Genomic DNA, 143,032 nt, shown 5'->3' with positions numbered 1-143,032 from the left:
AGTGGCTTTAGTTATGTGGAGTAGTTCCATGTCTGAAGCAGGCCTGTAATTGGTGATGAAAGGGGGCTGTTTTTCCTCCACAGTACTATGCTTTGAGGATTTTTCTGTCCCACAGCTTAATGGACAATTTTGTCAAAAAGTAAGATAAAATTGTGAGTGCTGCAGCGGGGAGCAGCAAGACAGTCTGGCCTCACAACAGCACCATACACGTTACAGTATCCAAAGACTCACAACACTTTTCTAAATACAGTAAAGTGAAGTCAACATGCTTACAGTTCCATAGTCTGCCCTGGACTGGCGTCCTCTCCCACACACATACATACACCAACACTACATCCAGATGTGACTCAAGCATATTCTTTGCATATGCATTTGTAGCTGTGTCGCTTCTGGCATGTACCAAGGTTTTATGTTCCCAGAAGTGTGGAGTTATTTCCATGAGCATGTGGGGAACCAAGTAACCACAGGAGCGCTCAGATTACTGTCAGTAATAACATCTCAATTTGTTACTTGTTTTAATATTAAAGGGTAGAAGTGGCATGAAAGAAACTACTTGTATTATGAAGTCCCATGGCTGTTTGTCTGAATATATGTGCTCACAGACAGATTATTTCTGCTGTGTGAGTTTTTAATGATCAGATTCCAGCTTATACCTGTGGAATTATGCTGCACAATTTGTACTTTTTGTTTTGTTTTTTTGTAAAACTGCATGTTGATTTAAAATATAAAAAGTAATTTATTGTAACCAGGCACTATTTCAATCTTACCTTGAAGGCCAGTGCTCGCTGATTGTTCTGCTCCTCTCCTGTGTTGTACGTGCATTTTCATTCAATCGTCAGACCAGCAGTAGCAGGTTAGCAGCTACACGCTGAGCTGTTTTGTTTATTTTGTCCAGCCAACAGTGTTTTGTGCTAAACGGGAGGCGCATGAACGTTGCTGGTCTATATTAAGAAGCATAAATACAGGGTATGGCCAGAAAACATAATACCCTGTCTCTCTCATCCCTCTGATAAACTCTGCTCCCTCAGCCCTGTTGGCATCTCCAGTTACCTGGGCAAGCTAGCTACGTCGACTTTGGGAATAAATGAGTGAGTGAATCAACTTCAACTAAAACTGAATTTAAACTTCAGTGAAAGTGGCAGTTGACCGACACAGAAAACTTATTGTTTAGCCCCACAGGTGCAGCATGAGATTTCTGGATGTCACAATTAATCAATGGTTTAACAAGATATTATGAAGAGAGATGTGCACGAGGCAGAAAAGCGAGCAGGGCACGCTGTACAAGCATGAGGTTCCAGGTCAGCACGTGCTTTCTTGCCATCCTGCCATGTTGAATTTAACTAATCAATTACAAAAGATGATCTAAAGTGATAACAAAATACATCACACAAACTTTTATATAAAATTGCTGTTCATTGTTCATCACAGTGGTATGGCTTACAGGAACATAGAACAGAGCCATGGTTATTATTTGTGGTAACACCTGTGCTTTTCCTCAAACATTTCTGTGAAAAATGTGTGTTAAAGAAACAATACTACAAAATAAAATACTCAAATACATGTTTAAGGCCTGTCTTAAGTAGAATTAAAAATGTATGCAAATTTAGTGTTTAATATCAAAATTAAAATGTGTAAAAATGTTTTTTTTATGTTCCAAGTATACATATTATACATTGTTGGATTATTATCGCAGATTTGTTCACTCTTAAGAGCTGTTAACTGGCCAGTTATATACTGTCATAATTTTGGATGATCAAATGACTAAATATAATAAATATAATGCATTATATTTTTTTAAGATCATCTTGTTTTTGTATATAAAAACCTAATTTGCAAAGTAACTGGCAACTATAAGCATACTAAAACAAATTCATTTTGTGAGGTCAAAAGTACAATAACTCCCTCCTCGTGGCAGTCATAGTTGTTGTAACAACATTATCAGCAACAGACATGTTATCAGTATTCCATTATATTTCAGCATTTTTATCCCTTGTCATAACATTTTCAAGTCACTCTTATGTGGGCAAGACCACCTGTTTTGTGTCAGCTTCTGCATGTTTTACAGTTAGGCCACTTAAACTAATTCTGATATTATTTAGACTGCTGTCATTCCACTAATGTCCAAATGATGCTTGTTGATTGTATTTGCTGACTAATTTGACTGCATTACATTTAATTTTATGGAACCAAAAGCACCTGCCATTTTGTAAGGTTTTCATTTAATTCTTAGTAAAAACAAAAGTGGAGAAAAAAAAAGATGTTCATCGGGTAATAATTTTCATTTTAAACTTAATGTTTCCCACTTCTAGCAGCCAGCAATCAGGCACAGTGCAGCCACAGGGATTAGAGCCACTGTCAGCAAGAGAAAGGGCAGAGGGCAGCACAGGAAATGATCATGGCCCCATGGAGGAAAGTCAGAGGCCAGTCCAGCTGCTGCAGCCCAGCAAAGTGCAAGGTCAGTAGAGTGTTCAGAGAAAGAGAGAGGCCGAGCACAAAGAGCCACAAGAGAACGACTCAGGGAGGCCAAACACGTGGAGAGAGAAAAAGAAAAACATTAATGTAAAAACACATATCCTCCTGCAACACACTTCATGGCCTAGAGACTAATGTTGAGTTTTTACAGTTAACCGGTGAGGATTTTGATTGGTTAAGTAACCTCGTCCTCTGGGCTGTACAGGGTCAGGCAGGGGAGATTGGTACATAGCTCATAAATCATATGTGCTGGTTGACGGCTGCTCAGACACATTGCCCAGGCATGTGGAGAAGGAGGAAGTACGCTAGTCTGATTCCCCGGCACGTCACTCCATGTAGAACCGAGGTGTTTTCTGACTCATTGAGCTTTTATTAGCAGCAGCCGCAGCTTGGAAGGTGGTAATTGATTTTGGCAGAAGAGCTATGGCTCACAGTGAGACCAACATCTAAATGTAAACAAGTGGAGCCCAGCTAATGTGGAATTTCTTTCTTACCTGATATGGCCATTAAAAGGATCAGTGCCACTCCAATAACAGAAATAGAAGAGATGCTCTCCAGGTCTCTCATTTCAGCCAATCCAGTTTCACCCTTCCCCATATGAACATACCCGCCACATCAGATGTGAAGAGCAGGCAGAACTGAAAACAGCCGCAAGCAAACTGACTATCATCTATCAAAACAAAAGTGAAAAACAAACAAACAAAGATGCAGCTTGAGACTCCATAAGCACAGACATGAAATGGTTCCTCCCAGTCGGGGCTCGCAGTGATCAAAGCGGAAAGCCAGGCAGGATCTTTCATGTGGGGACCATCTCATGTGCCCCTCTCAGCTTCAAGGCCAAAACATTTCTTTCTTGTGACTGGCGGCGACACAGGCAGATAATTTCTTCCGCTACACCCCCCAACCAACGGTTTAGTTCAGGACTTAAAGTGTCATTGCAAATAATTAGTTTCTCTTGTCCCGGTGCTGCCACAGCTAAAATACCTCAGTAACCCTGGTCTTGTTTGGCAGAAAGATGGACAAATCTGAGAGCAATTGAGGTCTTGGCACTTTCCAGAATTATGACCCAGAGAAGATTTCCGACCTTCTCCTTCTCGGAATCTATTTACCTTACACAGAAATCACTGACTCGCAGTTAAGGAAGAATGATTCCTTTTGCCAAGGTTTCGGGTGCAGATGTTTGAATCTAATTTTACAAATTGTAACAAATGCACACTGACACAGCAACAGATGAAAGAGCAAAGGGGTAGAATTCCAAGAGAATAAAAACTTCACTGACTGTACAAAAAAAATTGAGGAGACATAATGTAAAACTGAGACAGAATATGTATGAATGGAGAACAGGATATCTAGCCCTTCTCAGGCAGTCCAAATGATCTCCAGTCCTCCATTTGTCCTGTCTTCATCAAGCTCTATTAAAGCAGTTTAAGGGGCATCTGTGCTCTGACCTTCACCTCAATAGAAACCAGCCGACTGAAAGTGTGCGCATATGTGTGTGTGTGACAGTGAGTGCTCAAAGTACAAAAGCAAAATCCAAACTTTTAACAATTTCCATTCTTTGAAACACCTCTCACGCCAACACACCCAGAATACTGCCAAGGTTAAGGATATAAATAAACCGATTAAAAGTCTGCCTAAGTCATTCTGATGGACCAAGGGCGTATCTTTGAAATATTGCACGGATGAATGATTCAGAGATTCATTCCGCAGTCCTCATCAAAGCCTCCTCAAGTATCCCATCCAAAATAGAGCTGGACACACAGCTGCACCTTGTTGAGGAGCTGGGTTGATTTAATCTGTGCTAAACATGATCTAATTTAAAGCTAATATGGCCCTTGTGTGGTCCAAGTGCAGCACAACTTCAGACAATCAAACTGATAAGAAGAAGTGACCTCTGCTGAAAAAGAAAACATTTTGTGGGCTCTAACAGGCCTCTAAGGCAAGATTCCTCCATTCTATTCTCCATGCTTGTTACCTGGCACTTGCTTCTCCAGGACTGTTTGTCAGTTTGTTTAGTCCTTACTCACTAACAAGGATACAATGTGTCCTTCCCTGCTTAACCAAATTCAGTCAAAATTGTATGCCAATATAGATGGCCTCCCAGTGAGCATTCAGCTCAAAGTGGCAAACCAGAGCCAGATGACTGATGGGACACCCCTGGCCCTATGTCCACCTGTCACAGCCAGTGATTGTTGAGCAGCAGTAATTGTACCATGCTGGCATGAAAGCCTACAGGAAATCCCTCAAACAAAACACCCGCCAGGCTGGAATGTTGGCATCGCGCTGGTACTCGAATCTCTCAGCCCAGGGAAGCACTGGCCGAGCTCGAGGGCCATGTGACACAGCGTGGAATGCTGGAGGCTGACATCGGGTTGGAGGGGGCGAGATGGAGGGTCGGCAGTCGGAGGAGGGGGATAGAGGATTCGAGGACAGTGGTGGGGAACCGCCGAGGTTAGGGGAGGATTTGGGGAGGGGATTTGGGGCCAGCAGCCGAGGCTGTGGTGCTAATCCCCAGTTGGCAGGCTGAGGAGAAGTGTGAGGGCCTCTGTGCTGAGGAGGCCGTCCATCACTGTGAAGTGCTCTGCGTCCTTTCTGTCAAACACACTTAAGGAGTGAGGGGTGTTCTGCCTTGACACTAGGTAGAAGTACACAACAAGAAGCCCACTGATGGAGAGGCTCGGATAAAGCTAATTTCATTTCAGATTAGCAACTGAAATTTGCAATGAAAATAAAGAAAAGGGGGGTTTATGTCAAAAGTTTCAAGCTCATGTCATATAAAAATATGTTAAGCTTGATTTAAAAAAAAAAAAAACTAATTAACAAGCTAATCAACCAACTGCACTTCTGGGAAAAGTCTTCTTTTCCCGTGCCATTGTTAAAGGTCTTTTTGCTAAGCACCCCTATCCTGAAAGAAGTCATTTGGATCCATCTTGTTTCTCATGAATGGATGTTCAAATGGCTCTTGAAGTACAGCACCATGCAAAGGTTTTAGATACTTTAGGCATTTAGATTCTTATCCATCATGTAGTACCACCAGAGACACACCTGACTGACCCCGTCCCATTATTCGGCAGCATCACCACACCCCAAACATACAGCCTAACATCAAAGATGTTTTGTCACAAGCCAAGTGTCTGCCATTGAAATCTGTGACTGTAGCTGCTGAACCAGCACAGCTGTGAAATGCGGTACACTGTGGAACAAAGATTGTAATGGAAATTCTTCAGGGAACAGGAACATTCGTGTAGGAATGCATGTTATCCAAGTCAATAATCTGGTTCTACTGCACGAAAGAGAGAGAGAGAAACATGGAGGTAAGGAAGAATGGAAAACAAGAGTCTGTTATACATCTTCCTCTCAGTTTGCCAAAGTTAAATGGTTGGATGGGAGGAGCAAGGGCTGTAATAATAAACACAACACATGACAAGTCTACAACGTTTATGACAAGCTGGACAATCACATATGTACACCTCTACAGAGAGACTTTAGACAGCATTGATCAGATATATCTGAACCAGTCTACACTGCAGACTGTTGTTGTATTGTCTCTGTTCATGAGACTTCGGTGCTGACAGAGAGAAGAAAAGCTTCCTTAATCATTTACTTGGCCCAGGATAAACATTAAATGTGACTCCATGGCTGCTCTGCACAAACTGGCTGGTTGTGGAAATTCAATTCTATTCGATGTTATTGTCATTCTACTGTGAAACAACAACAATGAAAAAACAGTTTCTTGGGGGTCACACTGTTTTCTAAACAACAGCAGCAAGGAACGCAAGAGAAAGCAGAAAGGACAATACAAGACAAAACACTACAATAGATAGTGACACAAAACTCTGACTATATAATAAAACAACCTTAAATATTACTGATTAATAGTGAGATGTTTAGCAGGTGCAAAGACCAGTATGTTTTGCAGTGAAACAATACAAACAATACAACTCTGTTATTGGTTTCAAAATTAGCCACAGCTGAGTTCTTTAGTTGGTAAGCTCAACACACACACACACACACACACACACACACACACACACACAGAGCTTTAAGCTTCAAACATGAACCCGACAAACAAGACCGCTCCTGTCAGTCTATAGCTGCACCCCTCCACAAAGTCACACAAGGCCCCGAAAGGACAAATGTTTGTTTCCCCCCCCCAGCAGAATTAATGAGGGCATCAGTTCCAGCCACCTCTGCTCTCCTGCACCGACAGACTGCGCCCAGCTCCCGCTCTGCCTGGGCTTGAAAGCAAGAGGTAAATATTAGGACTTGACTATTTAGAAAGAGTTGGAAATGTGCAGCCCACAGCAGGGCCATGAGAGGGGCAGCAGGAGAAATGAGGAGTGAGTGGGCCCACTGGCAGAACATCTGAAATCTGCTCCCCAGCAGGATGTGACAGAGATGTGCGCTAATTGCTTTAACCCTTCACACCTACTTGCTCCTTGTAATGGCCCTCTAGTTATCCTTTCTTAAATAAAGATTAATCTGGCCTTACTTAAATGCATATGACATTTGTTACAGTATAATGTAATTGTGCAACTCTGAGAACAGAACAGTAATGAGGGTATGTTTGGTAAGCAGCCGGCTGATATGTTTAGTCAGTCTAATTTTCTAGCCTTGTACTTTTTTGTTTTACTATGCCTGTTAAGTCCTTAGACTCCAACAATTGCAGAGCATCTTACTGTAGTGTGTAGTGTAGGTTTGGTATGGTGTGATTTTGCCCTTCCCAATCAATACACCAGGAAAAAATCTCTTCCACAAAGTCTCTTGATTATTAAATAATAAACTGACATGGTAAAAAGTGCACTGATTCTCCATCTGCTTACGCATTAATGAATGTTGATCTGGAATTAAGTTACACTTATCGATTATGTCTTTTGGCAACTTATTTCTGTTGACACAGATGACGTGTGTCTAATATAGGCAGAAAATACTCTATGCTTTTGTGTAGTCTTTTGTGTCCATGACCAACTCTAAATGTGTTTCATGTGATCAGATCCTCTCTGCATCTTGGATGTGTTTACACCTGTGAGGTAGTTACTGGTGAGAAGCTGGTTGTTCAGGTTTTAAAGTCTTTTCAGGAGTTTTTATAGGTACACAGTTATTCGACTACACACTGATCACACGTGTTGGAGGAGGGTAGTTAGTAAGCAGGGTGTATCTGGAAGTAGAAGAGGTAAGACTGGGTGTAGCCGCAGTGGCTGCTCCCCTCTTGGCTACATCAGCGGAGTAGATTTTACTGCCCAGCCGAGGGTTGAGTCCATTCCAGCTCTAACAGGCCAGTAAATCAGGCTGGCGTCAGGCTGCATGTATAATATAGTGGACCTGCGGCCTGTAGCTGAGGTCTCTGGGTCAGAGACAACACAGCAGACAGGTTTCTGCACCTTCATCGTTCCTCAGAGCACCACCTATAAGGATTTTACAAAGCCAAAGAAGTCAAATGTAGTTCATTTAGTCACTGTCCTCCTGTGAAAAAAATAAGTGCAGAGAAACTTTCCCCATGGTGATTAGTAAAGTACTAGTAACACTAGAGTTACAAAAGACCATAAGAAATTTCTATTTTTATTTTCTACTTTTCTATTTTTGTCACTGTAACATGTAAATTTCCCACAAGTGGGATAAATAAAGTCTATCTTATCTTATCTTATCTTATCTTATCTTATCTTATCTAAATAAATACATTTTATTTTTAGTTAATTTTTTGTAATATATTAGTAGTTAAGCTTTTGTTGCTAAATTATTCAAGAAAGTATCTATTTTATCTTATATTCATAGATTTGGCCATCATTTCTGTTGGTGTAATAACACTGTACTCAAGTTTACAATCGGGTGTTTTTTGGGTTGTTTTTGTATTCACAGCACCTTCACAGTTAACCTGATGAGGACAATGTTTTCATTACCAGTACACAGAAAGAACAAGTTAAGTTATTTGGCATTTTTATGTAGCAACAACTTGACAAAATGAAGGAAATTCAAAGTTAAACGTGTACATGTAAGGTGAAAATACCCTGAAACTATTATTTAAACGAGCTTGCCTTTTTTAGGTTTCCTAGATTATTTAAAGTCAGATGAACTTATCATGTTTTACAGTAAACTGATTACAAAAACAAGAGCAAGTTATAGTAAGCTGAAATTATTGTTTTAATTTAAATAGTGATGTAATCCTTTATTCTAAGTATCATTTTAGGAATCATGAGTCAAAGGAAATTGATTTATCAGATGGGAAACAATTGATACATGGAATTTTGAAAGAAAAAAAAAACAGAAGCTGCTAAGATCAGCCAAGATATGTCTTAGCTGATTTTCAAAATTGGCTCTAAATATTTCAACACCTTTTTCACTTTCAGTAGCAGGTTACTGATGATTGATGGTGGCACATAGTTTCCAGTTGGGTATTCCCTCTTATATTTTTTTTTCTACTCTTTTCCCACTAGGCTTGTCACCAATCAGACATTTCACAAATCAAATCAGTGCAGCAAACAGTGCTAATCATACATAATGACTTCGCTGGCTGCCCCTCCCCCTCGGTTTTTTGCCAAATAAATGGTATTACCTCATTCAGGCTGAAAATATGGAAGCAATTAAAGAGAGTGGGGGTAATCTGGCTACTACCCAAATTACCCTTATGTTACAAATAGAGGAGAGATTGAAACAAATATGCATATGTATAAAGTTGATTCCCTCATCACATCTATTCCTTTTTCTTCCAATAAAAAATGGTTCTTTTAAATAAAAGCTCAAGTTGAAAGATTTGCGAGGGCAAAAGACTGATTTACTGTGATGCGCTTGAGTTGCAGCAAGAGGAGAAATGTCTGAATTTTATTTCTCAGCCATTCATTTGGACAACTTGAGAGAACAGCGGCATTTAAGCAGATCAGGGGGGATTTGAGCCATGCTCTGAGCTCATATAGTCTGCGTGCTTCAAGCCAAGGCTGTGTGTATGTTTCAGACACTCAGCAACTGTGGCTGTCGGGAGAAGTGTAGGAGAACTTTTTGCACTTAGACCTGAACTTGTCCTCATGTTCTAGTGTTCAGCCTGAGTTTGAGTCTGGGTTAACAGTCAGCAGCAGCCTCCTGGGTTGACTGTCGCAAAAATAAAAACCTCAAAGAAGAATGATTTTCACGTTTAACCTTTGGGCCACTGTCACAGTGAGAGTAGATTATTTGTTAGAAATAAACAGGACTCACATCTGTTTTCAATAAATCAAAATATATGACAAACAAAGTCCTTTTCCAACAATATCCACTCGTGCATTTATTTTAGAAAACTGGACACTGAAACAAAGGAATGCCTAGGCCACGCTGTGCCTCAAATGAAGATCCACAAATCAATACAGAGTGGGACGCTTAGTTTATTCCAAATGTTTTCAAAGATTTGTCTTAAACAATATACAAATAAATTCTGTTCCTAAGTTTATAGAAATATTAAAACTAGATTAAATGAATTAACTATGAACATCTGTGACACAAAAAGATACTGTAAATCTGGCAAATACATCGAAAAAGATGTGAGAATATCACTGTTTCCTTTGTCTAAGCTGATGAACGGAAAAGTCATACAATTATGAATACTAATAATGGTAAGGCTTGCGTAACATGTCAAGTCTTTGTTCTCATGTTCCTTCATATCCCACCATTTTTTCATATCTGCCATTACTAGATTTCTTTGATGTGTTTGCGTGACATCAGTCAACTTGGCAGCACATGGCAGCTGACTGTTAGATTAGGATATTACTGAGGAAAAAATACTTCATGCAGTGTGATGAAATGCAAAGGCAATTGGTCTGACGTCTTAACTGATCTGTGGTCAGTGTGGGGGGCCGGGCCGCCCCATTTATCAGATCATCACAGCTGATCTTAATGCTTCTGGCTAGGTGAATGTTTTTCATCACTGGCCCTCTCACTCTGGCCTTTAACAGTGGGAGGTTTCATGTCAGGAGTGGCTAAAATAGTCTCCGCCATACTCTTCACACACACACACACACAGAGGCAAAAACCCTCTAAAACTGTGACTGAAGTCATCTGTACATTTGTGACCTCATTTCTTTCCTTGAATTATTTGATGAAGTTTACATAGTTTAACTCAGCCAGACACTGGGCAAACACAGCGGCGTTTCACTAATCTTCATGTGAATAAAGCCGTGCCGCTACCCTCTTTAACCTCTCTCAGTAATGTTAGTTAGCTATTTTTTTCTCGGGGTTTGTTGACTGCTCTACTGAGGGCGCAGCTTGCTGTGTCGGCCCCTAGGCCAGATTTACTGTGATTACACGCAGCAGTGTTTACTTTTCCCAGAGTACTTAGCCCGCTGCGTCTTTGATTCATATTAATTCAGTCTCACACTTTTTTCTCTCCCCAGCTCTTTTCATCTCTCCTGCTTTTGATAGCTTATAGAGATGGTCCTCTATCCAGAGAGGCACCCATTCACTGTAACATTATGTGTTAATTATGAAGTTAAATTTGGTGTTGTCCCAAAATAATGTGGCATGTTATCTATTTCATATAAATCAAAGGGCTTCTATTTTAAAGAGGATGTGCAACTCAAAAACTGAAAATAAGTTACTTAGATTCAGTTTAACAGACTTTTCAAACACCACAGTGAGAATATAGAGATGTTTAGTTTTAAATAGGTCAATGGTAGGAATAATTAAAAATCATTGTAGGTTTGCTGTTAAAGTTCAGCTTTAAAACTTGAGCTGGCTTAGTATGTCTGTATCTGGCCAGGCTTTTCTGCTGGTCACTGTAGATAAAAGTAATTTGTTCATTTTTTTGTCATTAACAAAAGTATTATGAAGTCAGTATTATGTAATCTGAAAGAGTGGGATGATTTAAAATGAAGGTAAAGCTTGGTTTTATTGATTTGGTTCTGTTTAGTCGCTATCAGCTTAGACATAATACATGTCTAACTATTCACAAAACAAAAAAAGAAAGAAACCAAAATGAAAAAAAAACACAGACCTGGACATGTAGATAAAAAAAATATATAAATAGCATAAAACACAAACAAGATGTTTGGCATAAAATTGAAGGTGACACGTGATAAAAACATTCATAGTTAATGCCATTTCCTCTGTATAATCTTAAATCTTTACTTGGTTTCACTTAAAGATCTTTGGCCAAATTAGTTTCCGACTAAACACTATAAACTCCCGGTCATATCAGTGTCTGCTTCTCAGCCATCCACTGGTTTGTCTTTACCTAGAGCGGTGCATGCTTTGCATGATCTGCTATCTCCCAGCAACACGCCTGAGGGGTCACACACACAAATACACACACACTAAAACAAAAAATGGCCTTTAACAGCACATACTGCAGGGTATCCTATTTAAATGCTGGAGGGTGAGGGTGGGGGTGGGGTCCACAAAAGTCCATTTACAGTACGGGTCAGTACATCTGAAAGCCTTTACCACTCCAGCCAAATTCTTTGTCTCCCTCATTCACAGCTAGTTATCTAGACGGTAGGCTACACAAAGGCAATTGGCGTTATATTGTCTGGGCTGACATTAACCCCTGATATTTTCACTGCTCTCCATTAAAGTCCTCTTTTCCTTCTCTATTACCAGGCAATTCCCACAGAGTGTGGGGTCACACCAACCATGGAGAGATACTTAGATACTTTCTGACAAAGAAAGAAAGAAAAAAAAGAAACATAAACTGCAGTGGCGATTAGTTCCGTTTTTTTGTTGTTGTTGTCTTTACTTTTGTTTTGTCTTCATTTCGGACACAAAGGTCCTTAACAGCCCGGATGAGGGCTGCTCTAAAGCTGTTTTTTACCTGATCCTGTCCAAAATGGCAGCCCATTCATGTCCCATTTACTCACACAGTCACTCTTCCGCTCCACCACAGCTTTGTGTTGACAGATAGAAAAATGGAAGAATGTGGAGGAAATTAATATAAACAAGAGGTTCACGTTGCTGGCACTTTCATTCCTTACATGAAATCTTTAACTGTGTGGACTGTGTCCAAGTGAGATATTTCAGAGGGGTTAGACAGAGGTCAGATGAATAGTTGCACGGCTTAATGATAACAATGGTTGCTCAGAGGGTCAGTTGGCCAGGTTCAGCATTTCCAGACTAAACAGGTCAAATTTAAAGGCCTATCTAATCTGTAGAGGCATGATGAAATTATTCTGATGTCATGCTTAGGTTTTGGTTGTGATAATTTCACGTGGTTTGGGTGTGTGGCAAAGGATTGCTCAACTTGTTGAATTGCCTCAACATTTACATAAGGACAGTTTTGTAATTTTAGTAAATTCCTAGACCTGACTGAATCGACAGAGGATGAAAAAAGGCTGCAATTTTTTGAGACATATCATGGGTCTTAGCACAGGACTTTGAAGGGAAAAGAGTTCAGCTCATTCCCTCATTGTAAACACTTCTTGAAAGATTCCAGATTATTTGATGTGTTTAAAATACATTTAAAAAACTCTTACCCATTTTTATGGCACATACCAAATGTGCCAAGAGTAGCTTTGCGTGACTCTTCCACACTAACTCATACACTGATAAGATTTTGCTGTGTCCAAAAGTATTTTTTAATCTACTGAGTCACCTACTCCAAAGACAGTGTGCAAGTCCTCTATCAGCAGGTGAGGCTTCACGTTTCTATAACAGTGAACTCAGTGACAGACGGCAGTGGGTGGACTCCCTTATACACCACCCCCACCCCCCCCCCCCCACCCCCACCCCACACACACACACAAATACGGACAACCTATTCTCCTCAACTGCCAGGCTGAGGAATGCCAGTGCCTGTAGAGTCCTCGAGGCTGTCGACGGACAGGCGCGTGTGCGGACAGAGCAGACCCCCGCTCACCTGCACGCAGCAGCTACTGCCTGCCTGTAAGACCAGAATACTGTGTCCATCCTCACTGCCAGTTTCTGCTTTAAAACTGCCTCTATGCAACAACATGAACTGATCAAAGCTGAAAGATTTCTCAGAGTTCATTTTTCAGTTACTCTCCTCAGTCATACTGTTGCCAGGTGGTGTCTTTGGTTCTCTCTTTGAAGAGAGAGATTTGTAAAGCCAGCATCTTGGCTTTTAAACTGGAGTAACATTTTTCATTACCTGAAATGGAATGTGCTTAATCAACTTTTGTTAATATATGTTTATAAAAATGAAATTAGATGAAAAGGACAGCAGTGAAAAAAGTCCAGCATCATAAAATGGCCACTAAAATCTAAATGACTGGTCGTAACATTTCCCCCTTGCCTTGTTTTTCCAGAGTATGCAGGGGTGTTTTGGCAGTTTCTGTGTGCGTCTACAGGCTACGGTTAAGAAGTGTTAGAGCTCCAGTGAGTGTGTAGCTTGGTGCAGCGATGCATCATGTGAGCTCACAGCATGGGCCCTACATCCTCCACAGCTATTTCTGTCAGTGTAAAATCATGAGAACCACTTTAGCCAACACAAGGCTGGTCAGAGGGTAATATCTCGGTTCTACACAGCGCCAGGTCTGTTCCCTCTGACAGGCCTACAGTCTGGCTTTATGTTCTAAATAAATTACATCTCTGTCTTTTTTTAAATTTGATGTTTGTCCATTGGAGGTCTGGCTCTGGGACAGACGAATGTTTGAGTGTTAAAGCCGGGACAGGAGTGACAAAAAACCCCTTTGCAGTGGCCTTTGTGAGGAGGAGGAATGTCCAAACAAACACTTTCCCAGGGTTTGGGTAATTCAGAGAGTGATCCCAATAGGCCATCAGGTTGAACCCTGCAACTCATTATTGACTGTGCTGAGCTGATTTACAGTGACAGTGTGCTATAAGTTGTGGTAAACTGTTATTTTATAACCCTTGGATTTGCAGTGAATTACACTAACGGTTGCTTAGTTAGAAAATAATTATCTTTGGAGGTTATGGATTTGTCTTTGCCAAAGTCTGTAAAATGGCCAGATAATATGTCATTAAAGGTGCAGTTAAAGGAAAAGGACAAAACATGCAATACCCATGTAAAGATCATGGTGGAATTTAATTATTTTATAAATACTTCTGTCTTTATTTCAGTATACAAAATAACAGTATGTACATCCACACAAAAGTGGTTTACAAAATCCATGAGTTCAGCTCATATGCTCTAAAAAATAGAATATATTTTGAACTGCCTGCATGTCAGACATAAAGGAGATAATGCACCATTTCACACGGTCCTTAATTGTCTTCTCTCAATCCACAGGGATGCAGGCATGTCATGATCCACACAGGACACATAGTGAGAGTCCAAAATGTCCACAAAAATGTTCCGTGATTGAAAAGTACTTTAAGTTCCCTTTGTGTTCCCTTTTCCTCTATTGTCCATTTCTGCAGAGGAAAAAAGTCTTAATAATACCTAAAAAGAAGTACCACATGGTTCCATCAGAGCCCTTCGAATTCCGTGGTAGAAAGTCAAACATAAGTCTCTGTCAATTGAGGAAAAAAGACAATCCTTCTCCTCCAGCACAAAATCCAATATTATTTCTTTTTAATAGAGATATAATAAAATAGACTTTCAGTATCCCTCGTGTGGGATTTATAATCATTAACAAGTAAAAGAAAATACCCAGGAGGACGGCGGTCTTCACGTAAACAGGCTGTCACCACACTCTCCATGTCCAGGTTTGTGAAACAAAAAAGGTTAGAAGCCCAGCTGGCAGTTTGGAGATTTGATACAAAAATGATACTGACACAAGAATAGACCACGTCTTGTTGAGATACACATGCTAAAGCTTAAGACAGGATTAAGCCTTCTTGGTATTGTAGTGCTTTGGTTAATCTGTAGCCTTGGGTGGCTGAGTACATGTAGAGGACTGCTGGTGTGGCACAGACTCATTTGCAGACGTATTTCTCTACGATCCGCTCGCACTTTTTGCAGGTTACGTAGCAGCACCAGTGGTACTTGCAGTGGCAGCGCTCCACCAGCTTCTCTGTGTACGGGTTGTAGCCACGGCCGCAGCACATCAGGTCACAGCTGTCACTGCCAACTGAGGTTTTGTTGCACTGCCTGAAATAAGCATAGACAAAAAAGATATCAAGTTAGATATGCAGGCTAAATATTTCCAGGTTGGTTTCCTTCCTAAGACAATTAAGTTTACAGCTTCATTCAAAAACATTTTGTACACTAACAGCCTGTAGAAAGCCCACAATAGTCCTTTAAAGGTGCTTGACCGACCAGTGTGCCTTAACCTTTTGTGCACTCCTTCTTCCAAACATTTTTTTCCTTCATTTGCTTTTTGTTTTGTCGTGTTTGGGCAGTGGATGCTTTGGAGCCTCTCATTTCAGAAGCCCGAGGCATCTGAATGAACAGAGAATAGCCCCGCCATAAATCACACTGAATACACAGGGCTTCCCTCCCTCTCTTTAGCTTGCCCTCTCCACATAATTGCATTGTTTTATGATGGCAGAGTGTTAATGACCAGTATAGTTGAGAGAGACACTGAGCTGATGGCTGCTGTGGGAGTGAAGAAGGAGGAGGAGGAGGGACAAGAGTCACTCAGAGTGTGAGACAGGTTTATTACATTGCTGAGAGCTGGGAAATAGACAGACCCCCACACAGCAGTTTGTCAGGGTAAGATCTTGTTGGATTACTGCTGTGCTGTAAATGGAACAAGAGGACAGGACTGTACATTCTGTAGTTCACATCTGCTGGTTTAAGGATGGGCACAATAATGTAATTTAAGACTAAATTACAAACTTCAATGGTGTGCCTCTTCCCAGGGAAATGACACTTTTTTCACAAGTGATCACACTTCAGCCATTAGGATGCAGCTGCTAAAATTTACTTTCCCTGTCCCAGATTCTCTCATTAGTCAAAAACCTGACTCTAGAATACGATATGGATACCTACGCACATACAGTTACTCATACACAAACATCAGCATCACAGCTCAGGTAATGACAGCAACAAAGCGGGGGCCTCGTGATTTGGAAAAAGCACTAATGTCATGGACTGTGTGTGGCTGCTGCATTATCAGGCTGCAAGGGACGCATTGGGCACAGTGAGTGTCCTTGACATGCAGCATGTCTTCTGGTTATCTGTAGAGTGGCCTAAGGCTGAGGAACCCATGATATAGTCAGTCATATGATGAATGACATTTGCAACATGCAACAACACCACATGCCAGTTAGTGGATGTCAGTGACGTGCTCGCAGGATCCAATGTTGAAGAATGCTGAGGTATGTAGTCATACAAAACTGTGCATTTAAGTAGGGTCTGTCTGGTTAAACAGCTACAGATAATCAGTGGGTTAATTCTAGTAAATTTGTGTGAGATCAAGTTTTTATATTAACAGAGAAACGTCAGCAATCCTTTCAGTCATCCTCAAAATTAACATGATGCATGAGGTACAACTGGTCCTTCTCTGCAATGTATTTATGGAGAAAGGGAACATTGAAAGAGCCTATAAAGATAGGGCTGCATATTCGTGCCATATTTCCCTGACAATTTCGCCATGAGTCAGACCCTCAGACAAACGGTTTGCCTCGCTGCCCACTAACTTCTCACAGAGCACAATCCAGCAGCACTAAGCACTATCCCAACTAGAACACTGGAGCTGAAGAGTGGAAGTACATAAACCTTTATCTTAGGGGGACCATTAACTATTTCCCCATTTGTGTGGCCCTCTCCAATCAATATCAGCTCTGGTGCACTCAATCCCTAAGAATAACTGCATTAGTCATTGTTTCAGATAGCAGGACAAGGACTCCAGTCACTGTAGCCTTTTCACTGACACATGCTCAGACAAGCCAAAGACAGAGCACTCTCAGTGGCCACTGGTTGTTATCAGCCAGTCTGCAAATGAAACTGTGCCACCACACAGGACTGCACTTCACTAGAGTCAACATCCTGGATGAGCAGACATTTGGGATCAGTCATTTCCTGTTTGTCAGCTGTGTGGGGCTGTCCCTGATGTGAGTCATGCTAATAAATCTCCAAACAACAGAGATCTGTCATTACCACCAAATATCCCCTCTCTTCTCACACACACTCACAGTCAAACACAGTGACGTGACATGACCGTCTCACCTGTCCTGGGTGCCGACAGAGCCCTGTTTTTCATTCTTGGTACAGAAGTCCGGGGAGCTCTGCAGGATAGACCAGCTCGTTCTCCCTCACCGGCCTGATGTCAATGTCTTTAGGTACCAGCTGCTTGCGTGTCCCCATGGGCCGGTGAACCACTTTTGTGGCAGACAGGTACTTGGTCTTCAGGTCCATGGCGATCTCCCTCAGGTCTTGCAGGCCTCTCCAGCAGGTTCTTATGGAGCAGGAGCCAGACACTCCATGACATTTACATTTCATCACCAGTGCCTCTTTCAGTGCCTTAACATGAGGACAGAGGACACTGAGGTTAGATAGAGCTCACTATATGTAGGATTGACACAATAAGATACAGTACAAGTCAAGTATACAAAACGGACACAAATACAGTTATAATTTAAATGGTAGTTTCCATTTTAAAAAATCATTAGATGCAATATATTTGCATTTTTCCTCGTTTTCTGATTTAAAAACTCTATCCATATGACTCACCTGTCTCCCAACCTCACTGTTGTGTAGGTGCATTAGTTTGTTGGCATGGGAGCCAGAGCGCTTCATCTTCATGGGAGCGTCAGAGAACTTGGAGCCCATCATCAAACCGTAGTGCATGTTGTCAGCGCAGCCACCCCAGCGGTAGCCTGGCTCGGGAATCTCCGCCGGGATAGGGCCGCATGAGCACAGACGCAAATCTCCAGATGTGCATGCCCGTGCTATGGTGTGGCTGATGGTTGCAGCGGAGAGGGCGTAGACGAATGCAGCCTCCCTCGTTCCTATGAAAACAGAAAGACAATTTATATAAATAAAAAAAGGAAGACAACAGGTTTCATGGGCCCTGGGCCTGCAGATTCATAATGTAGAAACAAAGCCATTCAAAGATAGGTCTGGAGATCAGTGCTGACACCTCAGCATATTGTATTTAGTGGTCACTAGCATTATAATTACTATTATTATTAAAGCTGCAACTAACAGTTATACTCATTATTGATTCTTTCATGATTAACCACTTGGTCTATTAAATGTCAGAAATTAGTGAAGTTTCTAATCACAATTTCCTAAAACCCAAGGAAACAACATCAGATGTCCTGTTTTGTCCAGAGCTCATGTTTGTGATTACTCGTGAAAAATAAAAGTAGCAAATCCTCTCAATTTAGAAGCCTGCACTAGCAAATTCTCAGGTTCTTTGCTTTAAAAATGACTTTACTGATTAATTTATTATTAAAATTGCTGCTGATTATTTTTCTTCTGATTAACTAGTCAGATTAACTAGTCAGTTAATCAGTGAATCTTTCACTTCCGCCAGTTATTATCAGTCGCAAAGGATCTATAGATTCATAGATATTTTTTTTACTCAGTATAGGCTGCTGTAATCAGGCGCTCTACTGTCAGTCTGTTGTATTTCCCAGTTCCCTTCTAAGCCTTTCAACTGGCCTAACGGGGAGAAAAAAAAACACAGACTGCCTGCCTGCACAAAATGTATCTATCAAACACAGTCCATCACTACCCATACCGTAAAGCAGAGTGAACACTGATGTAATTGGTGGTGATGTGCGTACATGAAAAGCACATATGTTAAGGGCCGAGGGGCAATTTGGAGGTAAGGGAAGAAATCATGTATGACCGTGCACTGGTTAGATCAAAGCCATCCCTGGACAGAGATGAGCCATTTCCTGTTCAGTGCAGACTGTTCATTTGGCAAATGGCAGCCATGTCTTTTCTAGGGAGCTCTGCACAGCTCCCCCACCCACAACCCAGCAACTGTCTCTGACTGATTCAAGGTTCCTCTGGCAGCAGAAATAGCGAAGTCAGACTGCAGCTCAAATAGGCGTGCAGTCAGATAATACTGCAGATTTCAGAAATAACAAGCCAATTATTAAATAATAATGAATGTATACAGTCTGTGAAGAGGGTATTCTCAAATAACAGCTTCAGTACAAATCCCTAGTGAAGGCTCCTTGGGAACAAATGATGGAATAATTTGGCTGGCAGTAAAAAAAATGGAAAGATGAGGCAACATGTCATCTTTAAAACAGAAATCATTTTTGAAAAGGACATGATTCTGTATCACAGTTCTTTAGAAAGCAGTCATGTTAATACATACAGATAAATCTATTGTGGCGTCTGAGCACAGACAGCATTATAAAGAACTGAAGATCATTTCACCAGTTACTGTAAACTGAACTGCAATACACTGCAGCACGTAATGACCTTGGTTAAAGATATTCATTGAATGTCACGCATGACCATAAACATTAGACTCTTGTGGGTAAAAAAAAAACTTGGAGCAGCTCTTTGGAAACAACAGAGTCCACGCTGTCATTCCAAACTGTTTATGAGCGTACCTCGGTCGAGGTCTGGACGATACTTTGGGGCATCGACTGGGATATCAATGGAGGAACAGTTCCAACGCATATCACCAAAGGTCTTCTGACATGTTTTCTTGACTTCACGGGCTGCTTGGATAATGGTTTGCATGAGCTCCAGATTGCTGCGGCACAGCTGAGCTTGGGAGGACACCAGACCGGGCAGCAGCTTACAGTGTTGAGTCTGGTTGATGTGTAAAGATGCAGGAGTGTGTGACAGTGCTCTGCAGGAGACAGAAAGAAAAAAAGAAAGAAAAACAAAAACAGGGGCTATTGGTCAATATGATTTATGTAATATGTGTTCTTGTATACGCAGCTGTAATGGAAACAGTGGTGACAATTATTGAATCACATGTTCTTTGTTTTATGAGTTGTGAAATTATGTTAATGGGAGTAACAAAGCATGCTGTGAGTTTTTTTTTATAGTGGTGTGTTGGCGACTGGAGTCTCTTGTGTACACATATTTTAAGCTAGTGAGACACATCAACTTTCAACAAACAAAACTTGAAAAATTGAAACAGATAATGCTTCAGGCAGGGAAATATTTTGGCATGCGTCGCAGAAAAGAACCATCTTATCACAGTGAAAATCCCAAAGGAAAGTCAGCAGTGGATTCATAAAGTACAAGTGACACGTTCTTGGCACAAGCTTTTCTTTTGTTAACGCACAGAAGAGGCCTCAAGATACGCCAGAAAATATAAAAACGCCACTAAATCCTGATCCACGGTCAGATGAAGAACTGCAAAGATCCCTCACCATTTGCATTTTTCACCACAGGAAACATCGTCCTCTGTGGCCTCAGTTTGACATGAATTGTCTGTTTCCAGACTATTAGAGGGTGCACACACTTGATTTAAACAATTTAAACTTATAGAGGATTAAATTAATAGAGAAACCACAGGCAGAGCAGGTTCGCTCTGATCTCTGCTCTCTGTGTGTTGCACTCTGCTGAGAGTTCGTGAGAACCAGGCAGCGCCGCCTGCACCTTGGCCTGTTATGCATTAAGGGCCGAGGGGCCGCCACTCTGTGCCCAACGATAAGCTGCGACTACACCGGGCTCGTAGTAACTCGGCACTCACAGGTGTTTACAGCTGCATCTGTTTTGCATTGCAACGCTGCGCTGTGCATTATCAAGACTTTAAGACTTCTCACTTAGATTTAGCACATGCCATCCCAGCTCTTATTGAACATCTGCTTAAGCCTTCCCACTGTGAGTATTACAACCATTGATAAGTCAGTCTGATAAGACGCCATGGATATTTTTGTTAAAGCCAGAGAGTTTTCACAGTGATCAGACACAAGTGCAGGCATAAAAACAACTGAACATGCAAATTGTGAAGAAAACCTCCAAGGGTTTATAAGAATACCAAACAAAACCATCCAAAACATTCAATTTAAATATAAGAAATTCAAAAAATAGCAACTTGGGAATTTTTCAGTACTTTCCAAAATTATTGTGAAAATTATTGTTTACTTTACTGTGCTATAAAAACAGTGTGGTGCTCAGTGCAAGCAATCAACAGTTGTGTCAACATTTACAGCACTGCAGCTTCAGCCACTATTTTTACACGGATGTGAAGCCTGATGAGACTACACACTGTAAGAAGTGACATCACTGGTGCTGCCGCACCATGATACCTCATCATCTCATTTCTTATCGATTTATTATTAAATAGCAGTGGGTACATTCAGTCTGAGATCCTGGAACTGAAGCATTCTGTTTCCCTTTACTAAGCTGCATTAAAGCTAATAAAACAAAGAGGTTTCCATTCACAACCTGAAGAACTGCCAGCTAATCTACTGTTTCCTTCATCAGATACATATGTACACAACACACAGCATTCCCCTTGATCAAGAACAACTAGAGGAATGTTGGGGCCCATTTAAAGCTGCCATGGGCCCTCACTACCATGAAACACTAAAACATGCAGCAAAGAGCCACTCAAAAATGTGTATCCTCATGATGACATCTGTTGTGACATTGCTTGAATGTAAAGCAGTGTAAAGACAGCGTTGTGCTTAAAGAATGAAATGGCGGCACTCCTTAGGATACTTACAGCCACTTAATGCCAGAGCAGACCTGAGACAGCAGCAGAGCTGTGAGCACACCAAGAGGCAGGACATGAGAGCTGCTCCTCATGGTTGGACGGTGGCTCCAGTTCACACAGGACACAAATACAGAGAGCTGTTGGGCGTCTCGGGTCAGACTCGAAAGTCAGCACTCACGGCACGGCCTCCTCTTTTAAACCCTGTGAAAAATAGAATAAATAATATCAGTGACTGAGTGGGGCAGCACAGCACACCACTTCCAGCTTTTGAGTATTTTTCCTCAATGCGTTGATGTAAGAGGTGCTGTGAGAGTCAGTGTGAGCTGTGAAACATTACAAGGTTTAGATCTTGAAAATTTAAAAACACATCAAATCCGATAGAAAAAGCAGATAAAGGAATATCATTTTATTCACTGTCAACAGTCTCAATTTGCTCACATTCATTTTTTAAAAACTACATAACGAAAAATTTAAATGAACATAACTGTTGGAATACTTTTGAGATAACTCACTAACATTATTGTATGTAAATTCATGGTAATACAGCAACACTTGAACTTCATTCTACATGCAAATAAAAATAAGAAACAAGACAAGCAACCGCAGTGAAATCTTAAAGACAAAGCGGAATAGACTGTATCTGTGGTACATGCTCTGTTGGCACAACAGACTTTCCCTCATGACTTTTAAGTGACTTTATGTTGATTCATAATCTCTTGTGTTGTATATGTGTGTATATATATATATATATATATATATATATATATATAAACAGAATTGTAAGATAGCATAGCTTTTTTCTGGTGTATTTAGTATCACATTGTTGGTGGATGATCTGCTTAGGTCATATGCAGTCACGCTCTGAGAGCACACTCAGGATGGCCATGATCAAGCGCTATCAAGCTGCTTGGATAATTTGCACAGGTATCTCAGTCTGAGTGAGTGAGTTGGGTGTCACCTCTACTCCACTTGGAAACATGTAAAGAATTTCAGATGGAGTGACAGCGGTGGGACAACTTCACAGATGAGCAGTGATCTACAGGCAGAGGAGAGGGCAGCGCATCACAGTCATTATCTGATAGCGCTCTGAGCTGTTGATAAGCAGTTTCTTTGAAGAGGGCTTAAAGGGAGCGCGTTAAAACTGCAGGTAGCTGATAATGGGCCGTTTTAATGCTCCACAGTTCCGCTCCTTGTCGCTGATTGGCCGAGACGCGTTCGAAACCCTGTGAAATCACTGGTACTAATTATTTTAATGAGCTGACTGAAACTCACCAGGCTACTGTTGTGTGTTACTACTATTTTTCAAACATCAGAAGTCTGATCCGTGTAGGCTGCAGTAATAAAATAATAAGCCTACCGTGTATTATCGATTGAACATGAAGCAGGCCTTTCTCCTGAGCATTTTCCTGTTTTGTTTGCCGCTTGGAGTTAGATCTGCGGCCTTAAACTTACATCTGCCCAAAGTGGTCTAAAGCTGCCAGCTCCGGTTTCTCCCGAAAAGATAAAGGCTGATAGTCTCACACACCATCCGATGTGTGTCTGTCATCAACCACAGATAAACTGGCGGGGAATACCAAGTTCATTATTAATCATATTTCCTAATCATCAGTGGGGATGTAATTGCAGATTTTAGCCTAAAAGGCCGGACAGTGATATTTTAGAGCTACCTTATAATCATGTTATTTGCTAATCTGCCTGTGAAGACACAAGTCTTCACAAGGAGAGATTTTAAAGGCACTATAAAGACCGTTAAAGTCTTGTAAAGCGGGTTGCACCAACTTTTGCATGAAATGAAAATAGATACGTATGAAATCTGTGAAAGTGGAATAAACATTATTTCTCCTGTCTTAAACTGATCATGGTCTCAGCTCTTTACATTTTTGTCAGCAGATCACGCCTCTGTGGACAAAGTTTATCTACAAACAAAGCAATATACTTTGAATCCACTGAACAAAACGAGTCCGATGCGCACAAACACACTCTACACCCACCAACAGCAGCCTACATACTCGAACTATTCCCCCAGCCAAACAAGTTTAACCTCACCTTTGCCGCGGCGCTCACTTCTCACCGTTGAATAAAGCGACACACACACACACACACACACACACAAAGAAGCAGCTCAGTCAGATCTCAACAGGTCGGAATATCCTTTCAGAGTGTCTCAGGGTGCTGTCTGCGTCGCTCTCAGCCTGATGCATGAGTAAAATCCAGCACGGGGTGGTAGAATAGCTCCAGACAGGTACGCATGGTGTGTATCAGAGCGGTGTCGGTGAGTGTGTGTGAGAGAGTGTGTGTGGGACACAGAGAGGTCTGAGTAGAGGAGAGTGAGTGAGCCTGAGTGGGGGCAGACTCAGCTCTAAAGTACCCCTGCCCTGCTTTGATCTCACTGCTGATGTCAGACCAGCATTAACATAAGAAAGCACGCTGCACCGGGGCCAGAGCACCGCTACTCGGAAATACTAGAATGCAATGTTGTTGGGTTGATATTCTACTCAAAGTCCTCTGGAAAAGTCCCATAATATTCCCACAGGGAGCTGAAGTGAGTTATTGTGTGTCTGTGATGATGAATAGTCGATAGAGTGACCTTATTTTAACGGCAGTTATAGTTTCTCTGCTATCATTATTATACTCAGAACATTCCTTTAAAAATTCCTCAAGTTCCCAAAGGAGCTTCGTAGCAATCATATTATACTTAAGGCTAACCGACCTATTGTCTCATGTCACCAACTTTTCTATAAGGGATATATATCTATAAAATATTCAGTTACAGTTAAGAATTAAGATGGTACAAATCTATAGTTGCCAACCTGGTAATTGTCTGGATAAAATATGTTTTTGGATTACAGCATTTCTTACAGTGACAGCAAAATGCCAGTCAATTGTCCATAGTTGTGTTTTCTTCTTTGCAAATAGTTTTACAGTCTTTTTAGATGGTGTATCGCTGAAAGAGTAATAATGACCTGATGAAATCCTATGTCAGGTTAGGCACTGCGGCAATGGCTGAAGTGATAAAAGGTCAGACACTCGTGTATTAAAGGTTATTTTATACTTCAATCTTAAGATATAAAAAGATTTACAGACACAAACTGAGCCTAAGTTCAACATGAATTTTAAAATGCCATTATTGTTCCAAACACTGATGTTAAACAAATGGACTTTCTCTGTTGATTTCAAATATACATTTACATGGAAAAATATGGAGTAATTGAATCATTCTACTAGAATGAATGAAAAAGTCCATGTCCCATGCTTTTCATCTAAATGTATTTAGAAACAATGTTTTATATTCAGACATTGTGGCGTGATTTTTTAGCTTCCTTTGTGCACTGAGAACAACACAAAGCTGCCACCAGAGTTCAATATGGACTCACTCTGGTAAATCTCTGCCTCACACAGTCTATTATTTGTAAGCAAATTGCCTTCAGTATTTGTAAAAGTAATGTTTAAGGGAAATGTCATATGTCACAGACTCTCTATCATTACCTACAATGATATATAATGTGCTTTTTTGGATTGTTTTTGATAACATTTGAAACAGGAATAATCTCCAATTGGAAAAGTAAATGATGTTATGAATTCACTCTGACACCAAAACTTATTTTATTTATATGGTGGATACTATATAATAGTTACAATATATGTAGTGTAATACAATGTGACACAACATCGTGGTATTCCAGGTACACACACACACACAAAGGTTTTCCAACATATGTTCTTAAAAAAAAAAATTCAAATAAAACCTCCCTAAAGTTACATGGAGTTTTCCTGCATTGGCTGATTTCCTTAAATATTAACCACACTGTAAGTGATACGTCTCCAAGCCAGCTGTGGGAAAGTAATGTATAGTTTCCATGAGAATCTGCTGCACCTCCAGCACTCAGACAAAGGCAATAGTGAACTGCTGTCCAGACCTTGACCTTGGAACCGGTATAGCTAACATGGCTGGCCTCGTGCGGTGCTGGCTGCTCCACTGGGAACAGCAGATCAGGTGTTGTCATGCTGTCTCTGGAGCAGACACATTCACAGACCACAACAAGCTCTCCTCCTCTGGGAACACCCAGATCCTGTGTCTAAATCTGTTTGCCAAACAGAGTCCACGACATTGTTTTCTATACAGTACAATAGCTCCACATGTATTTATCTTATTTATGGTGGGTCTGTGATTCTGGTTCCAGAGAGACTCCATGTGCTTTACATGGCAGTCAACTGTGAATGGGCACAGGCTGGAGCGTGTGTGGGAGTTGTGGAGCTTCCAGCAGGACCGGGCCCGTCTACAGACAAAACTTTTTACACACAGGCTCTCCATTCCTGAGCTAGGATCAACACGCAGCCCCTTGATCTTCACATCTCACCTTCCAAGCAAGGGGGGGGGCACCTTCTGAGGTAGACAGAGGAGGGGTGGGAGGTGGGGGCTTAGAGAACCACTGCAGTTCATGATAATGAAATAACTCATGTCACACAACAGCGGAATAAGAGTTGAGTTATGATAGTTAATCCACATGTAGGATCAAAACCAGCTTTACGGAGATAATGGTACATTGTCTTTTTTAAATGTCACTATAATCAGCTTCTGACATGATGAGATTACTGGCAAAAAATTTATAGTCAGTCTATGAAAAAATGTACTATTATATTTACAGGAAAAATATTTCCAAGTTTCCAAAGCTTATTTTTTTATAGCATGCCATTGTTTAACTCAGATGCGGTTTTGAGCTGGAAGTTTATTTTTTAAATGAGATTAAATCAGTAAATTAGATAAATTCTTTTAGATGATTCCTTTAAAAAAAGAATATATATATATATATATATATATATATATTATTTATATATATATACATACATACATACATATATATATATATACATATATATACACACACACACAAACACACACATATATATATATATGAAGAAGAAGAAACTGTATATCCTGATTTTTGTGTTGCAAAATGACAGAGTTAGATCTGCTCTGACTGAATACAGAGTTAAAATTTCAGAGGAACAAGTCCGTGGGTTCACAGCACCGGGCCATTGTCCTCTGAATCTCGAGAGGATGGAGCCATTATCATGAATCTGGAGGCTTATCGGGGTGGGGGGGTAAGGACACTCAACTTTCACCCACGAGGATCAGAGCCTGAATGGGTACAGAGTTACTGTTATACCCCTGGAAAATTATCCCATGCTCCCAACAGGGTGCAAATAAAACTAAACTGGTCTCAAATGGACATTGCATCTTTAACATAAAAAATCTGTAATGTAAAAAAAAAAAAAAAAAAAACTGAATAAATGTGTTTCAAGGTGATTTAAATGTGTAGTAGATGGTATGTTCTCAGCCTCAGGTCCAGTCTGGTGAACCAAACCCTCACTCCACAAATGGAGAAAAAAGATTGCAGAGCTTTTATCTTTAACTCTAGTCCCTTTTATTTTGTCAATTTTTGAATAAAATGGCAAAAGTATGTAAACCACAATGACAGATTAATAAAGTTAAACTCTCTGATGAGGTATGTTCATTTCTGCCTGTTCTGCCTGTTCTCTATTACCAAATAAACCCATTTGACCATAGATAATTTTCTAATCAAAATTAAAGTCAGGAGTTTGATTAACAGCCATCATAAATGCAATAAAGCAAAGACTTAAAAGGGGATTTTTGCATGGAAACAATCAGTGAACCATATCCGTAACGGTTAATTTTCGTTTCAACTCTTATCTCCAACTAAACACTGAGCGGGGTTGAGCTCTGCTGCCAACCCATTATTGACAAATAACAAGAACATTATGTTTATGATCAACAGTATTCCCAAAGGTTGAGAACTGTCAGGTTTGACCTGTGGAGGGACAGTGACAGCTTCAGAACAGACATGTGAAAATCCCATCACCCTCTGCTGTGTCCCTCCTGTGAGAGCTGCCATAGCTCACAGTGGGGAATCGCCACAGAAACAACAAGCTCTGTCCAATCTGTCTGACTGGACCTTTGTGTACCATTTGTTTATAACCTCTGTCTCTATTGTGCTTTGAGGATAGAGCTCTTTCAAGTGACAGATGGGTGGCACTTTTGAACACGTCATGTGGTCCTCCAGGAGCCTACACCATGAGCAGTGTGTTCATGAAGCCTGTGGCAAATGCATTGCCCAGGAGTTGAGTGGTGCCAGAGGATCATTCCCGAAAAAATAAAATCACCATGGCTGCTCTGGTTTGAGCTGAGGACATGACAGTCGCCGGCATCACGTGTGAACCAGCCAAGAGAGGAGTGGATTCCAGTAACACAACTAATTAAGCACATTACAGTCCTGTCATATCAGCAGAGCATCATAAATCTGACTTAAATGAGTCCATTCACTGCATGGAAATGAGCTTCAACAACAACTTTAAAGAGAAAATCCAGACAGAGTTTTATATGCAATTTCTACTCCAGTGAGTGAGTCGTTTTTACACATCAACTAAAATGCAAATTAGAAGCTCAAGACATTCGTTTGATAATGTCATTATAAGATTTCTGTCACTCACACAGAATCAGTGACTGAATCAAGAGTGGAATGGCATTTTGTCATCCAGGTAAGTTATATTTGAATGCAGAGCAGCTTTTACACCTGTGAAACAGGAGATGTGTTCATAATCCACTAAAACGTCTTGAGATGTGTTTCAGAGCAGCTGCAGGACTTGACATCATCACTGCAGTCAGCTGGCTCAGGACTGAGCAATATATTGCTTTAAAATTAACATATGTGAATTCTAATTTTGGGTGGATTTCCTTTTTAAAAGAAGACACTTCTTCCAGCTTGAAGGGCCTTTGTCACGCCATGTCAAGCTATATCACTGTGTCTAAAGATGTGCTGCTGAAGAGGAGCAAAAGGTGTTGAGGGCAGAGGGTGGTGGTGGTGATGGTGGTGGGGTGATGCCTTCAGCAGAGTCCAAGGCGCTCCATTCATTTACAAACATCCCTCCACCCTCTCTGCCTGGTAAACACAAGGCAGAAGAGTGATAGAGGATTCACAAGACTAGGCACCAGCCCAGCTGTGGGCCTCTAAACACTACAATAGATAAATTGTGCGGATACATCTGGTTCTTATGAATTTAGCCCTTTAGATTTTGGTTGGCGGAGGCGTGAGAGCACCAGAGCATCCTTATAAAGGATTAAAGCTTGCTTCTTCAAGGATTATAAAAGCATTTTGAATTCCAAGCTACATGCCCATTGCTCTGTGAAAGTGTTCCAGGACCAAATAAATGGATGCTTCTGTCGAAAAAAAGGGAGCTAAGCACTGTTTTGACAGGAGTCATTAAGTTTGTGAGCAATCATAAAGTCTATTCACTGCCTTCTGATCAGATTAATTTCTTATACACCTCAGTACACTGAGGGCAGTCCTTCTTATGTCACTCAGTTTAAAATTCCTTAGCTTTACAATGGTGAGTAAAAAATGAAGTGCTCTTTAAGGATACAATCAACCAGTTGACATCTAAATAATTCAAACCAAAAGTTTTGCTCATAGTACTGAGAGGATCTGAATTCAGGCCTGTGCTGCCAATTTTCCCCTGAAAGGGAACCTTGAAATAAAATCCACTTAAGCCCTCTGTCTTCCCCTCCAGAGTGTAGTTAAATCCTGGCTGTGTATGGACATGATTACAGAGTGCCACAGGTTTTACATCAGTGCAGAACCTTGACTTCCAGCAGGAAACCTGGTGTTCGGGTCAATTGTGGCTAGACCTTGTTTTGCTTAAAGATGGAGGAAGTGTTCTTCATGCTCAAACACACAGGCTACACCTGAGATTTAAACTGTAACAATGTCCACATCTACATCCAAAGTGTAAATAAATAAAACACAGCTTGAAGGAGGCGTATTACTCTTGGCAGAAAATGTAGACGTGGAGTTATTATGGGACGATGCTGGTGTGCTCCTGTGCTACATATGGCTACAGTGAGGCCTGCATGTGAACAGTGCTGCGGCCCACAGCGGAGACAGATCCGTTTGCTCAGCAGCTGAGCGGGGACGCGGAGATGCTCCTTTCACACTGAGCTGAGCACCGACAATCAGGGCTTTGTCAGGGAGGCATCTGCTGTTACAGCTCACAGGAAGAATACATGTCTCTTTAAAAAGTGCACTCAGTGGGGTTATCAGTGTTAAAGATCAGGTGGCTTCAAGTCAACAAACATACAATGCATGTATTTTGTCAGTTAATAACTTTCAGAACTGCTTTTTACCAATTAGCTACTGAAGACAACTACAGTGCAATGAAAAGCTTTATAGTTTGTTTTTTTTTAACAAAGCTATTTATTACAAGTATTAAATTTAGTATAAAACCTGCACAGGTATTGCCATTGGTCAACAGTTATATAAAACAAATATAAGACTTACATAAAGCCATAAATGATAATAGTTACAGTACCTAGCTTTTCTAATTGTCAGTACAATAGCTGTGTTAGTGAAATCCTTTGTAAAGGCTTAAACACTAGATTGAAATTCATAGCAAATAATTAACAAGACAGGCAGACGCTATCCGACAGCAGACCCACAGAATACACTTGTTCCTAGAAATTACATATTAACTAAACCACAATTGTAACAATGGAGCCCCAAAGCCAAGATTTGCATCACTGGCAAATACTAGTCAAACCTGTCTCACTCACATACCCAGCATTGCAGTAGCCATACACTTATGAAAAGTAATTGTAAAATAAATATTTATCAGGTATCTGGAGATAGTGTAGTGGTTTTATGACCTTAATAACCCTCCCTCTAAACCCACATCCTTGTTGAGCTTTAAGTGAACCATGCAAGGAATTTTTATTCAAAACATAATGACTTGAACTAGGGGGTGGACAACTTATATTCAGTCAGCAATCATTAACACTGGCAACCTGTTTTATGAATTCATAAACTTGAAAGAACATTTAAATTGAGCTATACCAATTGCACAGCTACTGTGTATGGAAAAATATCTTCCTGTACCTCTTCTCAAAATAAATAAATAAATCAATCATCAAGGCCACCTATAGCTATTTTCATTTGCCAATATGGTAACACAAGTATGAAAGAGTAAAAAGTGTATTTAAAGAATAGATCTTGTACCTAGTAGTAGTGTACCTCCAGTGCTTCATTCTGCCCCACTGGAGCTAATTGAGGTTACAATTGAGTACCATGCCCACAGGTATTTTGATTCAACATTTACAAATTACTTGTAGTATTAAACCTTACAGGCATACTACTACTACCAGATTCAGTTGTCTTAAGGAAAATTGCAGCCTCACTGCGCCATCTTGTGTTAACTTGGAGACATGACTATACATTTGACAACATGTGAAAGCCTGCTGTACATCTAGCTTGGGAAATAAGAGAAATTCAAAAGACAAACCATATTTTTGGAGCATTTTATTACTTTTCTGACAAATATATATATGAAGGTTTTCCTATTAAGGAAACATTCTTTCAAAGATACGTTTACAGCAAATTCATTCCTGCAAAGAGACAGGAAACATGGGAAATCATCAGAAGACATGATGGAACTAACTATTTCTATTTGTGCCCAGGAAAGGTAAGGGTGCAATTTAATAATTATAATGATTCCATGACAGTAATACAGAAGTCAGTCTGGTCATTTTTGGTAATGATAAAAATAGAGTTGTTTCACACGCCAATGGGACATTTTTAAACTGTAATCTGTATTATCATAATATGTGGGGTGAATTATTAGTTTTGCATCAAGGCACACAAGCATTGACAACCGTCTGTGGAGCATTGCTTTTTTTGCCATGATCTTGGTCCCATTGGGCAGTACAACTGTACAAACTACAGAATAAAAAAACATAACATAGGGCTTGCATTGCAGGAAAACAACAAAAGGAAATCTCAAAGAATTTAGCTCAATAATGTACACAGAATTATTTAGTTCAGAACTTGGGACCTCAATTAGGGTTGAGACACAATAGTTCTTAAGTTTGGTGGCGGTGACATCTCAAACGCATTATTCAAATCTGCTAACCGTGACGGAAGACCTGCAACTCTTACAGAGGATGGAGCTCAGTGAGGGATCTCTTTTCCTGCTGTATGAACTCCTGTAAGCTTCTTTTTCCTTGCCTGAAGTTGCTCTCCCTCCTAGAAAATGGCAAGATCACCTGGAGTCTGAGGAGAGTCTCAATGTTACTAAAACTTCTTATCTGTGATGTCTTGAGGGTATCGAGCACAGTAGTTGGGAGATAGCCAGCCAGGGGATCCAACCATTTCTCCTTCCATGACTTCATCTCAGAGTGAAGGGAGGCCTGATCTGGTAAGTCCTCCTTGTACAGGTGGAACACAAGACCACTAAGAATGCTGGTTTCTACTTTGGACATTGCATAAGGCACAATCTCCAGACACCTCAAAGTATCCAATACCTTTTCTGTGAAGAGGTCGTCAATCTCTGCTATTGAGTGCTCTACAACCCTCATGCTCACTGATTCTTTGTAAAATTCACTCAATGGCTCTAGAAGCACTGAATGCAACATTGTGACATGGAGTTTGGAAGCCAATGCGACAGCTTCCTCAAACCAGGCCTTATGATGGGCGTCAATATCACTCTTCAGTTTATTAAGGGATGCTTTGACATCAGGCAAGCTATTCACAGCAAGTAGCATATCTAAGGGTTTGCCCTGAAGAGACTGACTTAGCTTTTTCGTTACACCCAAGATATTTTTCAGGACAACTGTTGATAGGATGAACTCAAAGTTTCTGACTGCATCGAAGAACTGTGATGCTTGCTGCTGGTTTGAAATACTTCCCTCTCTTTTCAGCTCATTTAAGCAGAGCGTGACCGCCTCTAATAGCTCTACCATCAATTCATGCATGTCATGACTCTTCTCCCAGTTCTTGATGAGTTTGTCCCTCAGCTCGTTGCCCTTTCCTTCATCGTGCTGGAACACATGAATGATCATGTCTTCCAGTCTGTTCTGGCGTTCTGCATCCTCTGTGAGCCAATGTAATATTTTGCCTATGAGAACTGCTCCATCAGCTGCTTCCTCAGCAGGAGAAGACTTAGCCAGCCATACATTAAGAGACAAAGAGGAGCTGACAGTTCTTACAGCCTGGGGGTATTTCTTAGCTATAGCTAAACTTACAGCCCTCATCTGAGCTCCTACTTCACCAACACTCAGCGAGGCCTGTCCTCTACAGTACTCCATGTTGAGTCCCCACTTCTCAGACAGGGCAGTCTCTATAGCATCTGCAAGGGCACTGGGGTCTTCACTGACAGGAATGAAAGCTAATGTTTCCTCACACTGGATGTCTTCTTTGTTTAGGTACCTGATGCACAAGGGCACGTAGAGCTCACCATCAATTTCAACAGCTTGCTCAGTCATAACTGTGAAGAACTGAGAGTCCCAGAGTTCCTTGAGGATTTGCTCACGCAGTTGCGGCTCATAGAAAGATACTGCTTTTCTTGGTCCTTGAACGACCTCCAGTACCACTTCATTATCAGCCAAATTCACCGCTCCATCAGAGGGCTTCTCTGCTACACTGGAGGCTTGCGATTCTGTTGGTGCCGCTGGTTTTACTACAGTGCTTCCTGATTTCGTAAATTTAAAAAAGAAAAAGTCAATAACACAAACCAACCTTCAAACACAACAAACAAACATTTTGCTTATAAATTGCTTGTTGTCTTCTTATAACTATACACAATGATGTCTTTATTATCAAGCTGCCATGAATACACTTACCACTGTCCAACTTCAGTCCTTGCAAAGTTCCCATCACCTAAAAAGTATGTGAAACAACTTTGGTTATGTAATACTGATTGCAATGGCTGTAAAAATACTTTTTGTTTTCTTTTAAAAAATGATGACTAAGCAAAATATGATCTAAGGCTGCAACTAACAATAATTTTCTAGGGTAACATCTTCAAATGTCTTATTTTGTCTGACCAACAGTCCAAAACCCCAAAATAATCTGTTTACTCTCACAAGAAGACTAGGAAAATCTGAAATATTAACATTTGGAATGCTGTAAATTTTTGCCAGAAAAATCATTTAATGACTAATACTAAAACTAAGTGTTGTAGCTGTAGTATGATGCAAAGGAAACATTTTTAATTTACCTGGGATAGATATGGACTGCTCTCTGGATCCACCTCCATACACTTCTCAATGACCTCTGGTAGTCTCTGCAGTGTTGTGCGGTGAGAGAGGAGCATCACATGATCTACTCTGCTGCCTTTGCATAGAGTGTTTTTCAACAGATCCCTCATGGAATTTAGCGTGGTCTTCATCAGATCACACTCCATACTGACACTTGGCAGGACAGCTACTAGCCTAAGCAGTAAGGTAACAGCAGGGTGGCTCTTTGACTCAGGATGGACAAGTGTTTCAGCAATGGAGGTCGGAGGAGCAGCATCCTGGTATTTCTCTCTCCAGACAGCAGCCCACGCATTGATTTCCTGCTCTGCTGCTTCCGGCTCAGGAAGATCTGTAAGGTAGAGGCTGAATGGCTTGTCTGTGGACTCTGACAGAATAGGTTGTGGATTGCAGGAAGGCAACAACGACAGGACTGACAGGGCCTTTAAGTGGCTGTCTGAGAAGCTGTACTTCATCTCATCAATGAGACTTCTGAGGAGAGGAACACTCAGATTTTCTCTGTAATATAACTCTGGAGATTCATAGCTGTTGGCTTCCTCTGAAAAGCACACTTGTTCAGGAGTTACCTTGGTTGCTAGCTGGAAGGCCTGCTCAAACCAAGTGGAGTGCACAGTGCTCACATTTTCTAACATTTTGTTAAGAGTCTCTATGATTGAGGGGATTTTTTCCACTTCACAGAGAATATCAGCAGGGTTTCCGCAGCGGAAGACAGTGCTACAGTTACGAAGAGGAGCACAAGCATTTTTCAAAATCACAAGCGTGACAACGAAATCCATATTTCTTAGCGCGGTAGAGAGAACTTGTGCATGCACTGACTTGGCACCTGTGGCACTAGAGCTAACAGCATCTAGGCAGCTGAGAATACCCTCTAACGTGTCAGCGAGTATGTCAAAGAAGTCCTCTCTCTTTTTCCACCTTGAGCAACATGTTTCTGGAATTTCCTCCAGGGCCTCTCTTGGCATATTTAAAAGCCCATCAACAGCCTGCGCTAACTGCCCCTCCAGACAAGGAGATTCATCAAAGAACAGCAGCAAGTCTTCTGTGATATCCAACATTTTTGCCACTGAAGGGCAAGGGACACTTCCTGCCAGCCAATGGGCAAGGCCACAAGACTCACTGGGTGTTACAACAGAGAGCGGGTAACTATTGAGGAAATCCAAAGACATTTTCTTCAGGCTTTGGTAACCTGAGCCCAAGTGCATGAATGCTTGTCCTCGACAATGAGACATTGGTAAGCCCCAGTCTTCTGTGAGAATCTTTGCAAGCTTATTGGCTTGTGTGTCAACTTGACAGTTTTCATCAAATGGTAAGAAACCCATGAACTCTACTTTTGGAGCAGACTCTCCAACATACCTGACAAAAACAGGTAGGTGCGTCTTGTCAGCAATTTTAACAGGTTTGTCTATGATCAGTGAGAAGAATGGAGATTCCTGTATTTCCTTGAGTATTACATCTCTGATTCCATTTATGAGGAGGTTCACCATTTCATCACTACCTATACAAGGTGTGCACTTGGTCTCTCTTTCAAACCAGTGGCACATGCTGAGCTCCTGGATAAAAGGCTCTTTGTCCTCTTCTGAGAGATCAGAGAGACTATTATTTTTTTTCCCTAGAAGTGCAGCCAGTCTGAATACTGTTGCCAAACTCTGACGATTATCTTCTGCATGCCCATTCTCATCTGCTGATTTCATGTCTTGGTCTTCAATCTTGTCAGGAGATTGCTCAGTTTTGGGCTCCTCAACGTCCTCCTTGACACAATCAACTAAATTGATCAGGAGCAAAAACAGACAACACCACAGAATAGTTATAGCAAACAATTAAATTATGGCAAAAAACAGAGTTGTTTTTAAATGTTAATAAATGTGTCATTAAAAAACATATCTCAACAGCCATACCTTCCATATTATTTTCAGAGTTCCTGATGAAACTTTTGGATTCCTTGTCCTGTGAATATACCCAGGTGCATAAAGATTAGTCTGACATTCGAATACTTGAATATGTTGAACTGAACGTAGAGAATAAAATAATAAACTAGACATGTAATATGCTTTCATTTTTGATCAAAGAAGACAAGTGCGTACCAGGCAGATGCCCTCCAAGGCTTGAGGAGTAACCTTCAAACACTGGGTCACCATGCGGTCCAGGTCTCTGCTGAAGTCTGTACCCACCTGCAGCATAGCCAGGCATGAGGACCTGTCTTCAGGATTTGTATTTTTCAGGTACTCTTGGAACTTCTTGTGGCGCATTACAACACCACAGTCCTCCAGTGCTGTGCTGGGTAGCACGGACATAATTCTCAGCAGTGTATTGATGTTCCCAAAGTACTGCATGAGTGGCAGACGTAGTGTGTGAAATATAGAGCCTGGGATGGTCACGGATGCCACTTTTGTCTTCCAGGTTACTCTCCAGCAGCAAAGCTCTGTGAAGAAGTTGTCAGCATCAGGAAGGTCACTGCTGTAGAGAGGAGGCTTTGACTTCCAGCTCTCAAACATGTAACTCACTGTGACTGAGCATGGAACCAGGGAGAGGAAGTTGAGAGCTTCTTTGTGGTCTTCTGAAAAATGATCCTTCACTGCATTGATAAGGTTGTCTACTAGGGGCACACTTAAGCCATCCTTGTAAAACCCAACTGGCTTCATCATTCCATCCCTTGGCAAAGAGTTTTCAGGCACTTCAATCTGCACTCTTAGACTCTGTGCCATTGCACAAGCCTCATCAAACCAATTCTGGTGAAACACCTTCATGTTGGTCTTCACTCGGTTCAGAGTGGCCACAATACCACTGATCTGGCAAAGCTGGGACGCAGCACTGAAGTGATCCTTCTGCAGACCTGCACTCAGCTCTCTGGTAAAAGAGGATGCATTCTTTAAGACCACCATGGCAATGATGAAATCAAATTCCATCACCTTGCGGAGAAGTGCTCCAGCTTGTTCAGACACAAAGGCTTTCCATCTCTGTGGGTTGTTTTTGATTTTCTCCAGACATTCAACCAGAGGCTCCAGCATCTGCACAAACACCTCATAAGAATCGTGCTTCTCTTGCCAAAGGGCACAGAACTTTCCTTGTAACTCTTGGACTTTTTCATAGCTCTCTCTAAGACCATAGGCTATTACATGGTCAAGCTGTTTTTCTAAAGTAGCACTGCTGCCAAAAAACATCAAAACCTCTTCAAATGTATCCAGGGCTCTTTTAACAGCAGGCACAGGGATGGATTTTGACCACCATGTGTTGAAAGAGTAGGAAGAGCAGTGTGTGCTTATAGCAAGAGGATATTTCTCCTGGACTTTGCAGGCAAAAGCTTTCAGCTTGTAGGAGACATCACCAGAGCCTAGGTATGCTTGACCTCTGCAGTTATTCAAGTCAAGACGCCAGTCGACTGTAACTATTTCCAGGAGACGCTGTACCATGGTATCACAATCAAGATCTGCCTCAAGGAAACCCATCAACTCAAGCCTCATAACATCAAAACTGTCCACAAACCGAAGGAAAAGTGGAAGATAGTCTTTCTCCCCCAGTTTCACAACACGGTCGATGAACAAGGAAAAGAACGAACTCCCTACTTCGGTGAGGATTCCCTCCCTGACAGCATTCTCACACACGGTGAGAACTTCTTTCATCTCAGACTTGGTTACATACTCAACCTCTCCATCTTGAGCGGGAGAGGTGTCACTGTGTAGCCTGCTTTGACTGCTGTATGCAGCTGTCACTGCTGCCTGCAAGGCTGATTTAAGAGCTTCTCTGTCAGTCTCTGCACACTTCATCTCCACAAGCCTTTCAGCATCCATCTCTAGGTTTATGAGTTGTAATTCCTCTTCAGTGTCCTTCTCAGCATGGTTTCCATGGGCTGCCACTGAAATGAAAAATGGAGATAGTTGTGTAAGCTGATATTACGTCAAAATGTTAGTGGGGGACACGCTGGTAAAAGTGTGCACAATGAAGACTGCAATGAAGAAGTAATTTCCACTCAAGTAAATACTTAATTCCAAACCTTTAAATATACTTTTCATATTATTTAAAATATACTGCAGTTGTCATTCTGTAGCATTTCCATCCTTGTGTGTAAAGCTGCCATCTTAGAACAACACTGCCTCAAATTCGATGTTTTGGATTTATGTGATAGAACAGCCTTGTCATAACAACAATGAACAACTGTTGAAATTGTTGATGGATCATTTTAAAAATCACTCACCTTTGGGAGGCTTTTCTTTTGTGTCATCATCCTGTAACACACAGAAATGGTCACAAACACACACAGAATATAATTTAATATTTTAGCATTTTCAGGTAGAATAGTTGCATTAATCGCTAAACAGAGCTTTGAAATGTCAATAGAATTCTACTGATGAAAGTCTACGCACCATTTCCAACAACTGCAGGATGTCTGGATGCTTTTGGACATATGAGTCCACCATTTGTTCAACATTGAAATGCACATCTTGGTTCACGTAGACATATGCCATGCTGCACTGTCTTTGGTCTTCTGGTGTGGCTCTCAGATAGGAGTGGCACCGCTCTAGTACCATATGGTATTGGCCATACACATCTGCTTCTGCATTTACACACGGAACAGTGCCTAACACCCTCAGCAAGCTCTGCACATTGGGGTAAAACCCAATATCTGGAATCTTGAGAGTAGCAAACACAGTGGTTGGCAGGATTCTGCGCTTGCTTGCATGTCTCCATTTCACCTCCCAGCAACCAAGCTCTTCGTAGAATGTGTCAGGCCGTGCAAGGTTGTTCAAATTGGCATCTGCTACTTTATCCCTGCGAATGCTGAAATTGTGGTCAGCCATATAAGATGGCACTAACGAAAGCCATCTGAGAATCCTCACCATCTCAGTGCTAAACACTCTCTTCACCTCTGCAACAAGATACTGCAAGATAGGCCGGCTCAGAGTTTCTCTGTAAAAGTCCTCCAGTGGTGTTTCAGTTGTGTCTTCTTGGTCCATCTCTGGTTTAGTGGCCTCCACTCCCAGCTTCTTGGCACGGCCAACTGCATCTGAAAACCATTTCCTGTGGAATATTGCAAGCTCCTGTTGATACTTGCTTACCAGCTTTAAGGCATTGGAAATTGTGTACTGCAAGGTACTGCTGATGCTGATTATTCCCCTGAGACTTGAGTTGAGTATGCTCACACAACAGAGTGTGTTCTTCAGAACAACAAGCGTGATGATGAAATTGAAATTCTTCAAAACTGGCTTGAGCTTGGCCATCTGTTCAGCACTGTCTTCATCCACCTTTGAAATCATCTCATTGATGCAGTTCAGGAATGGCTCCAGAATATCTAACATAGTCTGGAAGGCATCAGTGCTATACTCCCAATTCCCACTGACAGCTGCTTTGATCCTATCCACTTCCCCTTTTACATGCCCATATGTCATCTGGATCTTTCCTTCCAATCTTTTGGACAGTTGTGGGGTTCTCCTGAGTAATGAGGCCACCTCCTCTACAGTGTCTGCAACCTTCTGGATGGAGGGCACAGGCATGCAGCGAATAATCCATATGTTGAAGGCATACGGGTCACTTGGTGACAGAACTACTTGTGGGAACTCCTGCAGAACTCTGCAGGTAAGGTCTCGCATTTTCTGACACATACTGCCTGTAACTAGGTAAGTGAGTCCTCTGCAGTGCTCCATTCTCAGCCCCCACTTGTTTCTCAACTCTGAGAGAAGCGTGTAAAACAGATTCTCTGCATCCATGTCGCATGGTAGGAACCCAATGAGGTGCTTTTGTGGAAACCCGGCTACTGTGACAGACCTGATGAAAACTGGGATCTGCTCCTTTCCCTCTATGGTAGTCACATCCTGCAGCAGAATGGAGAAGAATCGCGCCAGTCTGAGGCTGTTTTGGATCTCCTCCCGCATGAGGTCTTCGCTGAACTGGAGGATTTCTTTCTTGTCAATTTTCTCCACACAGATACGATTGAGAGCTTGCTGACCCCTTGTACCTCCAATCGGCTCATCGCTGTTGATGTTTGCACCGTTGATGCTGAATCCAGTCAGTGCCAGGATTTCCTTAAAATATACTTTCAGAATCTCTTTTGCTTTGGAGCTGGCCACATCCTCTTTTTGCAGTTCAGGCAATGTGCTCTCTCCAGACAATTCTTCTCTCTCCTCAGTCACTTCTGCTGTTGCTGCGTTTTCTGACAGGAAAGAGAAAAAATCTGATTGAAAGGGGGAGATGGTTTTAAAAATCGCAAACTGAATTAGAGAATCAATATTTACAACACTGGCTAATACATTTTAACACAGTCTAAAACTAAAGGAGATAAAATAAGGAATTTTTCAAGGATGAATTTAAGCAGTCACTGTACCTTTTGTTTTCTTTACAGAGGTAGGCTCCTCTTCTGACTAGGAAGATGGAAAGGATAATTACATATTTACATTTTTCATGCCTGGTGAAAAATGTCATCTGTAATAATTCAAAATGCTGTCATTTTAAACACTGAAACACTTACAGGATCTCGAGCCCGTTTCCTGTTGCAGGATGATTGATTATTCGCAGGTGCTGCAAAGTCAAATATTGTTGGAACAGCATCTTCCCTTAAGACACAACTGGAGGCACTCTGAAAAGCAAAAAGCACAATGGACACTTTCATGCTTCTCCTCAATGTTCATGTTCACACCATATGATAAAGAAATATATCTGTATCATATATGACAAATAGATTGTATCTAATAAGGACTTTGATACTTGATTACAAAAAACATTTCTGTTACTGATCCAATTTTTAACATCAACACAAAGTGACTATAATAAGGGTCACTACAAAGTAAACAAAGTCAATTGGTGTTATTTTTCAAATCACGATGATATTACTGAGCAACTAAAACTGTTGTTGCCCAAAAGTATTAACGTGATCTTATTGGTCAGACTCTTGCGCAATGCATGTTAGTGCTCCAAGTTAATTCCTAATGTTTATTTATCCTTATTCCATGATATGAAACATGAACCACTGTCCCGATCTCAGTTTTGTGCACTCTGGGCAGGTTTTCTTCAAGGATCTCTGTTTTAGCTGCATTCATCCATCACTCAATTTGACCAATTTTCCTTTCCCTGTGCCCCCATAGCATGCCACCACCATGCTTCACCATAGGGGTGGTATTGGCCAGGGCATGAACAGTGCCTGGTGTCCAGACACAGTATTTGGAGTTTTGCCCAAAAGTTTTAATATCATCTTAAAGTCAAGTCAATTTTATTTATATAGCGCCAATTCACAACAGAACTTATCTCGAGGCACTGTACATATAGAGCAGGTCTAGACCGTACTCTTTATCTTATAAAATTTACAGAGAGACCCCCAACAGATCCCACCATGACCAAGCACTAGGCTACAGTGGCAAACTTCCTTTTAAGAGGCAGAAACCTCGAGCAGAACCGGACTCAGGGTGGGCGGCCATTTGCCTTGACCGGTTGGGTTTAGACAGAGAGGGGGGGGTGGGGGGATCGGGTAAGAAAAAGACAACATTGCAAATTCAGAGTCCTTCAGATTCGGTTTGGCAAAATCTTAGTGGGCTGTCCCTTGCCTTTTACTCAAAGAGGCTTCCATCTAACCTCTTTAACACAAAGGCTTGATAGATGGAGTGCTGCTGAGATGGTTGTCATTCCAGCAGGTTCTCCCATCTCCGCTGAGGACTTCTGTGCCTCTGTTAGAGTGACAATTGGGTTCTCATTCACCTTGCTGACTAAAGCCTTTCTTTCCTACCTACCCAGTTTGCCTGGATGGCCCACTCTAGGAAGAGTCCTGGTAGTTTCAAACCTCTTTTGAGCTTTACAAATGGTTTTATACGCTTGCCTTGATTTATGTCTTGCCACAAAATTTTCCTGTGGAGGTCAACAGAGTTCCTTGGACTTAGGATTTGGGCTTTGTCCTGACATGCAATGTGAACTGTAGGTTAGATACAAGGGTGTGTGCCTTTCTAAACTATGTTGAATATATTCAGTGTCCCATAGGTGGATACCATTGAGTGCCACAGCAAAGGGTGTGAAAGTAAGAGAATTATTATTATTTTTTAAATAAATTTCCAATAAATTCTTAAAACACATCTCCACTTTGTCATCATGGGTTACTGACTGTGGATTGATAAGCAAAAAATAGAATTTTAAATATGTTAACATTAAATCTACAACACATTAAAATCTGCAAAAAGTGTGGGGTCTGAATACTTTCTGAGGCCACTGTAGAATTTTCAGAACTGTATCAGACTCTGGGAGGTTATCTGAGGTTGTAATTTTATTGGATTCCATTCTATTGATTGCACATATGTATCTCTTATATGGAAACATCTATGTTTTCACACCATCAGCTTCATGGAGATAGTAATTGTTACTTGGCTGTTGTATGAAACTGCGTTAGATTTCAGGTACATCTAATAAACTGGTAATTCAGGTTGACTTGGAAGTTGTGAAAATGGCCTAACAAGTGTTGTCGTTATTAGTCAACAGTATTTGCTCACTAAGAACAGCATAACTTGTACTAAAATACAAAAGAGGGCACAAAATGACACTTCAGGTTCTAAATACACAAAAGGGTATTTAGCAGTAGATCTGCTTCTTACCTGATGAGAGATCATAGAGGGCTCAAAGTGCTTTGCACAAAGTCTGTACAGCTTATGCAACTGCTCAGGAGGTTCTGATGACAAATCTTGGCGACGACAGTTGTTCAACCATTGTTTGCAGCTGAAAAATGCAGCACAGGGTGGGGTGAGGAGAGGGGGGGGTGTAAATTGTTGGTGTGACAACCATGATTAAAATGGGCATTTGCCAAAACACTTGTGCATGTTATTTTCTGTACTTAAATATATCAATGACCTCGCAAAAAGCAATTAGAGCTCTCCAAGGTTTGAGAACTCCACATATTTTGAAGTCACATAGTTCACTCCAATTTAAACGCTGTTCATTGTGATGCACCAATTTAACAATGATGAGCATGGTGACACTCTAAATTAACAGAGACAGCAAATGGCAGCACTGCTTGAGCTAAGCAACTTTCTTGATCTGGTTAATTTGGTTATGACACATTAAGAGACACAAGCATTACATTAAAATTATAATAATAATACTTCTTCAGCAATCAACATTCTCAGAGCCATTGTTTGCAGCTGAAACAACTTTAAAAATGCCAGTTCTTGGGCACATGGAAGACCAAGATGTTTATTTTAAAATAACATGCACTCACAACTCTGAGTGAGAGATGCTTTTGGTGCTTATTACACATACACAGTGCTGTTATGTGGTTGTGTTTGCAATTACATGGATTTGGCAGACTCACTGATACAACTGAATGACAGAGATCTGCTTTGGTTAACTGCATTTGTAATACAACCATGCCTCAGTGTTGGTGATGATAAAAGAAAGACAGAAGTTGCGACTGATTGCTGACTGAAGCCTTCACCACTTTATGTGAGCTTTTATTCAGTTTTCCATTTTACTTTTTCTTCTCTGCCTCTCATTCCATCAGTTTATTTTATTGATGCATGCAGAGAATAAGGGTGGACAGAAATGCCCACAAGAAATATGAAATATATTTCTATGAGATTTGCTCTCCTCGATTTAACACAATACCAGGAGGATGTCATTTAAAAAACAAGCACACAGAGCAAAAGGAGGGAAAGAAAAAACACAAACTCATTGCAGGGCTGGGCATGCCATTTTTTGAGACCCCGTGATGTATTAGTAGGTAGTCTTTCCTCTGGCATAGAGGTTACATTTCCTGTGCTCAGATACAGTGCTGTGATTCAGCCAGCTGAACTGCAGCTGTCATTCAACTACAGTTCTCATATTAATTCTGCTCAATTGATTTTTAAGCAAGATAACACGCCTATAATTGTCTAATTCTACCGGGATCTCAACGTGACAAAACAGCGCCACTTGTGAGGCAGCAACAGGATAAAAGGAGGCGCTCGACTATTTATTCATACGGACATCACCTGTTAAAACGACGTAAATATAAGTTTGAGTTTCTGTTGTTCACAATGAGCTGCACTGCAAAATGTGTAAATTACGCAGTTTGGCAAAAATGACCACAGAATCGCCAACGGGCACTATCTATGAGAGGTATTTTCATTTTCCCGAACTAACACAGTCCTCCTACTAACGTTACACACTGCTGAGACGGTAGGTGTCGTGTACCGATGGCGATTTAAATTACAGCACAAAAAGTTTTTAACTATGGTTTCTCTTGGTTTGTGTGATGACTGAATACAAAGATAAACTGATAGAGCCAATATCACACTTCAGTCTCGGTCTCCGAGTTCAAATGAGTGAATGGAGCCTATTTCACGCGATTTTTTTTCTTTCAAGAGTAACTAGTCTGCGCCATTTTCGACAGAGTTGTGTCACTGTTAGCCAACATGATGTTAAGCTAACGCCAGTGCTAACAGTGGATAGCTAACACATTCATTGTGCATGCTCAGGGCTCATTTTTAACCCACAGCTCAAATAAATAAGCACAACTCTTACCGCTCTGGATCCACAGGGAAGCTGAAAAGTGCAGTGGTTGATTCCCCTTGCTGGTAATCACAGTTGGCCGCGGCGCAGCAGTCAGTCATTTTGGACTGCAATGTAGCTGGCTAGTAAGTTAGCTAGCTTAGCTGGCGGTTGCAAGCTGGCAAGCCTACTATGAGCAAACCTGCAGGAGAGTCTACAGAGTCATGCCTTGGGCAAAACCTGCAACGGACGCAGTTGAGTTTCAGTGTTATTTTCGCTTAATGTCTCTTTGGAAAACTAAGAACCCACTAATTCCATGCTTTCAAAAGTTGATGTTGCGTGGTGAGCCAAGAGTCGCCGAAAGCGTGTTATCCCATCAACCAGGAACTACACCGTGCAGTACCAAATGTTACCCAGCAGAGGGCAGAGTGGTCCCGCCAGGCCTGGCCAAAGAGTTTCACTGACAAGATGTTTACACCCTATTCCACTCTGATCGAACAAGGCAGGCAACGGCTGTGGGCCCTCCCATGTGGTCTTTCGGACCAGGTATTACGCCTTCAATTTCATACCTACTGTGACAGATTATACTGAGTCAACTGATCTGTGCAAGTTTTTTGTGCTCCGCCAGATAATGGCTCCCTTCTCATCCTCAAGTTAGATAGAATGAGCAGCTCACTTGGTAGAAATCTTCCTGTAAGGTATTTTAGAGATCAATCAATCTATAGAGTCATGAAACAATCGAACTCAAAATTTAAGTTAGTGTATGGTGGAGGAAGAGATGTAGCTGAAAGGCTATTTTTTGTATTTTGTTCACTGCAGCAAACAATACATGTAAGACAAATGGTTTTAGTCTTCAATCATATCAGATTTCATTAACTCAAAACACTATATTGGAAATTTGACTGTCAGAGCAGACGGTGACTCAGCTGTTTTGCCACAAGCATACAGTCCACTCACACACATTATAACCAAAGAGTGAGATGGATCGTGACAGAAACTGGACAGGGCATTGGTAAAAAATTAAGGGCCTTCTTTGTCCTGATCTCCACCTCGCCATGGACTTGAAAACAACTCAAACACAACTCATCAATTGGTGATTAACTTTAAGGATCATCACTATTACATATATTTCAGCCACTGGCCTGGTTGTGCTAATAGACTGTCACATCCACCTGGCACCAGTGGTCCCTGTCCCAAATTCGTCTAGATTTCATGACTACTTATTCCATTCTGTCTCAAAAAATACCACAGTTTCTAGTGATTCAGAGCAGGGTTAGGAAAAACATAAAAATACTCAGTAACCTAGAATAAAGACAACACAAGGTCATTAAACCAAAGAACCTATCTTTTTATTTACATATTCAGGGGGTGGGGGTTATGTGAGACACAGACACACAGACACACACACACACACACACACAAATAGTATTAATCAGTCTAAAACAAACATTTGCAACTGATTTGAACAATGGGATCAGGATATGAAAACAGCATAAAACAAAATTCAAAGATGTCTGGTTTAACACTTCCATTTCATTTACATTCTAGATTTTATAACAAAAACATTAAAATACTTAAGGATGAGGGCTAGGGAGTAGGGCAGACGCACAAAACAGATGTTTATCTGAAGGTCAAGATTACAGAATCTGCAAAAGGCTCTAACAAAGCTGTAAATAATCTGTCCAAAGGTTTGACTACCACATCCCAACTTATTTGACTCACATCACCTCCTCCCTTTCAGGATATGTGTTCATGTAGACCTCAACCATTGAATCCAGATCGTACCCAACATCATAGTTCATGTTCAAAAGAGCAAGACTCTTTGATTTGAATTTGTCAGGCGTGTTCTCCATGTACATCTTGAAGCGCTTATACGCCACATTGCAGCTGTCCTCCAGAGCCAAGGTAGGCAGGATACCGATCAGTCTCAGGACAGCAAGCATGTTTGGGAAGAACTTCACATCGGCTAGCTGAAGTGTTTCATGGAGATTGGAGGGAAAAGTCTCACCTTTTCCCTTTTTGCTCCATTTAACCCACCAACAGTGCAGCTCGGCAGAGAGGGTTCCTGCATTGGGGATGTCATTTTTATACACCTGTATGCTGTCCTCTTCAGGTTCGGTAGACTTATGCTGCTCTATGACAGCAGGGACCAGTGACAGACACCTCAGAGACTTCAGGTGGTTCTCACAGAAGAGCTCATTTATTTCTTTGATAATGTGGTTCACCACAGGAACAGACAGGTGGTCCTTGTAGTAACTCTCTGGCCGAATGGCTCCAGATTCTGACTGATGCTTTCTCAAGAATGACCGAGGAACCTTAACTGGGATCTCCATCGCAGTGGCTAGGTTAACGGCTTCATCATTCCAGAACTCATGATACACATCAATGTTGTCAGACACTTCCTTCAGGGAGTGCAATACAGCTTTTAAACTGGTTGCAGCAAAATGGACATCTGGTGCTTTCCCTTGAACATTCTTCCCAAATGCTCGAGTAAGTGTCATTGCATTTTTCAGAACAACCAACGCCATGACGAACTCAAAATCAGCTAGTGCTTTTGAAATCTCCAAGGCATCGTGTGTGACTTGATCATTCCACCTCATGTCTTCGTTGTCATGCACACTGTCTACACAGAGTAGTAGTGCCTCTAAGATGTCCACTGCCACCTCAAATGCATCATGCCGGCTTGTCCAGCTGGTATGACAGATCTCCTTCAGTTCATTGGCTTTCTCCTCTTTGTCTGGATAAAAAATCAAAATGGCATGCTCCAACTCCAACTGCAGTAAATGAGACTGACTGAAGAAGGACTCAATCTTCTTAAAGGTAGACATGACGAGCTGAACCCCTGACAAAGCCATACCATTGGCCAATGACATATTCAGTGTACGAGTAGATCTCAGTGTAAGCACTGCCATTGGATACCTCTCCATAAGTTTGGCAGAAAATGTTTTTATTTTATCAAAATGTATCCCAGAGCAGGAATGAGCTTGACCTCTACATTGTTCCATATCCAAGCCCCATTTGTCAGTCATTTCAGACAGCAGTGTTTCTGCCAGTGCATCCCCATCTCCTTCAAATCTCAAGAATCCAAAAAACCTCTCCCGCTGGTAGTTAGACTGGTCCACAAAACGGACAAAGACAGGGAGGTGCCATTCTCCTGAAATCTTCAGTAAATCATCAGTAAGTAATGAGAAAAAGCCATTTTGTTTGACTTCCTCCACCAGCTTACTACGGATGCATTTCTCACATACCTCAATCAACTGACTCAGCTGAGCTGAGGAGCAACACTCCTTATTCACATCATACCTCTTCTTTAGGACCTCATCTCCACAATTCATGCGATATTCTAACAACGCCTGAAAGTTGCTTGATCCAAGATCATCCTGTTTCCTGTCACCAGGCCCTGCAGGAGGAATGCTTTGCTCTCCCAACAGTACAAGAACTTCAAATAATGATTTGAGATACTCTCTGTATTCATCTTCCTCTGGAACTGTCTTGACATCTTCCTTTGCTTTGTCTGCTTGGGACTTCTTGATTTCTAAAAGGGAAACAAAGAATTACAAGATAGAAATGACATCAATCATTCACCTTGTGACAAATGTGGGTATGGGACTCATCTCATTACTATGAGTCTATACATATTCCTGCTTACTTTTTCTCCCTCTACTCTCTGCTTCATCATCTTTGGTCTACAAAATAAAAAGACAAATTAAAAATGTGATTACACAGAAACTTAAAAAACATTATGCAAATTACTTTTCCCACTTAAAACCTTTCCTTTTACTCACCGTCTCTTTACTGCGCTTCACCTGCCCATTTTGAGGTTGGCTTGGCATGTCAAAGATAGTTGGTACGGCATCATCCTTCAACACTGTACTCTGAGCATCCTGAAAACAAAGTCAAGTGATTAAAGTTCATTATACAGCACATACTGAATCAAGAATATTACCACATTAAACTTATATTCAATACCTACATTAAATATTTACCAAGCACTACAAAATATACTGTGAATAATTAGTGAAATAAAATGCAGAGTTGAATTGTCACATCTTACTTAAAATATTGGCAGTTACAGTACAAGTACCGTAATATCTTCAGTCACAGTGTCTCCTGCAATTTGGCCCAAAATAATGTGCAATTTGAAAACATAACTTACACAATCGATCAAAGATGTTTCAAAATGCTTTCCACACAGTCTGTAGTATCTGTGCAACTGGTCAGGTGATTTGTCTATGAGGTCTTTCCTCTGGCATTTTTCAACCCACTTCTTGGACCTGAAAGGAGTGGTCATATCAAAATGAGAACACATATGGAAGTCAGGATCATTTATAGTACAGTCCTATATTAAAACTATAAATGCTAGCTACAGATTTGTCCAGTATTCAGGTACTTGTAACAATGACAGAATGTGATGGTGAACAATACATTAAAAAACAATATAAAGGCATAGCATGTACAAAACAATCCTCTTATTTATTGAATGACTGTTACACACTATGCTATGTTGGAGATTAGTAGGCCTATAATGTGCCTGTGTTGGTAAGGATAGTATGATCAAATATAAACCACATAATCTGACTACAAGTACCCCAACAATAATGCTGGACACAATAGTTCACATCAGTCTATGGTTAGAAATGAAGTGACTGTTTTAGACTCACAAATGGATGTTTTTAAAATGTTATGAAAATGTAAGCCACCAAGTCGTGCAAGAAGACAAGTAGTTAAAGACAGACTGATTCAAACGGGTTCAGACTGAGAATAAGTAAATGGTTACAGACGTATCTTTTCAGGAGTAAAAGACTATACCAGATCTGCAGCCGCTGCAGATGTTGGAACTAGCCCTACTGTAATCTAGCTAACGTATAGTATGTAGTTACAGTTCCGGCTTTGCAAAGGCATTTTTACTAAAGATCTTATGATATGCAAGGTGTATAAGTTTAACAAAAAGCAAGTGCACGTGGACCTGTCAAACTTTTGAATTTAATTTGCGCGTTCAACAATAAATAGTTCGATCGACTATCAGCTTTGATAAAGGACGTATTGCAAGAGAAAATGTACACATTAAAATGCTGCTGACCCAATTTCAATCAAATTTAGCTTTTCTTTAACATGCAGGCCTTACGTTTAACATACAAATTACAAACTGCTCTCACTTGGTAGCTGCAGAGCTTCCTGTTTGCATTAGCATCTGTGTTAGCATTAGTTACCTTTCTGGATCATGAGGAAACCTGAAGAGTGGCTGAGGGTCAGATATGACACTAGTGCAGTTCGGTACAGCACAGTGATTCTGCATTATAAGTTTGTATCATACACCTGTGTTTTCCTGTAGAATTCGTCTGATGCCCAGCTGCTAACGCTAGCTATCAAGCCAGTTGAAACAAGAAGATAACTTCCGATCCTTGCTTTCAAAATAAAATGCATGCCGACTGTAAATTTGCAATTAATACGTAATATGAAAACGCATTTGCTTTTTGCAAGACTATGCAAGAGTATCACATTTATACCAAGCTATGGTGGGCTACCAAATTCAAAGTCATGAGTAGAACATCAAAGGTATGCCCTGCCCACCAGATAACTCGAGTACATCCGTATTGGTTTACTTGTTTTCATATGTTTAGTACAATTACAACGAAAGGCCAGAATTAAATAGTGAAGCGCTTACGCTGTGACAATAGACTGTATATTTGTGACAATAATTTTGATTTTATTTTGAAGACAATTTGGCTCGCTTGTGTAAGCTTGTCATGCTTGACATTTAACAACGCGCAACAAAGAAGCGCGCGCTCTGGTTCGTTCCCATAATCCTCAGCGGTCTTTTCAAAGCCTAAAGGTTGAAAACATGCCATGGCATATTCCAAACATAAACTGTATAAAATCCTAAAACATATAATAATAATAATAATAATAATAATAATAATAATAATAATAATAATAATATTTCTACTACTATTATTATTTGTATTTTTGGCATGTTTCAACTCGTATTGATATCGTTTTAACATTTCATTTTCATTATAACAACATGATGTGAACATGTAATGTTTCCATAACTGCTACTATTGCTGCTATTTCCCTACTGATGATATCCACCTGCTGGAGGTCATGGCTGTGCATACAGAAGCCGTCTCAGGGCTGTAATGTAATGGGCGTAGCAGTTTGCATGGTCCGGTATTAATGGAATCCTATTTGGTTTCAAACATTTAAACAGAGGAATGAAAACTTGTGGGGCTGAAAGAATGAACCTCCTGTTTTTCAATTCCCGTTCTTGCTTTGGAGTCATTCTATTGGTTAGCTTTGGTCTCTCGCGATATTAGCGTGGCCAATTGGAGCGCAACAGCGCCAAGTCAAATGTAATGTTTTCTGCCACAGGGAGACAAACGATGTGTTTTGCTACGAAGCTGTAGAGCTGTGGAGAGGTTTTCTCCTTGAACCGTTCTACGAACAACTACAGTAGGGTAAGTTAGTAATATAAGTGTTTGTTGTTAGCTTTACTTGAATATATTGTAAGTACATGTATATCGCGCGCACTACACCAGAATTACCGTTCCATACCGTTTATATTAACGTTTACTCGCATTTGTTCCTCATGGCAGCTGACGTTAGGTTGGGCACAACGTTAACGTTTTGCTACATTGCCGAACTGTATCCAACACCAGCTAACATCAATGTTTCTTTGTTTTTCGTTGAACGTCAGGCGACCAACAACTTAATATATGCATGTTTTGCACGAACGTAGATGAAAAGTAGATGTTACTGTACGTGCAGATGTTGTAGTCTCAAAGAGAAGGAAAGAAAGGAAGCACATGAAACTGCCAATACAGTGAAATCTTATCGTCACGTTTTGACAGTTTGCGAGATTTAGGGGGCATCGTCATGTAAACTTTTACGGCATAATAAAACATCAATTGCGGATTTTTTTTCAAGTATAATCCCGGCATGCTTAATAATTTAATGACCCAGTTTATTCGTTTCTGTAGTTTGATTTTAGTAATTGCTGTCTTCGCCTTGCAGAAATCTCCACTGATTTAACCGCTTTTTGACGCTACACAATGGACAACGTCGCAGTTTCAAGACGAAACCACACTAATAAGAAAGTAAGTAAACGTTAGTGAACGTGACATGAAATGGTTGTCTTGTTGTGTTGAATTCTAAGTAGCATTCAGAAATTTCCCTGCCTACATAAAGCTCTTATTGTTTTAATTATATCATATATCAGGGAAACAAGGAGAATACTCAGCCTGCACATGGAAGCAAGTCCTTAATCAAAAGAGACAAAACGGCTGTTGCTCCATTCCACCTGAAAAGCAACGAAAAAGAGGAGACCTTGGCAAAAAATGGTCCTCTTAAAGCCAAGGCCAAGCAGGCAGACATGAGATCAACATCTGGTGAGGCTCTAAAAAAGGCAAAGTCAGGTCAGAAAGATGGAAAAAGAGCTGCTCCCTCTGATGTCACACAACGACAAACATACAGCCAGGCCTTCGTCACAGAACAGGCAGTGAGACACAAAAAAATTGTCGCAGAAGCAACAAAACCACCAGCTACTGTGCAGTCATCCAGATCTGCTCCTGGCATGTACAAAGGCAAGATTGTCCAGTCAAAAATTGGATCCATTTGGAAGTCAAGTGTCAGCGTGGACAGAGCAGATCCCAAACCATCAGCACTCAAAACAGAGAGGCAAAGGGTTGGAAATACAACAAAAACCAGATCCAAATCTGTTGCTGACCTGCCTGGACATGGCACACAAAAACCTGCACCAACAAGGTCCAAGTCAGCGGTAGATCGACCCGCTCAGGTGTCCAAGCCCACTGTCACCAGCCGCCCTCCTGCTGGGTTCACCTCTGCTCGCCCTCCTGCCAGAACTGTCCCAGCAACACTATCCAGTACCAGCTGCAGAAACACTACTGTGGCTCCCTCCAAGGGAAGTGGGATTCAGGTCTCAAAGCCAAAGATTTCAGCGACAGACAAGAAGGTCAACAAGCCTCCTGTCTCAAGCACCCTCAGCCAGTACAGATTTACCATGGAGACTGCTGAGGAAAGAAGGTAACATTTTTGTTCTACACATTGACACATTTGCTGTTTGCCTTGTACATCTGAGAAGTTCCAAAATACACTTTTGTGTTCTATCTGCAGAGCAAAGCTGGCTGAGTGGCTGGCTTCCAAGGGCAAGACTTTCAAGAGACCAGCCATGACTACAGCAGCACCCCCAAAAACCAACACCTCCAAACCTGGAACAGGTCCCAAATCCCAGTCTCATGTTGAGCCTCAGCCTGCTGCACAGTGCAAACCTCAACCTGAACCCAGTCTGGAAGTGCATCAGCCACACTCTCCTGCTGCTAACTGTGCTAATACACAGGGAGCAGAATTAACAACATACAACAAAACTCCAGTGATCATGAACACGTCCCTGGAGCTGCTTGAAAACTCTGATGTAGATCTGCTTGACCCACAGGACAGCGTGGATGATGTAAGGAAACAGGCAGAGTTTCTGTTGCTGTTTTAGCTGCATTAAAAAACCTTCCACAGTGATAAACCACACTCTTTTTCTTTGACAGATTGTTGTGAACCTGTGTGATGCTTTGGAGGCCATGGCAACGCCCTCTAGATGCAGCGATGGTAAGTTCAGCTCTGTCCATCCACTATGATTTGTTTGGAGTGTTGCATTTGGTAAATTAAGTGGTATTAGGGTAGGTCTTAAAATAATAACAATCAGTCTACTCAGCTCACTGGCATTTTCTGGTCTTAAGATAAATAAGTTATTCTGGTTGTTGTGCTCTATACAGGCGCCTTTGTTTACACAAACTCCATTTTTGTCTCCATAAGAAATCTCACAGGCGTCAGATGAGTGTAATGATGTTGACAACAAACCGAAGGATGAATGTAAAAAAGAGGAAGTGAAGGGCGAAACTCCGCAAGATGTTAGTGAGCAGCTGAAGGTTGAGCCAGTGAAGAATGAAGCTGAAGAAAGTGGTGAACACAAAGTGGAGACAGATGACGAAGAGGAGGTAGAAAGCGATGAGGATGATGATGATTGTGTGATGGAGACCACGCCACAGATGGAGGATGCCTCAGTAGTAAAATACAGTGTGAAGACGACTCCATACCTGCAGAGGTAAGGTCACTTTTTGCCAAATCCTTTAAATCATTTGTTTCATTATTCTACCATGAATAGCCAAGTCATTTATTTTCATGTATAATTCATTTTTTGCCCCTTCACATATCTTTTGTGTAGTGTCAAGAAGACAATTGAAGGTGAGGTCAGTGTAAGTACATCCAGGAGAAAGAGCAACATCAAAGATCTGAAGTTTCTGACACCAGTGCGTCGTTCCTGCCGCATCCAACGCAAAAGCTCCCACCTGCCGGCGATGCTGGTCGATCATGATACCTGTGTGTCGTCTCTGGCTGAGCTGGTGAAGCTGGATGACGACCCCAACGCCTACATCTACAGAAAAAACCCTGCACTTCTGGAAGATCTGCCAGACCAGCCCAGACTGTGAGGAGCTCTGTATATTGGTGGTGTTTTTTTTTTTTTTTGTTTTGTTTTTTTTAAAGCCCTTCAGAAATATATGGGTTAGGGTGTAATGGACACTTTATATTAAGCTGGTTTTACTAATTTGCATTTCTTCAAAGAGTTTTAACTGTCATTTAAATCTCTTTATTGTATTGTGAGGAGAACATGTAATTAATATCTAGTTATTTTCTGTTCTGAATGTATAATGGAAACACTGTTTATTTTAATGTAAAATTGACATGTATTGCCAAATGCACTACAATAAAAGAGTATTGCCTTGTCTTATATAGTTGTGCTTTGATACTAGACTTTGAAATTTGATAGTGTTTATTATATTACCTACATACTGGACAGTGGAGTTGTTCAGGGAACAAGTGGAGCAAAGATGGCTGACAGTAGAAGCATATTTAAGTAATGATCAGAAACACTGAGTGGAGGAGAAACAGCTGCTAGAATTTAGTCTGCCTTAATTCTGAGAGTGTAGGGAACAGATATTCCCAGATGTAATGCCGTAGCACTCTCCTGTGTTTGGATGACTATGTAGAGTTACCACTTCAGATGTCTCAATTTATTCTTAGAGGAAAAAAGAGAAATCACATTTTTTTCCATTTCAAGCCCACTTTAATTGACCACATTGTAAAAATCCAAAGCGTTCAAATGAACACTGCTTTCTTTTGACTGCTTCATGGCAAACTCCAGACATCAGACTGGATGTTTTGACACCAGCTTCCTTTGATCCCAGATGAGACATTTCATTATGACAATAAAAAAAAGAAAAAGAAAATCATCCACAAAAAAATCTCTTTGCAATTTCCCTCCCCAAAACAAAAAGTATAAAAAGTACTCTTTTCCCACTCATCTGCAGACCATAGGGGAAGGTGTTCAGTGCTGTGCGCTAAAAGGCTGCTTTCATTGCCATCTGAAGGTTTTATGTTCTTGAAAGACCCCGGTTGTCCAGATCTTTCACCTAGAAGATGGAGCACAGGACTAGGTTAGAAAGTTCTGTTGAAATGCATCTGTGTTCATACTGTGCTTTTGCATATAGGTATATTTTTATGTAGTAGTATAATGGACAAGCCAAAGTTCTTTTAAAAAGTCACCCTCTGACAGTATGATTTTAAGGACTGTAAATATTATTTTCATCATTTGATTATTTCATAGTTTTCATTAAGACAGAAAAAAATTCTGTCACAATGTCCTCTAGCCCATCATGTAGGATTCCAAGGAAAACAGCAAATTCAGTTCCTGGAACCATCAGCTGATATTGCTTGACCTTGCTTACCTCAGTGATTAATCAATCATCAAAATATTTGATTAGTGTTTTGTTGTTTTCATAAACTTATTGATTAAACTTAAAATCACTGCAGCTCTAATTCCAGGTTCAGGTTGTAAAAAAATGTTGTAATTTAACCTTCTATTGTTCCCATTTGCTTCATTAAATGGTAGTAAACCAAACCAAGCAGGTAATGCCTGCAGACTGATATGTCAAAGAAGTAAAGTTAACTGTTTTACCTTGTATATCCTAACCAGCCAGTGCTCTGTTGTGTAGGCCTCCTCCAACACATCCAGCTCAAAGTCTTTGTTCCCAATCTCAGCGTTCCTCACTCTGTCATAACCAGGAGGGCGCTCTGCAGAGAAAGTCATTAAGATTATCAGAACTGCAGGACAAAGTTTATTCTGATTCTAATTTAAACCTAATGACAAGAACCAATAAATGAATATTTATGCATTACTCATTTTATGTTGTATCTGCTGACAGGGCAGTCAGCTCAGAAGCTGATACAGCTGTTGATCTCAGCACAGAGCTGCTGATGTCTGCAAGTTTTTGCACAGTAGTTACCACTGTGTGTTATGTTCACAGTAATGGTTTATTTTAACAGTTTTGTCTAACTATGGTCAAAATGCAGTGTCAGATCAATGAAGGAGCAGTATTGATCTACCTAACCTCTAACTGTCCTTTCGAAAATTCTGACTTGAAGGGAAAAACTGGCTGCTACACAGGGACAAACGGATCACACCAGACTGTAGAGTTACTCACTGGCCTCTGTGTAGACCTGGCCAAAGCGGTAGTAGCACATCTTGTACATGAGGCAGTTGAGCAGAACAGGTGAGCCCTCGCGGTCCACTCTGAACTCTCCGGTGGGAGTGTAGTAGTCGTGCTCCTTGATGTGTTTGCCTGTGTCTGTGCTTCCTCCAATCCGGACCATCCACAGAAACTTATTGATGTCTGTGATTAACAGAGATTGATCACCCAGGTTCTCTTAAAAACACCTTTCAAAACATGGTGTCAAAATTTTTCCTTCACTTTTCTATAACACTCAATGATACAATTATTCAACGACAAAGTAATAATGTCTAGTGAACTTGCTGTCGTTTCATAATGCAATGAATGTGATACTTGTGCCTACCATCTGAGGAATAGCCCGTCAGCCCTCCAAAGATGACCAGGACATAACTGACATCCAGCTCCCTCATGATCTCATAGGCCCGCTCTTCTGTGGATGCCATGGCCTGCAAAGCAAACAGCATCTCCAGTCAACACAGCAGAACATTATAAACATACCACATGATTAGAAACACGGTTACCCTGAAGGTTTCACAGCTCACCTGTCCAACTCTGGAGATGTGAGTGTTGTTCCACGTGTTGTTGTCCACTAGGATGGTGCGATTAGCCATGGCAGTTATCTGATAGCCATAATCCCACCATGACATGACTTTGGCATCCTGGTAACACAAAATCAATGTCAAATATTTGAATGGAAGCACTTTGACCTAATGACCATGACTGTGCATAACTCAACAGTTTCTACACAATTCATGTAATTAAGCATCCTGATTTAATAACTGGCATGATGACTTCTATGTATCACTGACCTCAGGAGTGTTGTGGCGGAGCCAGTAGTAGGCCTCTCTGAAGTCATCAAAAATGATGCGGCTGCCATCACCTCCACGGGCTGACAAGACAATTGAGGGAGAAGAGTAGGCTTCACTGGTCACCCAGGTAGAGTGGAAGGTGTATGTGATTAGGAAGAAGGCCATGACCAGAATCATCCCACTGGCAACCTGGTAGGTACACAATACAGGATATCATTAGGTTTTAACCTTCTGTATGACTGCTTTTGTTCTGAACACTGAAAACAGTGGTTTAAGAAAAAAATCAGACATGCTTCATTTAATTAGAATGTAACTGCATTTCATCAGTAAAAGAGTGCACATCTGCACAAGAGATTTCCAACTTTAATAAATAAGAAAGAGGGAGAAATATTCAGAGCCTTTAGTTTAGTACCACAGTGTAAAAATCCATAATCCATTACAAATAAACATCATAAGTAAGAACAGCAATGTCATCAGTAATAAACACTAAAATATCAAAAGTAAAAGTATTCATTCTTCAGAAAAATGGCTGCAGGGAGTTTAGTCCTGTGGTTACCAACCTAGGGGTCAGGCCCCTCCAAAGGACTACAAGGGCTTCTGAGATGATTAATGTGGAGAGGAAAGAAGAAAAAGAAAGTTCTGCTCCACAAATCTTTTTTTTTCTAATCTTTTTTGTGAGAATTGGATAACTATATCTCACTGCACTTTTCATGGTTATGTAAATGAAACCATCTGAGGAGTTTAGAGGAGAAATGTCTCTTATGTGGAACTGCTTAAACATCTGAAACATGACAAGGGACCCCAACTACACACTGCTTTTATTTAAGAGGTCACAAGGCACTGCTTAGGAACCACTGGTTAAATATTTAACTATGTATTGTATATCTTAAAGCTTATGTGACATCTTAATCTGAGAACCAACCAGTATCTCCTGTTATCAAATACATGTACATGGAGTACAACAAGTACAATATCTACCTCTGAAATGTAGTGGAGTAGAAGTATGAAGTGGCAGAAAATGACCACAAGTAATGTACAAGTAACTCAAAACTAAATATCCACCACTGGAAACAGACAAAAAGACAAAAAGAACAGAAGAAGGAACAAAGTAATTATGGTCCCTGAAAACATATTTTAATACTCAAAAAGGCAACATGTAGTTTTTGTATATGATCTTTCAACGTCTATTTTTTTAAAATGGGTAGGAGTTGTTTTATCTGGATGAACAGTAACATCAGTACTGTCAGTGATGCTTCCTGCTGGATCAATATGATGAGGTTTACCCAGCTGGAATTTAATGATTGCTTCATGTCACAGTGTGTACATGGTATACAACATACTGTAGATAGCACCACCCTCTAACAGCTACAGCAGCACTTTGAGTCAGTCCCTAACACCTACCTCATTTTTGATTGGGTAGGTGGAGTCCTGCTGCTTCTTGCTCTTCTTGTCTGGCCGGCTCACATCTAGATTCTTCATGTAAGTGGTTAGCACCTGGGACACACCAATGCCTGACAGGATGCACATGACTGGAGCCAGGACCAACATTAGACGCACCTGAGGAGGAAACAAACAAGAAGTACATTAACTTATGTTACAAGTGAAGAAGGACCAAATTCACAGTCCAAAGCTGCTAACAAATAAATATCTCTAAAGAGTCCTCTGAGTCAGTGCAGCTCTATACAGGACGTACCATGACAGCTGAGAAGTACATGCTGGTCACTCCGTACATGATAATGAAGATCCTGGCATCCGACAGGTTGTTGAAACAGTAGTAAAGACCAACTGTGAGGAAAGCAAAGGTAACTCAGTCAAAACCCAACAAGCATACAGTAAGCTGTGTGCTGAATTTGTATGTGAGTGAGTGATCATGCAGTATAAACCCCTTGCTACTCTGTGTGTTTATGCTGAGTGCAGACTTGCCTGGGAACATGAAGACCAGCAGCTGGAGGTCAAAGTAGTAAGATGACCAGGTAGTGGGCTGGTGCTCAGAGACAGAAGCAATGATGGGGATGTTGTTCTTGGCGTAGGAGGGGTCAAGCAGGGAGTAGAAACGACCAGTCCACGGAGAGATCTTACCTGAGGGAAATATGGCTTAGGTCAGTCATGGTCCAAAGTAAAACAACTTAAAATCAGTTTCTCAAAAAAGGAAAGAAGAAAGCAGGGAAGCTAACATTTAAAAACATAAAAAGGTTTTTCCATTCACTATGTCACCATGCCAATTCATCTACCGGTGCGCTTTGCCACTGCTCTTACCTGTCAACATTAGGACAGTGCCCACAGACAGCAGGATGAAGCCCACCAGGGATATGACGCTCTTGAACAACACCTCAAATTGCTGGGCATTGAGTTTGCTGCGCAGGTAGTCCACAAAGGCATGAATCTGGCACAGGCCAAACATACCAAAGGCCGCCATGTGCTCTGATGACTGCACCGGCTGGTGTATGAGAGAGGAGAGACAGAGACCATGTATCAGTTATCTTCTTTGGCCTAGATGATGTTTTGATTTCGACAATTCAGGCATTTTTGTCTTTTCTGGACATTTTGTCTGAAGATGCCTAGAATAACTAACGTGACGCTGTCTCAGCCCATTTTCACCTTACCTGGAAACCAACAAAAGAGATCTGCATGGAGAGGATGGTGCCCAGGCAGTATACTGTGCAGTAAGCTACATATATGCGGTGAGAGAATCGGCCTGTGAGCATCAGCACCAGGACGTGGAGGGGGATAAGGTTGATCAGGAACACGTAGCCACCCCAGGAGGAAACCTACATACACACAAACACCTTGTTATGAACCTTGCAAACTCTGAATTAATTTGGTTAAACATGTAGATTTTTAGATCTTCTCACCATGTAGAAGTAGGCCAGTGCACACATGGACGACCAGTACACCGAGCCTGTTTTAACAGCCTTGATCCACATGTAATAGGTCAGCAGCATACAGAAGATGGCAATGCCTAAGTAGGACAGCACAGGGGAATGTGATTAATAATCCTTGTGAAACATTTTCTTTAAATAACATTGTTATGCATACCATGCATTTACCTTCATTATCATAGGAGCCAGCAACAGAACGAGAAATATAACCAGGCACCACTGCGATCATGGCGGCAGCCAGGAGCCCAGCACCTGCATCCTACAGAGACAAATGACTGTAAGTGGAAGTACATTTTGAGTCAGTAAAAAAAAAATCTGACACTCAACAGAAAACGATCCCCAGCTACCAGGTGTTCCCTCCAGTGAGGCTACTAAAGAGATTTTAAAGGGGCACATCACAGATTTTTCACACAAAAATCAGTTTACTTGTCACAGGTATTATCACTCTCCCTATGGGATCAGTTATATAATGTCCTCTTTGGCTCTGAAGGGACCTTTCTTAAGTCTGAGAAAATAAGCCTGATCATGTCATCTGGATTATCCTGTATCAGGCTTGACACTTCAAGTTTTTTAACTGGAAATCTGGGCTACAAACTGGTACCATGGAGTTTGAAAGATGTGGCCATGTACCAGCCACAAAGAGCCTAATGAAAGACAGAGCTAAAAATGTTGAAATGTCCCTTAAAGGAAAACCAGCTGTGTATTGCATTAAGAGTTCATAACCTTAAATTATGTAGTTGTGTATCTGAAATTGTGTTTTACCTTCAGCTCCTTGGTGAAGTGGTAGGTGACTATGGCAGTGAAGGAAGAGAACAAGGGAGCCAGGAAGACACAGACGTTACGGATGTCAATGGTGATGTGGAAAAAATGTAGGACATGGTACAGGACGGCAGATGTGATCATCAGTCCTGGTGAGGGAGAAAAGAGGGAAACATTACAAGATGTGTTCAAGTAAGCTTCGCATTACTAACAGACCTGCCAAGAAAAGCAGACTCTGTACATGAGGCTCATTGACATCTCTCTTCCAAACCTCATACCACACTTGAGCTTTTGTATTGAATATAAAGCAACTCAGAAAAAAAGTTAATGAGCTTACAGTTATTTACTACCTTTCTAAATTAATCTGATTCCTACCTGGATAGATGGTGCCACCAATGATCCTCCCAAGAGGATACCATGCCCTGTCATCAAACCAGTTGTGAAATTTATAAAATCCTTCTTCTGCCAGGAAGCGGGTGGTACGGTAGTTGAAGTACCTGAAGGTGACATAGAGTTGAGAGTGAGACCTTACTTTAAGGAGGAACATCATTTAAGGATCTTGGAGATAGCCATGACACAAGCAGCACTTACGGATCAAACTCATGGATGACGCTTTCAAATCTCAAGACGGAAAAGAGTCTAGTGGAGAATGCTGGGAAAAAGGAAAAGCACAAGGTTGATCCAGATGTTATATATGTTTTCAGATATAAAGGAGACAAAACTTGTATGCATAGAAATTATCAAACTCACAGAGGACAGCGGCCATAGACAGGATGAGCAGCTTCAGCAGAGTGTCCTGCTTCTCATAGGACAAACGCAGGAAGCCCAGCTTAGTCATTTTGGCGAGGTTAGGGACAGCTCACCGTACTACCTGATGAGAGGAAGACAAACACTGAAACACTGGGAGAACTGTGGAGAAAAGCAGAGGAATATCTAGTCTAGCACTGACTAACATATGCTTCATTTTTAAAAACAAATCTTGCTAAATGAAAAAAATGTTTTCAAGATCTTTCTTAAGCATGCAAGATATCCAGAGAATGAAATCAGTCTTGCAGCTCTTAAGAGTCAACTTCCATGTCCAGCCCAACCAGATAAGGCCACGCACTAAGATGTGGCGTCAGGAACCAGGAAGCACCCACTCTGGAAAACTTCTGTATGGACTTGTGCACGTCTTCTTAAGATTTTGCATTAAGAGGTATTTTTGCAAAGTGAAACACAAACCATTAAGCTCAGCAGAGCTCTAACTGACGCTAACTTGAATGAATGCAGCACCATGAGAGCGAACCTTAGAAATACTGACAGCTTCCCAGCCTTTCCGACAGCAGCCGGGATTTGTTAACTGCCGCAGTTATTAACACACATCACGTGCACACTTAAAATTAATACACGCATTTTTTTTTTTACAAATTAGGCAGCATCGTATAGCTAGTCAGCATCAGGCCGGCTAGTGCTGATGCTGCTTCCATCCAGCTAGAAGTGTGTGAGTAGCTAGTGAGGCTAACCTGCTAGCTGCTGTATAATGAACACCCTGGCCCCGCGTCTCTTCTCAGAATTATTTTGTAAATACCGATACCACCTTCGCATATGGCAGCAGGACAACAGCCTTAAATAAAAACTGCTGCTCCTAAATGTACTCGCAGGTTTAATATTTAATATTCAGTAAGACTCACCCGCTCCGCTCCTGTAACTCATACACTTTTCACACACTATCTTCACCGTGACCTAATCCCGCCCCTACCATGCTTGTGTGTGCGTTTATTGGTTGAATGTCGGTCAACTGTAAACCCACATTAATCTGATTGGTTCTTTGGCTATCCTTCAAAATTGGTTACCTACCTTGTCGTTGTAGTGTAGTGACGTGTCCTTAGTCAGGAAAGGAAACGTGTCGCCCCCTGCTGGTTCATAACTCCTATGACAAGCAAATGTCACTGGAATCTGTACCCAGTACCAAAAACAATAAATGTTAACTGTTATCAGCTATATGACAATGTAATATTATTAACAACTAGTTAAGTAGTATGATATATAATAATATTTTCATTATGTAGCTGTTAATATATACTGTGAATTGCACACCCACTATGTCTGCTTATTGTGTAATAGTGTTAACTATTACTATTAGTAGTAGCAAAACCCTGAACACAGTGATCAAAATATTGAATACGGACCAATTTTATTGAAATTAGACGTATTACTTTTACAAAACCTCACTCACAAATATCAGTCTGCACAAACACTTTGCTCTTCTTACAATAATTGCACACTGTTTTAAAATAAAGGTCCCTCCCCCCTGGTGAGTGAATGAAAACTTGGTGACTGGGTCACTGCATGGTGGTGGGCTTCTGGTTGAACATTCAGGATGTATTAATACTATGTACAGCACAAAAAGCAAACAGCCAATGATCTTTAGGGGCCAGTTATATTTGCTTCAGCTCTCTGTGGGAAAACTAGAGCAAGCAGGTTAAGGCTGATCACCCAATATAAAGAGTTAAACTGCAGGACTCTTGTCTGTTATTACAGAGCTTAGCATTGTAGTGGTCAAAGTGAAATAAACAAAACACAGACGCAGCAGTTTGGCAGTGTCATCACCTATCACCAACTAAATTCATACAGACTGAAAACACTGAGGCAGCCTTTCCTGTGCTGGTGTCACCTTGTTATTTGCAACATGTATATCTCAGACAGTGGAGTGAGATTTTAATTTGGGATGAGACACCAAGCAAACCTTTAGTTAACACACAACAAGAGTGCCTTTGTTATTTGGTTTCCACTACTAAGGTCACCAATCCTTATTATAGCAGCTCCTGTACTTGTTTGTAAATTCTACAAAAGACAAAGCTGTAACAGGATAAAAAATATCCTCCCTTTTTTAACTGTACAAGGTCATTCCTGGAACTGCGTGAACACCATCATTTGACTGAGGAACATAGATCAATGTGCAAGAAAGCATTCAATCTGTGAGGAAGGAATGTGACTTGCAATATCAAGAAAACATGTACTGCAGGTAAAACAAGACTGTGCTTTGCTCTTGAATGCAAACAAGCCCCTTTAAAGTAAAAAAATCCTTCTTTAGTCACAAGTTTGCTAAAACATATTAAAACTACGTGATTTCTTGTGCTGTAATTTATTAAAGGATATTCACTCAAATGGCACATTATACAAAAAACAGTGAAAGAAAATTCACAAAAGAAAACAGGTCAAGAGCTGAGCATATAATGTGTTTTGAGTGTGAGGCACAGGGCAGTTGATTTTTGTGTCACACTGAAAATGTGTCTGGTTGTTTGCTGCAAATGAATAACCAAATGGCCAGAGCTTGGATAAAAACATGTAAACCCTCTGTCCTAAACCGCATATCATCTTGATTAAGGGAAATCCTTCCGTAAGAATCAATTTTTCACACCGAGTGAAGCCACTCATCAGTTGTTATTCCATCTCTTTCAAGTGGATCCATCACTGGGTGGGCACGAGTCTCTGGCGGGTCGGGGAGGTGTGAGGGGAGGACAGCCTCTCAGAGGAGGCGGACGATGTCAGGGAGGATTGCAGGTGGACAGTCTTGTGGAAAAGCTTGTTGCTGATCAGCACAACCAGGGAGAAGAGACGCAGCTGGAAGTGGCTGAAAGAGTGGAACTGTGATCAGTGACTGGTGCATGGAAAGAGAACCATTAAAAAAAAAAAAGTATTTTATACTTACTACAGCTTAGTTGGTGTCTTGGCCTCATTAGCGCTGATGATGAATAGAGGGAAGAGGATGGAGAACAAGCAACCACTAGGTAGAAAAGGAAGATAAAAAAAATGAGATATATATCAAAAGCAGTTCAATGTGATGTATTTGAATTGTTCATTTTATCCAACTATATCAGTCCATCACCCAAAGATACTCTGCTTAGTCTCTCATACAACAATGAAAGCTTCAAATCTTCACCTTTGAGAGGCAGAAACCACCTGTTGTCTGGCATTTTAGCTTGAAAAAAATACTGAAACAATGAATATATTATCAAAATAGAAGCTGATTAATTTTCTGTTGATCAACTAATCAATCAATCAACTGATAGTCTCAGCTTTATACATTATATTTACAATATAACTGCATTCCAGTGAGAAAAACCATTTGACTTGAAACAGAATGGAGGATGTTAGTAATCCTTGAGATGTGGGAGTATTTTTGTTTTTTGGAATTGCAGGGATCTGAACAAGTTTACATTTAGCTTAATATAAAGTTTAGATTACTTTGTTATATATACTGGTCTCAGTTCTTAAGAGTGGTTGCGAAAAAAAACTCCCTCTCTTTTACAATTATCCCACTTCCACTTTTTGGCTGAGGGTACTAATGCTAAGCGTATAAATGTATATGAATGAAAACAAAAAAATGTCATTCTTGACTGAAACCTTGTAAAACTTCAAAACTAACACATCTCTCACATTAATTATACTGCAACGCTTAGTTTGCTTTATTGTCATATCTAAAACATGTGCTGGAGTTGAATGGAGCTCTTCAATACTAATGTGTAGAAACCCTCTGTAGAGCAACTGTAAAATGGGCCTTACAGATTTACACTTAAACACATAAACAGTGGTGCTGCATTTAATAATTATTTTCATTACTAATTATCCTGACAGTTAATTTCTTGATTAATCAAGAGTTAACAGTTTTACCTGATGATGTATGAGGAGGGCAGTGCGGTCAACAGAGCCATTGGTAAACCAAAGCCAAAGTAATAGGGCCAGTTCCTCTCAATGTTGGAAAGCCGCTGGTGCATCTCAATACCTTAAACAATCATGAACAGCCACATTTTTTGTTCTCCGTTCAATTCAGATGATTTATCTTGGGTGTGGAGTATAATGTCAGTATCTCACCATGGTTGAACCAGCGATACTCAAAGCAGTACAGGGAGTAGAGCAGAGACATGTGAAGGAGGCTAACCATCTGTCCAATGGCATCGATGGGGAAGAGGCTAACGATCATACCCTAGAGGACCATGAAAATACACAACTCATTTACATTCACTAAGACTGCACTGAGGGAGCAGTTTGTGCATTTTTATCTCAGTTGCTTCAGCTTAGAGAGCAGAGATTTTTTCTTATTTGTGTAGAAATTGATGCAGATCGAGTTTTGGTGCAAAAAAGTCTTCAAAACAACAGCCTTCATCACCAGTTGCTATAACAACTTCACCAGGAGTAACATTTTAAAGCCTTTTATATTTTGAAAATTCTCTGTATTGACTTCAGGGTCCAGGAATCAAATTGTTTCCCTGACATGCTGAGGATGATGCTGCTGATAGCAGCCATTCTGAGTGCACTTCTTTGTGCAGAGTGCAATTAGGCATGACTATGAGACTCACTCAGAAAAGTGACACTGACACAATTTGCATGCTGAGCAAACATTTGGTGAATCTGGGCCTAGAATGACTGAACCACACCAGCAACTGACCACACCAGAATCAGATACAGGTGATCTGGGTGTATGTACTACATTGTGACTTTGTAGTACTGATAAACACAGCAACTTCTCTCTGTAATTATAATAATCTAAACAGTACGGTGTAGACCTGCTCTATATGAAAAGTGCTTCTAATAACTTCTGTTGTGATTCGGCGCTATAGAACTAAAATTGAATTGAACTGAAATGCAGACAGGTACACAAGGAATGAGTGTCCCTGTCTGTAAGTCACACAGCATCTTCTGATCATGTATCATGTCTGTGTTTAAAATGTACCTGAATGAGGAAGAGTGCCTGGAGGAGGAGGTTAAAGAGCATGTCTGCGATGATTTTACTGACGCTGGGGAACGGCTGAGCTTTACAGCCAGACACTTCAAAAGCTAGGTCAGCAATATCCTGCAACAGAGAATCACACACTAATATTCATATCTATGTCACTGTAGCCAAACTGCAACAAAGCACATCCTATATATTTGGATTTGGAGCACAGTTCTATGTGCTTGTAAGTACAGACTGTGAATATAGACACATTGTGGTTTCTGTGCAATCAAAAAACATTTTAATAGCAATATTTTAACATGTTTTTAATTTAAACACTATTTAAATTTCTGATGAAGCATCAGTCTGAGATATTGTTCTGGAAGAATGGAATTCATTCTAAAGTTTAGAAGAAGCAGAGCTGGCTTTGTGAATCTCAGCTGTATTGCAACCCTTTGTGAAGTCAGCAATAAATGTAACTGTATTATAAACACTGACAGTAAAATATGATATATTATGCAGCTTTAGCTAAGACCCTTGGAAAGGATACAATTTTAATAATTTTGTAGATATGAAATGTCTGTGTGGTGGGATCTATGCACAGATTTTTAAATGGCTTTTTAAATGACTAGTTGTGTCATCACATCAGTACAGCACAACAAAGCAGGGCCTCACCTGGAACCAGATGGCATTGACTATCTTGCTGAGGACGAACAGAGGGAGAACCCAGAGAGCGCTGAAGACAGAGGTCAAGATGAACTCTAACCAAGACCACACACTGCCATGGAGGGAGGGGTCACCTAGAGCAAAAACTGTTTGTTGGCTGACTGGTTCCTACTGTAAGACAGCAAACCCGCCCCAAATTTACTAGCAGTGATACATACCAATGATTTTTGCAGTGAGAGTCTGCAGCAGTGGGATAAACACCCGGTAGAAGAGAAACAGACTGAGCTGGAGAGAAGATGAAATGCTATAATTACTCTTCAACTCCTAATACCCAAAGCTCTGTTGTGTAGCATAATATGCACAGTGATATTTAGAAAGCATAAAAAAACAAACAAAATAGTGGGATGACTGAATTAATTGTTCTGTGGAACACTGTCATAACTGAGTGTTGCTTCCTCACACTACAGGGTTTTCAGACTCTGGTGTTTTACTCAGATGGTTTCATGGATATTTGAAGGTTACATCAGCCTTAAAAATGACACAACCAGGAAATTAAAATTGAACTGAAAAAGATTTGATACTTTGCATTAATCATATTCAATACATTTGAAGACTTTTTGGGACCTGCAGACAGCACCAGGATTAGGGGCAGAGGTGTTTAAAGCCATACATCATAGGTGTAGCAGAGTTAGTTATCTGAGAGATACTTTCTTCAGCTGACATTTACAAGGACTTGTTTCAAAAATTGTATAACAGCTAAAAGATAAGTCTGGGACAACACATGGCTAGAAAAACTGTCATCACTGAGTTAGAACCTTCAGCTGTAGAGTCTTCAATATATAGGACAGATATATGAGAGACAGGCTGTACTGTAATAGTAGATTAAATATCTTACCCAGAACACTCCTCCATTCCAGGCACAGCACTGAAAAATCCTGCTGGCTACTTTGGGTTCACTGAAAGAGGAAATAAATAATGACAATGACCATCACTATAGATTATTAAAGGGATAGTGCTGCTTCACTTTAATTCTACTTTTACTTTTAACATGTCTGTCCAGACTGAAGGTGTTTGAAAGTGTAGATGTGATTCATGGGCACTTATTGTATCAATCAGCAACTGGATCCTTTCAAATGAGGGATATACACTGTCAGTTACACAGGCCGATGACAACTCTGACAACATGTAATTTACATGTATATGGTTATTTTCATCATCATTTAATTTAGAACTTTTTCCAACCACATCTTGTCTACAAGACAAGAGCAACTAAAGATGCTGAGAGGATTTGGTTGATCTGAATTCAGAGTTTCCTTTCAAGCTGTGTAAACTTTTGCTTTTTTGCGAGGACTGGTAGGCCCAAACCCAACACATCCCCTTTCTTCACATAGATATAACCATTTTGATTTTTTGGAGGAAGTTCTACCTGTGAGAATCAGGTCATGTCAGGGTATGAAAGCCTTCAGAAGCACACCACACACAGCCACAAATAATTTCTTACAATTCTGAATGTACTTGTGAAAATGTTTGCTACAAAAAAACCTGCAAAGCTCAGCTTATTGAGTAGTATTAAGTATTAAACTGTTGGTTGGAGGAGTCGCATGCCTAGGCTTTTAGAGGAAGACCCCAAAACAATAATGATGTAAACAAAGAAATAAAAAAATGAAGATCCATGAGCATTCTTTTCATTAACCAGAGTCAGATAACAGTACAACCAAAATATACAGTTTTCTTTTTTCATTACTTGTCTGGTTTGCGCTCTTCACTCTGTGCCCTCCTCTGTGCCAGGGCCCCACTTGCCCTTCTCCTCCGCTGCTCTTCCCTTTTCTGCTGGATGCGGGCATCCAGCTTGGAGATTGTTCCAATCCCCAATATGGAGTCCTTGATCCCCTAGACAGCCCAGAGCAAGAGAGAGAAAACACAAAAGACTTTTTGTAGCAACTTGTTGAGATTACCTCAGAAATGGCACCTTGAAATGTCTCTGCTAGTGCTCACAATATTTTTCAAGAATTAAAGCTGTATGTAGCTAATGATTCAGGTCAAATTCAGGTCCCTGTGTCAAACCCTCTATAAATAATTACATCCATAGCATTATGTTGAAGTTTAATGAAGGGTTTAATGAAGACTACCTAATATTGATCCCCCTTGAATAGCTATTGTACTCTGTTTAATGACAGGCTCCACAAATTCTATTCTGCTATATACAGCAAGCAGAGAGACACCCTTAATGGGGTAAGAAAAGAGATATCTGGAATTATTCCAAAGGCAGATATCATCTTTGGACTTGTTTGGAGTACAGCCAGTCAGTTTGCATTCAAGCTGAGGGTACACAATGATAAGGTTCAGGGTAATAAATGAAGTTAAACCATCCTTGTTTGTCCCAGAAAAAAAAGACAAAAACAGTCCTGCAATTCAGATTTGTTTGATATAATTTTCCCTTTGTGCATCACACATACAGCACTGTGCAAAAGTTTAAGGGCACCTGTTTAGATTCTTATACATCATGTAACAACATCAGGGGGACACTGGTCCTAAATTTACTCTGCAGCATGACAACAACCCCACACATACAGTCAGAGTCATGAAGGACTATCTTCAGAGACAGAAAGAGACAGAGGACACAAAGACAGCCTAAATCCACAAAAGAACTGTTTAAGAACAGGTTCTCCAAGATGCATGGATCATATTCTCTGCCAAATACCTTTAAAAACTGTGCACAAGTGTACTGAGGAGAACTGGTATTGCTTTAACAGCAAAGGGTGGTTGCACCAAATAGTTGATTTAGGGTTTTTTGTATGTTTACTGCACTTTGTATGAAGATAACTGATAAATAAAAACTATGTATGGCATTATTTTTAAAAGCATCCTCACTTTACTTTTGGAACCTTTGCACAAAATGAGGGTGATGACCTATAGTCTGTGTATTAGTACAATATGTGTGTGTGCATGTGCTGACCGTCGCAACATTGCGGAGGAAGGCCCTGACGCTGTCTGTCATCTCTCGACCAGCTGCAGATCCATCAACTGCAGAAGGAGGGGGGGCTGGTGACCTGGTGGTCAGCTCTCATGGCAGGGAGGGGCTCACCCAGTAACCTGCAACCACCCAAAACCACACAAACAAGGTGAGGACAGAGCCAATGGCTGGAACCTTTGCTAGCAATTTACAGTAGCCGTAGACCTGCTTTGGTATGCTGAGAGACACAGTTACTAAAGGCATATTCTGTAGTACATTTGCTGGTAATATACAGTAGTTTACTTAACTTTCCTAGCTGCATCAGGTTTATCCAGCAGTAGAACTGAATGCATTCAAACAAAATAACCACTATAGCCTTGTTTAGAATATCAGCCCTTTAAGTGTTGGCTTATTTAGGCCTCTGTCTGGCTTTATACATAGTGATCGTAGCATTTCTAAATTTGGCAGTTTTCACGTGCATTCATGAGAATCAAACTTTCTGGTATTATGCTGTGAGTTTACTTCAAATATCAACAGCAATTACTACATGCATGACAGAGATCCAGCTAGCACTAAGACAGTTCAATGACAAAGACCTCTTTGGGAACTATTCACATATTTGTAATATTTGGTAGCCATTTTGTGCTGCTTCAAATCTGATGTAACTACATAACTTAATAACCATATTCAATCAAATAAAATGCCAATGTGTGATTTGTCAACTGTCCCTAAGATAATTCTTATTTGTGTTAATAATGAGTCTCTCTTTTGTCCTAGACACTAAATATGATCCTTTAGAATGTAACCAAGTGCAATGGAAGAAGAGGACACAAACTAGTTACGAATTTACAAACACTGAAGAGGGGGGAATCTATCAGGGTCTCGTGTTTTGTTTCAGCTAACTGAAATTCGGGAAACATAGCTACTGTCTGTTTAATGAATGCTGCTACTGTGCTATTTATCTACAATAAACACATGAATATGTTTGTATGGTAACGTTATATAACTGTCTCGGGTCAATTATATACGTTTTATAATAAGGTGAAAGTGACACACTTATTCAGCTGCTGTCTCTTGGTGATACTGTTTGTCTAAGTAAACGTTAGCAAGCTGACTCAGTGGGTTAGCAATAGGTGATAGCGAGCAGTGTTCGCTGGCTATCTACGGCCAACCGAAAAGTCTTAACAGTTTCATACGCGAAGACTCTCACTATGTAGCAAGTGTGGTCAGTATGATGCCCCTGGTCTCATAATCTTTGACTTTCGTTTGTTTGTTCAGTGCTCTGCTAGCTTGTGTGCCTGTGTTGCTAGCTAACTGTAAACGCTCAACAACTAATTTAACTGTTGTCTCTTCCGTCAAGACAACACCGAAACAAGCGAGGAAAGTGAGAGACAGAGGTTAGTCGGTTAGTTACGATGTCTTCCTTACCTCATGCGACAGGCTCTAGGTTATATTAAGTTCGTTAATTCTTTCTTTTAGCCCCCCTAATGTCACAACAACAACACTGGACAGATACTACTAGCAGCCAGGGCCGTGCAAAACATATTGCGCAAGCTCCGACTACTAAGGAACATGGGAAGTGTAGTCCTCCTAGCAGGATGAAAAGAGCTAAAGGGAACATCTCGTTTACCACATGACTGTTTTAAAGAAGGAAGTAGCGCATTTTATTTACTGTTCCCAAAACCCCCAAAGATATTCAGTCTACAATAATATTACTAATATATAATATGACTCTGGAAACTTTTTTCCCTCATAAAATAACCAAAATGATCATTTGATTATCAGAAGAGTTGCCGATTAATTTCTGTCATCTACCATTGTTGCAAGGCTTTTAATATTGTTGTTAGGACTGCATGTGTATTAAACTACGGCCACATCTGTGTTTGGTTTTGGCAGAGTAAATATTCCACCACTGATTAACATATTTTGACATATTTTTCTGTCTTAATCATATTTTATGAATGGACCTTCAGTTATTTGTGATTCAGCATCCTCTTGACCTCCCTGCTTTCCTTTGTTTTGATGGAGTCCTCAGAGTTGATCTGAGTTCCAGATCAACTTGGTGCCATATCCATGTATCTACTTCCCTCCGGCTTCCAGCCCCGGTCATCTCTGCTGAGAAACCTCACCACAAGCAGTATCAACAGTATCTGACATCACAAACGCTTGCTTTGGTTCAGCCAATCGGGTAGTAAAGTTTGACCCTTGCCATGGCAAGCTCATGGCTTACTGCCCTTTGTGCCAAGGTGATGTAGATTTCAATGCTGCCCTTGCTACCATCAATACCAAGCACACCATCCACTCTGTGGACTAATGTCCCACTGGCTTCAAGATTGGCATCAACTACCAGCCGCCCACTGTGGTTCCTGGTGGAAACTTGGCCAAGGTCCAGATGGCTGTGTGCATGCTGAGCAACACCATTGCTATTGCAGAGGAGGCCTGGGCAATAGCAGTGGTGGGCCTGGGGCCACAAGTTTGGACTGATGTACACTAAATGTTCCTTTTTTCACTGGTATGTGGGTGAGGGTGAGGAGCAGAGAGAGTTCTCTGAGGCTGGAGAGCACGAGGCAGTTCTGGAGAAGGATTAGGAGGATATTGGAATTGTACCAGCTGAAGGTGAGGAAGAGGATGATGGAGAACTTACAGTCAGAAGTGTAATGTAGTAAATATTTGTGTTATTCCTGTATCTGTTTACCAGTGTACATGATTATTTTATTAAGCTCTGAAAAGAACTGCTTATTTGAAGTTCAAATTATGTGTTTTAATTTACTATGCTACAATGTGACGATGTGTCATAGAGATACTTAATGGAGTATGTCTTTTTGGTATTAGCATTTTCTTTGTATTGACCTGTTACTGTAAATAAACTATACCCTTGGGAAATACCTACATTATTATTTTCTTCAACCAGGAATTCAGATTGCAAGGCCAACTGACATGGCATATATAACATGAAGAATACATTCACAACAAAGTCCAATATCTTGTGATCTTTAAGAGTATCCAATCTATGACGTGTTATGCATCTTAAATGTGAAATCTCACAGGTCACAAAATTGACTTGAGGAAAACTGCATATGAGTGCTGGAAGTAATTACGCACACTGATTCAGTATAAATTTACGGGTAATACATGTAAGATACAATACACAGTTAAGTAAACTGCAGATATAATGTAAAATACTAGAAAGTCACAGATGACTATGGTCTATTCAACATTTGCTAATAATTTAGTGGTTAAGTATCTTACAAGCCGGGACTCCTCAATATATTCATGTTCAAAACTCACAGAATCTAGTGCACTGCTTATTGTAACAGCGGACATTAAGGATTTCTCAATAAGTGGGGACCTCTGGTGGTGGTAGAGTTGGTGGTAGAAGGTGGGGGTGAAACAAAGACTGAGGCCAAAATGCATCACACAGCAGAAAGAAGTTGTGATAGAAAATAAAATAGATGTAGAATTCTAGTGTAATAAATATACAATAGAAGATTCGATGTCTATGGCCAACCATCAAAAAAGCAATTTCAGATTTTAGCCTTAGCCAGTGTAGTGTTGCAGTGTAGAATGTGAAGTCTAACGTGAAGAGCAGGTCTAATGTTTTTATGTTTTATGATAAAGTTATTATTGTATTTTGAACTTTAAGTGTAGTTTTTAGGTTACTGATGTTTTAAATTCAGTTGTAGTTGGGGTATAATCAACATCCTGTCACTTTCCTCTGCTCTGCTGCCTGGCTGCAGCCCCAGGTTTTTCTAATGAAATCAATGAATCACTTTGGCTGCTTTGTTTCATATGCACCACCATAATACACCACACATCTTTGTTGTCATTCATGATGTTGTATATGTTGGGTAAATTCAAAATAAGGTGTGCAATATACAAGTTATTATCAGCAATATAATAATATTGGATGTAGTTACTTCAAATAAAGGCCATTGTCATCTTTACAATAAACCAAAGAATAGAACAGCCACACAGGCAAATCCTGTGAGGTGGATTAGATCTCCATGGCTCTGCAGGGGCACTCCCATGAGGCGGTGCATTACTCTTGCCCACATCATGCTTCATCTGTGCTCAGACGCTGCTGTAAACTTAACCTGACTACTGCCTATTTCACACACCATCGATGGTTGTCCTGAGGATCAGAAATGCACACAAAAGGAAATACGCGCTTATCTGCCTGTGCATTGTTGGCTTCATCATGTACAGATATCTTGGGTAAGTTGAGCTCTCACTGTTGTTCAGAATTATTCAGTTAGAGCTACTGTGGGGCGGTTTGTGGTTAATAAGGTATCTTACTATGAATTAATGATCCATTAATTTGTCATAGTAATACTGCTGCTGTAGGAATATAGCTATACTATTAGAGTGTGATATTTTACTATGAATGTAATGAAAACACTTACAGGCACTAGAAGCTACAATAAATCTCTATTGGACAGGAATATGGCTCAGTAGGACATTAAAGCTACTATACAGGCAACAACTTTACTCAATACCCAACTATTGTTCATAGAATCTTTGCCTTGGAGACATTAATAAAGAATGATTTTAACTACAGTATAATGGATGTTATAGTAGAAATAGACTGAAAAGTTAACATTAAGTTGCCTCTGACTACAAGTATAATATGTTTCTGCTGTTTGCCAAGACAAGATGTCTGCAAATTCACTCAAAGCATGTCATGTGGTCAATTCACACACAATAGCTGTGTGTGCTACATAATGTGAGAGTGACACAAATAAACCATAACTCCTCTCCCAGCATGCCAGCAGGGGGACGGAGGATGAGCAGGAAGGTGGGCCTGAGCGCCAACTCCTCCCAGTTCACTCTGGAGGGACAGCCCTTCACCATCCTCGGAGGATCCATCCACTATTTCCGCGTCCCAAGGGCCTACTGGAGGGACCGCCTGATGAAAATGAAGGCCTGTGGCATCAACACCCTCACTACGTATGGAAAATAGCCATGGATGTGTTTTGTGTCACAAGCCTGGTCACCTTTTGAAGCTTAACAAAGAATATCCTTGCAGGTATGTGCCGTGGAGTCTGCACCAACCAGAGAGGAAGGTTTTCAACTTCCACACACAGCTGGATTTGGAGTAAGGAGTAGTTTGAATCCGATTTGAATACAAAACACTCATGATTAATCACCACACCATGTGCTGCTCCTGGGAGTGCGCTCCATCCTCTCTCATTAATGCAAATATACACCTAATAAAAATGACTATAATAAGAATGAAAACACCTCACACCACCTCTCTAGCGGTACTAACAACATTACCTGCTCTAAGGTGAGTTGGGAATACACTCCCTTTCTCTTCATCATCTGGCTCAGTGCTCAGGGGAGACAGAGTCGTACCTGACAACAGCGGCATCTCCACAACAACATAGTGAAGAGGGATATGACGGCTCAGCCTGCTGCTGTTGTTGCTAAGCACATTTCACACTCCTCAGACTATGAGATATGGGGTCTAACTCGCAGTTTGTGTTTGTGTACATGGCAACTGCTTATTGCTTCTTTCTTCTGTCATGATTTCAGAGCTTATATCAGTCTGGCTGCTGAATTGGGATTGTGGGTGATTTTACGTCCCGGGCCCTACATATCCTCTGAACTGGACCTAGGAGGACTGCCAAGGTAGTGCTGGTGTTATTTGCATATAATTATTGAAGGAAAAGTGTGTACATTATTACATATAGAAATCCAGATTTTTTGTGCCCCTGTAGTCTAATGGTTAAGGCACATACCACATAACTGGAACATCCGACTGGTGAATCTTTGTTGCATGTATCTACTGTTGCTGCCAAATAATGACAGAAAGGGCCTGTGTGTATAAATGCAGGAAGTAGATTTAACCCCAAAGCTTGTGTAATACTTTGTTGGTAGAAATCTGACCAGTTTATTCCCTGAATGAACAGAATTTAGTTTGTAAGTGAATTTAACCCAACAACACAAAAGCTACTTGACGGTGTACCACTTTTTTGTTGAGCACAGTCAGGGTGAAAGAGCCACATCTTGCTGAAAGGGAGGACTTGATCAGTATGAGAAGCTTTGTCAGTATGTCGGACTTACTATGCCTCCATTATTCTTGCAGCTCTGTGGCTATAGTCATAACTAAGCGTCTTGTTTTCTGTGTCTGCAGCTGGCTCCTCCGTGATGGAAGCATGAGACTGAGGACGACTTACCCAGGCTTCACTCAGGCTGTCAACACTTTTTTTGACAAACTTATACCGAAAGTGGTTCGACTGCAGGTCACTTTTTATTATTCATACTGTTGTAGCTCCAATTCGTTTAACTATCAACCTTATAATTCAATGTTTGCTTGTCTTTTTTAGTTCAAGAAGGGAGGCCCCATTATTGCAGTGCAGGTTGAAAATGGGTATGGATCCTTTGCAAAAGATGAAAGTTACATGCTTTTTATTAAAGAGGTAATGTGACAGGTTTGTTCATTTAAAATGCAACATACAAACATGGCGATAACCATTCTAACCATTCAAGTCCTGACATTGTGTTTTATTTTTCAAGGCTTTACAGTCCAGAGGGATCAGTGAGCTCTTGCTCACATCAGATGACCACAACACATTAAAGTCAGGGGGTGTAGATGGAGGTATAGTGCATTATTGATACACAAAAACGACCACTGACATGCACACACACACACACACACACACACACACACACACACACACACACACACACACACACACACACACACACACAGATTACCTTGTGATCTCCTGTCTTGTAGCCATCAGGTCAGTCAAGTTGCAGAAGCTGAATCAGAGAGACATCCAGGATCTGAATGCTATCCAGGTGTGTACCTCACCTTTCCACATCTGTCTGTCTGTCATCTTGGACATCAAATAAACAGTTAACTATTGTTTTCTGTTTGTCAGCCCAACAGCCCTGCAATGGTGATGGACTATTGGACCGGCTGGTATGATGTGTGGGGTGACCTCCACCACGTGCTTCCTCCAGAGGGTAGGAAAATTTTCCTTTTTTTAATCTGTGGATTTATTGATGAAATTGACACATCTCTGTTTTCATTCCTTACATCATTCATTTCAATTTATATTCAATTTAACAAGGTAATCCATCTAGTATCAATACTGCAGGGAGTTTTTGGTACATTTGGTAATTAGCGTAGGTTATCTTTGGATTGAGTGTTTTCTCATGGAACTTCATTATATACTACAACATTTAACATTAGATCAGTCAGAATAAGGAATGCTGTTGGTTTAGATTTGACTCACCATGTTAGCCCTTTCATTAATTATCAGATCTTTGGTGGTCAGTGGCTTCAAGTGTAGATTTGAGAAGAGTTCAACTGATCCCAGCTAAGAACTACAAGAACCTGAAATAGTTTGATATATGGGAGTGTGAAGTCCTAATAAGCCTAAATGCTGTTTCAGAGATTTTTTTTTGACTGCTTGTATTTTGACACAAAATATTCACCTTCCAATACCTGTATTGGTTGAATGCAGTTTTTCACCTGATCAGAGCTATTTAGCCATCAGTTTCTCACACCAATCACAGGAGCAGTCACGTAAAATCCTTTGTTTATTTACCAATGACATTTTTTAACCATGTATTTCTTTTTACCTCTGCCTGCTAGCAGTATATGCCCTTAAGTCATTCTCAGCTGCTGTAAACAAATGCTTTCTGTCTCATTAGTTTGTCTTATATATATTTTCCTACCGCTTTTTGCATGAAGATCAACAGCTACATGTCAACCATGTGAGTGAAAATGCAAATGTTAAAGACAGAGCAGACCTACTTTTGAATGAGTCAGTGTAGCTGCTGACAAAGAGTCAACAGAGGGTCAGAAATGTCAGGTTTTCATGGATTCAAAACTGTATCAAGGAGTCAGTTTGTTTGCAGTGAACGTGTTGAACTTCTTGTCAGATATGGTGTCCACTGTGAGGGAAATTCTGAGGCGAGGCATGTCTGTTAACCTCTACATGTTCCACGGAGGCTCCAGTTTTGGCTTCATGAGTGGAGCTCTCGCTGATCCTTCCTACAAAGCATTGGTTCCCAGCTATGGTTGGTTCCTCTGTGTCATGTGCTCTGTCATAAACACATCAGCAGTGTTTTCAATGCAAATTTTGAAAGAGTTTATTATAATGCAAAAGCTCTGTGTTCCACAGTGTATACAGAACAGCATTGTCCTTAACACCCAGCAGGTGGCAGTGTATGATAGTTAATCTGTTATGCTATCATTTTTTTTTGTAGATTATGATGCCCCCCTATCTGAAGCTGGGGAGTACACTCCAAAGTACCATCTCCTTAGAGATCTACTTTCTCGCTACAACAGTGAGTCAAACTAAAGAAAGATGAGAATAAAGTGATGCTGTGACTGTGATCTCTTTGCTTGATCTGATCTGTGACCTCACTGTGCAGGAGGTGAGAGTTTCCCTGACATGCCAGCCCTGCATTACAGAGAGGCTTATGAACCAGCTATCATGTACCAGCATCTGTCCTTATGGGATGCTTTGAGCTTTACTGAGGGAGTATGTTTTATGTAAGATTATTTGTAACCTACAAAATGTGTGTAATGAAAACAATAGTGCTTTTCAGTCAAGTAGACTAGTTAAATCATTTTAATTTTCTCCACAGCCATTTAAATCACCCAAGCCAGTAAACATGGAGAGTCTACCTGTGAATAATGGGAATGGCCAGTCCTATGGGTACACGCTGTATGAGACTACCATCACTAGTGGAGGATTACTGAAGTCTGGAGACCATGTCCGAGACCGAGCCCTGGTGAGCCCTCGCTGTGCACAAAGGCCTGGTTTCACTTGCTCTGACCTTATGCAGTATGAATTTGGTGATGTGCCATTTCATACATTATGATCCTGGATATATTTATAACTGTTGAAACTAAATTTAAAGGAAAAGTTTAACATTTTGGGAAATTTGCTCTTTTGCTGGGAGTTACAGTAGATGAGAAAAGTCATCTGTGTACACATAATATGAAGCTACAGCCAGCAGCCGATTAACTAAACTTAGCATAAAGACTGGAAACAGGGGCTATGAGAGATATGAAAAAGTGTGCTGAAGTCTGTGGCGATAGTTGGCAAACCTAACAAGGTTTAATTCAAGAGGAGCAGAGTCAGAGCTAGAGTTTATTTTACAGTGATATTTTTCTTCTTAGGTGTTTGTGAACAGAAGCTACATTGGCCTCTTCAAACGCCAGAGCGTGGAGCTGGCAGTTCCTGATGGTAAGGTATGGCATCAAGTTGGACAAAAATAAACATCATTCACAGAGCTTTATTGGATGTGATGGATGCTATTAAAACTTGCAAAAGACATAAAAGCAATCAATCCCTACAGGGACGGCGTACCTTGAGTTTATTGGTGGAAAACTGTGGACGGGTTCACCAGGGAAGGGACCTTGACAAACAACATAAAGGTGATTGACAGACAATATGCAGTTCATTGCTATTGCATGCTATTAAATCACTCAAGCTCTCAGTTGGTAAAGTTCAAGCCAATTTTGATTTGTGTTCTTACAGGCCTTGTGGGAGACATTTTATTAAACAATATGCCCTTGCGGGATTTTACAATATACAGCCTGGATATGAAACCCAGTTTTATTGATAGGTTTGTATGCTTTATTCAATCTAACACACTGCACATCATTTTCATTTTGCTGTAATAGTTATATGTAATATATATATATATATATATAATATTTGAAGTGGGTGCCTTATTTCAGTCTTTATCAGGCACCATGGAAAACTCTTCCTGAAACTCCCAGCTTCCCTGGATTTTTCATGGGGAGGCTATTTGCATATGGGTATCCAAGTGACACATTTGTGAAGCTGCCAGTAAGTGAAACAAAACATGTTTCTTCCATTACATGTGTTTTTGTACATGGGTTTGTATTCATGTGTGCATTGTCAAGCACTTTTTGCATTTTTTTGTGGTTCACAGGGCTGGGAGAAAGGTGTTGTGTTTATCAATGGGCTGAATCTGGGCCGCTACTGGTCCATTGGCCCCCAGCAGGCTCTCTACCTCCCTAGTCCCTTTCTCAACAGTGGAATCAACCAGGTACAACTGTGCACAAACCAGCATTTTTTTTTTTTTTTTTTTTTTTTTTTTATTACAAATGATAAGATTGACACTGCTCTCATAGCTGAATGCTAAGCAACCATTAGCTTACCCTGGCATAAAGAAAACATGGGTACACAGCTAGCCTGGCTCTTTCTCATAACAAAACCTGCTATAACAGCACCTCTAAAACAGATTAATAAACAGATTAATAAGAGCTTATAAAGTTATATTATGTCAATAAGTGAGCTTTAGAGGTGCTGGTGGGCAGATCTTGATGTCTTTGGATGGAACCAGATGAGCTGTTGCCCCATGTTCCCAGTCTTTCTGCTAAACTAAGCTGGCTCCTTACTCTTGCTTCTTTTTTTAGCATGCAGACATGAGTGGTATTGATCTTGTTTTATGTTCAGCTATTCCTTTAAGTGTTTTTCCTTGAATTATAATGGACTTCGAAGATTAATTTGACATTTATAGTGTTGCAAGTCAGAGTGTCTTTACAGGCTTACTGTCTCTCACTTTTTTTCTATTTAAATCAATAAGGTCATTGTGTTTGAGGAGCAAGAGGGAGACTACAAGGTCCACTTTGAGGATACACCTGATCTTGGCATGGCAGCAGACATCCAGTGACTGTCTTCAGCTCCTGTATGAGCCCTGTTTTTGTGTGAAAGTGTGTTGTTTTACAAAGTGCTTATCACATCAGATTGAACCTTCACCTGTAAAATCTAAAAATGTACATAAATGCACACATCTCAATATTCAGCCACTTCATCTATCAATGGGGCATGTTTATAGCTATGTACATATAATACCTTTAGTTCCAGTGACTCTTGACACAGAGAAAAATCACCAGGTACATCCTCTTGCCTGTGAATTCCCAGTTAAAGAGTAATATTTTCTGTTTGGGGTTGGCAGTTATGTGTCATAGTATTATATTTATATTGCTTGTGTGAATATTCTGTTGAATGTGTCATCTAGCAGTTACTGTCCTGGAAACATCTTCGCCTGTAAAACAAAACACAGGTTTATGGGATGACATGAGCTGAGGCAGAAGTGATGTGAACACCTCTCAAATGAAACACAAGCAACAAAGTAGCAACATCAGACCCTTATCTAAAAGAGAAAGTTCAAGGTTTTAGATGCTTGTCACATCGATAACTGACCAAACTCTTAACAGTCACAGAGTCTTGAGTGAACAATTAGCATTTGTAAGCAGTGCCACTGCAAGTCAATGGGGTATAAAATCATCACTTACAAACCAGCCATCCATGGTGGGAATAATTAGACTTTGTAATACAGCTATTTGAAAGGATGCACATCCAGTTTTTAGAGTAATGACTTCATATCCTATTGACTCTCACAAGCGTACTAACAAGTGAATGGTACCAGACAGTTACACTGAAACAATAAATAATTCTGCCTTCAGTAAACCTTCAGTTTACTGAATGGGTTTTTTGATTAGCTTATGAGGAAGCCTGTGAAGTGAACAGTCCCCCAGGAACACTGAATCTTCTCCTAAATATGAGTAGACCTCAGTTGTGTTACAGCATATCAGGAATAAACAAAAGCTTGGAGTAATTGTTGTTACACCAGAATAAATCACTGCTCTGTTTTTGAGTGCATGTGTGTCTGTGTGCTCATAATGTGCAGTGTGCCAGCTGAGCGTGTGTGTTGAGGAGTAACAGGAGTCCTAATTAGTGCTGGGTTCAGGGTGCTATCTAAACAGCTCAGTGTTGTACAGTACAAGTGGGGAGGGCTAAGATTCTCCCAGTGCAGTCTGTCAGTCAGTGCTGACTCACATAAGACAAGGACCCCTTTTATTCCTCTGTGCAGCCCTGTGCCCGACAGCCAGCTTGCCTCAGAACAAAAGGGCCCTATTTAATGCTGATTGGATGGTTGGCTGGTGTTGTCTGCGCTGAGAGGCCTCTTTATTGCTTGCCGTGCCATCTCTTCCTGCAGTTTAAGTCGCGTAAGATCCTTTGTCTCAACTCTCTGAGCAGACCTCAGTGGGCTCCTTTTGGCAACTCCTACCAGTGTCTCGCATTGGCCAGTGCTCCAGACAGAACAGGCAGGCTTGTTTTTGTGCAGTTGTGCTTTGATACTCTGGTCGGTACACGCACATGGCTTTGTGCTGCCTCCTGGGGTGGATGGGTGTTCCTCCATTTCTAAGCTGTGCTGAAGGACAGCTACTGTGCTGTGATATTATTTGACTCTGGCCATTGCTCTTAGGAGCTCTGAGGTTGGTTTGAGTCCAGGTAGAATCCCATGGAGAAATGCCTCTCCTGAAACAAGAAGTTTACATTTACTAGGACAAACAAAGAACAAGACAAAGAGACAATGTGGGCTGTACTAATGACATGTTCATGTCATATTGGAGTTATTTTAACTGCAAGTTTGCAACTTGGAAATCATGTCAATAACCAAGTCTTAATTACAATAAGGAAACTTTTTTTTGAATGAATGCAGCCACAGTGGTGTTTGGGGCTTAATGCTAACATCAGTATGCTAACATGTGCACAAAGAAAATATCATCATGCTGATGCTCACCATCTTAGTTTAATAGATAACATAAAATAACGTACTAATGTTTACTTATTAGCCCAAAACACAAATTACAGCTGAGGCTGATGGGTAAGTCAAGAAATTTGGCCACAAACCAAAGTATTGGACAAATTAAAATTTTGACCTGATGGGTCAGATGATCACCAACATGATTCCAAATTTCATGGCAATCCATTCAGCAGTTGTTGAGACATGTCAGGAAAAAGCAAAAATTATCAACTGTGCAGAGATGCTAGAGGAACAGTAAGGTGACCACAAAATCAATAAGATATATCCCCTGGGCACCATGAATATCTGTACAAAACCCACCCTGCAGATGTTCAGATATTTAACTGTACAGGTGAAAATTCTTGTGATGACCAAACAAAAATGTTCAACTTTTCCAAACAAATTCTGCTCAACTAAATCCCCTAAACATGTTACATAAAGGTCAGGCATCTATTTCAAGTAGGGTCCATATCTCTTGGTGCACATATGTTCTAAGATGCCTCCTTTGATCCACCCCCCAAATAATCACTGCGTGGAAAAGCTGTAATTTGCATTTCTAAATCTCTGTTATTACCTGTGTCAGATGAAGTATGTCATATCTCCACGTTAGAGTCTGTAAATCCTTTCTTGCCCTCATTTACCAGCACAGGCTTCTCTGTCCGTGTGTGCCATACTAATACCTGTGGGTTAGAAGAAAAGACATAGAGAAATAGAGTCAATATGATGAGATACTAATACTTGAATTTTGGCTCAAATTCCTGTAGCAGTAGTAACATTCTACACAGTGTCTGGAGGCAGAATGTAGCATGTTTTAAGTCAGCTACAAGCGTAAAGGGTTGGCTGTAATCTGACAGTTTACTGACTTTAAGAACACATTGTTATGACAGCCAAGTATCTCAAGACATTCCCTCATTTCCCTCAGCATTTACAGATGCAGCTTGTTTAATTGCTAAATCACAGAGGTAACATGCTGAGACTCCTTTTCTTACCTTAGTGCAGTTAGCAGCTTTAGGCTCCAAGTCGCTGAGAGTCACCAGCTCCTTTAATAAACTGCTCTCCTGATATCCTCCCTTCACCCCACGTAACTTGAAATAAGCCTGAGGTTTAGACAGAATGAGGCGCAGGTTCACTGCAAACCCAGCCATGTCGATGGCAAAAGGCCGGTGAGGGTCGAATACAGTCTTCCAGCCGTAAACCTTGCCCAAGGTGTTTACTTTAGGGGACTCGTACCGAAGGCCACCCACAAAAGCCACAGGCCACACTGACACCTTCCGTGTAGAACGCATCTGGTAGTTAGAAACAGACAGAGATACGAATCACTCACATGAGTTGTTTTAAATTTCATAAATCCCCACATGTAGAGTGAGCTAAAGACACACAACACAAACAGGAAGTCTGTGAAAAGACGAGGAGGAAGAGAGTGTAGTCTCTGCCATGTTTGCTTTTGCTTTGAGATATATCTTCTCACCTCCTCAAACAGCTCCAGACTGTATGTGTTGTCATCATCTGCAAAGTAAACAATCCCAGGCTGGCTGTTATTCATGTTGAAGGTCTCTCGAAGCCACCTCAGAGCCAGGTTCCTCTGTATGGTACCACGTGGTATTCTGGGGTCTCTAGTGTCTCCACGTACTTTATAGTTTCTAGGTGTCTCCACATTGAGGTGGGTGTAGTTGAGTCCTGTCTCCAGGAGGAGGTGGCTGACCAGACTGGTCCTCCTCTGCGAGTCCTCCACCAGGATCCAGTGCAGGTTAGGCACGTGGAGCAAGGTGTTGGCCAGACGTGTCAGCTCTGCCTTCTGCACCGGCCGGCTGTAAGTGGGAGTGATGACGTGGATAGTGGGAAGGAAGTCGGACCAGGGCGGAGGTCGACTGTAGACATATTCAGTGCGCACCACCTCCACGATGTCCCGGTTCTGCAGTGAGCAGGACTCCTTGAAAGCAAAAGTATTCCTGGAGTTGGAGCGACCCCCACGTCTGTCATCTAGCCAGGAGGGAGAATGATTACAATGAGTCTCTGTGTGCTGGACCGAACAGCTATCATCAGCTTCTGTGTATTCAAATCTGCGTTTCTTCTCAACAGTTTGCTGTCCTCTATGAGATCTAACCCTCTGTGCATTACACCCTGGCCTCATCATGTGATATTTTTCCCTTAGGTTAGAGCACGCTTACAGCATGAATATACTCTAAGTAACACAAGCACCTTTGTTGCTTTCTGCTATCATAAATATTAATGAAAAAAAGTTCACTCTCGATTTACCCTTTCGAGTAGCAAGCAGCGGAGTGATGGTGCTCTGGTGCCAAACAGTGATGAGCAGTGTCCAAGGCAACACGATCAACACAATGGCGACAATATCTCGTCTCTTCGGCATCTCCAGGGTCAGACCTGAGTCATGTCACTACCTGCAAGGCATAGAACACATAATATGGCACACAGATGATAAGAACCACAGAGCTGTGAAATGAGGTGTTGCAGCTTTTCCAGTAACCATCTCACAGAACAGAACAAGCTCTCAAAAAAAGTGTCTTTGGAAATCTTGTTGTAATTGATATTGGACAACTATCTGTCTATCTAACTATACATTTTTACTGTATTTTTTCACATTTAATTTCTTTTAATGAATTTATTAAATTAAGTTGGTTACATTTTAATACATTTTATTAACTTCTTACATATTAAGGGAACTGGTTTCAAATGTGTCAATCTTAAAGCGTGCTATATAATTATGTTCCAAATATTTTTTGTTGTTTTTGATCTCAGACAGAAATTTTAAGTGTCTTTCACCACATCATTTTTAAAGGAAACATTGGCAGCTGTTAGTGCTATATTTAGCCTTCTCTCTTCAGCCTGTGAATGGATGAGCTGGTTTATTGCATTTTGAAAATCATGTGAATTGCATTTTGCAAGTCCATACATGGTGGCTCTCTGTTGAACACTAACGCTGCGAGGCACACACTACAAGGAGGCAGGCATTTTGTTAAGAAGCAGTCTCAGCCTGCTGGAACTGCTGCAAAACAGAAAATAGGTCAGAAACTGCTTCGAGCTTTCTTTTTGTCTCATTTGAAAGCATACTGGTGTACTACAGAGAGCATTTGAGCTAATGATTTGAAGAAGGCTTCAGTGTGACTGAAAGGGTCAGACCCTTTTCTGCCTGTCGGTTCAGTTAAACCTTACACTACATACCATACCATATCTTACATTTCCTAATAGTGGCCTTTATTTGCCTCAGTGACAGAGCCAGCCGAGCCTTTATTTCTAATTCTAATTCTCCCTGTTCCCCAGCAAATGCAACCTTTAAACCTCTTCCATGTTCACTTGTTGTCTTGGTAAATTCAGCATAATGTCCAATTCCACAGCACTAATTCCATCAGCACAGGAAGTTTCCCTGAATTATGTTAAATTACCATTAATGAAACTTGGCACAATTGTCAGAGTTAAAGTCTTACAGCCTTGCCTTTATAGGAAGGCCTTAATTGTGAAAAAACATCAGAAGGTGTTGGATGTTGACAGTATCTATACAGTACAGCAGAGACTAAATGACTGGGATCCATTTGAAAACTTTATTTCTGTTAAAAAAGAGAGAGAGACGAGTGGTATGTGTACCATGACTCTGTTGCTGCACTGATGGAATTAGTGCTGTGGAAATTACATTATAGTGTATTTACCATGTGAGCTGTTGTAATAAGCTACAGGTAATCTCAATGTTTCTTTATCCAGCCTTACTCAGTGACTGACTTTATTTGTTTGTGCCACCACACCACAGGGTATTACTTGGGTATTACTTGGCTTTTACATGAGACAGTTTACTTTATATATGGGTGGCTGTGGCTCAGGAGGTACACCAGGTCAAAGACTTAATTGTAAGGTTGGCGGTTCCATCCTCCCCACCTCCTCCACATGTTGAAGTGTCCTTGAGCAAGATAATGAACTCCACTGCATGCTTATGTATGTGTGTGTGTTTTTGGATACAAGCAGCATGTAAATGCAGTCTATTTCCATTCTGTCTTACCTAAGTTCATAGCCAACACACATGGTCATTCCAAGGATTGACAAGAAGAGGAAACTTGATCAGTGGTTGAGTTCACTTGATTATCCCTGCAAGGAGAAAACATATGTAGGATTAGAATACATTTGACAGCATGTAGAGAAAGTTTCCTGTAAAATCTGCTTAAGTTGAATCCTTAGCCTTGGAATGAGGTTATGCTCTAAAGTGTGAACAATGGTGGCTCTATGTTTGGGTCCCTTGAGACTTTCAGAATATATCCATTGTAGAAGCAACTGCTCCATCTCTGTTATTTGTATGACTTAGATGTTATTCTTTACAAAAAGTCATTTGTGTTACAGCAGTAAGGTTCAGGCAGTTTACAGCCACGATGACTTACCATCATGATGGATGGACAAGCTTCTTCAGTACAAACAACGTTGCCACAAAAATGGAAAAGTGAATGTTGTCACAATAAAGACATGTATGCATGTGACTGCTTATCATGACAAGTACAAGACACAACTGAAATATTAGACATTAGACTTGAATGTACTTTGGTGGAGATTTGCTTTTCTTTTCTTATCTCTGATTGAGGTATTAAATTTGAATTGTTTTCTGTTGTTTAGATCGTTGTCAGTCATCAGTTTTACCTGGTTCCACTGATATTTGTTCAGATGGTGGCAAAGCTTTCTATGCAATAGCAGACATACCACATAATGTGCATGTACAGTATGCTCATACTCATGCTTTGCTTATTCATTATAAATTTGGTCTGTTGTCTCCTGCACTGCTGTGTAGTCTACACCACACATGTGATCACAATAATACAGGCTCTAACCACACTATGTGCTTTTGTCCCCCTCCTCTTTGGGACTCTCTTCATGAGACAGATCCTCTGCTGGTTAATCACAAGTCTTTAGACATAATTAATCCTTGATTAAAAAGGATCAACCCCAGTCTGAGATCAAAGGTTGCGCTAGATAATTAACACATCAGGATAGGTTTAATAGGGGTCATGTTTGAACAGCATGTCATTGATATAGACAAGCTAATTATCCATGCACATTATGCTGAAAAGCCATGACTCACTTTCCACCTCCTCAATATTTTGCAGGTGAATTAGTGTCATGGCAGCAAGAAACAGCACAAATAAGAGTGTGACAAAACTGCAACATCAGGTGAAAAAAGGACAAAAGGCAGTTTGGAATTATGCACTCTCACCTACAACAGTAAATGTTTGACTATGAGTGGTAGACATTCTGACATTTGGAGAATACCTAAATCCAGGGAATACTGCACAATGGAGAGATGAGCTATAGGCAAAATACCATCAAGTTTAGCAGCATCGCTCCAATCTTTATTTGGTTCCCTTCGCACAGTGTGTCCAAGAATTATGGCAATTTATGAAAACGATGATGCCCGCAAAAATATGGCAGCGAATGAAACAAATGAAGTTCATTTTTTGGGAAAGTCCAAACTTATACATTGAAACAAATTAACATGGGCTGAAAAAAACAGATAAGTACAATTTTGAAATGTCAGAAAAATCTATGTACGCTGAAATGTTAACAACCTCTTTGTAATGCTAGACCAATCTGAATCCAGGGAAAACAAAATATGACAACACTTCACAGTTCAAGAGTTCTGAACAAAATAAAACAAAATCTCTCAGCATCAAAAACTCATCAGTGTTTTCTTTCTACTGAACTCCATCTGTTAAGATGAAGTATTGATCTGCTGAGTAGGTTCTGAGATATCCTGCTGGCTAACAGACAAAGAAACAGACAAAGGGAAACAAAACAAAACCTTCTTGGTGGAGTTAATTAATGATGAACATAACAACAACTTGACTGTCTTCCTGACAGACTTGTGCAATGAAACACTATTTTCCCTGTCAATCAAACTCAGTGAACTTCCTCCAAGGTACATGATCACAGTTGGCATGCTGAGTGGATCACAGATTTTTACTGTGGGCCACATCTTGTACTGCAACCAGGAGCAGCTGTCTGGATATCTGGTGGGCAGCAATGACTTTCTGTTCAGTGAGTAACATCCAGTCACTTGTTTTTTGCTTTAACACATTCATAACCCCAAGTCCCACAACTGTGTTTGTATCATCAGACATCAAACTGTCTGATGGGGCAGATACCTGTATGGTATCTACTGATGCCAATAATTACACTTTAATCCTTCTATTTTTCTCTAGTGTCAAATCTGTTTCCTCCTGATCTTTAGATCAACCACCTGCCTGGTGTCTATATAAAGCACAAATTTTACCCATGTGCCACAAAGTTGATAAATCAATGTTTTTGGGGCAGTGGTAGCCAACAAATACTGGATTTCTGGAAATTGCTTGCCTCAGACAGTTCAGAGAAATAACAGTTTGCAAAATAAAGCTAAAAAGAGGAGGCTACAATGGCAAGATAAAGCTACACTGTTTGGATCTAGATCTGGTCTTCAACTGACTGAGTTCCTTTGTTGTTGTAAAAATGTGTACCTCTGACTGCATGACATTTGATCTAAATATTATTGATTTATAAAAAAAAAACCATATCAGCAATTAGATTAAAACATTTCTGTTGTTTCTGTCTTCATGTTATCTGTGTTTTACAGGACTAATAATCTACTTGGTGCAAGACCTATGTAATATAACTGTAATGCCTGATTTTTTAACACATCTGCAACAGGTGAACTGCAGGCAGGTAGCAAATGTAAAGGTTTCTCATGTAGAAGGTAGGATTAGAAAAAGCAGGTGTTCACATGTCCTTCTTTATATTTTAAGAGATAAAGTTTGCAGCTTCCACCTGTTCCTCAGCATAGCAACAACCACTGACATAGTTGAAATTTAAAGCTAAATACAATAAGTATGGTGATTACACCATGTGGAAATACAGTAGCTCCAGTTAAGTTTCAGTTCAGTGAACCTCACAAATATTATTTGTGGCCAGTAAAGGTGGCCCAATGAGAACTGAGTGAATTGAATGCCTGTTTGAGTTATTTGTTTACTAGATGATGAATTATAAAAGTTTGATCTGGTGAGATTTCCTTCTCGTTAATAACCTCTGCAGGGGGTAAATGAGTGAGCTCACAAAAACTGGAGCTGCAATATGAAACTGTAATGCTCCCATCTCAATCTTGAATTTGAACCTTCTAAGGTTGGAGCCATAACAAAGGGTCTGAGCCTTTTAGAATTTTATGGTGTTTATTCTCTTATATTTGATAAGTTCCTAAATTAATTCATTTTGATACATCTGCATAACAAAGCATTGTTTTCCTCAGCTGTGCCCACTCAGCCGTAAACCTGGCAATTTTACTGTGCGAGCGCTGAACCACGGAGCCAATTTTAGTGTTGCCAGTCAAAACAGCAATCAACAAACCTTTCACCCAGAGGGAGGTATAATTTGCTTAAATCACACAAAACTGACCTGTACACATTTAGTTGGCATCTTACAGAATCTGACTGTGACTACACAATAAACTTGTGTTTACTTGTGGACAATGTTGTGATTGTGCTCTCCAAAGCTGCTTTATTTAGAACAATGTGTGTCATTCTGTTGATGTGGGATTTTAATGGCATCAAACATAAGAAATGACCAAGCAGCCATAAATGAAGAAATAAATCTGTGAGTCTATAATCACATATGGATAAATCAGCTCAGGAAGACATACTGACCTGGCTGTAGAGCTGGAAACAAGACTCAGGTATACATCACAAACCTAATGATTCTAAACCACTGCTCACTAATGATGGACCTTGACTGGATCAAAGAGCCAGGAGTGGAAGGAGGCCGACTGGAAAGAGGTGCCAGCCTCACTTAACACTTAAAAAGATCGAAAGCTTCTTACTGCTAGTTTAAAATGTATGGCACGGCTCATGAAAGCTATAAATAGGTCTCTCTTGATATCAAACCTCTCAGAGGTGTCTTTTAAATCCTGTCTCAGGTGGGAAATCCATACTAATGTTGTTACTACTAATGACAGTCAAATGGCATGGGCTGCTAGGGGCTATGAGGCAGGTAAAAAGTGAAGGCAAGCTGATGAAAGCTTCCCCATTTAAAGGGTAACAAGCCTGGAGAACACTGCGCAGAACAAAAGACAGGTAGGCCTATAGCATGGAAATAGCTTCAATCACACTGACCTTTATTTTTTTGTCCATTTTTTCTGTGTTCAAGTCCCAACCTATTAGCTTTGGCTTTGGCACTGCAAACTATATCCAGGGCAAATCCTCATTACAGCAAAATAGTCCCATGCACATCTTCAGTCCTCTAGGAAGGTGGTGGACACAGTCACAGACAAAAAAAAATCACCCAAAAATACAAACAAAATCATATTGCTTCAACTGTGCCACAATTAATAGTACTGTTAGTGACAGAAATATCATGTATGGCTGCAAATAAATTCACTGCTCAGGAAGATTATTAGGAACTTTGGAGGATTGTGTGTTGTGATTTTCTTTCATCATGCCCTCCTTGCTGCCATCTGAATCAAGCCAATCCTTTAAATCCTTATGGTGACCTGTGCGTCAGGTTGTCTACAGTCTGCAGGCTGCAGGTTATCTGATGTATTAATGCTTCTGTTTCAATATGTTCTCTATATATTTGTACAATCCCTTTCAACTGGTTCAAGGTGTAAAAGTTGAGCCCAGTGCTTTGGTGTAGTGCTGGTTTGGAATTCTAATATTCAGGTGCAGGGGGATTAGGGATGAGATCTCTCTGAAATGGTTTTTCACTTCTGTACCTTTCGTCTCTGCCTCTCTTTTTCTGCTAAAACTTTTGTTGTGCTTTTTTTGGTTGAGGGAAAGTAATTCATTTTTCACACGACAATATTTTAAAATAATGGCATCAATTGCACTTACTGCAAGTAATTACAATATAATGTTAATTCAATAATTACAATAAAAATTACTTACTTACAGAAATGAATGATGATCCACTTTCCTCACACAGTCTAATCCTGTTGTGCTGTGTTAATGATGAAGGTGCTGATAATGGTGCTGGGCCTTCATATGTCAGCTGTGATGACCAGAGGAATCCATCAAGTTATCTTCCTGGTGAAGGACAGCGTGTTTGGTACACATACGAGCCGCAGAGTTGGGGTGACAACTAGCAGATTTTGTTCACAGCATCCGGTGGGTGCTATCCAATCCTTGGGCAGGGTCGCGTCCTCAGTGCCAGCCCCTGTAGAAACAGAGGAGGTCATCCCTCTGGAAGAATGCTGCTTCTCATTGCAAAAACAAAGGCTGGGATTGTCAAAGCTGATGGCAAGGGGACGGGCGGAGGGGCAGCCATGGCTGGAGGACTCAGGACAATAGAATAAATCACATAAAAAATGTCACAGCCTCACAAATGGGATTCTTGCTTGGGGATGAAGCAGAATTTGAAAAATTGAGAGAGCCATGCATAACGTGGGGGTTGTTTATCTGAGGCATAAACAGCTATGTAAGTCACATGGTCCACTAGTCAGACAGTAAGGGCATTTCTATTCACTTTGCTTTCATTTTCTGACAGGCATATGAAAGGAGTGCATTCTGAATGGACCCCTATGATTGAAAAGTCTAATAATGGGTAGGGTAAAAATATGCCTTGAATAAAAAGAAGTTCATAGAGGCAGTGTGAAAGGTAACACAGAAATTAGAGAGAATGGTGAAGTCGTGGCTGTGAATGATATTGCTTATATCACATGATTTAGATGAATGACTACTACCTTTCAAGCCTGTGGAAAGACAGGTTAGTTGAAATCAAAGCTACTGTAGACCATCTGATCGTAGCAAATGTGTCTCATGGCAGATGACATGTCATCTCATGAAAATCACAGTTTTAATGCTGCGTTCACGTAATATCTTTCAGATGTGTTACGAGTGGAAAAAACACTCATGCCACTGACTTATAATTCTGATTTGGAGACACTGAAAATATCTCCTGGCAACATGGCTGCAACACCACCATTACTGGCAATTATATCTAAATAAAAATTCAATATTAGCACTAATTTAATCATTTCAGTTAAAATGATTGTTAAAGAAGCAGCATAAATATATAACAAAACAGAAGAAATAAATTTAGGATATTAAGGCTAGTAGTGTGGGTAGGCATCATAGAATAATGTTAACACTTGGGGTGTTAACATTACTGGGATAATGGGAGATTTTTCAGTATTTCCTATTCAGCTGAAATTGCATGAACGCAGCATATGATTGATGCTCTTATTATACGCGTCACATCAAGCCCTTGCAGGTGAGCCAACATGCAGAATACCACCTGAATATCATTTAGCCATCATTAATGGTATAAGTTACACTTGCCTTTGACAAATTAATATATCTGTCATGTGAAAGATATATTTTCAACATTGAATCAATAGTTCCTCAACAGATATTAAATGTTGCGTGTCTAAAACTTGGTTCTGATTAAATTTTAGGGAAAAATGTATCCAAAGGGGAAAATCCACTATGAAGAGAAATTAGATCATACTATCCCAATGGATTCCGACAGAAATCTGAAATGTACTGCCTCCTTTTTAACTGCTGATCATCAGGTGACACCTAATTCAGTTGGTCCATTGATGCTGAATTAGTGACTGACTCTATGCTCTCCTTGTGTTTCCAAATCAGTTTTATTTCAGCGTTGAGCTTCCAGCTGTAAAGCCAGAAATGCCGTCATTGTCCTGAGAGTTTGTTTGATTCACTTCCAATCTGTCTATGAGATGAGATGATCCAGGATTTGCTTGACATCATTATGTGCACTCACTGTCATACAGTCTGTCTCTGCTGATTAGCTTAAAGTAATAGTAACAACTAATAACAGTCTGTTAGCTTTGCTTAGCACAAAGACTGGAAACATGGAGAGAGCTTCCAACAAAACAACAACATTTGCCTATTGTTATCACATTAACAGTGAATCAAAGGGCTGATGTAAAGCCACTCAGTGGGAGGAACTCTGAAGCTCTACTCAGCATTTTAGTCTCTTTTAATACATTGTTTTGGTTTACAATGTACAACATACAAATGTACTATTTGTTCAATAGCTGCTCTTATCAACTCTAATAAACCCATTGTAAACTAACTACTCAGAACCAGCAACGAAATTAGTGACTAGCTGATGAAGAAATCTGATTTGCTACCACGCATTTTTCTCAGGACTTGTTGGAAAAGAGCTAAAAGGATAGTGAATGTTTAACTTACACTCATTAGGTGGACAGAGAGATGATGGCAAATAAACAATAATGTTGCTCCATGTCTGGTAAATGTAAAATGTTTTCATGCTAATGTTCTTTGTGGCCATTCTTAGTGATTTGTGGAACTTGTGGTGATAATGAATCAGAGTTGTGTGTTTTGTGTTGTTCTGGAGCTCATCTGCTCTCCAGTAACCAACAAATCAGACAAATGTTGCAAATGTATCACAAAATGCAGAATGCAACCATTTTTTGGCAAGTTACTAAACTGACTTGATTGAAATCGTGTTGCTTTCTATTTCTACACACAAATGTCCTTGACTTGTCAGTACACAGTATTTCTGCAGTATGCTGAATTCTTTTTTTCATGTGGGTTAGTTTATATCTCAGGTCAATTAAATTCTGCCTCTTTCTAAAAGGGAGGCAGCAGACTGGGAGAAGTCCTTAAAATTAAGCCTTTGTCCCTTCCATGTACTTATCCCTCTCTGCTTAGCCTCATGCAAACCAACAAAACCTCAATTTTCCATTTTACTTCTTTCTCCTGTGTTATTATCCCAGTATTGAATAATTCAAATCAGTCATCTCCAGTATTTCTTATATTAAAAAGACTATTTGGATATGTATGCACCCAATCACCTGCATCAGCCTCATTTTCCCTCAGAAAATCCTTCTTCTGCTGTTTATTCATGCATTTGTTAAAAGGGAGCAGAATAAGATGGCACTTATAAACAGCCTTTCATGACCAAGAGTATTAGCTGCAGTTATGATCTGCAGTGCTATTTGAAATGTGTGCATGTAAACAGACTCTGTGTAAAAGAACAGTTGTTCTCAGCTCTACACCTCTCCTCTCTTGGTTTCAAAGTGTCCAGTATCCCCAAATGGGCAACATTTCTAAACAACTTGGAATTATGCTGTCTTGTCCTCACCTGACACTGAGTGCTTTTGAGGACACATCACATTTGCCATACATACGGCAATGGATTTGTTGCAAATGACATTTTTGAGTGAGATAAATCAGAAATTTGGGAAAAAGTGAAATTGTTTTTATTATATGGCACAACCACTATGAAAGAATTTAACATCCTCCTCTGATAGTGCTCCTTGTGCTCTCACACTTCAGTTATTTAATCACTTCCATCGATATTCTGTCTGCGTCTGTTTATGTGCTGAGGCTCAGTGAAATGCTATTCACTGTTTGACAGATGGGTGATTAATGAGACGGTGATGCAGCTCCAAAGGTGTCATATACAGAGAGAAGCGTAGGTGTGCTATTAAAATGCAAATCATTAAAATTCTAATTAATTAATAGTTTCTTTAGCTATATTGATGTGTATGTGATGAAATATTGTGAAGCATAACGCTTGTGTTGGGTCCTTTGAAAAATAATCTAGGTGATAATTAGTAGCTTCACTGCAACAGCTCTATCTTTGCTAGTGTCATTTCTCTCATTTTGTATGCGTCAGTGTTACAGGAGGTTGGAAGGGGCATCAAGGAATGCAAATTGTGCATCCTTCATTCTTTTAGGCATTCTTGGTCACATTCAGAAGCCTCTGTGTTCTTTATTGTGATCATATCTGCACTTACAAACAACTTCTACATTTTGGGACATTCCTTTCTGTGCCTATAAAGGCCGACGTAGACCTTGCTCTGTATGAAAAGCCCCTGAGATAACTTATGTTATGATGTAGCGCTATATAAATAAAACTTGACTTACTGTTACAGGACTGACCTGATGATAGCGCTAGATAATAATTTCATGGCATTAACTGTCAATAGTTGTCAAGATATATGACTAATAAGAGTCTACAGCCATGCCAGCAGCTCTATGAAGCTGTATGTGTGTACAGAAATGCTTCAAGCTGAATGTTAACATGCTAACATGCTCACAATCACAATGCTAACACACTGATGTTTATTGTATTAGTTCAGTGTGTTAGCATACTAACATTTAGCTTAAAATATAAAGTACAGCTGAGGCTGGTACAATTGTTATTAGTCTTGCAGGTATTAGTATTGGGGAAAATATAATTTTGACCTGATGGATGCACTAGATAAAAAGTCAGAGAATCACCAAAGTGATTACAAAGTTTAAAAGTCATCCATCCCACAGTTATTGAGATATTTCAGTCTGGGCCAATAAAATAGTAGACAGATTGAGAGACAGACCAACATTACCATCCCTAGAGCCACGCCGTTACCATGGCTGAAGTTAGTTTTACATGGATACTTAGTGTTGTGGGTAGATATTGGACCCTGTGAGAAGAGTAAGTGATGCTTTTTCCCTAACATGTGTCTTGTCTGGCATCCAAAGGAAATGAATATTTCTCTCACTGCACCACTTGGAAGTACAAGTTGGCAAGTTCCCATTTTCTCATGTCTAAAGGTAGACTTGTGTTCAATCTCTCCTCTTCTCCTGACACTCGCTACATGAGATTAGCTTATGTTTCCTGCATGTACTCATTTGTCAAGATGATGCTCCAGATTTAATCTATTCTAAATTGTTGTCAGCCATCATTGTGCACTCAGCAGTGACAAGTAAACATAAGATTACTTAACTCATCTCAGGGAATGTGATATTTGGTGCTCAAATTTCTACTATCATGGCTTATGGACACAGTATTGGTAGAGGAAAGCCATTGTTTTTAAAAGTAACTGTTATAAGTAATATACAAGAAATAGATTTCAAAGAGTGTCTTCTTCAGAAATTGTTTTGTTAAAAAAATGAGAGATAGAAAAAAATTCATATGTGGGTGTACTGTATGCAATTACAGCTTTCTACTGTGAAGATGGCTACAAGTACAGACGGTGTGAAGTCATTTCAGTGAAAGTGTTATTGAGTACCAGATAGAACTGTGCCAACAAAACATTTCACAGCTCTGACAGGGCAAAAAAAAAAAAAAAAAAAAAACTACTCTCAGCCCACTTTGCATTTATAATTACAATCTTCTTGATTATAATACGCACACACACACACACACACACGCACACACACAGATACAGATACATATAAACTTGAACCATATACAATATAATGCTCCTGATAAACATGACTGGCCACTGTGTATATTCTATAACTCATAACAGGGAGAATGAGGAAAAATTGTGCTGCTACTTTTTGAGGTCACTGAGTGGAATAGTGGTGAAAAGAATAACGTCTTCCTCTTACAAATGAAAAGTTGAATTCATAAGCAATGAAACACACCCTTTCTCACTTCAGTATACTCAGGAACTTTGCAGCTAAAGCCTCTCTTGTTCTGGTTTGACCAGTAGCTCACTGTGGCTAATCTTAGCTAACGTTAGCAAACTTTATGTAAATATTGCTATTTGACTCTCTTCTATTTCCACTACTATTACAATAGCTTTGCTTTTTAACTAAATGCTAAACAGGACTTTAAATGCTAGTGTTTTTTCACAGTTGTCAGCCACACTGGCTGCTGCTCAAAAAAATTCAAATAGTCTCAATTTAAACACAAATGTGTTAAATAAACAGACCGAGAAAAATAAAAACTAAGCTCATTAAATATGAAGGGTAACAATAGTGTTAATTAATAGAGATAAAAGCTGTGCAGCTCTTGGCGTTAGATTTTTGTCAGCCAGTATCCACATTTAGACATGTTAACCATCAGCCGGTATAGCAGGGTGGTAAAAGTAAAAATTCCTTTGGCAGGCTTATTTTAGACTTTAATTTAGGTAAATATGACATATATACTACAATACCATAAATATTTACATTTGACTGGGGACAGATAAGTGGTTGGTGATGGATTTACTTGGCGTTTTAGTTTTGCATTCTTGCAGTAATGTACTTCTATTGGACGTACTTCATCAAAAAACAGGCCAGTTCCTTTGTGTCCCACTTCAAACAATTAACAGAAGAGGGAGAGAAAATGACAGAATATTTTATCCGCATCATTCACCTTGTGTATCATATTCTCTCATCCTTGCATAATGTGGTCACCCTGACATACAGTCTTAATGACAGATATTATCTTTCAGTGATTTATGCAATGGTTTGAATGAAATGTACTTTTAGATTGTTGTCTGTTTTGAGAACCCGTCCTTAGCTAACAGAAAGAAACTGACTTGTTCTGCTGGCCAGTAAAATCATGGAACCAAATCAAATTCAGCTGATTGACATTTATAATAAGCAGGTGTGAAGCAAGAACCATGTCACACCAACCCTCTTCATGCATGAGGAGTCCAATCGCACTGTAATAAAATCTACTTTCATGGCCAAATTTATCAAAATGTTAAATTTACACTGTCCAACTTACATCGTTTATTTCAACTTAAATAACTAATTCAGAAACAGAAAATGAACCAGAATACCCTGAAAAATCACCATGGGTACTGTCTGCCTCCATTCTCACACGCTGGCTTTGGTTATGGGTACACGATAATCTAATTACTGCATGAGTCTGAGAATAATTTGATCAAGCTACTCCCTCAGTTAATATTCCCATTTTCTTGCTATTTTGCATACTGGATTTGTTGATGGAGTAAATAATTATGTGCTTGTTTCCCTTGAGGTAATCAACATTCATCAAAATTCATGTCTCATCACAATATCAATTCACTAAATATGACCATAATCAAAGTAATAATTATGTTAAGATGCTTATATGACCATGGTGTAACCGCTGCATTCTTATGATAGAATTTAAATCAGCAGCCAGAGGCAAATGACAATCAGTTCCATCAAAAATCACAGTGTATACAAGATTGCTGAGCACAAGTGTAATATTCTGCTGGGCATGTAATTACTTTAATCCAATTATTCTCATGATCAAAGCGAGAAACAACAATTCTGTATACGTAGTTACAGCTAATGGAGCAGCTTCTCATTTTACCCTGAAGTGACATTAGAATATTCTCAATAGATTTTAAATGCAAAAGTGAAAATATAGGTGAAATGTATATATTCATGTGTACATACCCCTCCTGTTAAATCTGAATAAATTAGCACTAGTCACATTTTATTGTAAGTATTGTACACCCCCACAGAGACAACTTCATCCTCTAACACAAGTAAAAATATATTATAAAACAATCACAGCCACATATATAACAAGCAAGCAACCGCAATCAGGAACAGATCCAGCCGGAGAAGCTTTCATCAAGAGTATATACAGTTATATTATTCTGTACGCTACCCATCCTCATTACAAAAATACACACATACACAACACACACACACATGAACTTGTTTACTAGTTTCTCAGTTGCTGAGAATGTTTGTCCCGGGGGGGGGGGGAACTTTAAAAATAGTGCAGTAAGCTTTAAGTAGTCCAGTCACCACCAGAACAGCTCATTTAGCTGAAGAAACACACATTGCTGCTCTTTCTGTCCCCAGTCTGAAGCTGCAGCCCACTGACACTGATGGAGGATGGAGGAGGGGGCTGAGTCCACTCACAGTCACTGACCACTTTGTTGCTTTTGTTTTTCTGGCAAGAGTGAGTCATGTGATGCTTTACATAATTATATCAGGAGTGCACCGTGTGTTTGTCCATTCCTCTTAAATCGATTTGTGTGTGTGTGTGTGTGTGTGTGTGTGTGTTTGGGGACTTGTCTTCCTTATGGGGACAAGGCATGAAATACAAGAAGTCCAGTGTGAGTAACAGATCCATGAGCTTGTGTTCCTGTGTTTTCTGACTGAGCCCTCTTTGTTATTTTTATGATTATCTTTTCATGTGTATGTTTTCTTTTTGCACATTGCAGATCAGTTCCCCTTTGCAGACAATAAAGTTAATAGCTATCAGTCTCTAACAGTGAGAGGTCTACGGCAAAGACAACAGAGTGGTTGTGGAAGGTTGTGTGACAGCCTGCTGTGTGTTTGTATAAATCGGTGCAAAACTCAAGAAATCTGCCAGCATGTAAAGTGTGATACCACTTGACTGCACAGTTGGATGCAGAATTGTACAACTGCTACTGGGCTTAGTTTAGTTATTAATTTTGAATCCTTCTGGAGCAGGTGGGATCTTTTTAAAAACAATGTTTTTCATCCTAACAGGAAAGGAATTTTATTTCTTTTAACCATAACTGAGCTTTCTCAGCAAGACCCTGTCCAGCATCCTGGCTCTGGACCTCATGGTGTTGTCCCTGACTGTGAGGGTCCTGCTGCTGCTGCTGTTGTTTGTATCTCCCTCACCAACTCCTGCATTCCTATAGCTCTTTTCTAATGTTGCAATATTCTTTTGTCTTGAATTACTGCTGATAAATGTGCCCCTCTCACTGTATCATGTCATCCAGATTTTTTTTTTTTTTTTTCCACCAGCCAAGATTGACAAGGCGTGGTAGGGGCCTTGCAGTAATACACTGATTTAGTCATTCAGCCTCACTTGTTTGTTTCTCTGCCTTTGAGAGGCTTACATTTCTTTTTTAAAAACAAGTGTTGAGCATCCCAGCCATTACCAAGGGCATACACTCGACCTTGTTATCTCCATTGGTTTCTGTGAGGATGATGTGAAATTAACAACTGGACGTCCAAAAACCTCCTGCAGTTGATGACTCCAGATCAGAAATAATGATAATTATACCAGCGGGCCCCAGCACCAACAGCATTAACAAGCTCTCATCTGCTCTGATTGATTTACTTAATAATGTCTTTTTAAATAGGCCTGTAAGCTAGGTGTTACTGTTGACTCTCAGGTCTGTTATTGGCTACAGTCAAGTCACTAAAGTTCTACAATCCTGCTTTGTCATCTGCAGATCTGGGAAAGGTCATCCATGTTTTTATCTCCTCCAGACTGGACTACTGCAATACCCTTTACTCTGATATCAGCAGGTGGAACATGCAAAGACTACAGCTGATAAAGATGCTGCTGCCAGGCTTTCAACATGTTCTAAGAGATGAGACCACATCACACCAATCCTTGCTGACTTTCACTGGTTGATTTTAAGATTTTACTGTTTGCTTTTAGAGTCTTTGATTGTCAGACTCCTGCCTGACTCCTGATTTCCTGCCTGGTCTCTGTTTGGGATCTTCTGGCAGGGCCCCACTAATGGCTCCAAGATGTTGCCTCATCACTTATGGTGACTGTGCCTTCGCCTCAGCTGTGGAACTCCCTGCCTGAGGATAGCAAAAGTATCCTCTTATCTTGTTTATTTATGCTTTTGTTACGTTTCTTCTTTCTTTTAACTGCAAATCACTTTGTGTTTTGAAAAGTGTTGTACTATGTTTTATGATGATATATGAAAGTATACATGCTGTGTAATGTGCTGCCGATTTCACCAGTCTTAATTAGCATCATTAACCCATCATTAAGCCATGATGAACCAGTCAACAGATATTGTCTTTTATGATACTACACCAAACAGACACATATGTATTAGTGATCTACTGTATGTATTCAACATTACAGAAAACAACTCTACCACCACTAATGATGATGATTCATCTCTTCATATCACTACACAACGCTAGAATGTCATTTGGGCCAATTAGGCTGTAATATCACATTTCATTTGTCATTTATCAGATAAGAATTCATAGAATCAGAACTTTGTAGCCTCGCTGCCGATGTTGTTTGTCTGGTGGTTCCTCCTGGCATCAGTGAGCGAGTGCTTTCAAATTTTCTACGTGAGAATAAGTCTATTCTTTGTCTGCTCTCACTGCAGTGAAGTGATATGACACCCTCCTGCCTCAAAGTATGTTAAAAAGTCACACCTCTCTCATGTTTGCTGCTTGCTACATTCATTCACATTCAGGCAGAGGTCCATCGTCTGTCTCACTTCAAGAAGAGTGTGAACCTTGTTAGCTCATCAAGAATCTGCTGTGGGGCATCCTCTATCTGTATCTCTTTGGCATTTGGTAAAGATGCAGCACATATCCCAGAGTAATATTACAATACTTATGGATAGGAGGAGAGTCATTTGATGAGAGCACCACAGCTGCTAACATACAAAATGCATTTACATTCACTGAATGACACAATTTCCTGGATACACAATATGAAATGACACAATATGAGTGTGCAGATTTTGCAGATTTTGCAGATTTTGCAGATTTAGCATGAGGGTTGAAGAGAGGACAGCTGTCCAGCCTCTTAGGTGAGAGGTGAAATGTTTTCAAGTATCTACAAATTGCCCTCGGTTGAACTTTTATTTGACAACCATAACCTGGATGACTCAGAGTCTTCACACACAATGTTTAACACAGACACACACACCACATACATGAGGCAACGTTCAGACCGACTTCAGCCCCGTGAAAAGACGCAGTGCGCAAAGTGATGGGTAAATTAAACTTGACTTGATGATTTCACCCCAGCGGATTGCTTAAGGTATTACACTTCATCCTGGTGAACATGAATGACAATTCATCTAACAGTTCTTAAGACATTTCACTTAAAACCACAAATGTGAACCTCACAGTTGTGCTAAATGAAGAGTGAGTCACCAAAGTCATGAGGATTCCATACAAAACAATTGATCCAGTAGTTTGGACCAAATTAATGGACCAACAGACCATCAGACTGACATTACCTCAGCTAGAACCACACCACTATTATGGAAAAAATACATGTATATCACCTGGAAAATTGGTTGAGTCCATTTCAGTAGTCTGGACTGTAGAATAAAGCTCAGGATTTTTTTGTGATTGAATGATGCTTATTAACTCATCATTAACAGGCATCATTCAGCTGCATTCAGCTGCAGCTTACCCTCAGAATAGTTTGAGTACTTTGCCAAACAGCACATAGGATGGGAAAGAGAAAACACATCATTACAGGACATCTACAACCACTGCACAGTCGGTCCACAGCCCCTATGTGGACCAGATACTACAGATACATTTAAGTTCTCTCTATCAAATGACACTGTTCCTGTTAACTGTAGCATGAGAGATTACAGTTCAGTGGGAACTTCAGAGGAGTCAGCATCCTGCATCGTAGGATGATAGTGCTGGTTTGGCGAGGACCCGCTCTGTGTATTGATCTGCTCATGCAGCATTCCCTCTGCTTGAAGTGAGAATTTGCCTCTGATCTTAACCAGCTTTCAAGTGGGCAAAAACAACCTCAAACAATCTGACTCAAAGGCACTTTTTTTGTAATGTGCATCAAGAACACAGCAGAGTATGCAGATGAAAAAAATGGCAAGGGTGCAGAGCTGTTCAAAGCGTAATGATTTTCTCTTGAATATCCTTCTGAGCTACTCCTAATTCTGCTGAGATGCATTTGATTTGGTTTCCGCAGGAACTGATGCAGAATCAAAACTGTTGGGAAGGATTTCAAATTCTTCATGAAAGAGCCCTCTGATGAATTTCCAAACACGTCTTCATTCTAGATCAAACCGTTTCAACAAGAAGCATTTGTATGCAATTTGTTAACAAACTGCCCACTACATGAAGTGCACAAGTTAAATCTTTAGACTTTATTAAAACAGCAAAATGAACACTGCTGTTAAGGTCTGAATCTGTACTGAGGATACAAAACTGCAAAGTGTGTAATATGTCTGCCTGGACACATGTAAAGCTGGCAGTTCAGTAGAATTTGTGTTTGCAATTGATTTACAACTTATTTGCTTTAAAAGAAATACAATTTGTGAGAGTGAAACATCACTAGAATATCCCAGGAAAATCTCATTTAGTTGTATCAATCAATCTGTTTATTTTTTGTGTAATGTTTTTGATGCTGAGACAAATAGATTTCCTGCTGGTGTGACAAGTACATCCGCTCCTCTTCTGTCTAAATCACTGTGTTTTTGTGGCAACAAGAAATGCAGAGGAGTGAGATGTATTTAATATAATAAAATGCATCTTCATTAGTGTCAGTTTTTTTTTCTCTAGACAACTTGGTAGCAAGATGCCAGAGAGACCTCTTGAAGATCATCCAATGTCTAATTAAAGGATTTACATTTCAGCAGTGCTGAGCAGAGCCAAGAATGACTACATCTCAGCAAACCAAGGTTTGACAGTGACATTTCAGCACATCGACACATCGCTCTCTTCAACAAGATGATCACTGTTACTATGTGGTACTTCATAAACCAGACCAGATTTCATGCTGTGAAAACAAAAGAACTAAACATGAACAAAGAACCTCAACATATATGCACACTACTCTGAAGTACCCATAATTCTCTATAGTCTTCTGTGAATCACTTTTATCAAGTTCTCTGTAGTTGAGCCACATAGATACCAGAGGGCTGGATAAACTCATCCCTGTTGTAGCTTGTCTTATCCAACATGCACTACAGTATGACACGAGACCCAGCAAAGTCAGAGTATGTGTCATGTCTGTCACTCCTGCATATCTCAAAGGGCTGACAGAAAGAAGAGAAAAGGTTCAGACCTTAATTGTGCATGTCTTCTTCTCCTCCGGTGCCTCTGCCTCCGAGCTCAAATGATCTCATCAAGGCAGATTTAAAATATTCTTTGCTGCTGTTAACGTCTCAACGGTGTCGCTGCCATTCATACATGAATGCTGCATCTCTGAATGAATGAATAGGGCTTACAGGTGTACATGTCGAGAATGCGCTCCAGAGCTCACGCTGTGCTCCAGTGCTCACAGACTGAGATGTGGGAGAAGAGGGGGGCAGCTTATTTGGCACTAAACCCTCCCTCCCTCTATTCTACTCTCCTCCCTTTGCTCTTCCTCTCTCTGTCACTCTTTCTCTCCTCTTATTCCACTTCACGTTTTTGCCGCTCCTGTTTAGCTCCCATCCTTTCCCCTCGCACCAAATGAATACACTCCACTTCCTCTTTTCTTGCTGCTGCTATTAATTGTCTGATTCTAGCAGGAGTGTGTGTGTGAGAGAGAGGGAGAGAAAGAGAGAGAGAGGCAGACACGGCTTGAAGCAAGACATCTGTGAGTGTATTTATATGGGACTGAGGGAGTCTCTGCTTTGAGGACAGGACCAACCCCCATCCTCTCTGAAACAAGCAGCCACTGGCATGTACTAGAGAGGGATTGACGGGTGGGATGAGAGAGAGAGATGTGGAGAGAAAGCATCATTTTATCAGTTGTGTGTTGTTTGTGTGTGTGCGTCTAAATAAGACAGAGTGACTGTGGGAAAAGGATCAAAATCTCATCTTCTACATGAAATGAAAAGCCACTGATTTAAACTAGCGCAAAATTACCTTCCAAACACATAGGACGTAATTACAATTTTTGACACTGAAAGATCACCCCTTAGGAACCATTAAGTGCTTATTTTCCTCTTTTTGAGAAGTGTGACATTTAGAAGAAATGCTAAGCTACCGTGGGTAATACACCAAACCTGAACCTAACCTTTACTAAATAATGGATTGTGGCTGCATATCATGCAACACCTCAGTGATTAGAAAAAAATATGAAAATCTAATACCTCCCTGTAGCAGTTGTAAAGCCATCGTAGTGTGCACATTAGCAGACTCTATAATGCACTACATTGATTAATGGCAAGAAAACAACATTTTAAATAAGATGTGCACCTCAGCCAAGAAGTGATGTAGTGAAATAACCTTCCTGAAGACATCAATCACACTTTGAAATCCTTCCGCTCTAGTTCTGTGATGATGCTATTCTACACCACTGGCTAGGAGTATTTTAAAGCCTCTCTTTAAGAGCTTAAGTGATTGTTTTAAGTGTAGTCCATTATAATATCACACTATAGTTCGACCAAGCACTTTTATCCATGATCTTGCTAATGAAAAGGTTGATATGGCATGAGTTACTGTAATTCAGAAAATTGCATGTTCTGCTTATAATTATTTACTGTAAATGTGGGCAGAGTTTTGTGTACATAAATGTGCTTTTGTGTCATTACCTTAATAATGCAGTCCTTGCTTGAGCCTGTGTGCAACAAGATACATCATCCCTCCTAGCTTCATCAAAATGAGACCCGAGGGTGCAGCAGCTGTGGCCTTTCAGAGTTTGAATTCTGACCTTTAAATTCTGTCCCCAATCACAGCGATTTGTGAATAAGGCTGGATGTGAGTGGTTCTGTTTATGTGTTTATTTTCTGAGAAATGTTGCAAACTTTAGTGGAGAAAAAAGAAAGTGAAACTAATTGCATTATTACACTTTTCCTTGTTATGTTTCAGTATAAAGTGACTCTGACTCTAATCAGCACTGATTTATTTTTGATCTGTGACATTCTGAAATCATCTCCATGAAAATGGCCAAGGCAGCACATATTTAATCCAAAATCAGCTGATGATAAGGTTTTTGATAAGTTTCCAAATGTCAGAGACTGGTGAATTTCTAATTTCATTTATAGTTGGCGGAATGCCCAAATATTATTTTCAATTTTTAGTAATCACCTGGCCAAAACAGCAACAGACAAAACAACAAAGACTTATTTGATCAGATCTAATTTTTTCTGATGTTTGATGTGAAGATTAACTGAAACTCCCGACCTGCATCTGAATGACTCATTGTACTGCTGCCACATGATTGGTTGATTGAATAACTGCATGAACAAGCAGGTGTATATGTGTTACTAAAAAAAAAAAAAAGCATCTAACCAGAATGCTGTGGGACTGTATCAAATAATCTTTTATCTCACTCTCAAAAGAGCAGGATTGTTCCTCCTCATTTTTTTCACTGGGCACAGTACATTACCCTTTGCTGGTAATGTCTACCTTAATATAGCATGTACAGAATGTGTTATTAGAGCTGGAAATGTACAAATGATGGTCTTATAATGATATATATCTGAGCATTCAGCGTAACTGAGTACTCCTTCAGCTTCAGAAGAGCTGGTTATAATGGCTGATTCGGTAACCTACATTATACCTATGTGACATGTAGTTTTGGCAAAATAACATGCAATTTCATTGCTCTTTTTCATATGAGTGTTGGCAGTGGTGATTGGATGCTTTACAGTGAACTATTTTCTGTTTCTGTATGTCTCCACAGTTTGCCTTGGAAAAGAAACAAGTAGGTCAAAGCGCCTGGGGACCCTGTAAGCATTTTGACAGACTTTCAGATCTCCTGGAAGTTGGTCTCCAGAGGGGTGAAGGCAATATTTAGGGCAAAGCTCTGCACAGTAGTCTCCTTCCTGCAGCTAGTGCATCAGAAACTGGGAACACACACACACACACACACACACACACACACACACACACACACAAACATATATATGAATGAAGGCAAGCCATATAGATGGGTTTGTGACTCAGACAGTCAGGTGCAGTAGTTATAGTATAGTCTTGTTACAACAGAGTTATTGCATAGCCAGTGCCTTATGGGAAAGCATCACCTACCTTGTCACTGCCACAGTTACCAGACAACAGCTGCACAAACTGTAGCAATGGGGGCTGAGAGCGAGAGAACAAGGCAAAGGAAGTTGCAAGAAAAAAAATGGCTCAGCCAAGCTGAATGGTCGGGTATTTTGTCTCTGGGTGTCTCAATGGGCGGCCTACAATGTGTGTTAATTCATCCTTCACAAAGAGCCTTGAAGCAAGGCTTTCCCAAACCAGCAAACAAATCACTTCCCCAGCTCAATTGGTATTCTGTGGCAGATTCTCCAGTCTTTGTGTTGTGAAAAGAACGGTGGAATAACAAACAGATTCAAGTTATAGGTGCACTTCACTTACTGAGAGGTGACTTTGACTCAAACTACTCATCATGCACACACAGACTAACATATCCCTCCTTGTTTTGACCTTTTCCTTTTCTTTTTTTTTTTACCAATATGCATTATAAATCATCCTGCCTCCTAGAAATTATGTTTCTATACAACTAAACTGCAACAGCACATATGTTTTGTAGGAAATATAACCTTTGGCTGTATGTAAGTATTACATTAATTAACAGCAGCAGAGATTACAGGATGGTAGGCATACAAAATGCACAAATCTCACACCAGAAACTGGGATTGGCATCCAGGAGCAGTTTAGGCAACAAAAGTACTATGTCAGGGAAAGATGTGGTGTGAGTTCTGAACGTAACCATAAAAAAGTAATACTGTAGTCACTACAAGTGGACTGTACTGCAAGATTGGCAAAAATGTAAGTGAACAAGATATCCTCATTGCATTAATAGAAAACATAATCCTGACACAATTACATTTTCTACAAAACTTGCTGTTGTAGTTTTATTGTATAGAAACATCATTTTCATAGGGCAGAGTTGTTATGAAACACAGATAATGATGTACTGTTAATACAGATGATAGAAACAACTTCTGTGATAATGTGAAATATTCTGCTACCAGTTTCGTTCACATTTAAATTTATAGTGACTCCATGATGCCATAGCTGCTGATTATCTGGGACAGTGTCTTGTTGGAGCATTATTGCTACATTTATTATGTTATAGCTAGCTGTTGTAGTATTTATTGTAACTCTTCTTTTATGAGTATGGAAGGATGTTAAATAAGCTATTATTCAGTGCTGCTTGCATCTTAACTGTTTTACTTCACTGTCAGTGTTCTCAAACCCCCCTAAAAAAGTGAGTGTTGGACTTTCATCAGGTTAACAGAAATATGACCAAATGAATGATAAAGTTGCTGTATATTTGATGAATGTGTAGGTAACTGTTTGCTTACACAGAACTGATCAATGATTTCCACTATTACAGGCTTAATGTACTGTTTGGCTGTAGGTCATGTATTTTTTTTAATGATGCGTTACCCTTGATAAATGTACTCAGTGTGCATTTGGTGCACTCTTGGCCAAATTAACCTGTCTGGGGGCCCTGGGCAGCTCTGGCCTCTAATCCTTGTCCCCACCACTCTCTGGTCACAGTGTACAGTTTTTATTTGCTTAACTTGGCCACAGGTTTATGATGTGGTATGTTAATATTACTCTATATGCAATATGCACAAAACTGAAGTCTGCCAAAACTTATGTGGGTTTCATGGTGTACATTTTCCACTAGTTACAAACCACTCCAAGAAATAGCTTGTTCAGCTTGCTCTATATCTTTGCACCTACTAGCTCATAGAAGATGAAGCTGAGCTACTTGTCTTGGAGTGTTCAAAGCAGCTGCTTTTTGTATCAGCTGTCTTTACAGAAACACTGACACTTATTTCTCATTGCAGCAGCCTTAAAGGTTCTATATACACTAGTTCTTTATCCTCTCATGTTGGCATGAGGGCAGACTGGATGCTACAGTGACTCACTATTTGCCTCTTGAGGTACAAAGTGGTATTACAATCTGTGATGGTCAGAGGCTAGCTGGTTAGCATGCTAACTTCAGTAGATATCTCTGCAAGACAGATCATAGATGTCTTTGACATCATGTCAAAAAAATTGAATGTTTTAAACTAAAATACACCTTTAACCTATACAAATCATTTTGTAAGATCTAGGCTTAGATATTAAGTCCTGTTAGAAATTTGCAAGTGTTCTTTTTGGTCCACATTCAAACAAGTGGGAGAGTGGGAGATCAGTTGACAGAGTGGGAGAGTTCCAGCTCTGACGTCAACTGAATCACACTGATTATTGGGTAGATATGTCTCTTATGCTCAATGCAGTAAAACCACAATCATCCAGATGTTCCTGTACTTTTGTATTTTGAGCCAAGGCTTGGCCCAATGTTATTTTATATTGTAGTATCAATTATTAATGAATCAAATGGCCTTGCTTCATTATTCAATAACACAGGGCACAAGACAACTGTCCTGTTCATGTTGATGTGTTGTGGTTTTAGGGTCCTGGAAGAATTCTCACTGGGGACAAGAAAAGAAAAACTGCATGATATTGTGAATTATATTTGATCTGTGAACTGCATTTTTGAATTCATGAGCCTATTGTTTTTGTATATTGTCATGTATTTGTTAACTGTTTTTACTAGCATTTTTTTTTTCATCTGATAGCCTCCTAGCAAAATACTGTAGTTTATTAAAATGTATTGTTCCAATAGTAGTCAAAATGTGAAGCATGAAGACAAACTATACATTTGTTCTACCAAAATAAATCCATGAGGAAGAATGGAAATGGGAATATCTCCATAAAGAACCAGCTCAATGTTTTGATGAAGACTTACAATTAAGATTACTTGAAAAATTATTGAAGTGCCTATTTCACATTTTGGATTGTTCATCACAGCAATTTGAAAAGAAATAAATCCTGTTTTATAAAGTGATTTTTCTAGCACAATATTCAGTTAATTGAGAGCAAAAGTAAAATCCTCCACATGCTCAATTGATCCACGAGAGTTTTCTAATGCTCCTCATTAGATGATACAATATCCTGTCGCTTTGAAACTGACCATCAGCTACTAAAGAATTCCAGCTCAAGGCTGATTTACATCTGCAACTTTGTGTCTGTAAATACTCCTACACTTTGGCAGAGGCATGTGTGGGCAGACCACTGTTCTTTTTTTAGGTGTCCTGCTGGTGTTGATGTGGCTGATTTTTTCTTTTTAGCGTACTCCCATTTCCTCCCCCGGATTATGTCAGTCACCCTCACTTCACATCAAGGAGAGAGAGGACTTAACCCTCCAGATCATGTGGAGACTTAGAACGCTTGAGTTATGCCTTACACTGTGTTTGTGAATTTTACTAAAAGTGATGTCTAATCAACTGATCTGAATCAAAGGACTTGTGGCCAATAAGTATGTTCCACCTAAAACAAACAAGTTGAATAAGACAGGCGAGGCATTTAGTCAATACAGTGATGTCAAACAAGGATTTGCTTATTGCTATGTATTTTTAGCCATGCTAACTTTGTAGCATGATGCACTGACTTAACCTCTTGCACCGCCATGAAGTTCACATTTGTAGTTTTGTGTGAAATGAAGCATCTACTATTGAATGGACTGCTGTGAAATTAAAACATAAGCTTGATTGGTTTATGACCAAATACCTGTAAAATTAACAACATTCCCATCATTTGGCACCTGTCATGTCATCAAGCTCTTCAAAAAGTTTGTCTCAAAACACATCAACCGTCATCATGTGTTTAGTGCTTAGCAGCAAATGTTAGCATGCAAACACACCAAAGCAAGATGATGAACATGGCAAAAATATACTGTATGTAAGTACTAAGTAATATCATATTTCTGATTCATGATTCTTGTTCAGTCAAAAATTTTAGTTGTTTGTGATGATAGTGACATCCTGTACATGTATCAAACTCATTATTGCATAAGCATGGTGACGTATGCTGTCCATCTCTGTGTTTTGTTGTGAATGTTGTATCAGGAACTCATTACTGTAATCTCTATTTGTTATTTCAAAGGACATCATTGAGTGTATGGAGGATGATTCATACCAGATTCATGGCAGATTCACAATCGAGACTTCAAGTAAAGGTTAAATAAATGTCTGTTTACATTCTGCTTGGTTTTACGTCATACCTTTCACTGCAGTCACAGTTTCATACAATATACTGTATGTAAGCTATTCATATGGATCATAATATTTCATTCACAAATATTCTCGTATCAACAGAACACTTTGAAGATTACCATGCAATATAAATTTATTTCCCAGCATCCCAAGTATATTCCCTGTATATATGAATATGTGCATTTGTGATTACATATGGAGAATTTTGAGGAAGTACGTATACCCCAAAGTTGATGTTTTTCTATCATAAAAACTTCATTTGTATTTTGCTTTTGCAGTTTCTTACATGCCTTTTATTTTATGAATTCACCTAATATGAATTATACACTAAAATATCTTCAATAATGCATGCAAAATGGACAAGGTTTAAATGTAAAGAACATTGAAGAGAGCTGTTGTCACCGCTTTGCATGAGGGTTATAAATACTTGATGTTTTGCAGCCCCCTTTCACCATCACCTCACTGTCTTCCTTTTAAATCCCAGTTGTTGGTCACACTTTTGAAAAGGTTTTAATGAAGCTGTTATATCAACTTCACCATGAACGCATGCTGTTTCAGTGAAATGCTGAGTTGCTGTAAAATCAACAGAACCTCCAATTCTGTGCTGCTACTGTCCTGGAAAATGATGATGGATGATTTTTGGTTCATAAAGCTGCTTCTGTTATTGCAGTGCAACTGTACTCTGGATCATACTTTCCTAAATGAGAAATAACCCAGTAAACTACAGGATCTACCTTTTAATAATTAATTTAGACAAATCATAACACTGCAGCTCTCACAAACTAACATTACCCTCACAAATGTAATGTAACTTCACTGTAAACACACATTTAATTTCTTTTCCTGTACACATGAGGGCTTTTGTGTGGATACAACTTTAACACATTCTTTAATAAAACACATCTTAATGGATCTTGTTTCATGCTGGATTCAGGAATATAATCTCATACATGAGTAAACAAAACCTCCGAGCAAGAAAAAGAAAAAAAGAAAAAAAAAAACTTGTGTAATGCAGTGTTCATACCTGGATAATGGATGACGTTTCAGTTGAAGAAACATGGCACAGACAAGGGGAGCCATAAAACAGAGAACAGTTTCACTTACCACTATTACACACACTACCTTATTACTTAAAGAACATACCATATCATATAGAAGTCTATACATAATAGCTGAAATGCATCTGTGTGCATCTGTTGTAAATGAACATCTTACAAACATGCAGTGTGATTAGCTCTCTGTACAACTGGTCAACAACAGATAGTTTGAGCAATGTTAACCAAATTCCACTCAGATTTACAGACAAGTTCAGTTTAGGGCATAGTAAGTATTGAGGTTAGCAAAGCATAACACATAATGGTGCTTATCACAAATGCTGGCAGGATGACGACTTAAAGCTAAGCTCAGGAATTTCACAGCTAATTGTGCTGAATAAGATCCTGCACCGAATTACACTTATCAAATGGAGCAGAGGAGATTTTAAGAAAAGAAGATTAAGCACCTTAAATAGCAAATGGATAAATTTGTTCCTATGTCCTGAGGAAACATTTCAAGTTAATTCAGTATTCAGTGGAAATTAATGCAGCTCTGGTCATCCTTGAAACCAGGAGAGATAAAAAGCAAGGACAGCAGGTCAGTGGGAGAGGGAATGAGAAGAAATGTGCCACAGGCCATGCCAAAAAATTGGGAGAAAGCGGGGAAGGCAAGTAAAAAAAAAAAACAAAAAAAAACCTGCTGTGTTGAACAGGTTGCATTTGGATTCACTATGCATGTAAATGAATCTGTAGCAATTTGACATGTGTAGCTCCTGCTCTTTCCAGCTCTCCATGATGAGAGAGGAGGTTGTGTGGACATCCATGTTCTTCATAAATGTTCCCACTCTACATCTATTGCATGTCTCTCTGTCCTTGAAGACCGATCGCTCTTCTGCTGTCCCCCCCTGAGGTTTCTCCCTTTTCATCCCTATATTTTGGTAAATTTTGTTCCTTTCAGACCAGGTGTAATAATAGATGATATCTTGTGGTGAACTGAGTGTAAAGACATTTGAGACAAAGTTGTGATTTTGGCCTGTGTAAAATAAACTGCCTTGACCTGCATCAGTCACTCACATTTCAAATTACAGTGAGGTTACTTGCATGAAAGCACAGCTCCAGCTGAAATTAGATCCAATCATTCAGTCTCCACAGGATGGATAACACTTCTGCTATATGTATAGCATGTGACATGAATAGTCAGAGCTCAGAATAATGGAGCTTATGTGACAGGGTTAGTTATATGAACAGCATTTCTGCATAGAACTCTCTAGAATGCTATAAAGTCTATAGAGGAAGCCACTATAGTGTAGAAGTTTATAGTATACAGTGTATAGAAGTATAGTTTTTAAGGTGCTTATATAGCATGTATGTGGACCCCACTTAAGAAACTATTTAACTAAACCCATTGTCAGTGTCCATCCATTCAATTATCTATACTGCTTATCTGTTAAGGGTCGCGGTGGGGCTGGAGCCTATCCCAGCTGTCATAGGGCGAGAGGTGGGGTACACCCTGTACAGATCGGCAGTCCATCGCAGGGCCAACATATATAACCAAACAAACCATTCACTCTCACATTCACCCCTACAGGCAATTTAGAGTCATCTGGAGAGAACCCAAGCAGGCACAGGGAAAACATGCAAACTCCACACAGAAAAGCCTTTGGGTGAACTGGGGCTCGAACCTTCTTGCTGTGAGGCAACAGCGCTAACCACTGTACCACTGTGCCACACCCCATTGTCAATGTGCAGTTGTATATTCTGTTTGAAAAGTATGTTAAAAGGTACTACATGTAAGTTTTTGCTATTGCTAGCTGTTTACTTACAGTCTAGAAGAAATGTTACAATTTCAGCATCAAACTTCATTCCTTTACTCACCATGAGCTGTCTCCACTTGTTCTCTTCTACTTACATTAGAATGCTAACCAGTTACCCCTGGCCATCCTGTCTCCCACCACTTTGCAATAGTGAGTCACTATAGCATTCAGTCTGCTCTCAGTCCAACATGAGAGGAGAGCGCTGCCCAGAGAGTGTATTTCTATTCTAACTTCACCTCTGTTAATGCTAATGTTGCTATGTAGCGAAAACATACATATATGACCTTTAAAGATGCTACTTCACTATATTGACTTGTAATGTAAATAAATCACAAATTCTGTAAAGATTTCTTCATTAAATATACAGAACATTTGCTGTAGCACATATAATCTAATTGTTGCCTTATTATAGCATTAAGGGAGATCACTCAAACACAAAGAATAGGAAGCAATTAATACCTCCTCCACTCCATTTTAACTTCAAATCAACTTATTTTTTATGTAGGTTTTGGTTTTTATAAAGGCTGACATCAGCCTAATCCCTAAAGTTGCAGCAGGAGGGATGGTGCAGGGACAATAGGAGAAGAAGAAATAGCATTTATTGTCTTCATCATAGTCTCATTTGAATACAGTAATTTTTTCCCCCAAAGAAGCACAGTTAATTTGACAGTAGTGCACTTGTGCTTAAAACTGCTTGTATAGCATCTTTAAAAGCCACTGCACCAGCCACATGTCACCCTTTATTACCAGACAACAAAAACATACAAACCCTGGGAGTGCCTCTCTGCAGCCATCCTGCTCCTTAACTGTCTAAAGTTATGCACATGCCCAAAATGAAGAAGCACCACATTAAATCAGACCCTCAGCTTTTATTTTCCATGTCCTCCCACAACGTAAGGAGACAAACAACCTTGTGTTTAATAATGAGAGCCTGAGCAAGAAGACCTTTATCTCTAGAGGAGACTGGGGAAATAATGGCAGTAATTAACTCCTCAGTGAGACCTCCTGAGAACCCCCACAGTCATTCCAGCCCTCCTCCTCTGCCTAAATTGACACTGCTGCCTAGTTTGACATGCTTGCTCACAACAGTGGCTGTTTTCAAAGTTGTGAACAGAAACCATTTTATTGCCAAGAGCTAGGACTGCTCTTAATGCAGTCAACATTTTCTTTTATGCTGTTTTGATTTACTTCACTATCTGTCTCAGTATCCAATACAGGGCTGCAAGTCACCCACAATGAAACACAGAATTTATTTTTACATTATCATCACTTAAATAAATTAAAAAAAAAACAAATCAGTCATCACTGTGGGAGCATGACTTCACACTTAAGTGTTCATTTAATGCTGTAACTTTGTGACATGTTAATTTGCATGAAGTGCATTTGTTCCAGGGGTTGCAGCAGCACACCGTGACAGCCTGCAATAAATCACTATGCCTTGATAATTTATGAATACGAGCAAAAAGGGAGGCGTGATCGTTATGCTCTGACAGCTCACACAGCCACTATACACACCACATATATTAGATCAGCCAGGTTAACACCATCATCTAGGCCCTTTACCACAACAAATCACAGTGCACAGCAGCACAGCCTTTCAGTAAGGAGGATAGGATCATAGATTTCTCCTTTTGGCCCCCATAATAACATCTGCCCACATATCATTTTTAGTGAAATGCATTTCAGAAAAATATCATAAAGCAACAATCAGCTTTGCACATGTCCAGCATCATGACATGGGATTGTACTATTCACTGTGTTTTCCTCTTCTGAGCTTTTGTTTTAAACTTATGTAACCTATGCCAAAAATCTATAGTACTTTGAAAAGAAACTGAGATAAATCTAGCTATCTGGCAGCAGAAATTCGCAAAAGAGCAGCTTGAAAACGCAGAAGCTCCCTGCAAATTTGCTTGAGGGCTCAGTTTGGAATCAGCTATTGAGAAGTAGGTTATTTTTTGACAGGACAATAAATGGCTCTGCTATCAGTGGTGAAAACAGGTTCAGAAATCAACCTGACATTTCCTTTCTACTGCTTGTGGCTTTCTGCTGGAACACATATTTATTCACTATTTTGCATCATTATTGCCCTGGCTGTCTCTTGATGGGTTTCCTGGAAACTGTTGATGGTGTTGAGCCTCACAGCTTGCACTGTAACTGCCATTTCAATAACATCCCCTCCCATCAATTCACATGATTAGAGCAACAGTACATTTGTTATAAGTCTTTGTGTTATAAAAGTCATCTTTTTTAATTTCAGCTCATATAATGTCAGCATTTGGCTTTTAATATGAAAAAAATGCATTCCTAAAACATAGAGGCTCAAATGTGCTTATATCACTTCTCACTAAAACTTGACTGTTTCACGCAGTGACAGCAATAGTCCTCCTGGCACTGACTGTAATCAGTCAAATGAGACAGAAGATCCAGACAAGCTCTCCTGACAGCCCCTCACATCACCAGCTTGACAACAGATGGGTACAGCTGGTGTGACAGGTATGATCCCTCCCTCTTTTTTTCTCAAGAAATCTCCCAGGTGGTGACAATGAAAGAAAAAAAAAGGTAGAATTATTATTTTGCTCTAAAAGTGGTAAGATAAAAACAAGATTGAATTTCTTTTGATACTGGGACAGTATTACACTGATGATTATGTACTCATGTCTGTCATTTACAGAAGAAGAACATCAGTCAAGCACAATCTCTGTCTTGGTGGCTTCAGCTATGAATTCTGCACTTATTTATATTGATAGTACAGTTGTTCATTTAAAATATTCTGTACAACACATAAAGAATATTTTAATCCTGTGTTCAGTTGTTTAGAATGCCCTTTAGGTCATGTCCTGAACTGCAGATAAAACAAAGCTCATATATCTAGTTATCTGGGACAATAGATTATTTGCAAGCCTCATATATGTGATCCATTCCTCTCAATCTGACTGCCAGCCATGCCCACATGACAAATAACATTGCCATTTGGGGCAAACTGGGAGAGCACTGGGCTCTAACAAAACATGAAAACCCATCTTGCAACATAAAATAGTGAGGCAACAGGTCTGTGGGACTCATTCCTACCTGACAGTGATACTGCCTCACTGTCAGAATGATTCATCCCAGTCCTGACTGTGGTATAAATCATGTCTGGGGTTTCAAATGTTACATAGAGAGCTGTTTTCTGCCCATTAAGAGGATGCTACACCAGCTGGAAGTTCAGCAGTAGCGGCATATTAACCTATTACTACTTGTGAGACCATTAATATGATGTGTGCACTAAGTGCACTTTCTATGTGCACATCACATGCCATCCAAGCACTTGCAGACTACAGATGACACTCCAGCGCTGCCAGACAGCCTCTCTTCTCATCTGTTCCTAAATAATTACTTGACAGAGCAGACTCAGTTATATAGTGTAAGCTCACCATATTAGGATCATGACATATCTAAAACAAGTCTTGTATGTTATGTGATGACGGTAAAATTTAAAATGGTTCTTTTCATATTTTATTGCTCATTATAAAACTATTTCAGGGCTGTTTTTTTCAGGCTGAATGATCATGAAAGGAATTTTGTGAAAGATTTTATTTTTAGAGCTTGAATTAGGTTTGTCAATATCTTTCATGTATAACCTGACTGTACTTGTCAATTCATAAAATGAGACTGTATTGCTCCAAAGAAGTTTAATAGCCATGAGACAGGCATTAACAACCTGTTGTATTGTGAAGTAGCTCTGGGGGAATAAAACCTCAATACAACAAGTCAATACATACAAGAATATTATACAAAACCTCATCATGTCTGTCAAGCACACAGCAGTGAGAAATGAATGGATTTTGCCTCTTGTTTATGGTACGAGCCGAAATGTTTCAGTAGGCAAATACTGTACTGTACATGCTTGGGAAAGGATGCTTCTGAGGTTAGTCATATATTTACAAAGACTGTATCACAGCAGGTTATTTCACTCAATCACACAGTAAAGAGGCTCAATAGACAGGAAGGGACATTTACTTTGGAAATGCTTGTGACAGTAAAATAGGTCCCTCTATGAAAGCTTTAACCAAAATGCTCTCATCACTGACGGGTGACCAGGAAATCTGACTGAGATTGTCTGCTTTTGTTCTACTCCCCCTGCTGTTATTCATGTAGGATTTGCTTGTTTTCAGTCTGTTCATTTCCTCTCACGTCCCCACTGGAGAACACTCTGTGCAGACATATTGAGTTTCTGTCATTGGTAGGACTTCACTTCTGACACCTGACATCAAGACTGTGCTGTCACTGTTTAGTGTATCTACCTTGGCTATATATGGATTTATACATTACAGTATTTTTTTCCATAATGAATTTATTTTCCATGGATCATGTACAAACTACATTAGAGAAGAGATGTTATACACCCGATTGACCTATTTTCCATCTGCAGTCCTTTGTTGAGAAATTGAATGTGAATTTCAGTCTCTGGACAAGTTCTGGTGTTCCAGCTCTGATTGCAGTGGTCTTAAATGGTGAATAAAGAAGACAGGCCCAGCTTTTTGATCAAAGTCCCGGTCTTTTCATTCACTATTAATAGCTGAGGGCTTTTCTGGGGGGCATTAGAGCTTTTGTCGGAGGAAGATGGCAACAACAAATGAGAGGACTCAGGATGGGAACAGGACTGTTTGACAGTGCAATACAACCACAATGTTATGGTTATGTTGTTTTGTTGATTAAAAGTTGTTGATCAGGGAAAGTGCTCTGTTTAATGGCTGCAGATCTTGGACTCACAGACTGTGTTTGGTTCATACAGCTGAGGTGCAGCAGTGAGGTGGAATACAGATGGGGGTTTGGAAATGGTGACTAGACTGACTGAGATGACTCTGTCTGTATATTACTACAGTAACAGACACCTCACCTCACATATAGACAAACAATCACTCACACTCACAAGTACAGGCAATTTAGAGTCACCAATTAACCTATAGGTATGTCTTTAGACTGTGGGAGGAAGCCAGAGTACCTGGAGAGAACCCACACAGGCACAGGGAGAAGATGTAAACTCCACACAGAAACATTACACATGATTTGAAAATGCATACTGTATTAAAGTGAAGGGTTGCAGTTAAAACACAGGTTGTGTAAATCATACTGTAAAACTCAGTTTGTGTTTGTTTATTCCTGCTTTTTTAACAGCTCAACAGCCCAGAAGGGGTTGACAAATGTATAATCAGAGTACAAAAAATCAGAAACATTATAAATTCAACTGAATGTCCCTCAAGTATGCGTGAGGAAAAAATGCTTTAGAGAAAAAAAATGTTTGATTGCATTTGAGTCCTCTTGCATGTGTGTTGTCATACCTATTCTAAATGTACATGTTGACATATTAATACATTTTATTTTTTAGCCTAAAGCTGCTCTTTAATAATATAATCTTGTTATCCTTGTCATATAACATTTTTTCCTTCATCCCTCTTTTAGAAAAACATTGTTACATAAAATCATATCACTTTTCTTTAACTTGATTTTTTTTAAGGTGACAGTATCTTTACTTGAGTAAAATAGTATTGTACTCTTCAGAGAATCCACAGTCCTCAGCTAGTTATGTGGATAATATTGGATTCCAGTTGTGACAACATTTCATGGTGGAAAATATCCACAAAAATATCATAAACCAGTCCTGTAGCATAATCCACTTCTCTGCTGTACATCTATACAATCAATCTGTCCAAGTGTTATTCATGCCAAAATGTGGCTCAGTACAATGTGACAGGGGGATTCACTCTCCATACTATATTTTTGTGCAAATAATTTTGAGAATTTACATTTCAGTGCTGTATTTAACAACAAAGCCTAATGATGAAATGATCAAGAGCGATGTAAATCATTAACTGCTGTGAACATCTGCACCTTGCTACACAGACGTGGAGACACACCATGCACCTTGCTACACACCAGAACAGACACTCAAAAATAAAAATCTGCATAAGGAAAGGAGGACTTCATCTTTTCACTGGAGATATTTGAAACACAAGACTAATTACTTCTGCCTGACTCATTAACAGTCTGTTTGGCTTTATTGACCTTAATTGGTCAGTTGACTAACTTTTCAATCAATCAAAGCAGAATCTTACTGAAAGCAAACTTGTAACAGTTTTTTTAATGTGAATGTCTCTTTGATTTCATGCTCTGAATTTTTAGTCAAACCTGCAGCTGTGTTTCTAAAAGTTACAGCAGAGAGACACAAACATTGCACCACCACCTGAATATACAGTGCAGGTTCAGCTGCTTCTTTAATGCAGAAAGAATCAGGTATGCACACTGGATACTCTGTGCATATAAATCAGTTTAGAGGAGGGTGAATTGCTTTTAATTTCTTTGTCTTTTGGCACCCAAGGTTGAATGTGCTCTCTACTAAGGCTCAGAACTTTGCCTTAATTTTCTCATGTGGTGTAGCTGCATCAGTATATTTAGTGTCCTTCTTCATTATAAGTATTGCATAGAAATATTTTTTGATAGTCTGCCTGCTGGGAGAAATGTGATTTTGACTTTTAACTGAGATAACCAAAAGGCAATTACTTCATAATTATTCCATATCTATAGAGATATGTTACATTGTATTAAAATTGAAAATAGCCATGTAACTGAGATGCACCTAATGTTAACGTTTTTATAGATACTTTCTTAAGAACAATATTGGAGTCTGCCAGGATCCCATACCAGGCCTTTTACTGTTTAGTCCGTTTTTAAATGACATGCATTTAGCTTGTACTGAAGTTCACATACAAATGTATGCAGATGATGATGTTTTGTGTGTCCAAGGAACTAGGAAACAAGAATACTATGTTTAATAATTTTTTTTCACTACTGCTGACACATTGATCTCACTCCTGAGTTTTTCAAAAGTCGTCACACAGTCAGCAAAACAGCAGTCAATGTGGAGTAAACTGTGGATAACTTTTCATGACTCAGACGAAACACTTTTGCACATGTTTACATACTAATGTAAAAACGGTTTTACACTGAAAACCTAATATAACACATTTCACAGGACAGAGTCAGCATTTGGAAATGTGGAAAGCGTAAGCATCAAAGCTACTGGAACAAACAAAGTAACAAACTGAGTCATTATCTGCATGTCATGTCATTCAGAGATATCATTTATTCATGTTACAAAATAAAAAATAAAAGTATATCGATTTGTGTCTCATATTTGAGATTCTGCATAGAATGGCACCTCCTTATTTAACCCACTCATGGACATTACTTCCAGTACAATAAGGGTAGTTTCTAGAAGAGATGGTCCCGTTCAGCCTTTTCTGTGCGAGTGGCAGCACTCTGGAATTCTCTACCAATGGAAATATGGGGCTGCAGTACATACACATTTAAGAAAAATAAAACTTCAAAACAAACTACTAAGATATGAATGATTTATAGATTTATTCTAACTTGTTTGTAGTGTTTTATACTTGTCTGATTTTATTGTTGATATAAGACTATTAGGACAAAGTGTTATGACATTCCCTCTAGTTTCCTACTGTCTTTGCATCTGTACTGTGAGCTGATGCCTTTTGTCATTTGCCAGTTATTAGCTGTTGAGCTAACCCCAGACATTTATATTAATGCTGTAAATGTTGATAAATGTGCACTGTCCTCTATGAATGTACTAGTATATAATACTGCTGAGAGAGGTCTTACAGCTGAATCCTTTCAACAGGACTTGACAGAATCAGTTTTTTTTTATCCTTCAAATAAGACAATACACCTGTTCCAAAGGTTAACCATGGCTTAAAAACATTTCTGAGTAGATGGTCAAATTCTGTTTCCAGAGATACTTTATCTCAATAAAACAAAGTGAAAATTGTAACTCAGAAATAGAAAGGTGGGGACGGTGAGCAGTGAGCACAACAGCGTGTAAATAAGCAATCAGTGTGATTAAAGTGACCTTTCCCTATGAAGATCCCAAGAATGCACAAAGAAACCTTTGTACAGTCTTTAAATACACACATTTCATCAATCTCATTCTAGAGAATATGTATCTCATGCATATTCAACAAGCAGTCATCTGTGTTGGTGTCAAATTCTTATTAGTTCTCAACCTCTCACATCTATTATAAGGAAGAACTGTTGGGACTGAAATGAAAAATCAGTTATGCAGTATCAGGACACATTTCCTTATTTCCACATTTGACTCACTGAAACTCCAGTTTCATCAGTGGTATTCAGCTTTGGTAAGAATAAAAGTACCCAACATAACATATTAATACACATTATAGTATGTGTAATACATAATAATACACATACAGTATGTGTAAATATATATGTAGGGATTTGATGACTGACCTGTGAAACTGACCCATGGTTAGTGATTGTCAGTCTACCTTTATGAATTACATTTACATCAGTTGGTGATTAGGTTTCATGGTGCAGCACTTGGTCTTCCCTTTTCCACAAGGCATGTGAACAGCTGTTCCAACACTCGCTCAACACAAGACTATTAACAAAGAGGGATGGAGAAAATGAATAATTGATTTAATTTACAATTTGCCTGTCCTTGATGGTAAAACTGTTGGGGAATTTCTTTCCCGTGGTCTCTTAAATTTATCAGAAAACATAATGATTACTGAAATGATAATATTTTCTCTCTTTTCCGTTGTGATAGATCCACACTAAGCTTGATTTTGTTCGTTGAGCTCTTACTGAATCAAGGCTATCGTTAAAAATGGCATTAAATTGGTTATCGTCATTAGGCTGTCATGATATAGATAGACTGTAATACCTAAAGGCCAATACATGAGAGCACCTGTTATGTACTCTAGGACTAAGACCCCAAAGCAGAGAAGCACACACTGGAGAGTTCGAACAGAAGACTCTTAATAGGCACCGATCAAACACAGGAACAAATAGGCAGATAGGCTCGGCAGGTAACTGGCTGACTAGAGGAAGTCTGGAGCAACAATGAACAGGTGAGGCTTGCCACAGGAAAACGCTGGAAGCCACAGAGAACAGGGGAACCTGCCACAGGTAACACTGAGAACTTGCACACAGGGAAGCAGCAAGGAATACTCTGGCAAAGGGCTGGAATGAAGGCCGGGCTTATGAAGGAGGAGGGAGAACGAGCTGAGTGGAAACAGGTGTGCGAGATCAGCCAGCAGGAGGAGACAGCCACACCCCCTGCAACACACCAGCTCTGCAGCAAAACAGAAAAAAGGGGAGGGGGAACAGAGAGAAAACACAACACAAAGACAAACTAAACCAAACCATAACAGCACCCTTCATATACATTAGAATTTACTTAGTGAGATTAGCTGAGATTCTGTGATTATTTTAAACTAGATCATTTCTTTCTTTCTTTGATAGAATTAAAATCATTGAGAACATCTTTTAGTTTAAAAAAATGTGAAAGGCAAAAGGCAAAAATGTCCCATTGAAAAACATACACCTTATAATGTGTTTATTGGCATTGGCATACAAAGACTCTGTAGAAGCAGAGCTGAAAATGTAACCCTGTGTCCACTGCACACAGTGTTTGGCTAGCTGAGAAAAATAGAGCCATGTGTAAATGTGTACCCCAGTGTACAAATCCATGCACATGTTTTTCATGCCCACGGTTTGCAAATCCTTGACTGCATAAATCAAGTTTGCAAATCCAGGCACACAGTTACATCTGTGGGCAAGAATTGCAAATCACAGATTTATGTATTGTGATGAATGGTAAACAGTAGAAAGTAACACAACCCAACTGATTTCAAATGAAATTTCAGCCAAGTTCATATCAGTTCACATATATTTCATCATATCCATTATTAATTTGTAAGCATTTTCATCACTCCAATTTTTTCAGTTATTTTGTTACTCCCACTCCTGAGACCACTTTACTGAAATGAAAAATGACAATTTTGTGTTGTGAGGATGATGAATGAAAGTCAGACAGGGAAAATGATGAAACATAGCTCAGTTTTCATCATATCATGACTGTTTTCAGCTTTAAATAAATCATATCAATTTTTACCACTCCATTTTTATCAGTTAATATTTGTTACTTCCACCCCTCATGCAGCTGTTCTTGGGTTTAATGCTAATAAGCTATTGTTAGCATGGACATAAAATCTGAACATGCTGCCAAACATAAAGCAGAGCTGTTCCATGATGATCACGTTTGGTTTAAATACAAATTTCAGATCTAACCTACTTTTCACATTATTTTTCAAGTGTGACAGTGTAGGAGTGAAAATCTTTTCCTTCACTGTAATATCTTCTATACATGTCACTTCTGCTGGACAGAGAGCAACAGGTTTAATTTGTCAGTTTAACAAAAAGGGGGCTCATGTGACTTTCACCCTCTCACATTAGAGTCAACACTGCTAACGTTCTCCTGGCAGCCAGACCTCACTCGACTGACATTTAAACTAACCTCCTTGTTTGATCAATGTAATGGGGACACACTCTGACTTTACATGGTAATTGTACGACCGTATAATTTCTCTCTGCACACAGCGATTCACTGCTGTATGATTATTAAACTGGGAACTAGCTCATCTCATATACATTTCACTGAGATTGATTGTTTCATGAATGGTGCGCTACACAGTACAATTTGGCAGCCTAAAATTATATGGGCGATGATCATGAATTATGCTTTGTGAGGGTATGAAAAAGTGGGTCTGTATATGTTCTGAGACAAACAGATTTTTTAGAGAAAGCTATCACTCTCTACCTCTCTCTCGAGCATTATTATTCTATGCTATCATTCACTCCCACTCCAGTCCACACTTTATTAATTTTCTCAATAATTTATTCTGTTAAAATTTACATTACACTTGTGCCAGCCTGCGCTTTTCCTGCATAATTTAACAAGGGTAAATTAATGATGGTGCAACTATCCAGTAATTAAGGTCATAATTGTACTGTTTCCTGTTTATCATTTGCAGAGAGAGAAGTAACTTCTCAGTCTTCTGTCTAGCACAGGCCTATAAATAACATCTTATCTCATTTACCATATAGTCAGTGCATTGGAGAGCTCACTGATGCAAGAAGAACTACTGCAGTGCTGTTTATGATATGCCCCACAATGGACTGGCGATCTGTCCAGGGTGTACCCTGCCTCTTGCCCATTGTCGGCTAGGATTGGCTTGAAACCTCCCGCAACCCTTAAGGAGAAGCGGTATAGATAAGTAAAGAATGAATGAATGAATGTTTATAAAAGTTGATCTTTTGATTGGACTTAATGATGGCTCATGATAAAAGAAAGAGGGCATTGCAACTGAAGGTACAATTCTGATGCTAAGCCTTTTTTTTTTTTTTGCCCTGTTTCAGCTGCAGTTGATCCAGGTTGTGTGGTATGTATGATGTTATTGTTATTTTCACAAGGATATAATTCAAGTATAAAGTGTATGTTCAGGACACAGTGCCAGATGTCCCCTCCGAGTTTAACCAGGACTGCTCTAAGACAACTTGAGTTTTTTTTTGTTTTGTTTTTTTTTTCAATTTCCTGCAAAGCCCTGCCCTTTGCAAAGATCTTGGGCTATCTATTTGAACAATCTTTTAAAATGGAATTGTGTATCTTGGTCCTGCAAGACAATACTGAGTTTTGTGTTGACAGTGTCAGAATCCAGAAAGTTTTTTCAGTTAATTCAAACTACAAAAAAGTCCATCATGGTGACGTTTATTATACTCTGTAGAAGACACTGAGATGTATATCTGTGCCAAATTTCAAGTCAGATAAACTAAGCGTGTTTTGGGGCCAGCCTTTCAAAATGTTCACTTTTTTGACTATTAATCATAGCAACACCATCAAGCTGATGGGATCATATTTTTTGTGATGCTTTTTCTCATTATTTCTAAGTTATGGTGCCAAGTTTCAAGTAGCTCAAGCTCACAGCAAATTGAGCAAAGGCACAAAACTGCAGATAATCATGAACAGACCATTATAACATCTGATCTGGTGATTATTTATCACTTTTCAGTGTTCATATGCTTTGCTTAAATACCAATGAATAAACATGTAACATACCCATTACAAAAAAGTACTGCATTCAAACTATTATTTAAAGGGGATCTCCACTGATTTTGCACCTCAATTGGTGACTCTAAATTGCCTGTAAGTGACTATGGGCAAACAGACACTATTTGCAGTAACTGGTTGTTTTTAATGTCCAACTATTTTAATTCTTCTAGTGTGAAGTTAATATTTGGCTTAATATCAGATATGTTCCGCTGATGCCATGTTTTAAATGTCGAAAGACATATGGTTTATAGTTTCATGAGAACTCAGTCAGAAACCGATAATGACATCTACTGTATTGTTCCTGTGAAAGGTTCTTGTAGTTTTGATTAATTTAATAATTAATTTAATAACATGAACAGCCATTAACTACTGAAAAGTGGGAACTTTGACTGAAATAAACAATCATAACTAGAGATCTGAGTCAAATACAGAGTCAAACTCAAACAGAGTTTTTCAAGCTCATATTATTTAGCAAAAGTCAAACTATTCTAAGGTCTGTACAAACACTTTGATGTAGCACTGGATGTTTATCAGTGGAGGGTGGTGGTTCTCTGATGAAAGGTATCAGCCACAGTAAAATCTGCAGACTCTATAGTCACATCAAGTTGCATTAAAACATCTTCAGTTTACAGACAGTCATAAGCTAAATATCTGAAATCTTTGCTGTCAAGTTGTGTCATGTGTATTTCTACTATCTCTGTACCATAACAACAGAAACATGGATATGATTGAATTCTATTTATTTAATTTAATAGTTTTTATTTATAATAAGGTCAGTTTAGCCAGCAAGATGTCATGGGATGATGTATAAATATGCAACTTTCAAGAACGTTTGGTATGTCATGTCATGCATTTTAAGCTTTTCATGTGTCATTTAACACCGGTTTGGTTAGGCTTATCTAGGATAAGGGTTAGGGGTAGAGAAATGACACACGAAAAGCAAAAACATACATAGAGATGACACACGAAAGGGCTCAAGAATGGGCAAGTTATTCATTAACCATTTAGTGACATCAAGCTGGTTTTCCTGACCTGTAAAGGAAGGATGGGAGAGGGGATTAGGAGGGAGTAAGGGGGTAAAAAGGTGGGGGACTTGGGAAATGATGTTGGGGGTAAAGGGAAAAGGGGTTTACTCCTATCTCTTCTCCTTCTTTCCTCTCCACTTAATTCTCTCTCCTCTCGCTCTCTTTCCTCTCCCTCTTCTCCCTCTTCTCTCTCTCCTTTTTTGCTTTCTTCTCTTGCTTCTCCCTCTCTTTCATCTCCTTCTTCAGCCTCTTCTCTTGTGCCTTCTTAGCTTTCTTTTCCTCCTTCTTCATCTTCACTTTGTCTTTGTCAGACATGAAAGCTCGTCTCTGAAAATACAAAGACACAATATATTTCAGGATTTTCTCTTTCAAAGGCTAAATCTAAAACGAATTTACAATCCAACAAATAGTTATTCACGTCAAAATGATAAACTGTTGTGGTGTACCTGAAGCTCGATATCTTGGAGCATCAGGAGCTCGAGATCTTCTTCCATCCTGTTGGACTGGTAAAACCAGTACTCTTCCTCTGCGAGAAATCTCTCCAAAACCTCTCTGATGTATTTCTTCATCGCCTCTATTCTCTTAAGGCAGGCCTTCTTTTCTGTCTGTTCCTGTAGGAGATCGCGCTCCAGAGCCTCAGCTTTTGCCTGCCATTTAATCTCTGTCTGGTCGATCTTGGTCTCCATAGATTTCACCTTGGCCACGTGCCCCAGGATTTTAACAATCAGTGCCATGGTTTCGCTGAAGGCACTGGCCATCATCTCATCCTTCTCCTCCATGAGGTCTTTCATGTTCTTGCTGCAGCTCTCCTCCAGAGCTTTGAGGTCGGCGGCCGCCTTATCTTCGCTGACGGTCAGCCGGCTCTCCCATTCCTCATTGAACTGCATGATGCTTCTGTTGAAGGAAAGCTGCATCTCTTTGACCCGGTCACTCTCGGTCTTCCACTGCTTTTTGACTCTCTTGGTCTCATTCTGCTGTAGACGCAGACTTTCCTTCAGGGAGCAGATTTCCTCCTCTTTCTCTTTTAACTTTTTGTCCATCTCCATGAACCTGGTGTTCAACTCTTTCTGCTGGACATTTTTGGTCTCAAAATCTTTCAGCAGGTTGTTCAAATTCTTTTGGGTCTTGGAGAGTGTAGACACCAATGAGTCCATCTCATTACGCATCTTCTCTCTCTCTTGCGACCAGTTGAATTCCTTTTTCAGCATCAGGTTCTTCAGAGCAGTGTTTTCTGCTTCCAGCTCCTTATTTTTCCCCTTTAAATCCGTCATGGCTCGATGGTAGGTGGAAAAAATATTGCTTGAGTAATTCTCCATGTTGGCTGAGCACAGGGACTGCAGCGATGTTGGAGTATTGTAGTCTTGCTCGTACTTGTTGGGTACTTCTGTCGTTGTGAATCTGTTTCTTCTGAGAGATGTTTCTCTGTTGAAGGTCAGGATACAAGTGTCCAGAATTCTTCAAGGAGCTGTGATTACAGTCCTTCTAGATTCTTTCTGAACATTCAGTTTGATGTCATGGCAGGGTTCAGAATGTGATGGCATCATAAGAACCCAGAGTGTTGGCTTACAACAAGAAGCACAGCTACACTTATATCTGCCAGCATGGCTCATATGATATAACCACCTCAAGTATTTTTCAAACAATATTATAATACAGAATAATATAACAGCAAGTGGCAATTTTGTGGGGTCCAACCTTTTTGCGCTCAGAAGACGAAGCAGCTCAATTGTCCAAATTCAACCAAAACACTCATCAATGCACAGCCACAGTCATCACAGTATTGCAGTAGTGCTGCACTGATGTGACCATCCATCCCTGTGTCATCAGTGCCTCTGTTGGTATGCACTTACAGGTTGACAACCAACACACCAGGGTTTAATAGCTCCTGAACCTGCTGCCTCTATAAACAGTCACCTCAACCCATCAGAGTTCTCATACCATCCAATTATCCAAATGTTGCTCTGCAGATCCTTAATTTGCTTCTTATAACTCTTGAGAGAAATTTACATTTTTATTAAATTTCCATTTTGTGTATTTTTATTATATTTATTTTGTGCCAATGCACCTGTGATCTGCTTTCTTGCCTGCCATTGATCTCTGCACTGCAGCTTTAGGTGGTACAGAGGAGGAGCTGCCTCATGCAAAGCATCACTTGCTTAGTGTGACCATCTGCCTTTGATGCAGAAGAGAGAGGCTTTACTTTAAATATTTTATAGATACAGACAATTTTTTTTGAAACAATGAATCTTTAATAAAACATATGCATATACCCATCCATGGACACATGCATCCTCACACCCACACCAACCCGTTTTCATACAGGAGAACAGAATGTATCTTTTATCCAATATTCTATGTATATTTGAACTTAAACTTGTAGGGTTTCATCACCTTTCTGTTCCTAGCCAAACAAAATTAAACTGACTGAATTGATTATTTAAAGTGAGAACAAATGACATTCCCTTGTCAGTGTGACTGACAAGTGCTGAAGGCAGGTAAAATTGGATCTGCACAAAATACATGTAACCCCTGGAGAGCAGTTCCCCATCTTCAACAGGGAGACAGGAGATAAGAAAGGATGGGGAGTAGTAATGGCCAAGACTCTAGCAGCAGGGGCTGAGTTTAATGCATTAATTGGGATGTGAAGCTAATTTCTGAGCCGTGCCCTGTCTGTCTTGCTGTGAAACCATGATTGCTTTTGGTAAGAGTCAATTCAACAAGCTGAGAAACTTTCTTTTCCCTTTGTGGCTCATTTGGACAGGTGTGATGATCCCAGTCCTATTATTTATCTTCTTTTATGCTGATGTACTGTGGAAGGGAGTTTAAAGGGTTACGGTTAGAATGACAGCCACTTAGTCAGTTAATTAATCAGGAAGCCTCAATGTGACCAACATCTCTTCAATAAGAGGAACCTGAGAACAAGCTGTATGACCTGTATGTACATCACACAGAGTCACATGAAGCAGTCATCATGCATGCACACATACAGACTGACATGAATGCACACATTAATTAAATCATTCATAAATTAGATTAATTAGAATAATTCAGTTTAATTTGCAGTTTATCCCGTCAAGATTCACACTGTAAACTAGTCCTCCTCCATTTCAGAGGTGGTACAGCGACTATCCTGTGATCATGTTGAACTTAACTAAGGATGTTAAATATCCTGGCAACTTAAATATCATGACCTCAAAAATGATGCTGATGCTCTCTAGATGTCAGTGATGACCTCTGACCCTTTTTCATGTAACTCATGGAGGTGAGCGTGACAGATGTCTGCAGGAATGACTGTACAGAACATCTCTGTATTTCTGTGTAGATAGTACAGAGGATTGTAAAATGTTTTTTTCTGTTTTGAAAGGACAAACAGGATCAAGTATAAGAATCCAACTTCAATTTTTAGTTTTGTAACAAGGTGTTCAATGTGAGTTTGTGGAACTATAAACAAATTCCTAAAGGCTGTACTGTATTCATTAGGTTAAGATGTGTCTAGGAACTCTGTGCATTTTGCCCTTTTGGAATTTAGAACAAGTTTATTAGCTTAAATTGATGAGAGTCTGGTGATCACTACAAGCAGACTAGTTGGGCTAATCTGCATTAAAACTGATATTTTAATGTTTGGTTGGAAAATAAAAGTAATGTAGATGTAAGGAAATAGCAACCATTGACGGACAGCTTTACCAGCCATCTGGAGACTTGATTTGAAACCTTTACCTAGAACAGTCTGGACTCTGCCAGAGAGATATCATCTGAACCAGCTGTAAAGAAAATCATTGAGACATGCCACAGATAGATAGATAGATCCAGCTGGCCCCACAAGCCTAGTAAAACACACACACAGACACACACATAATTGCAGTTGTTTCCTGTTTATATTACGTCCTTTTGTGTGCTTTGTCTGTCATTTGGGAGTATATTAATCTTTCATTCATCCACAGTACAGATATAAGACATTCTCTTAAATAATTTAAAACCAGGTTGATGTATATATATTGCATCATTTCAGTCGTGTTTGGATGTGGTTGCCTCCCTAATGACCAGCATATCCTGTGAATTGTGTATGTATTGTGTATTCTAAAGAAAAACCTTATTGTTATTTGGTGCAGTGCAGTAATCTCCCTCTCTCTGTCTGGATACTGCAGATTGTCTCTCTCACCAATAATCGATGCCTCCAATCTGCAGGAGTAGAGAGACAAGTGAAAATCTAAAATGGAACTGGTGTTATGTTGAATACTGACATAGGACAGTGTAGCTCAAAACATCTGCTATTGTCAATATGCATCCTACCTCAAAATGTTTTTATATTTTTATTTTTTATTTTATTTTTATAACTTCACCAGCTTATGGTTTCCTGACAGCTCAATATGAACAAATCAATATACAACATAAAGTAGTTTTAAACATCATGATTCTTGGGTGGAAAGAAAAAAATCACAATATGTGAATATTTGAAAGTACCTGCAGAATGTTTTCATAGTGTAGCATGAAAGTTAAAAAAGGATTAAAATGTTTAAAACTAATGTGTCTTGTGTTAACTGTGTCATACTCATGTGTGCAATGTAATGTAATGTTACAAAATCTTTAACTCTGCTCTTCCAGCTGCTGGGATCAATGGCATTGGTATAATGAAAGAAAAAGCTGAAATTGTGTCATTCTGTGTGGGGAACAGTACAGGGTCAGTCATGTTCAGTCGTGTTCAACAAAATGATATCTGTCTACAGCCTTTACAGAAGTTATGTGCACATTTATTTTTGTTTTAGGGACTTTCCTGAAAGCTGTGACTGACAATGAGCCTTAAAGGAGGAACACTGTGGCTTTGTGCTTTAAAATACAAAATACAAGCTACGATATTTATCAGTGAATCTTTTTTTTATTATCTAACACTGCTCTGATTATGTTTCTTAATTCAGCACATCAAGTTTGACAGCTACTGATTCAGGCTCCAAGCGATTTTATTATGTTTTATTGTGAAAACGGAGTTGCTATCTAGCAACAAAAACATATTTGGGAACAAAACAAAGTCACATTAGAGAAACAAGTTATGTCTAATAATTGATCACACTGAGTTCAGCCACGATCAAATCTTATGATATACCTTATAAGCATACCTTGCTACAAACATTTTGAGTAAAAATATACATACAGAGGCAAGTGTGTGAATCACTACTTCTGCATGGTGACATGTTTTGCCTTTTGACAAGTCTCTCTCGCTCTCTCTCATACACACACACACACTCAATCACTCTCAAAACCAACAAGCCATGACAACAGGGAGAAAGAAGCACACAATTTATTTGTTTATTTGAGCTGATCTCTCTCCATAAATAAATAAACGTGTAAACCCCAAGGATTATTCTGAGGCAGATTCGCAAACACTTGTGCTGTTAAATTGCACATGAAAAATTAATAAAGCAATACATATCACTTTATCACTGTGTAGTTCATCAGCTGCATGTAAACACATTACTATAGCACCATCTGTTGGCAATAAGTGTCTTTGCACATAAATTCATCATTAGACCTCAGCTCAGGTTAAAGGAAGGCAGAGTTTTTTTCTGGAAGAGGAGGTCTAATCAGCCACATCAAATGAAAACATCTGTGAGGGTGGACAATAGGTGTTTATGGAGCCTTTCAAACTGGAAATAATTAAGTGGTTATTAACCATGTTTGACATCATTTATAAGAGCTGTGTCTCATGAATAAGGACTTTGGCTCACTATGCATCTGGAAACATTAGCACAGACTAAATTGAAGCATTTCATATGAGTTTATTTGAGTGTCGTAAGTCTGTAGACATATCCTAGTTCAATACTACAAACTAACTGTACACAATATACTACACTGCATACTACCCTATATTGCTTTTTACAGTTGGTAAGTAAGCAATCAACATGCTTTTACTGTTTTATATGAAGAACAGCCACAAAATATTCATCCCAAAATCAACTGGTTATCTTTACAGCATAAATATAACTACAGTGGCAGCAGAGGAAAATCCAGAGGAACTTTTAGAAATGTATAACGTGCAATAATCTTTTTGTGTCCCAAGACACACACACACACATGTTTTGAGTTGAAAGCTTTGAAAGTGACAGTATGAGGCACTGTTCCCACTGGCAACAGTAGGTATAGTGAACCTTACAACCTTGGTCTCTCTGCATGAGCTTTACTGCTGATACTGATGTGCAAAACGAACAAGTTTGCTTTAACTGGTAAAGCATTAGACACAATGTGAACGTTTCTTCCATTTCAGTGTGTTAAAACTCACATTATATGCAAATCCCAGAACAGTGGGATTTGTAGTGTAATTTCCCAACATTTACCATGTAATTCCTACTAACTTTCTGTGTCATTTCAATGTGTGAATCCATTCATATAAGTACTTACCAGTTCCTAATGATACTTAAATAGAGCTACAGCAGAACAAAGGGAGTTACAGCTGGAAATTTTAGTAAATACTCGGTACTTAACAGTTGACAATGACATCCTGCAGTACCTCCTAAGCAGTGGTGTGCTGCAACTTTTACAGATAGGCAAGCAGAACCAAAGGATCAAATATACCCAACTAAAATTTGCTACTTGTAGTAGCAAATCTATCTTAAATTCAGGGCTGCCTATCTTCCCTGTGCTGAGAATGTCTTTCCTACATCTTGCTGCCCTCCATCTGGACATCTTGACCTTTCTGGCTGAAGAAATATTAGGATTATTCCTTTGAACTGACAATAAGCATATTAAATGTGCAGTATAGAAGAAAAATCACTTCTTTGGTAATCTATCATTAACTAACAATGACACACCTTGATTACCAGAGAGTAAAAGATAATAATGTGTAACTCAAGAGCAGAACAGAATCAAAAGGCTTGAGTATTATGTCACATGGTTAACTTTGAATAAGTAAATTGAATAAATATTAAACATTGAGGTGGTGTAATTAAAATCTCTGTGAAAGCTTAGCTTGCAAAAGGAGTTATTAAAAGCTGCTCCACAATACATCCTTATTCCTCATCATAATACATGTTAACCAAGGTGATAAGTAAGACAACTTACTTACAACAGTGATCACACACTACTGCTACCTTTTCATGCTTAGGAAGTAAAGACATTTATGGTAATTTTCTAATGCACAAGTACAAGTTCCACGCATTGAGCATGTGGACAATAATGTGTGCAATATCATAACAGAACAAGCTAAGCTGAGTCAAGGGCAGCTGTGGAGATAGGTCTGGCTATGTCCAGGAAAGTTCTGAAATGACCTGGAAAGTGGCAGCCATGATGACAGCTGGACGATTTCTCACAATGCAACGGAAAGGTGCTTCAGTTTCCTTTCTTATCTCCTTTAATGCTGTCCCACAGTTCCTTGTGGCAACAACTCATGTATATTCACAATCGAATGATGACATAACTTATTTTATATTAGCATAAGTGCAGTCAGATTCTCACCACTTAAGTACCCATGAATTCTTCTTCACATCTTGCACTGACCTTATGATGTGTTCCATCAAGGTCATGGAAAGAGAAGGTTAGAAAAGGACATAGGAAGTATTTTTCTGACTATTAGCCTAAGGACAGCTTCTCAAGCACACCTGTCTGTAGCTAGAAAGCACATGTGCAAATATCCAAAAAATGTTGCTCCCCCTCTGCTTGACGATATTGCCATGCCCATGGAAATAAGAGAAATGGCAGGTGCAATGGCTCTCAGTCAATCCAGCTTCTGGAGAATAGTTTACTGCAGCCACAAGAGGGCAGTAAATTGGATGAGCTACAGAAAGCACTTGTGTTTTGCTGCAAAAGGTGGTTTTGACCACTTCACTTACTTTTTCCACCAGCACTGTGAATGTTTAATGTTTGTGTTCAATACATATACATATACATATACTGTAGCCTATTATGTTAGTGTTTTCGTCCTGGGATGCTACTACAAATACTACAAACCTTCCACAGCTATGGGCACAAGGAAGGTAAATTTGTTTTCTTTTCCATTTCTCGACTTGTTCTTACACTGGAATCTTGAATTGTACAAGAGTTTCCAATCCATGTCCAACAACTGTCATGATGTTAAAGAGAAAAAAGAAAAGTAATTTGAATAATTCATCCCTGGAGTATGGCTGCAGCTTGGCTGCCAAAGGCAGTTAAAAGGCTGTTAAAAATGATTGTCACAACTGCCGTGCGTAATAAGGACAGCGTTTGTTTTCATTGCACTCTATTTATTAATTACCTGGGAATAAGCTATGCCACAATTACTTAAGAAGTACCACAGTCATTGTTGTCTGTTCGGCTCTGTTTTCCAGTAGAGGTACCCGGTACTTTCAAAATGCTTGTGTAATTTATTAGTCATTTCCTCTATAAAAGGAAAAAAAAAAAACAGTTGTTACTCCCTGGTTCCGCTGTACTTACATAGGCTGCTACCACTCATCTGTATTACGCAGTTACCGGATTTTGTCAACTATGGCGACAGTTTCATCCAGTATCGCAAGGAACCATGCTCGTGATTCAACTTATGCAGTATCAGTACTGCCACACCTAATGGAATGCAGTTGTTTCATATTGTTATCATTTCCTGCTGTGACAAGTCAAAATTTCTGCTGTAGTTAGACTGTGACTGAACATGCACATGTTGTAGAATAACTACATCATTTGATTCAACCGACAGAGGGGGCAGCAGTGAGTAATGTGAGCTACATTTTGAGATTTTATTGCAAAACTAGATCGTCGGCTATGCCGAACTGCAGGCTAAAGTGACTCCAAAACAACACGTGAACATGAACAATGTAGCTCGTCTCTGCTGATAAATATAAAATCACATATATCTAAATAGAGTTTGGCGGCGTGACAAACGACCACTAACTACCACAGTTTGACGGATTATTTGATTTATTACGTAAATGGATTGTGGTGCAACCGTACAGTCTATGGGTGCAACACTGAAGACTATATCCTGCAGCAGTGTGAGTATGTGTGTGTTTTTGCCACGGTGGCTTTGGCTCAGGGTTTCACGGTGACGCGCTCATGAGCTGCAGACTCACGAACGCGCGTCGTCCTTTCGTATGGATGGGATCAGCAAGAGGGACGCGAATGAAAGGTAACCAGCTTTACATGCATTCCCTCATTCAGGGCGGCAGCGAGACAGTAAACGGTTGTATCAGACGGCGTCCTGCATCGATGTGTCCCGCATTATCTCGGCCTTTAGTAAAATGTAGGCCTGTGGGACACTTAAATACACGGACCGCCTTCAAATCAGTTCGCCACGAGTTACTCTGAGAACACTTTGTGTCAGCGTTAGCAAGAATTGTGTTGTTTGGTGAATTAATCAGTACATTGTCATTTATTGTGTTGCTGAAAACCTTTTGTCTGTCACAGGCCTCCGTCAGTAAGTACGGTGATTTAGAAAGGTTATATACAGGAGAGCGCGTATCAATTAAGTGTCAAAGCTAATACAAACATAGCTAAATAGACCATAAATGGGTTTGTGACTGCAATATATCCTCACTCCTAAGGGCACAAAATATACTTACAGAGCATATTTCTTTTTAAAATGGCTACTACCAAGTCAGGCTTCTAAGTTGAAGTTCACACCAGAAACCTGATATTTTCAGAGTTGCAAACTGGAGACGTCCAAACCACATGTCCAAGCCAGTTACAGGAACACATTTTGACATTTATGTCAGCCTGCTAGACAAGTGAAGTGTAGAAGAAACTGAGCTGCAGGTCCACTGCAGGTCCACTTTATTCTGACCCTGCACCTGGTGATGTATGAGGGACTGTAAATAACAAGGTGGCTGCTGGCTAGGTCAGTTGACCACCATGCAACATGGAGAAAACTCTTGTGTCTACTCTCTGTAGAAAGGCAACTCCACATAGTATAATTAAAACTGAGTGTTCTTATTTAGAGGAGCTAAATATGTGCATTTCTAGATTGACCACCTGAAACTGCTTTTGTCTTAAGTCACATTTGTCGTGTTGTTTTCTTTTTCAGACTGCTGTAAGATTTTCTCCACCTGCCCTCACCTCTACATGCAGCAGCCTCACCGATAGACACAGCAACCAGCCTGCAAGAGGAGTGCTGTCAGGAGTGGAAAATATTTGGCTGCCCAGCCAATGCTACATTTTGTGTCATATCGCCTTTGTCCCTGAATTAGTGGCTACTAGTTGACAGCATCAAGTCTGTTACTGAGAGCAGTCCAACGGCAGCCGCTGCTAACAGCACGCCACTCAGCTTGATTGGTTGTAATCCAGATGCCAGAGGACTCAAATACAAGACCTCACTGAAGAAAAGTGTCTGAGGAAACAATTGCTGTTTTTCTTCGTCATTCTTGAAGTTTTGTTTGGTAGCTTTTGTTGGATCAAGTGCAATCATGGGGGCCACAGGCTACGGCTATTATCGCGTAGTCATCTTCATCTGCATGTTCATCGGCTACTCGCTGTACTTCTTTAACAGGAAGACTTTCTCCTTCGTCATGCCCTCTGTGATGGAGGAGATTGAACTGGACAAAGATGACTTGGGTAAGGCAGTAGCGTTAACTGAGTGTCTTTTTTGGTTCAGTTTGCCTAAGCAACAGTTGAGTCTTTAATGAAGCTATTGTTTGACAAAAACATGCAGTAATGTCTAAATCTGGCTTATTTAGCTTGCCAAACTTGCATAGTACAAAGGTATTAACATGCACTGTGGCAAACTGAAAACTACTGGACAAAGAGATGAAGCTGCTTCCAGTCATTTCAAGTACATTCACCCAAAACTGTTCATTGTCTTGAATTTGTTGGCTTCGCTCACCTTCACTCTTCACCTGCGCATGAAATGTATTAATGTCTAATACAGCACTTTGCTATGTGAATTGTTCTCTCATCACGTTACTTGACCTCAGTGGAGAGTTGTAACATTTACTAGCTAATAGCTCAAGAGAAATGAGAAACATTGAAGGGTGGTAAGCAATGTTCCCCCTAATTTTTCATGTGTCTGAGCATACACACAAACTCCCTGAGAATTCCTTGGACCACTGTGAGCAACATCAGACGTACACACTGTCGCACACGGTAATTTTATGCGCTACATAGTTTTGCTGTGTGCGGAGAAAGCGGGAGCAGTGCGCGGCTGCACAGGCGCGCAGCTTAGAGGGAACATTGGTGGTATGGGATGTAAGCAGCACAAGAAAAAAGATGAGAAAGAGCAAGAGTCTGCAGCCATGCTTGCTCCTCTGTGAGGCTGTACTGAGACACAGGGAAGTTCATGTTTTAATAGTGGAATATCCTACTATTTCTCTTCCTACTGAAGACGAGACTAATTTCATATTATTTGTAGTGAAATGATGTGATTCTTAGTTGTTGACATGTATGCAAGCATACAGTTTATGTCTCTTTTTGTAACCTTCATGGTGTTTCTGCAGGTCTGATCACCAGCAGCCAGACCATGGCCTACGCCATCAGTAAGTTTATCAGCGGTGTGCTGTCGGATCAGATCAGCGCCCGTTGGCTTTTCTCCATCGGCCTCTTCTTGGTGGGGGGCATCAACATAGCCTTCTCCTGGTCCTCCACTGTGTCCATGTTCTCACTGCTCTGGTTCATCAATGGCCTGGGACAGGGCTGTGGCTGGCCCCCATGTGGGAAAGTGCTGCGCAAGGTATACTACCATCCTGTCTACCACTTCATGCAACGCAGATTCCTCATTCAGTTTAATTAGAATGTTCAGAGCCAAGGGAAGCCCCATTCTCAACATGCAGGATGCTCATGATACCCTGTGATTATTGTGGGCAGCTAGTGAAAGGGTGTAACCCCAGAGTGGAAACCACCTGCTGCCAGACATATTGTGTGTGTGTGTGTGTTTGCGCTCTCTGAGAGAGAAAGTGGGACTGTTAGTTCAGAGTTGTCAGTCATTTGTAGGAATTTTGGTTTGTGCTGTCAGACAGTACTGACCTTCAGGCTTGAGGCAAACGTGTTTTGTTTAATTAGAAAATGTAAAATGTTTAAATGAAATGATGGCAATGTTAAGCTCTTAGTGCAGTGAATTTTATGCATTATAGGCAGAATCTGTTCTTTGAGCAAAGCCAAATGTATTCTGCAATCTTATGCCTTGTGGCTCTTAAGAAGCTGCCGTAAAAGTAGTAAGTGTTTAAAAGGTAGGGAATAAATAGGCTTTGGCATGTGTTCAGTGTGTGGTAGGGGATCAGATTACAGCAGAATGTATTTTTAGAAGATCCTCTGTAGATCTTTCCAAAAGGAAAACAACTTTGACCAAAGGTGCTTTGGTCAAAGTTGAGTGGAAACATCTTTAATAGCTCTAAGTCTTAGCCAGTTTTCTGCAGCTCTGCAGCTCCTGCCCCACAGCTGAGCTCTGCACAACATCTACACACTGTGGATCAGTGCAGAGTTAAATCAGCCTGTGGGGTGTTTGCCTAGTGGCTTCTCAAGTTAGCAGTTACTCTGTTGCTCTGTTGGGTATGCTGTGTGAGGAATGTTTATGGCCGCCCTCAGCTGTCTTACATCATGACGGGGTGTGGTTCTGATGTCATTTTGCTAAAAGCAGTAAAATAAGAGAAGGGTCTGAGCAGAGCTGCAGCAGATTGATTATTTCTTGATTATCAGATCAAACTTTTGTAATGTTTTTGCTGTTTTTTCCTACAATTCCCTTTAATCATATTTCAGTTGTGTGAAACATCACGTTCCCTCAGGGAAGTAGAAAATGAAAGTAACATGTACCACATATAAATCATGCATATTAAGGGAAAATAACTCAGCTTTCTTTGACTCTGGCTGCAGTGTAGGATTTTGGAAATGTTAACTATTCTGTGCATCTCTTTTCCATCAGTGGTATGAGCCATCCCAGTTTGGAACATGGTGGTCTGTGCTGTCCTGCAGTATGAACCTGGCTGGGAGTCTGGGTCCAATCCTGGTCACAGTGCTCCTGCAGTACTATGACTGGAGGACCATCCTGACCATGTCAGGCATTTTCTGTGCCGCCTTCTCACTTGTTTGTCTGGTGTTTGTAAAGAATGAGCCAAAGGATGTGGGCCTGCCCAGCATTGAGGCAGCAGCCAAGAAGGGGGCAAAGGGAGGTAAGCAAAGAAAGTCGTCTAGAATTACAGCAAGTGCAGAGGCCACTTCCAAAGCATTTTAGTCACATGATGCCATGTTAGCTTCCTTTAGGTTACATCATCCCAACACTGGGTCTGTCCCAATACCATCACTTGCAGTACTGGCCAACACTGACCAAGTAGCCAAGTTTAGATAAGAGGAAATGCTCATCTGTTGAGCAGATATGATTAGTTGAATAATCGATTCGTTGTTGAATAGAAAATGTAGTAAGCAAAAATGCCTAACATTGTTTGGCTCCAGCTTCTCAGATGTGAGTTTTTATTACAGAATACTAAGATGAACATCTTTGGGTTTTGGGCTCTTGATCAAACAAAAGAAGACATTTAGATATGTCATGGTTTTGTCTCTGGGAAGTTATGATGGGACACTAAAGTGCTCAAGATTGCAAATGTGGGGACGGAGACAGAGGCAACAGCACTAATGAGATACTTTTCATGTCATTACAGAACCTGCTCTATAAAGAGAATTTTTATGCATCAGCTGCACATCAAACACCAATATTCTGATCTTATGGTCTGTAAGAATGTCCAACAACTGCAGACATGAGAAAAGTCATATTTACTTAGGACTAGACTGGACTTGAGGTGTGTTTCTCAAACAGCTATCATGATTACTGCTGATCCACCTCAGTGAGGAAGATTAGAACTACCTACGCAGTCACGACTGTAACCCCAAACCTGTCATCACCATGCATGTTGAAGTAATTATGCACATCAGGGAGAGCAGGTCACTGATAATGATTCTGATCCTACATGTCCACCCACATCCCCCACACAGGCAGATCACATTACTGCATATCAAATATGTGGTCACAGTTTTTAATGTGAATTCATAGAATTTATTCATATTTGTTCCTCTGAGTCTATGAGCAGCATATGAACATGAACTATGTTTTCCCCAACAATATCACGAGGCTTTAGGATATAATTTTTTATAGCATAGCAACAAGAAATTCTGCTTCTAACTACCTTAGATTCAACCCCACAGAGGATGGAAGTGTGGATGGCTGACTGTTTGAGAGTTTTTAAAGGATCTGTATGACTTTTTGTCTAAGATTTGGATATTTTGGAACTGATGTAGTATAACTAGTCAGATGCCAACATCACCAAATGACTATAGGACACACTCCATAGATATAGTACACACTATATCTACACCATGTGACAGGCATTCTATGTAGCTGTGTCACTATGTAATTCTGCGCTTACTGTATGCTGAATGTATATTTAACAATGATCTCTCCTTAATGTGAGGATGTGAAAGTATCACTTGTGTCTGTGCTTTCTTCTGCAGGCAACAGTGAGAGCACCCTGAGTGAATTCCTCCTCTCTCCTTTCCTGTGGGTGCTGTCTCTGGGCTACTTGGTGGTGTTTGGGGTGAAGACGGCTGCCACTGACTGGGGACAGCTGTTCCTCATGCAGGAGAAAGGCCAGACCGCTCTTATGGGTACTTATGTTTAATTGTCCTTTGCCTCTCATTGGTTTTCATGTAATCTGACTGGTTGTGGGTACTGACCTCAGCTGCGCTGTTAACAGGAAGCACCTACATGAGTGCCTTGGAGGTGGGAGGTTTTGTGGGCAGCCTCGCATCAGGCTTTATCTCAGACAGAGCCGTAGCTCGGGTAAGTAACAGATGCAGATTAATAAGAGAAAAATGACAGTGATTATCAATTCAATGAGAGTGTTAAAGTCCCCCCTTTGACTTTCTCCAGCAAGGTTTGGGCACACACGGCAACCCTCGCCACGGTCTGCTCATTCTCATGATGGCTGGTATGTATGTGTCCATGTACCTCTTCAGAGTCACCATCACTCCTGAAATACCAGAGGTAATTCACCATTGTATTACCTATAATCACTGTGTAAAATATCTGAGATTTACATTATTACAAGAGTTTATTTTCTTTGCTCAGGAGGCTCCTCTTTGGGTCCAAGTGATTCATCCTGTGTCTGTGCTCATCGGTGTGTCAGAAAAAGAGGTATGCTCAGAAACTTTTAAATCCATGGGGTTTGTGGGGAAAGCTTTCAACAGCACAGTTGTTCACATTTTGTTTCTGTCATTCACAGATCTGGATCCTCTTCCTCGGTGCTATGTTTGGATTTTCTTCTTACGGACCAATTGCCTTGTTTGGAGTTATAGCCAGTGAAAGTGCTCCTTCTAATTACTGTGGAACCTCTCATGCTGTTGTAGCCCTGATGGCTAATGGTAAGCTACAGGTTCACGTGACCAACTAAACATCAGTATTACTTAAAGGTACCCTGTGATGTTTGTGGTGAAGAAACATAAGAAATGTTTATGTTGAATGTTCCTCAAAAACATGCTGTGTATCCTTGAGGACTAACATAAAACATCCATGTGTCTATGCACAATACAAACAACAGGGGACTCACTTGAAAAATCATTGCTCCATAGCACTCCGAGTGGTCTAAAGTCCACATGGTACTTTTAATGTGATACTCCAGCAAAGCCTGTAATCCATCTCTCTTGTGTTGCAGTGGGTGCTTTTATGGCGGGGCTTCCCTTCAGCACTATTGCCAAACAGTACAGCTGGGACATGGCCTTCTGGGTAGCTGAGGTGACAATGGCCATCGCAACTGTTGGGTTCTTCCTTGTACGCAACATGCGTACCAAAATGGGACGAATCGCAGAGAAAATGGACTGATGTACCTGACTGAAATGAGCCAACTGTCAATGTCCATTTATGTGACTGGACAAACTGTGTTTTTGCACTGTTGAGTTCTCTCTATACAGAATACCGCACATTAATACAATACTCCAATTTGACCACACTAAATCAAGAGAGACAGATCTCAGACATTTTGTCCTGATTTATTGGGTTGATGTAGATACTCAGGGTGGGTGTAGGTCATTAAATCACTCCAATTTTGTAATCTGGTTCTTTTGTCACACACATTTCAATTTGTCCTCATATTCAAGATACACTAGATCATACTTGTACATCACATGCTTACATTTTAGTGCTTCTACTTGATTCTGGAAGCAATTTTCATGTTGAGGTATTTAAAAGTTGCTTTATGACAGCTGTGTGCTAAAGAGGACATAGACATGAAAGTCTGTACAGCTTTGGCTGGGTTTTGGTGAGATGAAGTGAATGTGTGCTGCTCACTGCATACCCTGCCTTCAGTGCAGGTCAGTTATATTTAACTAATTGAATGTTCACTGATGGGTCTGTTTATTCTAGACTATTATTTGTCTAGCTATTTGCACAAATGTTGTAGCATGTATCATGATTATTGATCATTTTACTAATACCTCAAGTATTTGTAAAGAAAATGTCATGGGTTCATTATTTCACTGAAATGAAGCAACTGGAGAAGATGTTATTTTTATACACAGTTCTGTGGTAAATGATACAGAATATCACTTTAACAT

General features: G+C 40.0%; 10 protein-coding genes and 1 pseudogene across 18 annotated transcripts in view; 4 read left to right on the top strand and 7 right to left on the bottom strand.

Annotated features, from left to right (window-relative positions):
* Positions 1–14,412: 14,412 nt before the first annotated feature.
* On the bottom strand, positions 14,413–24,257 carry wnt11 (wingless-type MMTV integration site family, member 11). Its single transcript, XM_018691912.2, is given in 7 exon segments — positions 14,413–15,439; positions 17,462–17,526; positions 17,528–17,755; positions 17,966–18,243; positions 19,813–20,057; positions 21,891–22,082; positions 23,928–24,257. Coding segments are annotated over 6 exon segments (1,074 nt in total). The 5' UTR covers positions 21,974–22,082; positions 23,928–24,257; the 3' UTR covers positions 14,413–15,264.
* Positions 24,258–31,881: 7,624 nt separating this feature from the next.
* Positions 31,882–45,005, bottom strand: si:dkey-250d21.1 (uncharacterized). The gene is made up of 11 exons (XM_018691911.2): positions 44,443–45,005; positions 42,540–42,660; positions 40,439–40,546; positions 40,295–40,331; positions 38,340–40,123; positions 38,171–38,201; positions 36,063–37,831; positions 35,877–35,925; positions 33,945–35,743; positions 33,568–33,604; positions 31,882–33,416 (listed from the first exon to the last, which is right to left on the bottom strand). The coding sequence occupies exons 1-11, from the start codon at positions 44,529–44,531 to the stop codon at positions 31,882–31,884; spliced, it is 7,359 nt and encodes a 2,452-aa protein (XP_018547427.1). The 5' UTR covers positions 44,532–45,005.
* A 731-nt stretch (positions 45,006–45,736) lies between these two features.
* On the bottom strand, positions 45,737–49,938 carry thap12a (THAP domain containing 12a). 2 transcript variants are annotated; one of them, XM_018692603.2, is made up of 5 exons: positions 49,620–49,938; positions 48,566–48,683; positions 48,195–48,293; positions 48,059–48,095; positions 45,737–47,944 (listed from the first exon to the last, which is right to left on the bottom strand). In XM_018692603.2, the coding sequence occupies exons 1-5, from the start codon at positions 49,703–49,705 to the stop codon at positions 46,128–46,130; spliced, it is 2,157 nt and encodes a 718-aa protein (XP_018548119.1). In that variant the 5' UTR covers positions 49,706–49,938; the 3' UTR covers positions 45,737–46,127. The 2 variants fall into 2 exon arrangements, with proteins under 2 accessions (XP_018548119.1, XP_018548120.1); XM_018692604.2 differs by having other exon boundaries at positions 49,566–49,625.
* An 817-nt stretch (positions 49,939–50,755) lies between these two features.
* Positions 50,756–54,205, top strand: si:ch211-266i6.3 (cytoskeleton-associated protein 2). Its single transcript, XM_018691501.2, has 7 exons — positions 50,756–50,867; positions 51,424–51,506; positions 51,629–52,452; positions 52,543–52,876; positions 52,965–53,025; positions 53,233–53,521; positions 53,642–54,205. Exons 2-7 carry the CDS (start codon positions 51,462–51,464, stop codon positions 53,904–53,906), a joined length of 1,818 nt encoding a protein of 605 aa, XP_018547017.1. The 5' UTR covers positions 50,756–50,867; positions 51,424–51,461; the 3' UTR covers positions 53,907–54,205.
* A 313-nt stretch (positions 54,206–54,518) lies between these two features.
* Positions 54,519–62,233, bottom strand: stt3a (STT3 oligosaccharyltransferase complex catalytic subunit A). Its single transcript, XM_018691499.2, has 18 exons — positions 62,103–62,233; positions 61,183–61,303; positions 61,024–61,084; positions 60,808–60,929; positions 60,436–60,581; positions 59,842–59,932; positions 59,647–59,753; positions 59,398–59,562; positions 59,051–59,231; positions 58,718–58,873; positions 58,488–58,579; positions 58,196–58,351; positions 56,795–56,983; positions 56,528–56,644; positions 56,329–56,431; positions 55,959–56,147; positions 55,433–55,548; positions 54,519–54,887 (listed from the first exon to the last, which is right to left on the bottom strand). The coding sequence occupies exons 2-18, from the start codon at positions 61,268–61,270 to the stop codon at positions 54,849–54,851; spliced, it is 2,118 nt and encodes a 705-aa protein (XP_018547015.1). The 5' UTR covers positions 61,271–61,303; positions 62,103–62,233; the 3' UTR covers positions 54,519–54,848.
* A 347-nt stretch (positions 62,234–62,580) lies between these two features.
* On the bottom strand, positions 62,581–71,331 carry ei24 (EI24 autophagy associated transmembrane protein). Its single transcript, XM_018691492.2, has 11 exons — positions 71,175–71,331; positions 69,750–69,886; positions 68,538–68,683; positions 67,689–67,749; positions 67,012–67,078; positions 66,803–66,927; positions 66,146–66,265; positions 65,287–65,398; positions 65,086–65,197; positions 64,124–64,198; positions 62,581–64,045 (listed from the first exon to the last, which is right to left on the bottom strand). Exons 2-11 carry the CDS (start codon positions 69,789–69,791, stop codon positions 63,883–63,885), a joined length of 1,023 nt encoding a protein of 340 aa, XP_018547008.1. The 5' UTR covers positions 69,792–69,886; positions 71,175–71,331; the 3' UTR covers positions 62,581–63,882.
* A 376-nt stretch (positions 71,332–71,707) lies between these two features.
* LOC108893168 (tubulin alpha chain-like) lies at positions 71,708–72,426 on the top strand (annotated as a pseudogene).
* LOC108893451 (beta-galactosidase-1-like protein 2) lies at positions 72,267–81,410 on the top strand. 2 transcript variants are annotated; one of them, XM_018691487.2, is made up of 19 exons: positions 72,267–72,362; positions 73,822–73,961; positions 74,508–74,693; positions 74,773–74,841; positions 75,282–75,377; positions 75,883–75,991; positions 76,076–76,168; positions 76,266–76,347; positions 76,489–76,553; positions 76,637–76,721; positions 77,646–77,783; positions 77,973–78,053; positions 78,141–78,250; positions 78,357–78,503; positions 78,895–78,966; positions 79,074–79,152; positions 79,256–79,343; positions 79,459–79,570; positions 79,677–81,410. In XM_018691487.2, the coding sequence occupies exons 2-19, from the start codon at positions 73,870–73,872 to the stop codon at positions 79,887–79,889; spliced, it is 1,917 nt and encodes a 638-aa protein (XP_018547003.1). In that variant the 5' UTR covers positions 72,267–72,362; positions 73,822–73,869; the 3' UTR covers positions 79,890–81,410. The 2 variants fall into 2 exon arrangements, with proteins under 2 accessions (XP_018547003.1, XP_018547005.1); XM_018691489.2 differs by lacking the exon at positions 72,267–72,362 and having other exon boundaries at positions 73,232–73,961; positions 79,677–79,793; positions 80,334–81,410.
* b3gat1b (beta-1,3-glucuronyltransferase 1 (glucuronosyltransferase P) b) lies at positions 80,810–104,200 on the bottom strand. Of its 5 annotated transcripts, none has more exons than XR_007815244.1 (9): positions 103,785–104,200; positions 91,232–91,499; positions 90,461–90,587; positions 86,347–86,432; positions 84,597–84,739; positions 83,809–84,320; positions 83,330–83,626; positions 82,477–83,020; positions 80,810–82,072 (listed from the first exon to the last, which is right to left on the bottom strand). XR_007815244.1 is itself a non-coding variant. In XM_018691493.2 (9 exons), the coding sequence occupies exons 5-8, from the start codon at positions 84,706–84,708 to the stop codon at positions 82,934–82,936; spliced, it is 1,008 nt and encodes a 335-aa protein (XP_018547009.1). In that variant the 5' UTR covers positions 84,709–84,739; positions 86,347–86,432; positions 90,461–90,587; positions 91,232–91,499; positions 103,785–104,200; the 3' UTR covers positions 80,810–82,072; positions 82,915–82,933. The 5 variants fall into 5 exon arrangements, 4 of the variants coding, with proteins under 4 accessions (XP_018547009.1, XP_018547010.1, XP_018547011.1 ...); XM_018691493.2 differs by having other exon boundaries at positions 82,915–83,020; XM_018691494.2 differs by having other exon boundaries at positions 82,915–83,020; positions 91,236–91,499.
* A 22,107-nt stretch (positions 104,201–126,307) lies between these two features.
* On the bottom strand, positions 126,308–128,082 carry LOC108893167 (uncharacterized). The gene is made up of 2 exons (XM_051078642.1): positions 127,003–128,082; positions 126,308–126,883 (listed from the first exon to the last, which is right to left on the bottom strand). Exons 1-2 carry the CDS (start codon positions 127,870–127,872, stop codon positions 126,695–126,697), a joined length of 1,059 nt encoding a protein of 352 aa, XP_050934599.1. The 5' UTR covers positions 127,873–128,082; the 3' UTR covers positions 126,308–126,694.
* A 6,415-nt stretch (positions 128,083–134,497) lies between these two features.
* The window catches only part of LOC108893952 (glucose-6-phosphate exchanger SLC37A4), an 8,818-nt gene continuing 283 nt past the window's right edge, over positions 134,498–143,032 (top strand). Inside the window, exons 1-10 of one of the 3 annotated variants that reach the window (XM_051078641.1) lie at positions 134,498–134,517; positions 136,533–137,059; positions 137,938–138,170; positions 139,356–139,602; positions 140,936–141,088; positions 141,178–141,263; positions 141,354–141,467; positions 141,552–141,617; positions 141,706–141,844; positions 142,135–143,032. The exon at positions 142,135–143,032 is cut by the window's right edge and continues 283 nt beyond it. In XM_051078641.1, the coding sequence (XP_050934598.1) occupies positions 136,912–137,059; positions 137,938–138,170; positions 139,356–139,602; positions 140,936–141,088; positions 141,178–141,263; positions 141,354–141,467; positions 141,552–141,617; positions 141,706–141,844; positions 142,135–142,301 (1,353 nt within the window). In that variant the 5' untranslated portion in view covers positions 134,498–134,517; positions 136,533–136,911 and the 3' untranslated portion in view covers positions 142,302–143,032. Of the gene's footprint in view, positions 134,518–134,986; positions 135,639–136,243; positions 136,347–136,532; positions 137,060–137,937; positions 138,171–139,355; positions 139,603–140,935; positions 141,089–141,177; positions 141,264–141,353; positions 141,468–141,551; positions 141,618–141,705; positions 141,845–142,134 lie in introns of those variants that run through there. The other 2 variants (XM_018692453.2, XM_018692454.2) reach the window with 2 other exon arrangements.

The sequence above is a fragment of the Lates calcarifer genome, linkage group LG20, assembly GCF_001640805.2.
Source record: "Lates calcarifer isolate ASB-BC8 linkage group LG20, TLL_Latcal_v3, whole genome shotgun sequence".
In the NCBI taxonomy this organism is placed as follows: domain Eukaryota; kingdom Metazoa; phylum Chordata; class Actinopteri; family Centropomidae; genus Lates; species Lates calcarifer.
This window is presented reverse-complemented; position numbering and strand designations above follow the sequence as displayed.

Coding starts and splice junctions, on each gene's coding strand:
- LOC108893451 (XM_018691487.2), top strand. CDS start 73,870: ATGGTTGTCCTGAGGATCAGAAATGCACACAAAAGGAAATACGCGCTT. Junction 74,842..75,281: donor CACACACAGCTGGATTTGGA/GTAAGGAGTAGT, acceptor TCATGATTTCAG/AGCTTATATCAGTCTGGCTG. Junction 79,344..79,458: donor AAACCCAGTTTTATTGATAG/GTTTGTATGCTT, acceptor GCCTTATTTCAG/TCTTTATCAGGCACCATGGA.
- b3gat1b (XM_018691493.2), bottom strand. CDS start 84,708: ATGCCGAAGAGACGAGATATTGTCGCCATTGTGTTGATCGTGTTGCCT. Junction 84,321..84,596: donor GCTGCTTGCTACTCGAAAGG/GTAAATCGAGAG, acceptor CCTCCTGGCTAG/ATGACAGACGTGGGGGTCGC. Junction 83,627..83,808: donor GTCTGGAGCTGTTTGAGGAG/GTGAGAAGATAT, acceptor TCTAACTACCAG/ATGCGTTCTACACGGAAGGT.
- LOC108893167 (XM_051078642.1), bottom strand. CDS start 127,872: ATGGAGAATTACTCAAGCAATATTTTTTCCACCTACCATCGAGCCATG. Junction 126,884..127,002: donor TCCAAGATATCGAGCTTCAG/GTACACCACAAC, acceptor TTGTATTTTCAG/AGACGAGCTTTCATGTCTGA.
- si:ch211-266i6.3 (XM_018691501.2), top strand. CDS start 51,462: ATGGACAACGTCGCAGTTTCAAGACGAAACCACACTAATAAGAAA. Junction 51,507..51,628: donor GAAACCACACTAATAAGAAA/GTAAGTAAACGT, acceptor ATCATATATCAG/GGAAACAAGGAGAATACTCA. Junction 52,453..52,542: donor GAGACTGCTGAGGAAAGAAG/GTAACATTTTTG, acceptor TTCTATCTGCAG/AGCAAAGCTGGCTGAGTGGC.
- stt3a (XM_018691499.2), bottom strand. CDS start 61,270: ATGACTAAGCTGGGCTTCCTGCGTTTGTCCTATGAGAAGCAGGACACT. Junction 60,930..61,023: donor GTCATCCATGAGTTTGATCC/GTAAGTGCTGCT, acceptor TGTCACCTTCAG/GTACTTCAACTACCGTACCA. Junction 55,549..55,958: donor CCAGGTCTACACAGAGGCCA/GTGAGTAACTCT, acceptor CTTTCTCTGCAG/AGCGCCCTCCTGGTTATGAC.
- ei24 (XM_018691492.2), bottom strand. CDS start 69,791: ATGACAGACAGCGTCAGGGCCTTCCTCCGCAATGTTGCGACG. Junction 67,079..67,688: donor GGAATGGAGGAGTGTTCTGG/GTAAGATATTTA, acceptor TCTTCTCTCCAG/CTCAGTCTGTTTCTCTTCTA. Junction 66,266..66,802: donor TCAATGCCATCTGGTTCCAG/GTGAGGCCCTGC, acceptor TCTCTGTTGCAG/GATATTGCTGACCTAGCTTT.
- si:dkey-250d21.1 (XM_018691911.2), bottom strand. CDS start 44,531: ATGACTGACTGCTGCGCCGCGGCCAACTGTGATTACCAGCAAGGGGAA. Junction 40,332..40,438: donor GGAAACGGGCTCGAGATCCT/GTAAGTGTTTCA, acceptor CCATCTTCCTAG/TCAGAAGAGGAGCCTACCTC. Junction 35,926..36,062: donor CCTTGGAGGGCATCTGCCTG/GTACGCACTTGT, acceptor GTATATTCACAG/GACAAGGAATCCAAAAGTTT.
- thap12a (XM_018692603.2), bottom strand. CDS start 49,705: ATGCAGAATCACTGTGCTGTACCGAACTGCACTAGTGTCATATCTGAC. Junction 48,684..49,619: donor TTTCCTCATGATCCAGAAAG/GTAACTAATGCT, acceptor CACTCCTTTCAG/GTCCAAGAAGTGGGTTGAAA. Junction 48,294..48,565: donor AAACATCTTTGATCGATTGT/GTAAGTTATGTT, acceptor CTTTGTTTTCAG/GATGCTCAGAGTACAGTGTT.